Genomic DNA, 138,309 nt, shown 5'->3' on the forward strand with positions numbered 1-138,309 from the left:
ATATTCCCCGTGCATCCGCGGAGGTGTTGCTAACATTTACGATAGCAAATTTCAATTTACAAAAAAAAATGACGTTTTCATCTTTCGAGCTTCTAGTCATGAAATCTATGCAGCCTACTCAATCACTTTTTGTAGCTACTGTTTACAGGCCTCCTGGGCCATATACAGCGTTCTCTGAGTTTCCTGAATTCCTATCAGACCTTGTAGTCATAGCAGATCATATTCTAATTTTTGGTGATTTTAATATTCACATGGAGAAGTCCACAGACCCACTCCAAAAGTCTTTCGGAGCCATTATCGACTAGTGGGTTTTGTCCAACATGTCTCTGGACCTACTCACTGCCACAGTCATACTCTGGACCTAGTTTTGTCCCATGGAATAAATGTTGTAGATCTTAATGTTTTTCCACAAAATCCTGGACTATCGGACCACCATTTTATTACGTTTTGCAACGCAACAAATAATCTGCTCAGACCCCAACCAAGGAGCATCAAAAGTCGTGCTATAAATTCTCAGACAACACAAAAATTCATTGATGCCCTTCCAGACTCCTTCTGCCTACCCAAGGACGTCAGAGGACAAAAATCAGTTAACCACTTAACTGAGGAACTCAATTTAACCTTGCGCCAATACCCTAGATGCAGTTGCACCCTAAAACGAAAAAACATTTGTCATAAGAAACTAGCTCCCTGGTATACAGAAAATACCCGAGCTTTGAAGCAAGCTTCCAGGAAATTGGAACGGAAATGGCGCCACACCAAACTGGAAGTCTTCCGACTAGCTTGGAAAGACAGTACCGTGCAGTACCGAAGAGCCCTCACTGCTGCTCGATCATCCTACTTTTCCAAATTAATCGAGGAAAATAAGAACAATCCAAAATTTATTTTTGATACTGTTGCAAAGCTAACTAAAAAGCAGCATTCCCCAAGAGAGGATGGTTTTCACTTCAGCAGTGATAAATTCATGAACTTCTTTGAGGAAAAGATCATGACCATTAGAAAGCAAATTACGGACTCCTCTTTGAATCTGCGTATTCCTCCAGGGCTTAGCTGTCCTGGATCTGCACAGCTCTGCGAGGGCCTGGGATCGGGGAGACACTTAAGTGTTTTAGTACTATATCTCTTGACACAATGATGAAAATAATCATGGCCTCTAAACCTTCAAGCTGCATACTGGATCCTATTCCTACTAAACTGCTGAAGGAGCTGCTTCCTGTGCTTGGCCCTCCTATGTTGAACATAATAAACAGCTCTCTATCCACCGGATGTGTACCAAACTCACTAAAAGTGGCAGTGATAAAGCCTCTCTTGAAAAAGCCAAACCTTGACCCGGAAAATATAAAAAACTATCGGCCTATATCGAATCTTCCATTCCTCTCAAAAATTTTAGAAAAAGCTGTTGCGCAGCAACTCACTGCCTTTCTGAAGACAAACAATGTATACGAAATGCTTCAGTCTGGTTTTAGACCCCCATCATAGCACTGAGACTGCACTTGTGAAGGTGGTAAATGACCTTTTAATGGCGTCAGACCGAGGCTCTGCATCTGTCCTCGTGCTACTAGACCTTAGTGCTGCCTTTGACACCATCGATCACCACATTCTTTTTGGAGAGACTGGAAACCCAAATTGGTCTACACGGACAAGTTCTGGCCTGGTTTAGATCCTACCTGTCGGAAAGATATCAGTTTGTCTCTGTGAATGGTCTGTCCTCCGACAAATCAACTGTACATTTCGGTGTTCCTCAAGGTTCCGTTTTAGGACCACTATTGTTTTCACTATATATTTTACCTCTTGGGGATGTTATTCGAAAACATAATGTTAACTTTCACTGCTATGCGGATGACACACAGCTGTACATTTCAATGAAGCATGGTGAAGCCCCAAAATTGCCTTCGCTAGAAGCCTGTGTTTCAGACATAAGGAAGTGGATGGCTGAAAACTTTTTACTTTTAAACTCGGACAAAACAGAGATGCTTGTTCTAGGTCCCAAGAAACAAAGAGATCTTCTGTTAAATCTGACAATTCATCTTGATGGTTGTAAAGTCGTCTCAAATAAAACTGTGAAGGACCCAGGCGTTACTCTTGACCCTGATCTCTCTTTTGACGAACATATCAAGACTGTTTCAAGGACAGCTTTTTCCATCTACGTAACATTGCAAAAATCAGAAATTTTCTGTCCAAAAATGATGCAGAAAAATTAATCCATGCATTTGTTACTTCTAGATTAGACTACTGCAATGCTCTATTTTTCCGGCTACCGGATAAAGCACTAAATAAACTTCAGTTAGTGCTAAATACGGCTGCTAGAATCCTGACTAGAACCAAGAAATTTGATCATATTACTCCCAGTGCTAGCTTCCCTACACTGGCTTCCTGTTAAGGCAAGGGCTGATTTCAAGGTTTTACTGTTAACCTATAAAGCGTTACATGGGCTTGCTCCTACCTATCTTTCCGAGTTGGTCCTGCCGCACATACCAATACGTACGCTACGGTCACAAGACGCAGGCCTCCTAATTGTCCCTAGAATTTCTAAGCAAACAGCGGAGGCAGGGCTTTCTCCTATAGATCTCCATTTTTATGGAACAGTCTGCCTACCCATGTGAGAGACGCAGACTCGGTCTCAACCTTTAAGTCTTTACTGAAGACTTATCTCTTCAGTAGGTCATATGATTGAGTGTAGTCTGGCCCAGGAGTGTGAAGGTGAACGGAAAGGCTGGAGCAACGAACAGCCCTTGCTGTCTCTGCCGGGCCGGTTCCCCTCTCCACTGGGGTTCTCTGCCTCTAACCCTGTTGCAGGGGCTGAGTCACTGGCTTGCTGGTGCTCTTTCATGCCGTCCCTGGGAGGGGTGCGTCACTTGAGTGGGTTGAGTTACTGACGTGATCTTCCTGTCTGGGTTGGCGCCCCCCTTGGTTTGTGCTGTGGTGGAGACCTCTGTGGGCTATACTCGGCCTTGTCTCAGGATTGTAAGTTGGTGGTTGGGGATATCCCTCTAGTGGTGCGGGGCTGTGCTTTGGCGGAGTGGGTGGGGTTATATCCTTCCTGTTTGGCCCTGTCCGGGGTTTCTTCGGATGGGGCCACAGTGTCTCCGGACCGCTCCTGTCTCAGCCTCCAGTATTTATGCTGCAGTAGTTTATGTGTCGGGGGGCTGGGGTTAGTTGGTTATACCTGGAGTACTTCTCCTGTCTTATCCAGTGTCCTGTGTGAATTTAAGTATGCTCTCTCTAATTCTCTCGTTCTCTCTTTCTCTCTGAGAACCTGAGCCCTAGGACCATACGTCAGGACTACCGGGCATGATGACACCTTGCTGTCCCCAGTCCGCCTGGCCTTGCTGCTATTCCAGTTTCAACTGTTCTGCCTGCGGCTACGAAACCCCTACCTGTCCCAGACCTGCTGTTTTCAACTCTAAATGATCGGCTATGAAAAGCCAACTGAGAGACCTGAGCCCTAGGACCATACGTCGGGACTACCGGCCGTGGTGACTCCTTGCTGTCCCCAGTCCGCCTGGCCTTGCTGCTATTCCAGTTTAAACTGTTCTGCCTGCGGTTATGGAACCCCTACCTGTCCCAGACCTGCTGTTTTAAACTCTAATGATCGGCTATGAAAAGCCAACTGAGATTTATTCTGATTATTATTTGACCATGCTTGTCACTTATGAACATTTTTGAACATCTTGGCATGGTTCTGTTATAATCTCCACCGGCACAGCCAGAAGAGGACTGGCCACCCCTCATAGCCTGGTTCCTCTCTAGGTTTCTTCCTAGGTTTTGCCTTTCTAGGGAGTTTTTCCTAGCCACCGTGCTTCTACACCTGCATTATTAGCTGTTTGGGGTTTTAGGCTGGGTTTCTGTACAGCACTTCGAGATATTAGCTGATGTAAGAAGGGCTATATAAAATAAAATTGATTGATTGATTGACTAGTAAAGGACCAGTGTTACAGACTGCTATATAGGTCTGTTAATACAGGACTAGTAAAGGCCCAGTGTTACAGACTGCTATATAGGTCTGTTAATACAGGACTAGTAAAGGACCAGTGTTACAGACTGCTATATAGGTCTGTTAATACAGGACTAGTAAAGGCCCAGTGTTACAGACTGCTATATAGGTCTGTTAATACAGGACTAGTAAAGGCCCAGTGTTACAGACTGCTATATAGGTCCACTAATACAGGACTAGTAAAGGACCAGTGTTACAGACTGCTATATAGGTCCACTAATACAGGACTAGTAAAGGCCCAGTGTTACAGACTGCTATATAGGTCTGGTAATACAGGACTAGTAAAGGACCAGTGTTACAGACTGCTATATAGGTCCACTAATACAGGACTAGTAAAGGACCAGTGTTACAGACTGCTATATAGGTCCACTAATACAGGACTAGTAAAGGCCCAGTGTTACAGACTGCTATATAGGTCCACTAATACAGGACTAGTAAAGGCCCAGTGTTACAGACTGCTATATAGGTCCACTAATACAGGACTAGTAAAGGACCAGTGTTACAGACTGCTATATAGGTCCACTAATACAGGACTAGTAAAGGACCAGTGTTACAGACTGCTATATAGGTCTGGTAATACAGGACTAGTAAAGGCCCAGTGTTACAGACTGCTATATAGGTCTGTTAATACAGGACTAGTAAAGGACCAGTGTTACAGACTGCTATATAGGTCTGTTAATACAGGACTAGTAAAGGCCCAGTGTTACAGACTGCTATATAGGTCCACTAATACAGGACTAGTAAAGGCCCAGTGTTACAGACTGCTATATAGGTCCACTAATACAGGACTAGTAAAGGCCCAGTGTTACAGACTGCTATATAGGTCCACTAATACAGGACTAGTAAAGGACCAGTGTTACAGACTGCTATATAGGTCCACTAATACAGGACTAGTAAAGGCCCAGTGTTACAGACTGCTATATAGGTCCACTAATACAGGACTAGTAAAGGCCCAGTGTTACAGACTGCTATATAGGTCCACTAATACAGGACTAGTAAAGGCCCAGTGTTACAGACTGCTATATAGGTCCACTAATACAGGACTAGTAAAGGACCAGTGTTACAGACTGCTATATAGGTCCACTAATACAGGACTAGTAAAGGACCAGTGTTACAGACTGCTATATAGGTCCACTAATACAGGACTAGTAAAGGCCCAGTGTTACAGACTGCTATATAGGTCCACTAATACAGGACTAGTAAAGGCCCAGTGTTACAGACTGCTATATAGGTCCACTAATACAGGACTAGTAAAGGCCCAGTGTTACAGACTGCTATATAGGTCCACTAATACAGGACTAGTAAAGGCCCAGTGTTACAGACTGCTATATAGGTCTGTTAATACAGGACTAGTAAAGGCCCAGTGTTACAGACTGCTATATAGGTCCACTAATACAGGACTAGTAAAGGCCCAGTGTTACAGACTGCTATATAGGTCTGTTAATACAGGACTAGTAAAGGCCCAGTGTTACAGACTGCTATATAGGTCTGTTAATACAGGACTAGTAAAGGCCCAGTGTTACAGACTGCTATATAGGTCTGTTAATACAGGACTAGTAAAGGACCAGTGTTACAGACTGCTTATAGGTCCACTAATACAGGACTAGTAAAGGCCCAGTGTTACAGACTGCTATATAGGTCTGTTAATACAGGACTAGTAAAGGCCCAGTGTTACAGACTGCTATATAGGTCCACTAATACAGGACTAGTAAAGGACCAGTGTTACAGACTGCTATATAGGTCTGTTAATACAGGACTAGTAAAGGCCCAGTGTTACAGACTGCTATATAGGTCCACTAATACAGGACTAGTGAAGGACCAGTGTTACAGACTGCTATATAGGTCCACTAATACAGGACTAGTAAAGGCCCAGTGTTACAGACTGCTATATAGGTCCACTAATACAGGACTAGTAAAGGCCCAGTGTTACAGACTGCTATATAGGTCCACTAATACAGGACTAGTAAAGGCCCAGTGTTACAGACTGCTATATAGGTCTGTTAACACAGGACTAGTAAAGGCCCAGTGTTACAGACTGCTATATAGGTCCACTAATACAGGACTAGTAAAGGACCAGTGTTACAGACTGCTATATAGGTCTGTTAATACAGGACTAGTAAAGGCCCAGTGTTACAGACTGCTATATAGGTCCACTAATACAGGACTAGTAAAGGCCCAGTGTTACAGACTGCTATATAGGTCTGTTAATACAGGACTAGTAAAGGACCAGTGTTACAGACTGCTATATAGGTCCACTAATACAGGACTAGTAAAGGCCCAGTGTTACAGACTGCTATATAGGTCCACTAATACAGGACTAGTAAAGGCCCAGTGTTACAGACTGCTATATAGGTCCACTAATACAGGACTAGTAAAGGACCAGTGTTACAGACTGCTATATAGGTCCACTAATACAGGACTAGTAAAGGCCCAGTGTTACAGACTGCTATATAGGTCCACTAATACAGGACTAGTAAAGGACCAGTGTTACAGACTGCTATATAGGTCTGTTAATACAGGACTAGTAAAGGACCAGTGTTACAGACTGCTATATAGGTCTGTTAATACAGGACTAGTAAAGGCCCAGTGTTACAGACTGCTATATAGGTCCACTAATACAGGACTAGTAAAGGCCCAGTGTTACAGACTGCTATATAGGTCTGTTAATACAGGACTAGTAAAGGACCAGTGTTACAGACTGCTATATAGGTCTGTTAATACAGGACTAGTAAAGGCCCAGTGTTACAGACTGCTATATAGGTCCACTAATACAGGACTAGTAAAGGCCCAGTGTTACAGACTGCTATATAGGTCTGTTAATACAGGACTAGTAAAGGCCCAGTGTTACAGACTGCTATATAGGTCCACTAATACAGGACTAGTAAAGGACCAGTGTTACAGACTGCTATATAGGTCCACTAATACAGGACTAGTAAAGGACCAGTGTTACAGACTGCTATATAGGTCCACTAATACAGGACTAGTAAAGGCCCAGTGTTACAGACTGCTATATAGGTCCACTAATACAGGACTAGTAAAGGACCAGTGTTACAGACTGCATATAGGTCCACTAATACAGGACTAGTAAAGGCCCAGTGTTACAGACTGCTATATAGGTCCACTAATACAGGACTAGTAAAGGACCAGTGTTACAGACTGCTATATAGGTCCACTAATACAGGACTAGTAAAGGCCCAGTGTTACAGACTGCTATATAGGTCCACTAATACAGGACAGTAAAGGACCAGTGTTACAGACTGCATATAGGTCCACTAATACAGGACTAGTAAAGGCCCAGTGTTACAGACTGCTATATAGGTCTGTTAATACAGGACTAGTAAAGGACCAGTGTTACAGACTGCTATATAGGTCTGTTAATACAGGACTAGTAAAGGCCCAGTGTTACAGACTGCTATATAGGTCCACTAATACAGGACTAGTAAAGGCCCAGTGTTACAGACTGCTATATAGGTCCACTAATACAGGACTAGTAAAGGACCAGTGTTACAGACTGCTATATAGGTCCACTAATACAGGACTAGTAAAGGCCCAGTGTTACAGACTGCTATATAGGTCCACTAATACAGGACTAGTAAAGGCCCAGTGTTACAGACTGCTATATAGGTCTGGTAATACAGGACTAGTAAAGGACCAGTGTTACAGACTGCTATATAGGTCCACTAATACAGGACTAGTAAAGGCCCAGTGTTACAGACTGCTATATAGGTCCACTAATACAGGACTAGTAAAGGCCCCAGTGTTACAGACTGCTATATAGGTCTGTTAATACAGGACTAGTAAAGGACCAGTGTTACAGACTGCTATATAGGTCCACTAATACAGGGCTAGTAAAGGCCCAGTGTTACAGACTGCTATATAGGTCTGTTAATACAGGACTAGTAAAGGACCAGTGTTACAGACTGCTATATAGGTCCCACTAATACAGGACTAGTAAAGGCCCAGTGTTACAGACTGCTATATAGGTCCACTAATACAGACTAGTAAAGGCCCAGTGTTACAGACTGCTATATAGGTCTGTTATACAGGACTAGTAAAGGCCCAGTGTTACAGACTGCTATATAGGTCTGTTATACAGACTAGTAAAGGCCCAGTGTTACAGACTGCTATATAGGGTCCACTAATACAGGACTAGTAAAGGCCCAGTGTTACAGACTGCTATATAGGTCCACTAATACAGGACTAGTAAAGGACCAGTGTTACAGACTGCTATATAGGTCTGTTAATACAGGACTAGTAAAGGCCCAGTGTTACAGACTGCTATATAGGTCCACTAATACAGGACTAGTAAAGGCCCAGTGTTACAGACTGCTATATAGGTCCACTAATACAGGACTAGTAAAGGACCAGTGTTACAGACTGCTATATAGGTCCACTAATACAGGACTAGTAAAGGCCCAGTGTTACGGACTGCTATATAGGTCCACTAATACAGGACTAGTAAAGGACCAGTGTTACAGACTGCTATATAGGTCTGTTAATACAGGACTAGTAAAGGACCAGTGTTACAGACTGCTATATAGGTCTGTTAATACAGGACTAGTAAAGGACCAGTGTTACAGACTGCTATATAGGTCTGTTAATACAGGACTAGTAAAGGCCCAGTGTTACAGACTGCTATATAGGTCCACTAATACAGGACTAGTAAAGGCCCAGTGTTACAGACTGCTATATAGGTCCACTAATACAGGACTAGTAAAGGCCCAGTGTTACAGACTGCTATATAGGTCCACTAATACAGGACTAGTAAAGGCCCAGTGTTACAGACTGCTATTAGGGTCCACTAATACAGGACTAGTAAAGGCCCAGTGTTACAGACTGCTATATAGGTCTGTTAATACAGGACTAGTAAAGGCCCAGTGTTACAGACTGCTATATAGGTCCACTAATACAGGACTAGTAAAGGACCAGTGTTACAGACTGCTATATAGGTCTGTTAATACAGGACTAGTAAAGGCCCAGTGTTACAGACTGTATAGGTCTGTTAATAAGGACTAGTAAAGGACCAGTGTTACAGACTGCTATATAGGTCTGTTAATACAGGACTAGTAAAGGACCAGTGTTACAGACTGCTATATAGGTCTGTTAATACAGGACTAGTAAAGGACCAGTGTTACAGACTGCTATATAGGTCTGTTAATACAGGACTAGTAAAGGCCCAGTGTTACAGACTGCTATATAGGTCTGTTAATACAGGACTAGTAAAGGACCAGTGTTACAGACTGCTATATAGGTCTGTTAATACAGGACTAGTAAAGGCCCAGTGTTACAGACTGCTATATAGGTCTGTTAATACAGGACTAGTAAAGGACCAGTGTTACAGACTGCTATATAGGTCTGTTAATACAGGACTAGTAAAGGCCCAGTGTTACAGACTGCTATATAGGTCCACTAATACAGGACTAGTAAAGGACCAGTGTTACAGACTGCTATATAGGTCTGTTAATACAGGACTAGTAAAGGCCCAGTGTTACAGACTGCTATATAGGTCTGGTAATACAGGACTAGTAAAGGACCAGTGTTACAGACTGCTATATAGGTCCACTAATACAGGACTAGTAAAGGACCAGTGTTACAGACTGCTATATAGGTCCACTAATACAGGACTAGTAAAGGCCCAGTGTTACAGACTGCTATATAGGTCCACTAATACAGGACTAGTAAAGGCCCAGTGTTACAGACTGCTATATAGGTCTGTTAATACAGGACTAGTAAAGGACCAGTGTTACAGACTGCTATATAGGTCCGCTAATACAGGACTAGTAAAGGACCAGTGTTACAGACTGCTATATAGGTCCACTAATACAGGACTAGTAAAGGACCAGTGTTACAGACTGCTATATAGGTCTGGTAATACAGGACTAGTAAAGGCCCAGTGTTACAGACTGCTATATAGGTCTGTTAATACAGGACTATTAAAGGACCAGTGTTACAGACTGCTATATAGGTCCACTAATACAGGACTAGTAAAGGACCAGTGTTACAGACTGCTATATAGGTCTGTTAATACAGGACTAGTAAAGGCCCAGTGTTACAGACTGCTATATAGGTCCACTAATACAGGACTAGTAAAGGACCAGTGTTACAGACTGCTATATAGGTCTGGTAATACAGGACTAGTAAAGGCCCAGTGTTACAGACTGCTATATAGGTCCACTAATACAGGACTAGTAAAGGCCCAGTGTTACAGACTGCTATATAGGTCCACTAATACAGGACTAGTAAAGGCCCAGTGTTACAGACTGCTATATAGGTCTGTTAATACAGGACTAGTAAAGGCCCAGTGTTACAGACTGCTATATAGGTCCACTAATACAGGACTAGTAAAGGACCAGTGTTACAGACTGCTATATAGGTCCACTAATACAGGACTAGTAAAGGACCAGTGTTACAGACTGCTATATAGGTCTGTTAATACAGGACTAGTAAAGGCCCAGTGTTACAGACTGCTATATAGGTCCACTAATACAGGACTAGTAAAGGCCCAGTGTTACAGACTGCTATATAGGTCTGTTAATACAGGACTAGTAAAGGCCCAGTGTTACAGACTGCTATATAGGTCCACTAATACAGGACTAGTAAAGGACCAGTGTTACAGACTGCTATATAGGTCTGTTAATACAGGACTAGTAAAGGACCAGTGTTACAGACTGCTATATAGGTCTGTTAATACAGGACTAGTAAAGGCCCAGTGTTACAGACTGCTATATAGGTCCACTAATACAGGACTAGTAAAGGCCCAGTGTTACAGACTGCATATAGGTCCACTAATACAGGACTAGTAAAGGCCCAGTGTTACAGACTGCTATATAGGTCCACTAATACAGGACTAGTAAAGGCCCAGTGTTACAGACTGCTATATAGGTCCACTAATACAGGACTAGTAAAGGCCCAGTGTTACAGACTGCTATATAGGTCCACTAATACAGGACTAGTAAAGGCCCAGTGTTACAGACTGCTATATAGGTCCACTAATACAGGACTAGTAAAGGACCAGTGTTACAGACTGCTATATAGGTCCACTAATACAGGACTAGTAAAGGACCAGTGTTACAGACTGCTATATAGGTCTGTTAATACAGGACTAGTAAAGGCCCAGTGTTACAGACTGCTATATAGGTCCACTAATACAGGACTAGTAAAGGCCCAGTGTTACAGACTGCTATATAGGTCCACTAATACAGGACTAGTAAAGGCCCAGTGTTACAGACTGCTATATAGGTCTGTTAATACAGGACTAGTAAAGGACCAGTGTTACAGACTGCTATATAGGTCTGTTAATACAGGACTAGTAAAGGCCCAGTGTTACAGACTGCTATATAGGTCCACTAATACAGGACTAGTAAAGGCCCAGTGTTACAGACTGCTATATAGGTCTGTTAATACAGGACTAGTAAAGGCCCAGTGTTACAGACTGCTATATAGGTCCACTAATACAGGACTAGTAAAGGACCAGTGTTACAGACTGCTATATAGGTCCACTAATACAGGACTAGTAAAGGACCAGTGTTACAGACTGCTATATAGGTCCACTAATACAGGACTAGTAAAGGCCCAGTGTTACAGACTGCTATATAGGTCCACTAATACAGGACTAGTAAAGGACCAGTGTTACAGACTGCTATATAGGTCCACTAATACAGGACTAGTAAAGGCCCAGTGTTACAGACTGCTATATAGGTCCACTAATACAGGACTAGTAAAGGCCCAGTGTTACAGACTGCTATATAGGTCCACTAATACAGGACTAGTAAAGGCCCAGTGTTACAGACTGCTATATAGGTCCACTAATACAGGACTAGTAAAGGCCCAGTGTTACAGACTGCTATATAGGTCCACTAATACAGGACTAGTAAAGGACCAGTGTTACAGACTGCTATATAGGTCCACTAATACAGGACTAGTAAAGGCCCAGTGTTACAGACTGCATATAGGTCTGTTAATACAGGACTAGTAAAGGACCAGTGTTACAGACTGCTATATAGGTCTGTTAATACAGGACTAGTAAAGGACCAGTGTTACAGACTGCTATATAGGTCTGTTAATACAGGACTAGTAAAGGCCCAGTGTTACAGACTGCTATATAGGTCCACTAATACAGGACTAGTAAAGGCCCAGTGTTACAGACTGCTATATAGGTCTGTTAATACAGGACTAGAAAAGGACCAGTGTTACAGACTGCTATATAGGTCTGTTAATACAGGATTAGTAAAGGCCCAGTGTTACAGACTGCTATATAGGTCTGGTAATACAGGACTAGTAAAGGCCCAGTGTTACAGACTGCTATATAGGTCCACTAATACAGGACTAGTAAAGGCCCAGTGTTACAGACTGCTATATAGGTCCACTAATACAGGACTAGTAAAGGACCAGTGTTACAGACTGCTATATAGGTCCACTAATACAGGACTAGTAAAGGCCCAGTGTTACAGACTGCTATATAGGTCCACTAATACAGGACTAGTAAAGGCCCAGTGTTACAGACTGCTATATAGGTCTGTTAATACAGGACTAGTAAAGGCCCAGTGTTACAGACTGCTATATAGGTCCACTAATACAGGACTAGTAAAGGCCCAGTGTTACAGACTGCTATATAGGTCTGTTAATACAGGACTAGTAAAGGCCCCGTGTTACAGACTGCTATATAGGTCCACTAATACAGGACTAGTAAAGGCCCAGTGTTACAGACTGCTATATAGGTCCACTAATACAGGACTAGTAAAGGCCCAGTGTTACAGACTGCTATATACAGTGGGGAAAAAAAGTATTTAGTCAGCCACCAATTGTGCAAGTTCTCCCACTTAAAAAGATGAGAGAGGCCTGTAATTTTCATCATAGGTACACGTCAACTATGACAGACAAAATAAGAAAAAAAATCCAGAAAATCACATTGTAGGATTTTTAATGAATTTATTGGCATATGATGGTGGAAAATAAGTATTTGGTCAATAACAAAAGTTTCTCAATACTTTGTTATATACCCTTTGTTGGCAATGACACAGGTCAAACGTTTTCTGTAAGTCTTCACAAGGTTTTCACACACTGTTGCTGGTATTTTGGCCCATTCCTCCATGCAGATCTCCTCTAGAGCAGTGATGTTTTGGGGCTGTCGCTGGGCAACACAGACTTTCAACTCCCTCCAAAGATTTTCTATGGGGTTGAGATCTGGAGACTGGCTAGGCCACTCCAGGACCTTGAAATGCTTCTTACGAAGCCACTCCTTCGTTGCCCGGGCGGTGTGTTTGGGATCATTGTCATGCTGAAAGACCCAGCCATGTTTCATCTTCAATGCCCTTGCTGATGGAAGGAGGGTTTCACTCAAAATCTCACGATACATGGCCCCATTCATTCTTTCCTTTACACGGATCAGTCGTCCTGGTCCCTTTGCAGAAAAACAGCCCCAAAGCATGATGTTTCCAACCCCATGCTTCACAGTAGGTATGGTGTTCTTTGGATGCAACTCAGCATTCTTTGTCCTCCAAACATGACGAGTTGAGTTTTTACCAAAAAAGTTATATTTTGGTTTCATCTGACCATATGACATTCTCCCAATCCTCTTCTGGATCATCCAAATGCACTTCAGACGGGCCTGGACATGTACTGGCTTAAGCAGGGGGGACACGTCTTGCACTGCAGGATTTGAGTCCCTGGCGGCGTAGTGTGTTACTGATGGTAGGCTTTGTTACTTTGGTCCCAGCTCTCTGCAGGTCATTCACTAGGTCCCCCGTGTGGTTCTGGGATTTTTTGCTCACCGTTCTTGTGATCATTTTGACCCCACGGGGTGAGATCTTGCGTGGAGCCCCAGATCGAGGGGAGATTATCAGTGGTCTTGTATGTCTTCCATTTCCTAATAATTGCTCCCACAGTTGATTTCTTCAAACCAAGCTGCTTACCTATTGCAGATTCAGTCTTCCCAGCCAGGTGCAGGTCTACAATTTTGTTTTTGGTGTCCTTTGACAGCTCTTTGGTCTTGGCCATTGTGGAGTTTGGAGTGTGACTGTTTGAGGTTGTGGACAGGTGTCTTTTATACTGATAACAAGTTCAAACAGGTGCCATTAATACAGGTAACGAGTGGAGGACAGAGGAGCCTCTTAAAGAAGAAGTTACAGGTCTGTGAGAGCCAGAAATCTTGCTTGTTTGTAGGTGACCAAATACTTATTTTCCACCATAATTTGCAAATAAATTCATTAAAAATCCTACAATGGGATTTTCTGGATTTTTTTTCCTCAATTTGTCTGTCATAGTTGACGTGTACCTATGATGAAAATTACAGGCCTCTCTCATCTTTTTAAGTGGGAGAACTTGCACAATTGGTGGCTGACTAAATACTTTTTTTCCCCACTGTAGGTCCACTAATACAGGACTAGTAAAGGACCAGTGTTACAGACTGCTATATAGGTCCACTAATACAGGACTAGTAAAGGCCCAGTGTTACAGACTGCTATATAGGTCCACTAATACAGGACTAGTAAAGGCCCAGTGTTACAGACTGCTATATAGGTCCTCTAATACAGGACTAGTAAAGGCCCAGTGTTACAGACTGCTATATAGGTCTGTTAATACAGGACTAGTAAAGGACCAGTGTTACAGACTGCTATATAGGTCTGTTAATACAGGACTAGTAAAGGCCCAGTGTTACAGACTGCTATATAGGTCTGTTAATACAGGACTAGTAAAGGACCAGTGTTACAGACTGCTATATAGGTCCACTAATACAGGACTAGTAAAGGCCCAGTGTTACAGACTGCTATATAGGTCCACTAATACAGGACTAGTAAAGGCCCAGTGTTACAGACTGCTATATAGGTCCACTAATACAGGACTAGTAAAGGCCCAGTGTTACAGACTGCTATATAGGTCCACTAATACAGGACTAGTAAAGGCCCAGTGTTACAGACTGCTATATAGGTCTGTTAATACAGGACTAGTAAAGGCCCAGTGTTACAGACTGCTATATAGGTCCACTAATACAGGACTAGTAAAGGCCCAGTGTTACAGACTGCTATATAGGTCCACTAATACAGGACTAGTAAAGGACCAGTGTTACAGACTGCTATATAGGTCCACTAATACAGGACTAGTAAAGGCCCAGTGTTACAGACTGCTATATAGGTCCACTAATACAGGACTAGTAAAGGACCAGTGTTACAGACTGCTATATAGGTCCACTAATACAGGACTAGTAAAGGCCCAGTGTTACAGACTGCTATATAGGTCCACTAATACAGGACTAGTAAAGGCCCAGTGTTACAGACTGCTATATAGGTCTGTTAATACAGGACTAGTAAAGGACCAGTGTTACAGACTGCTATATAGGTCCACTAATACAGGACTAGTAACGGCCCAGTGTTACAGACTGCTATATAGGTCCACTAATACAGGACTAGTAAAGGACCAGTGTTACAGACTGCTATATAGGTCTGTTAATACAGGACTAGTAAAGGACCAGTGTTACAGACTGCTATATAGGTCCACTAATACAGGACTAGTAAAGGCCCAGTGTTACAGACTGCTATATAGGTCCACTAATACAGGACTAGTAAAGGCCCAGTGTTACAGACTGCTATATAGGTCCACTAATACAGGACTAGTAAAGGACCAGTGTTACAGACTGCTATATAGGTCTGTTAATACAGGACTAGTAAAGGCCCAGTGTTACAGACTGCTATATAGGTCTGTTAATACAGGACTAGTAAAGGCCCAGTGTTACAGACTGCTATATAGGTCCACTAATACAGGACTAGTAAAGGACCAGTGTTACAGACTGCTATATAGGTCCACTAATACAGGACTAGTAAAGGACCAGTGTTACAGACTGCTATATAGGTCCACTAATACAGGACTAGTAAAGGCCCAGTGTTACAGACTGCTATATAAGTCCACTAATACAGGACTAGTAAAGGCCCAGTGTTACAGACTGCTATATAGGTCTGTTAATACAGGACTAGTAAAGGACCAGTGTTACAGACTGCTATATAGGTCCACTAATACAGGACTAGTAAAGGACCAGTGTTACAGACTGCTATATAGGTCCACTAATACAGGACTAGTAAAGGCCCAGTGTTACAGACTGCTATATAAGTCCACTAATACAGGACTAGTAAAGGCCCAGTGTTACAGACTGCTATATAGGTCTGTTAATACAGGACTAGTAAAGGCCCAGTGTTACAGACTGCTATATAGGTCTGTTAATACAGGACTAGTAAAGGCCCAGTGTTACAGACTGCTATATAGGTCCACTAATACAGGACTAGTAAAGGCCCAGTGTTACAGACTGCTATATAGGTCTGTTAATACAGGACTAGTAAAGGACCAGTGTTACAGACTGCATATAGGTCCACTAATACAGGACTAGTAAAGGACCAGTGTTACAGACTGCTATATAGGTCCACTAATACAGGACTAGTAAAGGCCCAGTGTTACAGACTGCTATATAGGTCCACTAATACAGGACTAGTAAAGGCCCAGTGTTACAGACTGCTATATAGGTCCACTAATACAGGACTAGTAAAGGCCCAGTGTTACAGACTGCTATATAGGTCCACTAATACAGGACTAGTAAAGGCCCAGTGTTACAGACTGCTATATAGGTCCACTAATACAGGACTAGTAAAGGACCAGTGTTACAGACTGCTATATAGGTCTGTTAATACAGGACTAGTAAAGGCCCAGTGTTACAGACTGCTATATAGGTCTGTTAATACAGGACTAGTAAAGGCCCAGTGTTACAGACTGCTATATAGGTCCACTAATACAGGACTAGTAAAGGCCCAGTGTTACAGACTGCTATATAGGTCCACTAATACAGGACTAGTAAAGGCCCAGTGTTACAGACTGCTATATAGGTCCACTAATACAGGACTAGTAAAGGCCCAGTGTTACAGACTGCTATATAGGTCTGTTAATACAGGACTAGTAAAGGACCAGTGTTACAGACTGCTATATAGGTCCACTAATACAGGACTAGTAAAGGACCAGTGTTACAGACTGCTATATAGGTCCACTAATACAGGACTAGTAAAGGACCAGTGTTACAGACTGCTATATAGGTCCACTAATACAGGACTAGTAAAGGCCCAGTGTTACAGACTGCTATATAGGTCTGTTAATACAGGACTAGTAAAGGACCAGTGTTACAGACTGCTATAGGTCCACTAATACAGGACTAGTAAAGGCCCAGTGTTACAGACTGCTATATAGGTCCACTAATACAGGACTAGTAAAGGCCCAGTGTTACAGACTGCTATATAGGTCCACTAATACAGGACTAGTAAAGGACCAGTGTTACAGACTGCTATATAGGTCTGTTAATACAGGACTAGTAAAGGCCCAGTGTTACAGACTGCTATATAGGTCCACTAATACAGGACTAGTAAAGGACCAGTGTTACAGACTGCTATATAGGTCCACTAATACAGGACTAGTAAAGGCCCAGTGTTACAGACTGCTATATAGGTCTGTTAATACAGGACTAGTAAAGGACCAGTGTTACAGACTGCTATATAGGTCCACTAATACAGGACTAGTAAAGGCCCAGTGTTACAGACTGCTATATAGGTCCACTAATACAGGACTAGTAAAGGCCCAGTGTTACAGACTGCTATATAGGTCCACTAATACAGGACTAGTAAAGGCCCAGTGTTACAGACTGCTATATAGGTCTGTTAATACAGGACTAGTAAAGGACCAGTGTTACAGACTGCTATATAGGTCCACTAATACAGGACTAGTAAAGGCCCAGTGTTACAGACTGCTATATAGGTCCACTAATACAGGACTAGTAAAGGCCCAGTGTTACAGACTGCTATATAGGTCTGTTAATACAGGACTAGTAAAGGACCAGTGTTACAGACTGCTATATAGGTCCACTAATACAGGACTAGTAAAGGCCCAGTGTTACAGACTGCTATATAGGTCCACTAATACAGGACTAGTAAAGGCCCAGTGTTACAGACTGCTATATAGGTCCACTAATACAGGACTAGTAAAGGCCCAGTGTTACAGACTGCTATATAGGTCTGTTAATACAGGACTAGTAAAGGACCAGTGTTACAGACTGCTATATAGGTCCACTAATACAGGACTAGTAAAGGCCCAGTGTTACAGACTGCTATATAGGTCCACTAATACAGGACTAGTAAAGGCCCAGTGTTACAGACTGCTATATAGGTCCACTAATACAGGACTAGTAAAGGCCCAGTGTTACAGACTGCTATATAGGTCCACTAATACAGGACTAGTAAAGGACCAGTGTTACAGACTGCTATATAGGTCCACTAATACAGGACTAGTAAAGGCCCAGTGTTACAGACTGCTATATAGGTCCACTAATACAGGACTAGTAAAGGCCCAGTGTTACAGACTGCTATATAGGTCCACTAATACAGGACTAGTAAAGGCCCAGTGTTACAGACTGCTATATAGGTCCACTAATACAGGACTAGTAAAGGACCAGTGTTACAGACTGCTATATATGTCTGTTAATACAGGACTAGTAAAGGCCCAGTGTTACAGACTGCTATATAGGTCTGTTAATACAGGACTAGTAAAGGACCAGTGTTACAGACTGCTATATAGGTCCACTAATACAGGACTAGTAAAGGACCAGTGTTACAGACTGCTATATAGGTCTGTTAATACAGGACTAGTAAAGGACCAGTGTTACAGACTGCTATATAGGTCTGTTAATACAGGACTAGTAAAGGCCCAGTGTTACAGACTGCTATATAGGTCCACTAATACAGGACTAGTAAAGGACCAGTGTTACAGACTGCTATATAGGTCTGTTAATACAGGACTAGTAAAGGCCCAGTGTTACAGACTGCTATATAGGTCCACTAATACAGGACTAGTAAAGGCCCAGTGTTACAGACTGCTATATAGGTCCACTAATACAGGACTAGTAAAGGCCCAGTGTTACAGACTGCTATATAGGTCCACTAATACAGGACTAGTAAAGGACCAGTGTTACAGACTGCTATATAGGTCCACTAATACAGGACTAGTAAAGGCCCAGTGTTACAGACTGCTATATAGGTCCACTAATACAGGACTAGTAAAGGCCCAGTGTTACAGACTGCTATATAGGTCCACTAATACAGGACTAGTAAAGGCCCAGTGTTACAGACTGCTATATAGGTCCACTAATACAGGACTAGTAAAGGCCCAGTGTTACAGACTGCTATATACAGTGGGGAAAAAATGTATTTAGTCAGCCACCAATTGTGCAAGTTCTCCCACTTAAAAAGATGAGAGAGGCCTGTCATTTTCATCATAGGTACACGTCAACTATGACAGACAAATTGAGAATTTTTTTTCCAGAAAATCACATTGTAGGATTTTTAATGAATTTATTTGCAAATTATGGTGGAAAATAAGTATTTGGTCACCTACAAACAAGCAAGATTTCTGGCTCTCACAGACCTGTCTGTAACTTCTTCTTTAAGAGGCTCCTCTGTCCTCCACTCGTTACCTGTATTAATGGCACCTGTTTGAACTTGTTATCAGTATAAAAGACACCTGTCCACAACCTCAAACAGTCACACTCCAAACTCCACTATGGTCAAGACCAAAGAGCTGTCAAAGGACACCAGAAACAAAATTGTAGACCTGCACCAGGCTGGGAAGACTGAATCTGCAATAGGTAAGCAGCTTGGTTTGAAGAAATCAACTGTGGGAGCAATTATTAGGAAATGGAAGACATACAAGACCACTGATAATCTCCCTCGATCTGGGGCTCCACGCAAGATCTCACCCCATGGGGTCAAAATGATCACAAGAACGGTGAGCAAAAATCCCAGAACCACACGGGGGACCTAGTGAATGACCTGCAGAGAGCTGGGACCAAAGTAACAAAGCCTACAATCAGTAACACACTACTCCGCCAGGGACTCAAATCCTGCATTGCCAGACGTGTCCCCCTGCTTAAGCCAGTACATGTCCAGGCCCGTCTGAAGTTTGCTAGAGTGCATTTGGATGATCCAGAAGAGGATTGGGAGAATGTCATATGGTCAGATGAAACCAAAATATAACTTTTTGGTAAAAACTCAACTCATCGTGTTTGGAGGACAAAGAATGCTGAGTTGCATCCAAAGAACACCATACCTACTGTGAAGCATGGGGGTGGAAACTTCATGCTTTGGGGCTGTTTTTTCTGCAAAGGGACCAGGACGACTGATCCGTGTAAAGGAAAGAATGAATGGGGCCATGTATCGTGAGATTTTGAGTGAAAACCTCCTTCCATCAGCAAGGGCATTGAAGATGAAACGTGGCTGGGTCTTTTAGCATGACAATGATCCCAAACACACCTCCCGGGCAACGAAGGAGTGGCTTCGTAAGAAGCATTTCAAGGTCCTGGAGTGGCCTAGCCAGTCTCCAGATCTCAACCCCATAGAAAATCTTTGGAAGGAGTTGAAAGTCCGTGTTGCCCAGCGACAGCCCCAAAACATCACTGCTCTAGAGGAGATCTGCATGGAGGAATGGGCCAAAATACCAGCAACAGTGTGTGAAAACCTTGTGAAGACTTACAGAAAACGTTTGACCTGTGTCATTGCCAACAAGGGGTATATAACAAAGTATTGAGAAACTTTTGTTATTGACCAAATACTTATTTTCCACCATCATTTGCAAATAAATTCATAAAAAATCCTACAATGTGATTTTCTGGATTCTTTTTCTCAATTTGTTTGTCGTAGTTGACGTGTACCTATGATGAAAATTACAGGCCTCTCATCTTTTTAAGTGGGAGAACTTGCACAATTGTTGGCTGACTAAATACTTTTTTTCCCCACTGTAGGTCCACTAATACAGGACTAGTAAAGGCCCAGTGTTACAGACTGCTATATAGGTCCACTAATACAGGACTAGTAAAGGACCAGTGTTACAGACTGCTATATAGGTCCACTAATACAGGACTAGTAAAGGACCAGTGTTACAGACTGCTATATAGGTCCACTAATACAGGACTAGTAAAGGCCCAGTGTTACAGACTGCTATATAGGTCTGTTAATACAGGACTAGTAAAGGCCCAGTGTTACAGACTGCTATATAGGTCTGTTAATACAGGACTAGTAAAGGACCAGTGTTACAGACTGCTATATAGGTCCACTAATACAGGACTAGTAAAGGCCCAGTGTTACAGACTGCTATATAGGTCCACTAATACAGGACTAGTAAAGGCCCAGTGTTACAGACTGCTATATAGGTCTGTTAATACAGGACTAGTAAAGGACCAGTGTTACAGACTGCTATATAGGTCCACTAATACAGGACTAGTAAAGGCCCAGTGGTACAGACTGCTATATAGGTCCACTAATACAGGACTAGTAAAGGCCCAGTGTTACAGACTGCTATATAGGTCCACTAATACAGGACTAGTAAAGGCTGTGGTATTATTTTATGTATCATGAAGGTATCGGCTTTGTTTTTTTAATAAAGTCTAAATTCTTAAATTCACAGGCTCTGATGTCTTGAGAGATATTTTTGAGTTAATTATCTAGTCAAATGTTTCTACAACAAGGCCCAGTGTTACAGACTGCTATATAGGTCCACTAATACAGGACTAGTAAAGGCCCAGTGTTACAGACTGCTATATAGGTCCACTAATACAGGACTAGTAAAGGCCCAGTGTTACAGACTGCTATATAGGTCCACTAATACAGGACTAGTAAAGGACCAGTGTTACAGACTGCTATATAGGTCCACTAATACAGGACTAGTAAAGGCCCAGTGTTACAGACTGCTATATAGGTCCACTAATACAGGACTAGTAAAGGCCCAGTGTTACAGACTGCTATATAGGTCCACTAATACAGGACTAGTAAAGGCCCAGTGTTACAGACTGCTATATAGGTCTGTTAATACAGGATTAGTAAAGGCCCAGTGTTACAGACTGCTATATAGGTCCACTAATACAGGACTAGTAAAGGCCCAGTGTTACAGACTGCTATATAGGTCCACTAATACAGGACTAGTAAAGGACCAGTGTTACAGACTGCTATATAGGTCTGTTAATACAGGACTAGTAAAGGCCCAGTGTTACAGACTGCTATATAGGTCCACTAATACAGGACTAGTAAAGGACCAGTGTTACAGACTGCTATATAGGTCTGTTAATACAGGACTAGTAAAGGACCAGTGTTACAGACTGCTATATAGGTCCACTAATACAGGACTAGTAAAGGACCAGTGTTACAGACTGCTATATAGGTCCACTAATACAGGACTAGTAAAGGCCCAGTGTTACAGACTGCTATATAGGTCCACTAATACAGGACTAGTAAAGGCCCAGTGTTACAGACTGCTATATAGGTCCACTAATACAGGACTAGTAAAGGACCAGTGTTACAGACTGCTATATAGGTCCACTAATACAGGACTAGTAAAGGACCAGAGTTACAGACTGCTATATAGGTCCACTAATACAGGACTAGTAAAGGCCCAGTGTTACAGACTGCTATATAGGTCTGTTAATACAGGACTAGTAAAGGCCCAGTGTTACAGACTGCTATATAGGTCTGTTAATACAGGACTAGTAAAGGCCCAGTGTTACAGACTGCTATATAGGTCCACTAATACAGGACTAGTAAAGGCCCAGTGTTACAGACTGCTATATAGGTCCACTAATACAGGACTAGTAAAGGCCCAGTGTTACAGACTGCTATATAGGTCCACTAATACAGGACTAGTAAAGGCCCAGTGTTACAGACTGCTATATAGGTCCACTAATACAGGACTAGTAAAGGCCCAGTGTTACAGACTGCTATATAGGTCCACTAATACAGGACTAGTAAAGGCCCAGTGTTACAGACTGCTATATAGGTCTGTTAATACAGGACTAGTAAAGGCCCAGTGTTACAGACTGCTATATAGGTCCACTAATACAGGACTAGTAAAGGCCCAGTGTTACAGACTGCTATATAGGTCTGTTAATACAGGACTAGTAAAGGCCCAGTGTTACAGACTGCTATATAGGTCCACTAATACAGGACTAGTAAAGGCCCAGTGTTACAGACTGCATATAGGTCTGTTAATACAGGACTAGTAAAGGCCCAGTGTTACAGACTGCTATATAGGTCCACTAATACAGGACTAGTAAAGGCCCAGTGTTACAGACTGCTATATAGGTCCACTAATACAGGACTAGTAAAGGCCCAGTGTTACAGACTGCTATATAGGTCTGTTAATACAGGACTAGTAAAGGCCCAGTGTTACAGACTGCTATATAGGTCTGTTAATACAGGACTAGTAAAGGCCCAGTGTTACAGACTGCTATATAGGTCCACTAATACAGGACTAGTAAAGGCCCAGTGTTACAGACTGCTATATAGGTCTGTTAATACAGGACTAGTAAAGGCCCAGTGTTACAGACTGCTATATAGGTCTGTTAATACAGGACTAGTAAAGGACCAGTGTTACAGACTGCTATATAGGTCCACTAATACAGGACTAGTAAAGGACCAGTGTTACAGACTGCTATATAGGTCCACTAATACAGGACTAGTAAAGGCCCAGTGTTACAGACTGCTATATAGGTCCACTAATACAGGACTAGTAAAGGACCAGTGTTACAGACTGCTATATAGGTCCACTAATTACAGGACTAGTAAAGGCCCAGTGTTACAGACTGCTATATAGGTCCACTAATACAGGACTAGTAAAGGCCCAGTGTTACAGACTGCTATATAGGTCCACTAATACAGGACTAGTAAAGGACCAGTGTTACAGACTGCTATTGTGCCGCCTCTACCACACTATGTCCACCAGGGGATGCTGTCTGCTTTCAGAAACATAAAAGCATGTGCTACCGGAAGGGTCTAGTCGAGATGTGCAGCTTCAAAACCAGCACGTTATTTTAGACCGTTTTAAACCTTTTTCATAAGTCACTTCTATCATCTAAGTTGATTGCATTTCAGCACTGGTTCAATATTGCAAAAATCCTTTTGTAGCTAATGTCCCTAGTACTGTAGTTATAATGCGTTGTTTTCGTCTCACTCACTTCCCAGTGACAAGGTTAGTGGCAAAGTTAGCTGGCTAGCTAGCTAGTTCGCTACATAGCTAGGTTACTAGCTAACGTTAGGAAACCATTATCATGTCAACCATAAAGTATTGTATGTTAAGTAACAATATAGTTGCCCGTTTATTCCCCAAAAGGACCTATTCGTGGTTTGTAGAGTTGCAGCACCAGCAGTATTATCGCGCAGAGAACTGGCTGAAGTTACCAACAAGTTATAAATGCCATAAGAGATCACATCATGTCAATCAATCGTCATGTCAGCATATCTCACAATATGGCCGTCAACGTCACAGAGCTACAACAGTGTCATGGCAGACATCTATCCCCTTACAACACAGAGGCTTTTCACTGTCAGCGTACCAGCTGAAGATTAGGGACGACAACCATACCCCGGGTCATGAAAGCCTGGGCAGGGAGGAGGAGGAGGATTATATAGATGATGGAGAGATAGATGATCTGTTTCAACACCAGATCCCGATGGTCGGCGAGGGAGACCACCGCATCTTCATCGTCCATCCTGATGTGAAATGGGGAAGCAGGAAGCAGTACCTGACCACAGGTGAGTGGAAACTCAGGAGCTGGCCTTTTGACCATGTCAGGCAGTTATGTCATTAAATGTGCGTTCCAAATGGCACCCTATTCCCTATTTAGTACTCTACTTTTGACCAGAGTCCTTCTATCAACTGTAGAACACTATACAGGGAATAGGGTGCCATTTGGGACGGAGCAGTTCTTTCCTCATGTCATGTGTCTCTCTCTCTCTCACAGCTAATCTGATGATGGCGGAGGCAGTGGGTTTGGTCAACACTCTACAGAACTGGAGTGTCATTGACACGATCATCCTCTCCACCAAGACACCAGAGAAGAAGATGATCTTTGGCAAAGGCAACTTCCAGACTCTCACAGGTCTGCAGGTCTCACCCAGCCTGTTTTAACCCCATAACCATAACTTACCCTGGCTTAACCCTCGCCCTAATTCTGTATTATGAAGTCTGTTCTCTCTCCCTGACGCAATTTGACAGGTAGTGTTTGGTGATATGCGATGTAATGTGAGTCACTATTTAGCATTACTGTATTGAGTCCAGAATCCTGTTGTGATTTTTTTCTCTCAGAGAGAATCAGAAGAACTCCGGGAGTAACTGCTGTGTTTGTCAACGTGGAGCGTCTGTCCCCTGCCTCAGAGGTGAGAGTGGGAGACGAGAGCTTTACCAATGCACTATAGTGTAGATTGAGTCTTTATTGTCCCATTGACCTGTCACAATATGACATTTGGCTGCATAGACTTGACTCTGATGGTATATTTTCCTTTCAGAAAGAGTTTGAGGAGGCGTGGGGGGTGAAGGTGTTTGACAGATACTCTGTGGTTCTCCATATCTTCCGCTGTAACGCCAGAACCAAGGAGGCCAAGCTACAGATATCCCTGGCTGAGATCCCACTGCTCAGGTAGCATCCTAGGATTTACCTGGGGATCACCCAAGGATTCATACTAGTGTATTACAATGTATAAAGTCAGAGAGGTAGAGGCTCATCAGTCAAGCAGATTTTGTATGGAGGTCAATGAATATTGAATTTGGTTAACAGAAATTGGAATGGCTTATTTGCTACGTGAGGTTTATTTGATCTTATACAAGTTTGGTAATGATTAAGTTCTTACTAGTGTACTGATATAAGTAGGACACGTGACATCCTGGTAGGGCTGTCCCTGGCCCCAAAAAATATTGGTCGACCGAAAGTCGTCTGTTCTTCGACCAATCGATTGCTCAAATTTTTTAAACGTGTATTTTTCCATATATAGACACACTATATGTGTTTTAATATGATCAACTAGAGCGTCTGCTAAATGACTAAAAATGTAAATGTAAATGCATTGAGCTTGTCTGACGCTTTAAACTTACGGTTTGATGCCTCAAGAGGGAGCCAGAGATCTAGATAACCAGAAGATACAAAAAACATAACCTGACCCAACTATTCTCTTCCCGCTGCTGCTGGCTTTCTCAGATTCTGCCGTTACGCTCCTGAAGTTGCCGGTAATAGGCTACACGAGGAGTCAACAACCTTTCTCATGTGGAATGCCAATTTATCTTACCATTTCTACCGATCTGCACATTTTTGTGGAACAGTTTCATTTAATTTGTAATAACGTCTTCATATCTCAAAATCATTGTCATGTGGTTAATCAAAATTATATCAAAATCTAAATGAAAATTATACAATCCTAAAAAGTCACTTCTATTGCCATTGCCAACTATGTAAAAATAGCCTCCATAAAGCCAACAAATAAAAACATTGCAGCCTGCAGGTAGAAAATATCCTGATAAAAATAAATATCCTATATCACATTGGCTACACGTGGCCTGTCTGCAATGAACTTGAAACATTGTATCAGCTATTAAGTTGGGTCCAGCCCCAAAGCTGGCCCTAGCGAGCCACGCTCTACCCGTGTAGCTCAGTTGGTAGAGCATGGCGCTTGCAACGCCAGGGTTGTGGGTTTGTTTCCCACGGGGGGCCAGTATGAAAAAATGTATGCACTCACTAACTGTAAGTCGCTCTGGATAAGAGCGTCTGCTAAATGACAAAAAATTTAAATGTATTCTGGGCCCTCAGTTTCCTGCGCCAGTGAGCTCGGGACAGACACAGCTGTAGGCTGTTTGCACAAGGGATAAGAAGCAGTGGTTGACTTGGGCAGGAGCTCATCGGAGCTGAGTACCGGCACCTCAAATGTTCTACTGCTTGAGCTCCTGTTCCTCTTATAGAATATTAGCTCAAAAAGTATTGGGGAGCTCCTGCACCTAAATATAAACAGTACCAGCACCCAAAATGAGTACCGGAACCTATTTCAGTCCAAGTCAAGCACTGATAAGAAGTAATCAGCTAGGCCTATTTTATGACGTTTCCACTGGATCAGAGCATGACATTTTTCCCTTTCATGCTGAGTGGTTATCGAAAGGGAGAGAGCTGGAAAGATTTTTCTAATACATTGAGGAACTATTGTCATTCTCAATGGATGTAAAAACATACTTTGTTTGCTTGCTGTTTGAGGTGAAGAAAACATTACTTTGAGAAGCTCCACAGCTCATTAGTGGTGGTGCGTTAAGCCAATCAGAAATACTATCAGATCCCCAAATGGGAACATTTATATGCCTACATTTGTCCGCAGGCCAAGTAGCCTAGTTCTATGCGTAATCAGGTGCGCGTCCTTACTCATCATTGACAAAAGACAATGACTAAATTGACAAAACTCATAAATGAAATAAACCAAAACTTGTTTCTCACAAGTGTAGCCTAGGTTGTGGCTCTGCAAACAACGTGTCCACTCCTACAATGAGAACGGTAAAAGACTGGAATAATAATATATTGAATGCATCAACAGAAATGACCGTAAACCAAACAAACATTGCAGATTATAAATTATAGGAATTAACGGTAAATGTACTACTGGTGATATACAGTGAGGGGAAAAAAGTATTTGATCCCCTGCTGATTTTGTACGTTTGCCCACTGACAAAGAAATGATCAGGCTATAATTTTAATGGTAGGTTTATTTGAACAGTGAGAGACAGAATAACAACAAAATAATCTGGTTATAAAAATCAAAAATGTTATAAATTGATTTGCATTCTAATGAGGGAAATAAGTATTTGACCCCCTCTCAATCAGAAAGATTTCTGGCTCCCTGGTGTCTTTTATACAGGTAACGAGCTGAGATTAGGAGCACACTCTTAAAGGGAGTGCTCCTAATCTCAGCTCGTTACCTGTATAAAAGACACCTTTCCACAGAAGCAATCAATCAATCAGATTCCAAACTCTCCACCATGGCCAAGACCAAAGAGCTCTCCAAAAATGTCAGGGACAAGATTGTAGACCTACACAAGGCTGGAATGGGCTACAAGACCATCGGCAAGCAGCTTGGTGAGAAGGTGACAACAGTTGGTGCGATTATTCGCAAATGGAAGAATCACAAAAGAACTGTCAATCTCCCTCGGCCTGGATGCAAGATCTCACCTCGTGGAGTTGCAATGATCATGAGAACGGTGAGGAATCAGCCCAGAACTACACGGGAGGATCTTGTCAATGATCTCAAGGTAGCTGGGACCATAGTCAACAAGAAAACAATTGGTAACACACTACGCTGTGAAGGACTGAAATCCTGCAGCGCCCGCAAGGTCCCCCTGCTCAAGAAAGCACATATACATGCCCGTCTGAAGTTTGCCAATGAACATCTGAATGATTCAGAGGAGAACTGGGTGAAAGTGTTGTGGTCAGATGAGACCAAAATGGAGCTCTTTGGCATCAACTCAACTCGCCGTGTTTGGAGGAGGAGGAATGCTGCCTATGACCCCAAGAACACCATCCCCACCATCAAACATGGAGGTGGAAACATTATGCTTTGGGGGTGTTTTTCTGCTAAGGGGACAGGACAACTTCACTGCATCAAAGGGACGATGGACGGGGCCATGTACCGTCAAATCTTGGGTGAGAACCTCCTTCCCTCAGCCAGGGCATTGAAAATGGGTCGTGGATGGGTATTCCAGCATGACAATGACCCAAAACACACGGCCAAGGCAACAAAGGAGTGGCTCAAGAAGAAGCACATTAAGGTCCTGGAGTGGCCTAGCCAGTCTCCAGACCTTAATCCCATAGAAAATCTGTGGAGGGAGCTGAAGGTTCGAGTTGCCAAACGTCAGCCTCGAAACCTTAATGACTTGGAGAAGATCTGCAAAGAGGAGTGGAACAAAATCCCTCCTGAGATGTGTGCAAACCTGGTGGCCAACTACAAGAAACGTCTGACCTCTGTGATTGCCAACAAGGGTTTTTCCACCAAGTACTGTCATGTTTTGCAGAGGGGTAAAATACTTATTTCCCTCATTAAAATGCAAATCAATTTATAACATTTTTGACATGCGCTTTTCTGGATTTTTTTGTTGTTATTCTGTCTCTCACTGTTCAAATAAACCTACCATTAAAATTAAAGACTGATCATTTCTTTGTCAGTGGGCAAACGTACAAAATCAGCAGGGGATCAAATACTTTTTTCCCTCCTCCTCACCCTCCACATGGAGCCTACGACTACATTTTTGAATCAAGCATAAATTGGCTTTTAGTCTAGGCCTCCGCAATGGATCAGTTCACATATATATTTATATTTGTTACTGCTCGACTAAAACAATCTCGGTGGACCAACAGCCTAACTACCAAACAATCGACCAGTCAACTAATTGGGGTCAGCCCTGCATCCTTGCAACACTTTAAATCGGAGTTGTGCCTGGTCGTCACTAGTTATCACAGCCACAAAGTCATAAACCCTGCCCATTTCTACAATTTATCATCTTAAAATGTGATTTTAAACCTAACCACACTGCTAACCTTATGCCTAACCTCAACCCTAACCACACTGCTAACCTTATGCCTAACCCTAACCACACTGCTGACCTTATGCCTAACCCTAACCTCAACCCTAACCACACTGCTGACCTTATGCCTAACCCTAACCACACTGCTGACCTTATGCCTAACCCTAACCTCAACCCTAACCACACTGCTAACCTTATGCCTAACCCTAACCTCAACCCTAACCACACTGCTGACCTTATGCCTAACCCTAACCTCAACCCTAACCACACTGCTGACCTTATGCCTAACCCTAACCACACTGCTGACCTTATGCCTAACCCTAACCTCAACCCTAACCACACTGCTAACCTTATGCCTAACCCTAACCTCAACCCCTAACCACACTGCTAACCTTATGCCTAACCCTAACCTCAACCCTAACCACACTGCTGACCTTATGCCTAACCCTAACCTCAACCCTAACCACACTGCTGACCTTATGCCTAACCCTAACCTCAACCCTAACCACACTGCTGACCTTATGCCTAACCCTAACCTCAACCCTAACCACACTGCTAACCTTATGCCTAACCCTAACCTCAACCCTAACCACACTGCTGACCTTATGCCTAACCCTAACCACACTGCTGACCTTATGCCTAACCCTAACCTCAACCCTAACCACACTGCTAACCTTATGCCTAACCCTAACCTCAACCCTAACCACACTGCTAACCTTATGCCTAACCCTAACCTCAACCCTAACCACACTGCTGACCTTATGCCTAACCCTAACCTCAACCCTAACCACACTGCTGACCTTATGCCTAACCCTAACCTCAACCCTAACCACACTGCTGACCTTATGCCTAACCCTAACCACACTGCTGACCTTATGCCTAACCCTAACCTCAACCCCTAACCACACTGCTAACCTTATGCCTAACCCTAACCTCAACCCTAACCACACTGCTAACCTTATGCCTAACCCTAACCTCAACCCTAACCACACTGCTGACCTTATGCCTAACCCTAACCACACTGCTGACCTTATGCCTAACCCTAACCTCAACCCTAACCACACTGCTGACCTTATGCCTAACCCTAACCTCAACCCTAACCACACTGCTGACCTTATGCCTAACCCTAACCACACTGCTAACCTTATGCCTAACCCTAACCTCAACCCTAACCACACTGCTAACCTTATGCCTAACCCTAACCTCAACCCTAACCACACTGCTAACCTTATGCCTAACCCTAACCTCAACCCTAACCACACTGCTAACCTTATGCCTAACCCTAACCTCAACCCTAACCACACTGCTGACCTTATGCCTAACCCTAACCACACTGCTGACCTTATGCCTAACCCTAACCTCAACCCTAACCACACTGCTAACCTTATGCCTAACCCTAACCACACTGCTGACCTTATGCCTAACCCTAACCTCAACCCTAACCACACTGCTAACCTTATGCCTAACCCTAACCTCAACCCAAGCCACACTGCTAACCTTATGCCTAACCCTAACCTCAACCCTAACCACACTGCTGACCTTATGCCTAACCCTAACCACACTGCTAACCTTATGCCTAACCCTAACCTCAACCCTAACCACACTGCTAACCTTATGCCTAACCCTAACCTCAACCCTAACCACACTGCTGACCTTATGCCTAACCCTAACCTCAACCCTAACCACACTGCTGACCTTATGCCTAACCCTAACCTCAACCCTAACCACACTGCTGACATTATGCCTAACCCTAACCACACTGCTGACCTTATGCCTAACCTCAACCTTAAATTAAGACCAAAAAGCAAATGTTTATTTATATGAATTTGGACTTTGTGACTGTGGTAACCAGTGAAAACCATTGTGCCTGTTGTTCACATGCGTAGAATGGTCTCACCTGATCTTGCCTCCTCCCGACTGCCTTCCATGTTTGAAGACATTTCTTTTCATTGTTAGAGCGGCCACTAGAGTATCTGGTCAATATAATCAGGGGTGCACATAACTGGTACGCAGGTACGCAAGCGCGACAGAAATCAGGAATGCGTAATGCCACTTGTGTTACTACGCGCCTTTGCGTACTTGACCGATCTTCTCATCTAACCTTACACATGACATGTTGCTTGTCAACTACTGTCAGGGATGTCCAAAAAGCAACAGACATTAAGCAGCTTCTTTGGCGTTTCGCCACCTACAAAGAAACGCCAACTGGAGCCAGAGCCGAAGAAAATAATTTTTTCGGAAAAGTGGCTCCAAGATGTGCAGTGGCTTGAAGCTAACGATGAGCGCACTGAAATGTGGTGCAAGATTTGCCGCTCAAATCCACATCTAGCAGACAAAACAGGTGCATTTTATAAAGGCTCAAAGAATTTCAACCATCCTTTATTTGACAAACATGAAAAGAGCAAGGAGCACACGAATGTGGCGCAAGCCGTTGCTAATAAACAAGCTAGCCGAGAAGAAATGTCCAGTCGCCCACTTGCCAGATGGCGAGACAAGCTGAATGAAGAACAGCGGCAAGCTCTGTTTAATATTTTTCTCCGCCTTCCATAAAGCTAAACACGCACGTCCCATGTCTTCCTATTCTGAGGATGTTCCTTTACTGAAGCGGCTAGGAGTAAATGTCGGAGGTGCATATCATTCACGTGAAGGGGGGCACACGGATCATGCAGAGCATCGCTCACACCATCAGCGGGGAGTTACGAGCCAAGTTGCAGTCTGCTGAATTTTGGGGGCTGCTTTTTGATGGATCTGAGGACATCACAAAAACTGAGCAGGAAATAGTTTACATTGTGTCTGTGTCCAGCAACGGAGAGTTTACTTCGGACTTTATTGGACTGATTGAATTGGGTGCTGACCGAACCGCGCAGGCCATAACAGACGGACTTGTGAGACTTTTCCAGGACACAGGCTTGGATGACTGGACAACAAAGTTGGTCGCTGTGTGCACAGACGGGGCTGCTGTCAACGTAGGTATCTACAACGGCGTTGTGCCAAAACTCCGGCAACTTGCTGCGGTTGGAGACTCCCTTGTGCACATTCTGTGCACCGCACACACACTGGAGAATTGCGCGAAATCAGCTGATCGCAACGTTCCTTACTGTGAGACATTTAATCGCTCTGTGGTCAAGCTGCTGCAGTGTTATTTACAAAAAGGTGGAGCAAAAAAAACTGCTGCACTGAATAAGCTATGTGAAGAAAATGGGCTCTCCTTTGTGAAACTGGGTAAGTTTCATAATATCAGATGGTCTGCATGGAGGCATGAAACACTGTTAAAAATATCAAGACTATTGCCAGCCATTAAAATGCAACTGGTTACGAGTGATAACAGTGACTTGCAGCATATCTGCACAGAGCGTTTTCAGTGCTTTCTGTCAAACATGCTTGACATTTGCAACATTTTGAACACCACATCCATTAGGTTTCAGAAGGAAAAGCTGACCATTGGAGAATGTAAGGATGAACTCATGGTGGCCATTGGACAGTTCACACTTCTGCTTGATGGTGAAAGCCACAGGGCACACACTGTTTCCAATGCTGATGCTGACAGAGACAAGACACACTTACTCAGGGGGTTAATTGAAGAGTTTGAAATCAGATATGACTCCCTCAAGTCATGTGATCATTTCCTAGTATTTGATCCTTCAACATGGCCTCAGGAAATGCAAGACCTCCACAGTTTTGGAAACACAACCGTTTGCAGCATTCTCAAGAAATATGAGGCCACCTTGCAACTTGACAAAGATACCACTGTGACAGAATGGATGTGCTTAAAGCAGGCAGGAAAACGCCTGGGAGCCTCTTCTGTGTATGACTTGGTCCAAATAGTAAATACAAGTAACCCAGATGCTTACTCCAACATCAACAAGGTGGTTAAGCTGTCTCTTACACTGCCTTTAAGCAGTGCAGCTTGTGAGAGGGGATTCTCACATCTCAACATAATAAAAACCAAGTACAGATCTCGTCTGTCACATGCTCGTCTCTCAGCCCTGATGCACATTCACCTGTCAAAGCAGACCACAGAGACATTTGACCCAAAGCCTGCTGTTGACCTGTGGATGGAGACAGCTAATCGGAGGCTCAACCAAGGACAGGGAGGTGCATCTGCAGCATCTTCATCATCTACCATGCAGGAAGCTGAAGCAGAGGACAGTGGGGGCGACACTGAGGAGGACAGTGGGGGCGACACTGAAGAGGACAGTGGTGGCGGCACTGAGGAGGACAGTGGGGGCGACACTGAGGAGGACAGTGAGGAAGACTGCACTTATTAAGACCACGCTACATATGGGGTGAGTACCAGACACCATCTGCTGGTACTCACCTGAGTAACTCACTGAAAAAGTTATGTGCACCCCTGAATATAATGGATCAACTGTGTTAAGGTTGTTTTTTCCAGTATGTGATTCACAGCACCATCTAGTGTCATTTTAATGCACCTCCATTGAAACTGATTCTGTACTGTTTTGAACACATACACTGAAATACTATTGAACATGATGTTTTCCAACATATACACAATGTATTCTTCTGACAGATCCCGTTTGAGAAATGAAGTGGCCAACTTGGACCAGCAGGGTGGCGGTTCCAGGTACATTATGGGTTCAGGTGAGCCTACAGGAATATGTCTTGGGTGCTCCTCGTAACCTGTGGATGTCTCTGCTTCCTCACTTCAATACACTTCACTTACTGAACTATAAATTGGTCCGTATAAGAGCACCTATTAAATTACATTTGTCTAGGTGACTAACCCCTCCCTCCCTGTTGTCTAGGTGACTAACCCCTCCCCCTGTTGTCTAGGTGACTAACCCCTCCCCCTGTTGTCTAGGTGACTAACCCCTCCCTCCCTGTTGTCTAGGTGACTAACCCCTCCCCCTGTTGTCTAGGTGACTAACCCCTCCCCCTGTTGTCTAGGTGACTAACCCCTCCCTCCCTGTTGTCTAGGTGACTAACCCCTCCCCCTGTTGTCTAGGTGACTAACCCCTCCCTCCCTGTTGTCTAGGTGACTAACCCCTCCCCCTGTTGTCTAGGTGACTAACCCCTCCCTCCCTGTTGTCTAGGTGACTAACCCCTCCCTCCCTGTTGGCTAGGTGACTAATCCCTCCCTCCCTGTTGTCTAGGTGACTAATCCCTCCCTCCATGTTGTCTAGGTGACTAATCCCTCCCTCCATGTTGTCTAGGTGACTAACCCCTCCCTCCCTGTTGTCTAGGTGACTAATCCCTCCCTCCCTGTTGTCTAGGTGACTAATCCCTCCCTCCATGTTGTCTAGGTGACTAATCCCTCCCTCCATGTTGTCTAGGTGACTAACCCCTCCCTCCCTGTTGTCTAGGTGACTAATCCCTCCCTCCCTGTTGTCTAGGTGACTAACCCCTCCCTCCCTGTTGTCTAGGTGACTAATCCCTCCCTCCCTGTTGTCTAGGTGACTAATCCCTCCCTCCCTGTTGTCTAGGTGACTAATCCCTCCCTCCCTGTTGTCTAGGTGACTAATCCCTCCCTCCCTATTGTCTAGGTGACTAATCCCTCCTTCCCTGTTGTCTAGGTGACTAATCCCTCCCTCCCTGTTGTCTATGTGACTAATCCCTCCCTCCCTGTTGTCTAGGTGACTAATCCCTCCCTCCATGTTGTCTAGGTGACTAATCCCTCCCTCCATGTTGTCTAGGTGACTAATCCCTCCCTCCCTGTTGTCTAGGTGACTAACCCCTCCCTCCCTGTTGTCTAGGTGACTAATCCCTCCCTCCCTGTTGTCTAGGTGACTAATCCCTCCCTCCCTCCCTCCCTCCCTGTTGTCTAGGTGACTAACCCCTCCCTCCCTGTTGTCTAGGTGACTAATCCCTCCCTCCCTGTTGTCTAGGTGACTAACCCCTCCCTCCCTGTTGTCTAGGTGACTAACCCTTCCCCCCTGTTGTCTAGGTGACTAACCCCTCCCCCCTGTGTTCTAGGTGACTAAAATCTCCCCCCTGTTGTCTAGGTGACTAACCCCTCCCTCCCTGTTGTCTTGGTGACTAACCCCTCCCTCCCTGTTGTCTTGGTGACTAACCCCTCTCCCTGTTGTCTAGGTGACTAACTCCTCCCCCTGTTGTCTAGGTGACTAATCCCTCCCTCCCTGTTGTCTAGGTGACTAATCCCTCCCTCCCCCTGTTGTCTAGGTGACTAATCCCTCCCTCCCTGTTGTCTAGGTGACTAACCCCTCCCCCTGTTGTCTAGGTGACTAACCCCTCCCTCCCTGTTGTCTACGTAACTAACCCCTCCCCCCTGTTGTCTAGGTGACTAACCCCTCCCTCCCTGTTGTCTAGGTAACTAACCCCTCCTTCCCTGTTGTCTAGGTAACTAACCCCTCCCTCCCTGTTGTCTAGGTGACTAACCCCTCCCTCCCTGTTGTCTAGGTGACTAACCCCTCCCTCCCTGTTGTCTAGGTGACTAACCCCTCCCTCCCTGTTGTCTAGGTGACTAACACCTCCCTCCCTTTCTTTAGGTGACTAAACCCTCCCTCCCTGTTGTCTAGGCGACTAACCCCTCCCTCCCTGTCTTTAGGTGAGACACTGATGGAGGTACAGCAGAGAGTGTTGCAGGAGAGAGAGCTGAAGATCTGCTCTGCTCTGGAACGTCTGAGGAGGAAGAGACACCTGCTCCGCTCCCACCGCAAACACAGAGACTTCCCCATCATCTCTGTTATGGGCTATACCAACTGTGGTGAGAGAGAGGGGGTTATGGGCTATACCAACTGTGGTGAGAGACTGGGGTTATGGGCTATACCAACTGTGGTGAGAGAGAGGGTGTTATGGGCTATACCAACTGTAGTGAGGGACAGGCGGTTATGGGCTATACCAACTGTGATGAGAGACGGGGTTATGGGCTATACCAACTGTGGTAAGAGACGGGGTTATGGGCTATACCTACTGTGATGAGAGACGGGGTTATGGGCTATACCAACTGTGGTGAGAGACGGGGTTATGGGCTATACCTACTGTGGTGAGAGACGGGGTTATGGGCTATACCTACTGTGGTGAGAGACGGGGTTATGGGCTATACCAACTGTGGTGAGAGACGGGGTTATGGGCTATACCAACTGTGGTGAGAGACGGGGTTATGGGCTATACCAACTGTGGTGAGAGACGGGGTTATGGGCTATACCAACTGTGGTGAGAGACAGGCGGTTATGGGCTATACCAACTGTGGTGAGAGACGGGGTTATGGGCTATACCAACTGTGGTGAGAGACGGGGTTATGGGCTATACCAACTGTGGTAAGAGACGGGGTTATGGGCTATACCAACTGTGGTAAGAGACGGGGTTATGGGCTATACCAACTGTGGTGAGAGACAGGCGGTTATGGGCTATACCAACTGTGGTGAGAGACGGGGTTATGGGCTATACCAACTGTGGTAAGAGACGGGGTTATGGGCTATACCAACTGTGGTGAGAGACAGGCGGTTATGGGCTATACCAACTGTGGTGAGAGACAGGCGGTTATGGGCTATACCAACTGTGGTGAGAGACAGGCGGTTATGGGCTATACCAACTGTGGTGAGAGACAGGCGGTTATGGGCTATACCAACTGTGGTGAGAGACAGGCGGTTATGGGCTATACCAACTGTGGTGAGAGACAGGCGGTTATGGGCACAGGAGGTTGGTGGCTCCTTGGGGAGAACGGGCTCGTGGTAATGGCTGGAGCGGAATCAGTGGAATGGTATCAAATACATCAAACACATTTGTATTTGTATTTATTATGGGCCCCCGTTAGTTCCTGTCAAGGCAGCAGCTACTCTTCCTGGGGTTTATTATGGATCCCCATTAGTTCTTGACAAGGCAGCAGCTACTCTTCCTGGGATTTATTATGGAACCCCATTAGTTCCTGCCAAGGCAGCAGCTACTCTTCCTGGGGTTTATTATGGATCCCCGTTAGTTCCTGTCAAGGCAGCAGCTACTCTTCCTGGGGTTTATTATGGATCCCCATTAGTTCCTGCCAAGGCAGCAGCTACTCTTCCTGGGGTTTATTATGGATCCCCATTAGTTCCTGCCAAGGCAGCAGCTACTCTTCCTGGGGTTTATTATGGATCCCCATTAGTTCCTGCCAAGGCAGCAGCTACTCTTCCTGGGGTTTATTATGGATCCCCATTAGTTCCTGCCAAGGCAGCAGCTACTCTTCCTGGGGTTTATTATGGATCCCCATTAGTTCCTGCCAAGGCAGCAGCTACTCTTCCTGGGGTTTATTATGGATCCCCATTAGTTCCTGCCAAGGCAGCAGCTACTCTTCCTGGGGTTTATTATGGATCCCCATTAGTTCCTGCCAAGGCAGCAGCTACTCTTCGTGGGGTTTATTATGGATCCCCATTAGTTCTTGACAAGGCAGCAGCTACTCTTCCTGGGGTTTATTATGGGCCCCCGTTAGTTCCTGTCAAGGCAGCAGCTACTCTTCCTGGGGTTTATTATGGATCCCCATTAGTTCCTGCCAAGGCAGCAGCTACTCTTCCTGGGGTTTATTATGGATCCCCATTAGTTCCTGCCAAGGCAGCAGCTACTCTTCCTGGGGTTTATTATGGATCCCCATTAGTTCCTGTCAAGGCAGCAGCTACTCTTCCTGGGGTTTATTATGGATCCCCATTAGTTCCTGCCAAGGCAGCAGCTACTCTTCCTGGGGTTTATTATGGATCCCCGTTAGTTCCTGCCAAGGCAGCAGCTACTCTTCCTGGGGTTTATTATGGGCCCCCGTTAGTTCCTGTGAAGGCAGCAGCTACTCTTCCTGGGGTTTATTATGGATCCCCATTAGTTCCTGCCAAGGCAGCAGCTACTCTTCCTGGGGTTTATTATGGATCCCTATTAGTTCCTGCCAAGGCAGCGGCTACTCTTCCTGGGGTTTATTATGGATCCCCATTAGTTCCTGCCAAGGCAGCAGCTACTCTTCCTGGGGGTTTATTATGGATCCCCATTAGTTCCTGCCAAGGCAGCAGCTACTCTTCCTGGGTTTATTATGGATCCCCATTAGTTCCTGCCAAGGCAGCAGCTACTCTTCCTGGGGTTTATTATGGATCCCCATTAGTTCCTGCCAAGGCAGCAGCTACTCTTCGTGGGGTTTATTATGGATCCCCATTAGTTCTTGACAAGGCAGCAGCTACTCTTCCTGGGGTTTATTATGGGCCCCCGTTAGTTCCTGTCAAGGCAGCAGCTACTCTTCCTGGGGGTTTATTATGGATCCCCATTAGTTCCTGCCAAGGCAGCAGCTACTCTTCCTGGGGTTTATTATGGATCCCCATTAGTTCCTGCCAAGGCAGCAGCTACTCTTCCTGGGGTTTATTATGGATCCCCATTAGTTCCTGTCAAGGCAGCAGCTACTCTTCCTGGGGTTTATTATGGATCCCCATTAGTTCCTGCCAAGGCAGCAGCTACTCTTCCTAGGGTTTATTATGGATCCCCGTTAGTTCCTGCCAAGGCAGCAGCTACTCTTCCTGGGGTTTATTATGGGCCCCCGTTAGTTCCTGTGAAGGCAGCAGCTACTCTTCCTGGGGTTTATTATGGATCCCCATTAGTTCCTGCCAAGGCAGCAGCTACTCTTCCTGGGGTTTATTATGGATCCCTATTAGTTCCTGCCAAGGCAGCGGCTACTCTTCCTGGGGTTTATTATGGATCCCCATTAGTTCCTGCCAAGGCAGCAGCTACTCTTCCTGGGGTTTATTATGGATCCCTATTAGTTCCTGCCAAGGCAGCGGCTACTCTTCGTGGGGTTTATTATGGATCCCCATTAGTTCCTGTCAAGGCAGCAGCTACTTTTCCTGGGGTTTATTATGGATCCCCATTAGTTCCTGCCAAGGCAGCGGCTACTCTTCCTGGGGTTTATTATGGATCCCTATTAGTTCCTGCCAAGGCAGCAGCTACTCTTCCTGGGGTTTATAATGGATCCCCGTTAGTTCCTGCCAAGGCAGCAGCTACTCTTCCTGGGGTTTATTATGGATCCCCATTAGTTCCTGTCAAGGCAGCAGCTACTCTTCCTGGGGTTTATTATGGATCCCCATTAGTTCCTGCCTAGGCAGCGGCTACTCTTCCTGGGGTTTATTATGGATCCCCGTTAGTTCCTGCCAAGGCAGCGGCTACTCTTCCTGGGGTTTATTATGGATCCCCATGAGTTCCTGCCAAGGCAGCAGCTACTCTTCCTGGGGTTTATAATGGATCCCCGTTAGTTCCTGCCAAGGCAGCAGCTACTCTTCCTGGGGTTTATTATGGATCCCCATTAGTTCCTGCCAAGGCAGCAGCTACTCTTCCTGGGGTTTATTATGGATCCCCGTTAGTTCCTGTCAAGGCAGCAGCTACTCTTCCTGGGGTTTATTATGGGCCCCGTTAGTTCCTGTCAAGGCAGCAGCTACTCTTCCTGGGGTTTATTATGGGCCCCGGTTAGTTCCTGCCAAGGCAGCAGCTACTCTTCCTGGGGTTTATTATGGATCCCCATTAGTTCCTGTCAAGGCAGCAGCTACTCTTCCTGGGGTTTATTATGGATCCCCATTAGTTCCTGCCAAGGCAGCAGCTACTCTTCCTGGGGTTTATTATGGATCCCCATTAGTTCCTGCCAAGGCAGCAGCTACTCTCCCTGGGGTTTATTATGGATCCCCATTAGTTCCTGCCAAGGCAGCAGCTACTCTTCCTGGGGTTTATTATGGATCCCCATTAGTTCCTGCCAAGGCAGCAGCTACTCTTCCTGGGGTTTATTATGGATCCCCATTAGTTCCTGCCAAGGCAGCGGCTACTCTTCCTGGGGTTTATTATGGGCCCCCGTTAGTTCCTGTCAAGGCAGCAGCTACTCTTCCTGGGGTTTATTATGGATCCCCATTAGTTCCTGCCTAGGCAGCGGCTACTCTTCCTGGGGTTTATTATGGATCCCCGTTAGTTCCTGCCAAGGCAGCGGCTACTCTTCCTGGGGTTTATTATGGATCCCCATTAGTTCCTGCCAAGGCAGCAGCTACTCTTCCTGGGGTTTATAATGGATCCCCATTAGTTCCTGCCAAGGCAGCAGCTACTCTTCCTGGGGTTTATTATGGATCCCCATTAGTTCCTGCCAAGGCAGCAGCTACTCTTCCTGGGGTTTATTATGGATCCCCGTTAGTTCCTGTCAAGGCAGCAGCTACTCTTCCTGGGGTTTATTATGGGCCCCCGTTAGTTCCTGTCAAGGCAGCAGCTACTCTTCCTGGGGTTTATTATGGGCCCCCGTTAGTTCCTGTCAAGGCAGCAGCTACTCTTCCTGGGGTTTATTATGGGCCCCCGTTAGTTCCTGCCAAGGCAGCAGCTACTCTTCCTGGGGTTTATTATGGATCCCCATTAGTTCCTGCCAAGGCAGCAGCTACTCTTCCTGGGGTTTATTATGGATCCCCATTAGTTCCTGCCAAGGCAGCAGCTACTCTCCCTGGGGTTTATTATGGATCCCCATTAGTTCCTGCCAAGGCAGCAGCTACTCTTCCTGGGGTTTATTATGGATCCCCATTAGTTCCTGCCAAGGCAGCAGCTACTCTTCCTGGGGTTTTTTATGGATCCCCGTTAGTTCCTGCCAAGGCAGCGGCTACTCTTCCTGGGGTTTATTATGGATCCCCATAAGTTCCTGCCAAGGCAGCAGCTACTCTTCCTGGGGTTTATTAATGATCCCCATTAGTTCCTGTCAAGGCAGCAGCTACTCTTCCTGGGGTTTATTATGGATCCCCATTAGTTCCTGCCAAGGCAGCGGCTACTCTTCCTGGGGTTTATTATGGATCCCCATTAGTTCCTGCCAAGGCAGCGGCTACTCTTCCTGGGGTTTATTATGGATCCCCGTTAGTTCCTGCCAAGGCAGCGGCTACTCTTCCTGGGGTTTATTATGGATCCCCGTTAGTTCCTGGCAAGGCAGCGGCTACTCTTCCTGGGGTTTATTATGGATCCCCATTAGTTCCTGCCAAGGCAGCGGCTACTCTTCCTGGGGTTTATTATGGATCCCCATTAGTTCCTGCCAAGGCAGCGGCTACTCTTCCTGGGGTTTATTATGGATCCCCATTAGTTCCTGCCAAGGCAGCAGCTACTCTTCCTGGGGTTTATTATGGATCCCCATTAGTTCCTGCCAAGGCAGCAGCTACTCTTCCTGGGGTTTATTATGGATCCCCATTAGTTCCTGCCAAGGCAGCAGCTACTCTTCCTGGGGTTTATTATGGATCCCCATAAGTTCCTGCCAAGGCAGCAGCTACTCTTCCTGGGGTTTATTATGGATCCCCATTAGTTCCTGCCAAGGCAGCGGCTACTCTTCCTGGGGTTTATTATGGATCCCCATTAGTTCCTGTCAAGGCAGCAGCTACTCTTCCTGGGGTTTATTATGGATCCCCATTAGTTCCTGCCAAGGCAGCAGCTACTCTTCCTGGGGTTTATTATGGTTCCCCATTAGTTCCTGCCAAGGCAGCAGCTACTCTTCCTGGGGTTTATTATGGATCCCCATTAGTTCTTGACTAGGCAGCAGCTACTCTTCGTGGGGTTTATTATGGATCCCCATTAGTTCCTGCCAAGGCAGCAGCTACTCTTCCTGGGGTTTATTATGGATCCCCATTAGTTCCTGCCAAGGCAGCAGCTACTCTTCCTGGGGTTTATTATGGATCCCCATTAGTTCCTGCCAAGGCAGCAGCTACTCTTCCTGGGGTTTATTATGGATCCCCATTAGTTCCTGCCAAGGCAGCAGCTACTCTTCCTGGGGTTTATTATGGATCCCCATTAGTTCCTGCCAAGGCAGCAGCTACTCTTCCTGGGGTTTATTATGGATCCCCATTAGTTCTTGACAAGGCAGCAGCTACTCTTCGTGGGGTTTATTATGTATCCCCATTAGTTCCTGCCAAAGCAGCAGCTACTCTTCCTGGGGTTTATTATGGATCCCCATTAGTTCCTGCCAAGGCAGTAGCTACTCTTCCTGGGGTTTATTAAGGATCCCCATTAGTTCCTGCCAAGGCAGCAGCTACTCTTCCTGGGGTTTATTATGGATCTCCGTTAGTTCCTGCCAAGGCAGCAGCTACTCTTCCTGGGGTTTATTATGGATCCCCATTAGTTCTTGACAAGGCAGCAGCTACTCTTCCTGGGGTTTATTATGGATCCCATTAGTTCCTGCCAAGGCAGCAGCTACTTTTCCTGGGGTTTATTATGGATCCCCATTAGTTCCTGCCAAGGCAGCAGCTACTCTTCCTGGGGTTTATTATGGATCCCCATTAGTTCCTGCCAAGGCAGCAGCTACTTTTCCTGGGGTTTATTATGGATCCCCATTAGTTCCTGCCAAGGCAGCAGCTACTCTTCCTGGGGTTTATTATGGATCCCCATTAGTTCCTGCCAAGGCAGCAGCTTCTCCGCCTGGGGTCCAGCAACATTAAGGCAGTTATATACATTTTAAAAACATTACAATACATTCATTACAGATTTCACAACATATTAAGTGTGTTCCTTCAGGCCACTACTCTACTACCACATATCTACAATACAACATCCATGTGTACGTGTGTGTATAGTGCGTGTGTTATCGTGTGTTTGTATGCATGTGTCTGTGTCTATGTTTGTGTTGCTTCACAGTCCCCGCTGTTCCATAAGGTGTTTTTTTATCTGTTTTTTAAATCTAATTTTACTGCTGGCATCAGTTACCTGATGTGGAATAGAGTTCCATGTAGTCATGGCTCTATGTAGTACTGTGCTCCTCCCATAGTCTGTTTCCAGGTGTTTGATGCCATTCCATTATTATGAGCTGTCCTCCCCTCAGCAGCCTCCTGTGGTTATGGGCTATACCAACTCTATAATTTACCCACCTGTTGCTGCTAAATGTAATATCATATCATTATAAAAATAGGGAGTGTTGCTTCATTCACCGCGAACGGTGATCAGCATTTACCCACTTATTTATTGACCATTACACCTCCAACAGCACTTATTTAATATCTAATTAAAATATTGTCTCTTCTGCCTGTTCGTTGCTGATAAACTCCATCTCTGATCCAGGTAAGACGACCCTGATCAAGGCGTTGACGGGTGACGCGGCGCTGCAGCCCAGAGATCAGCTGTTTGCCACGCTGGACGTCACGGTGCACGCCGGCACGCTGCCTAGTCACATGACGGTGCTCTATGTGGACACCATTGGCTTCCTGTCCCAGCTTCCCCACCAGCTCATAGACTCCTTCTCTGCCACGCTGGACGACGTCACTCACTCTGTATGTTACTACAATTTTCATTGCAAAATGTTTCCAATTCATCCCAAAGGTGTTCGATAGCGTTAAGATTTCCCTTCACAGCCCAAGACCATTATTCCTCCTCCACCAAATGTTACAGTTGGCACAATGCATTGGGGCAGGTAGCGTTCTCCTGGCATCCGCCAAACCCAGATTAGTCCGTCGGACTGCCAGATGGTGAAGCGTGATTCATCACTTCAGAGAACTCATTTCCACTGCTCCAGAGTTCAAGAGTCAGTTTTACACCACTCCAGCCGACGCTTGGCATTGCGAATGGTGATCTTAGGCTTGTGTGCGGCTGCTCGGCCATGGAAACCCATTTCATGAAGCTCCCGACGAACAGTTCTTGTGCTGACGTTGCTTCCAGAGGCAGTTTGGAACTCGGTAGTGAGTGTTGCAACCGAGGACAGATAATATTTACGTGTTACGTGCGTCAGCACTCGGTGGTCCCGTTCTGTGAGCTTGTGTGGCCTACCAGTTACCGGCTGAGCCGTTGTTGCTCCTAGACCGGGGCAGCTCTAGCAGGGCAGAAATTTTACGAACTGACTTGTTGGAAAGGTGGCATCCTGTGACAGTGCCACGATGAAAGTCACTGAGCTCTTCAGTACGGCCATTCTACTGCCAATGTTTGTCTATGGAGATTGCATGGCTGTGTGCTTGATTTTCTACACCTGTCAGCAACAGGTGTGGCTGAAATAGCCGAATCCACTAATTTGAAGGGGTGTCCACATACTGCTGTATAGATAAGTGTACAGTGGGGAGAACAAGTATTTGATACACTGCCGATTTTGCAGGTTTTCCTACTTACAAAGCATGTAGAGGTCTGTAATTTTTTATCATAGGTACACTTCAACTGTGAGAGACGGAATCTAAAACAAAAATCCAGAAAATCACATTGTATGAATTTTAAGTAATTAATTTGCATTTTATTGCATGACATAAGTATTTGATCACCTACCAACCAGTAATAATTCCGGCTCTCACAGACCTGTTAGTTTTTCTTTAAGAAGCCCTCCTGTTCGCCACTCATTACCTGTATTAACTGCACCTGTTTGAACTCGTTACCTGTATAAAAGACACCTGTCCACACACTCAATCAAACAGACTCCAACCTCTCCACAATGGCCAAGAACAGAGAGCTGTGTAAGGACATCAGGGATAAAATTGTAGACCTGCACAAGGCTGGGATGGGCTACAGGACAATAGGCAAGCAGCTTGGTGAGAAGGCAACAACTGTTGGCGCAATTATTAGAAAAGTTCAAGATGACGGTCAATCACCCTCGGTCTGGGGCTCCGTGCAAGATCTCACCTCGTGGGGCATCAATGATCATGAGGAAGGTGAGGGATCAGCCCAGAACTACACGGCAGGACCTGGTCAATGACCAGAAGAGAGCTGGGACCACAGTCTCAAAAAAACCATTAGTAACACACTACGCCGTCATGGATTAAAATCCTGCAGCGCACACAAGGTCCCCCTGCTCAAGCCAGCGCATGTCCAGGCCCGTCTGAAGTTTGCCAATGACCATCTGGATGATCCAGAGGAGGAATGGGAGAAGGTCATGTGGTCTGATGAGACAAAAATAGAGCTTTTTGGTCTAAACTCCACTCGCCGTGTTTGGAGGAAGAAGAAAGATGAGTACAACCCCAAGAACACCATCCCAACCGTGAAGCATGGAGGTGGAAACATCATTCTTTGGGGATGCTTTTTCTGCAAAGGGGACAGGACGACTGCACCATATTGAGGGGGAGGATGGATGGGGCCATGTATCGCGAGATCTTGGCCAACAACCTCCTTCCCTCAGTAAGAGCATTGAAGATGGGTCGTGGCTGGGTCTTCCAGCATGACAACGACCCGAAACACACAGCCAGGGCAACTAAGGAGTGGCTCCGTAAGAAGCATCTCAAGGTCCTGGAGTGGCCTAGCCAGTCTCCAGACCTGAACCCAATAGAAAATCTTTGGAGGGAGCTGAAAGTCCGTATTGCTCAGCGACAGCCCCGAAACCTGAAGGATCTGGAGAAGGTCTGTATGGAGGAGTGGGCCAAAATCCCTGCTGCAGTGTGTGCAAACCTGGTCAAGACCTACAGGAAACGTATGATCTCTGTAATTGCAAACAAAGGTTTCTGTACCAAATATTAAGTTCTGCTTTTCTGATGTATCAAATACTTATGTCATGCAATAAAATGCAAATGAATTACTTAAAAATCATACAATGTGATTTTCTGGATTTTTGTTTTAGATTCCGTCTCTCACAGTTGAAGTGTACCTATGATAAAAATTACAGACCTCTACATGCTTTGTAAGTAGGAAAACCTGCAAAATCGGCAGTGTATCAAATACTTGTTCTCCCCACTGTATATATAGTATATATTGTTGTTAAAGAGACAGTAGTACATACTGCTGTATATATAGTATATATATAGTATATATTGTTGTTAAAGAGACCGTAGTACACACTGCTGTATATTGTGACGTCACGAGAGGCTACACAGCTTTCAGCGGGATTGCTCAAGTAGTGCAAGGAGACAAGGTTCAAACAAAACAAGGATTTTATTATAGGTCTTGGGAAATTAACGAAAATATAACAAAATTCTGTTCTCTTGTGGCTCTTTAAGGGTTAACAGTTCAGGGATGTCTCTTCCACATCCAAAATCATAATTCTCACTCGCTCAGATAACTTTTCCCCAGCCTTACTGTAGTCCACGTTGCAGCTAGTGGCCAACCCAGCAAAAAGTCCTTCCAAATGTCTCTCACGTATTTCCACAGGTGCATATATCCAAAGGTGAGTATTTCCCAAAGGTAAGTATCTCCAAATCCTTATATTCCTCATGGAAGTGGACGTGCAGCACTCTTGTCCTCCAGAGAGCCCAGGTTGGAGACTGTCTCTTCACCCCCCACACACTCCCCTCAGTGTGTCTCTTCCCTTCCCAAACCTTCAGCTCATCAGCTCCTCATTTGTTTCAGCTGCGTGGGAAGATTGGCCATAGAGGGGTGGAGTTCCCGACCATACCAGCAGATGGAGCCATAGCTGTCTGGGTTTGCAGCCACCTCAGGGGGGATGTAACGTCCCTCCAGGACACAGCCTCTCGTGACATCACACATCCCCCTCCTCGGGACCGACGTCCTCGTCGGGGTAAAGGCAGCGAAGAAGGCATCACGCCGGGAGAGGGCGTCCGCATTGCCGTGGTGCTTGCCAGCCTGCTCTCTCTTCAACTCCTCCACCTCTAGGACCAGGGACTCAGCCTCCTGTTGTCTCTCCTTGAGTTTCTTACTGAACGCATCAGCCTTGGTTTTAGCAGAGTTTAGCTTCTGTTGAGCAGCTTTCAGTTCCTTCTCTCTCTCTGCCTCCGCATTCTTCATCTTGTTCTCCAACACCTTGTACTTCTCCTCTGCCTTCTTCTGGACCTCCTTACTACTGCGCAGGGTCTCCTCACACTCCTCGATGGTCCTGCGCAGCCTCTCCAGCTCCTCCTGTTGCTTATGGAAGGAGCTCTGTTGGAGTTTAGCCTGGAGGATATCTAACTCTTCTGTCTTCATGTCTAACTGTTGCTTTAACAAACGATACCTCTCAGCGGTCCCCTTCAGACCAGACAGTTCTTTGTCCAGATTCTGTAGCTCCGTCTCTGTGTCGGTCTGGGCACCTGCCATCCCTATCAGAGCCCGGGCGGGAGTGAGTAACTCGGAGGATTGCACCGGAGCCTTCCCAGGATGAGTCTTGCCTCTCCGTTTCCGAGGTACTCGGGTTATCCTCTCCTGAGACTCTCTCCAGAGTGGGTAAAAGGCTGGGCAGTCTCGTCCCAATTAGGACAGGGACGGGGAGGGAATCAACCACCCCCGCCGTCGTGTGTATGGTTCCCCGTGTGCTGGTCATTGTAAGTTCAGTAATGGGGTATTCTCTGGTGTCCCCATGGACACAGGAAACTGGGAGGACTTTCCCCCGGGGTCAGACACGTTGGGCCCACCAAATCCTTACGCACCAGGGTGGCCCGGCTACCAGAATCCAGTAAGGCCTCCACATCATGGTGATTCACAGTTACCGGGCAGGTGGGGGGGTCGATCTGGGCCGCCATCTACGACTCCCAAGAGCGAGGCAAAACGGTGTGTGGGTGCTGAGCTGGAGGACTCCGCAGTGGGCATAGGTTCATCGGCTGGTTTCCCACACTGCCAGGAGATATGTCCCATCTCCCCACACCGGTAACACTGTCGAGTTTTCCCCCTCCTGGTGTACTCTTCTTGGACCCGCCTGGTTTCTGGCTCCCCTGGAGCCGGGATAAGTCCTGACGTGGCTGGGTTCGAGACCTTGGGGTCCTTTGGACGGGTTCTTCCCATTTGTGGTGGGGCCGCACTCCTGGGGTCTTTCCGGGAAGCATTCAGCATCTCCGCTGTGGCCTGGTACTTTTCCACAGCTTCCACGGTCAGATCAGCCGTGGTCAAGGCCTGTTGACTGATGCACCGTTTTGCCTCATAAGGCAGGGCGCGTAGGTAACGATCCACCACAACGGCCTCCACCACCGCCGCTGCTGTATTCCTCTGCGGATCCAGCCATTTCCTTGCGATTCGGACAAGTTCATGCATCTGCGCCCGAGGAGGTTGGTCTGGTTGGAAGGTCCAGCCGTGAAAGCGCTGGGCCATACCAAACTTTGTGAGTCCATATCTGCTGAGGATCTCAGACTTCAGGGCATCATAGTCAGTAACCTGGTCAGGGCCCAGGTCCCGGACAGCATTCAGCGATTCCCCAGTTAGAAAGGGGGCTAACAGACCAACCCACTGTTGCTTGGGCCAGGCTTCCCTAGTGGCCGTGGCCTCAAATGCATGCAGGTATGCCTCAATGTCATCGGTAGCTCCCATCTTAGATATAAAGTCACTTGCCTTTATTGGGCGGGTATTTTGGACAACCCTCTGTCTCTGCAACTGCAATTCCTCTGCCTTCAGAAGGTTGGCTTTCTTTTGCTCCTCCAAGAGAGCCACGTTTGCTTGCATCTGGGCTTGCTGGCCAGCAACAAGGGCTTTCAATATGTCCTCCATTTCAGTCGGGCGGGGAGCCTACGGCCAACTTGGAAAACTGGGTGATCAAACCTTCGGTATCCTCCTCTGACATGCACTATTAACGCTTGAGCGTGCCTGTATTCTCCACCATCTGTGACGTCACGAGAGGCTACACAGCTTTCAGCGGGATTGCTCAAGTAGTGCAAGGAGACAAGGTTCAAACAAAACAAGGATTTTATTATAGGTCTTGGGAAATTAACGAAAATATAACAAAATTCTGTTCTCTTGTGGCTCTTTAAGGGTTAACAGTTCAGGGATGTCTCTTCCACATCCAAAATCATAATTCTCACTCGCTCAGATAACTTTTCCCCAGCCTTACTGTAGTCCACGTTGCAGCTAGTGGCCAACCCAGCAAAAAGTCCTTCCAAATGTCTCTCACGTATTTCCACAGGTGCATATATCCAAAGGTGAGTATTTCCCAAAGGTAAGTATCTCCAAATCCTTATATTCCTCATGGAAGTGGACGTGCAGCACTCTTGTCCTCCAGAGAGCCCAGGTTGGAGACTGTCTCTTCACCCCCCACACACTCCCTCAGTGTGTCTCTTCCCTTCCCAAACCTTCAGCTCATCAGCTCCTCATTTGTTTCAGCTGCGTGGGAAGATTGGCCATAGAGGGGTGGAGTTCCCGACCATACCAGCAGATGGAGCCATAGCTGTCTGGGTTTGCAGCCACCTCAGGGGGATGTAACGTCCCTCCAGGACACAGCCTCTCGTGACATCACAATATATAGTGTATATATAGTATATCTTGTTGTTAAAGAGACAGTAGTACATACTGCTGTATATATAGTGTATCTTGTTGTTAAAGAGACAGTAGTACATACTGCTGTATATCTTGTTGTTAAAGAGACAGTAGTACACACTGCTGTATATATAGTATATCTTGTTGTTAAAGAGACAGTAGTACATACTGCTGTATATATAGTGTATATATAGTATATATTGTTGTTAAAGAGACCGTAGTACACACTGCTGTATATATAGTGTATATATAGTATATCTTGTTGTTAAAGAGACAGTAGTACATACTGCTGTATATATAGTGTATCTTGTTGTTAAAGAGACAGTAGTACATACTGCTGTATATATAGTATATATATAGTATATCTTGTTGTTAAAGAGACAGTAGTACATACTGCTGTATATATAGTATATATATAGTATATCTTGTTGTTAAAGAGACAGTAGTACATACTGCTGTATATCTTGTTGTTAAAGAGACAGTAGTACATACTGCTGTATATATAGTGTATATATAGTATATCTTGTTGTTAAAGAGACAGTAGTACATACTGCTGTATATCTTGTTGTTAAAGAGACAGTAGTACATACTGCTGTATATATAGTATATATATAGTATATCTTGTTGTTAAAGAGACAGTAGTACATACTGCTGTATATCTTGTTGTTAAAGAGACAGTAGTACATACTGCTGTATATATAATGTATATATAGTATATCTTGTTGTTAAAGAGACAGTAGTACATACTGCTGTATATATAGTGTATATATAGTATATCTTGTTGTTAAAGAGACAGTAGTACACACTGCTGTATATATAGTGTACTTTCTCCTTGTTCTGTGCCCAGGACCTGATAATCCATGTGAGAGACATCAGCCACCCAGAGACCGTGAACCAGAAGGAGAATGTGTTGAATGTCCTGATGAACCTTCAGATCCCAGACAGACTGATGACCTCCATCATAGAAGTCCATAATAAGATAGATCTGGTGGACAGGTGAGGAGATTAACATTCACACACACATACACAGTCTTGTACAACTAACCTTGTGGGGACACACAATTCAGTCCCATTCAAAATCCTATTTTCCCTAAACCTAACCAGTACCCTAATCCTAATCTTAACCTGAAAATATAACCTTAAAAACCTAACCCTAGCTCCTAACCCTAAACCTAATTCTAACCCTAATTCTAACCTTAATCCTAAACCCCCTAGATATAGCATTTGACCTTGTGGGGACTAACAAAACGTCCCCAGTTCGTTTACTATTCTTGTGGGGACTTCTGGTCCCCACAAGTATAGTTAAACACGTCCCACACACACACACACACACACACACACACACACACACACAGTTAAAACAGTGTGACAGGGGAGGACCTAAAGTCTGTTGAGGGGAGGACCTAAAGTCTGTTGAGGGGAGGAACTAAAGTCTGTTGAGCGGAGGACCTAAAGTCTGTTGAGGGGAGGACCTAAAGTCTGTTGAGGGGAGGAACTAAAGTCTGTTGAGGGGAGGACCTAAAGTCTGTTGAGGGGAGGACCTAAAGTCTGTTGAGGGGAGGACCTAAAGTCTGTTGAGGGGAGGAACTAAAGTCTGTTGAGGGGAGGACCTAAAGTCTGTTGAGGGGAGGACCTAAAGTCTGTTGAGGGGAGGACCTAAAGTCTGTTGAGGGGAGGACCTAAAGTCTGTTGAGCGGAGGACCTAAAGTCTGTTGAGGGGAGGACCTAAAGTCTGTTGAGCGGAGGACCTAAAGTCTGTTGAGGGGAGGACCTAAAGTCTGTTGAGCGGAGGACCTAAAGTCTGTTGAGGGGAGGACCTAAAGTCTGTTGAGGGGAGGACCTAAAGTCTGTTGAGCGGAGGACCTAAAGTCTGTTGAGGGGAGGACCTAAAGTCTGTTGAGCGGAGGACCTAAAGTCTGTTGAGGGGAGGACCTAAAGTCTGTTGAGGGGAGGAACTAAAGTCTGTTGAGGGGAGGAACTAAAGTCTGCCAGATGTATTTCTGACTATGGTGTTTATCCATATAAGAGTTCTTATCATTCATTACATGGATATGTTGTCCTCCTCAGCTATGAGCCATCTGAGCCCAACAGCCTGCCTATCTCTGCTCTGAGAGAACAGGGCCTGGAGCACCTGAAGACTGTAGTAGAAGAAGCTATAGTGAGATCTACCGGGAAACAGGTCCTGACTCTCACGGTTGACCTCAGCAGCTCCCAGTTAAGGTAAGGTTAAGCCACATACTGTGAGTGACTACTACAGTAATGACAGGATTATAGGAGCAGTCACTTTGAACAACCTTATTCATATGGTGTTACACTTCTGCCTCTTCTTCTGCTTCTGCTTCTTCTTCTGCTTCTTTTGCTTCTGCTTCTTCTTTTGCTTCTTCTTCTTTTGCTTCTTCTTCTTCTTCTGCTTCCTTTGCTTCTGCTTCTTCTGCTTCTTCTTCTGCTTCTTTTGCTTCTTCTTCTGCTTCTTCTTCTTCTGCTTCTTCTTCTTCTGCTTCTTTTGCTTCTTCTTCTGCTTCTTCTTCTTCTGCCTCTTTTGCTTCTTCTGCTTCTTCTTCTGCTTCTTTTTCTTCTTCTTCTGCTTCTGCTTCTTCTGCTTCTTCTTCTTCTTCTGCTTCTTCTTCTTCTGCTTCTTCTTCTTCTTCTGCTTCTTCTTCTGCTTCTTCTTCTGTTGCTTCTTCTTCTTCTTCTTCTTCTTCTTCTTCTTCTTCTTCTGCTTCTTCTTCTTCTGCTTCTTCTTCAGTATACACAGGGTGTGTCATGTGGTTCATTTTCCTCATTTGAGAGCCATATCTTTTGCTTGAACATGAAACAGCCCATCTTGTATATTTTAGTGTACCGCACTCCTAATCCTAATAGTTAGTTTATTGCAGAATTCTCTGACCTGCTATCTTTGGTTATGTATTACATATGACAGTGTTATTATTATTGGATCTCTAAACAGTTGTGTGTGTGTTGCCCAAACCAGCACTAGCTGGTGAGTTTCTGTTCGAATCCTTTAACGTTGTGCGACATGCCACAGGGCCTGCACACAACCAAGGCCATACTGTTGATCTTGATCACATGGTCTGAATATTGATAGAAATGTGTCTCTCCCTACTCACTCTCGCATCATTAACTCCACAGCTGCTGGTCAATTTACAAATGGTTTTTTAATCCTCTACTAATTATTCTGTTCTTTGTCATCACACTGATGATTTGCTGAACAGTTTTATTGACATACAGTTGAAGTCGGAAGTTTACTTACACCTTAGCCAAGTACATTTAAACTCAGTTTTTCACAATTCCTGACATTTAATCATAGTAAAAATTCCCTGTCTTAGGTCAGTTAGGATCACCACTTTATTATAAGAATGTGAAATGTCAGAATAATAGTAGAGAGAATGATTTATTTCACCTTTTATTTCTTTAATCACATTCCCAGTGGGTCAGACGTTTACATACACTCAATTAGTACAGTTGAAGTCGGAAGTTTACATACACTTTGGTTGGAGTCATTAAAACTCGTTTTTCAACCACTCCACAAATTTATTGTTAACAAACTATAGCTTTGGCAAGTCGGTTAGGACATCTACTTTGTGCATGACACAAGTAATTTTTCCAACAATTGTTTACAGACAGATTATTTCACTTATGGCTTTAGAAGCTTCTGATAGGCTACTTTTATTTTTATTTATTTTATTTCACCTTTATTTAACCAGGTAAGACAGTTGAGAACAAGTTCTCATTTACAACTGCGACCTGGCCAAGATAAAGCAAAGCAGTGCGATAAAAACAACAACACAGAGTTACATATGGGGTAAACAAAACATAAAGTCAATAACACAATAGAAAATATATATACAGTGTGTGCAAATGTAGTAAGTTATGGAGGTAAGGCAATAAATAGGCCATAGTGCAAAATAATTACAATTTAGTATTAACACTGGAGTGATAGATGTGCAGAAGATGATGTGCAAATAGAGATACTGGGGTGCAAATGATCAAAATAAATAACAATGTAAATAACAATATGGGGATGAGGTAGTTGGGTGGGCTAATTACAGATGAGCTGTGTACAGGTGCAGTGATCGGTAAGGTGCTCTGACAACTGATGCTTAAAGTTAGTGAGGGTGATAAGTATCTCCAGCTTCAGAGATTTTTGCAGTTCGTTCCAGTCATTAGCAGCAGAGAACTGGAAGGAATGGCGGCCAAAGGAGGTGTTGGCTTTGGGGATGACCAGTGAGATATACCTGCTGGAGCGCATACTACGGGTGGGTGTTGCTATGGTGACCAATGATCTAAGATAAGGCGGGGATTTGCCTAGAAAGGATTTATAGATGACCTGGAGCAAGTGGGTTTGGCGACGAATATGTAGTGAGGGCCAGCCAACGAGAGCGTACAGGTCACAATGGTGGGTAGTATATGGGGCTTTGGTGACAAAACGGATGGCACTGTGATAGACTACATCCAATTTGCTGAGTAGAGTGTTGGAAGCTATTTTGTAAATGACATCGCCGAAGTCAAGGATCGGTAGGATAGTCCGTTTTACGGGGGCATGTTTGGCAGCATGAGTGAAGGAGGCTTTGTTGCGAAATAGGAAGCCGATTCTAGATTTAACTTTGGATTGGAGATGCTTAATGTGAGTCTGGAAGGAGAGTTTACAGTCTAACCAGACCCCTAGGTATTTGTAGTTGTCCACATATTCTAAGTCAGACCCGCCGAGAGTAGTGATTCTAGTCGGGCGGGCGGGTGCAAGCAGCGTTCGATTGAAGAACATGCATTTAGTTTTACTAGTGTTTAAGAGCAGTTGGAGGCCACGGACGGAGTGTTGAAGCTCGTTTGGAGGTTTGTTAACACAGTGTCCAATAAAGGGCCAGATGTATACAAAATGGTGTCGTCTGCTTAGAGGTGGATCTGAGAGTCACCAGCAGCAAGAGCGACATCACTGATATACACAGAGAATAGAGTCGGCCCGAGAATTGAACCCTGTGGCACCCCCATAGAGACGGCCAGAGGTCCAGACAACAGGCCCTCCGATTTGACACATTGAACTCTATCTGAGAAGTAGTTGGTGAACCAGGCGAGGCAGTCATTTGAGAAACCAAGGCTATTTAGTCTGCCAATAAGAATGTGGTGATTGACAGAGTCAAAAGCCTTGGCCGGGTCGATGAAGACGGCTGCACAGTACTGTCTTTTATCGATCGCGGTTATTATATCGTTTAGGACCTTGAGCGTGGCAGAGGTGCACCCATGACCAGCTCGGAAACCAGATTGCATAGCGGAGAAGGTACGGTGGGATTCTAAATGGTCGGTGATCTGTTTGTTAACTTGGCTTTCAAATACTTTCGAAAGGCAGGGCAGGATGGATATAGGTCTGTAACAGTTTGGATCTAGAGTGTCACCCCCTTTGAAGAGGGGGATGACCGCGGCAGCTTTCCAATCTCTGGGGATCTCAGACGATATGAAAGAGCGGTTGAACAGGCTGGTGATAGGGGTTGCGACAATTTCGACAGCTAATTTTAGAAAGAAAGGGTCCAGATTGTCTAGCCCAGCTGATTTGTAGGGGTCCAGATTTTGCAGCTCTTTCAGAACATCAGCTATCTGAATTTGGGTGAAGGAGAAGCGGGGGGGCATGGGCAAGTTGCAGCGGAGGGTGCAGAGCTGGTGGCAGGGGTAGTGGTAGCCAGGTGGAAAGCATGGCCAGCCGTAGCAAAATGCTTGTTGAAATTCTCGATTATTGTAGATTTATCGGTAGTGACAGCGTTTCCTAGCCTCAGTGCAGTGGGTAGCTGGGAGGAGGTGCTTTTATTCTCCATGGACTTTACAGTGTCCCAAAACTTTTTGGAGTTAGTGCTACAGGATGCAAATTTCTGTTTGAAAAAGTTAGCCTTTGCTTTCCTAACTGATTGTGTATATTGGTTCCTGACTTCCCTGAAAAGTTGCATATCGCGGGGCTGTTAGATGCTAATGCCGTACGCCTCAGGATGTTTTTGTGCTGGTCAAGGGCAGTCAAGTCTGGGGTGAACCAGGGGCTATATCTGTTCTTAGTTCAGAATTTTTTGAATGGGGCATGCTTATTTAAGATGGAGAGGAAAGCACTTTTTAAAGAACACCAGTCATCCTCTACTGACGGAATGAGGTCAAATATCCATCCAGGATACCCGGCCAGGTCAATTAGAAAGGCCTGCTCGCTGAAGTGTTTTAGGGAGCGTTTGACAGTGATGAGGGGTGGTCGTTTGACCGCGGACCCATTACGGACGCAGGCAATGAGGCAGTGATCGCTGAGATCCTGGTTGAAGACAGCGGTGGTGTATTTAGAGGGTAAATTAGTCAGGATGATGTCTATGAGGGTACCCATGTTTACGGATTTAGGGTTGTACCTGGTAGGTTCCTTGATAATTTGTGTGAGATTGAGGGCATCTAGTTTAGATTGTAGGACGGCCGGGATGTTAAGCATATCCCAGTTTAGGTCACCAAGCAATACGAACTCTGAGGATAGATGGGGGGCAATCAATTCACATATGGTGTTCAGGGCACAGCTGGGGGCTGAAGGGGGTCTGTAGCAAGCGGCAACAGTGAGAGACTTATTTCTGGAAAGGTGAATTTTTAGAAGTAGAAGCTCAAACTGTTTGGGCACAGACCTGGATAGTATGATAGCGCTCTGCAGGCTCTCTCTACAGTAGATTGCAACTCCGCCCCCTTTGGCAGTTCTATCTAGACGGGAAATGTTGTAGTTTGGAATGGAAATGTCAGAATCTTTGGTGGCCTTCCTAAGCCAGGATTCAGACACTGCTAGAATCAAAATCAAATCAAATTTTATTGGCCACATGAGCCGAATACAACAGGTGCAGACATTACAGTGAAATGCGGGGGGCAGTGCAAATAGTCCGGGTAGCCATGATTAGCTGTTCAGGAGTCTTATGGCTTGGAGGTAGAAGCTGTTGAGAAGTCTTTTGGACCTAGACTTGGCACTCCGGTACCACTTGCCGTGCGGTAGCAGAGAGAACAGTCTATGACTAGGGTGGCTAGAGTCTTTGACATTTTTGAACATCAGGGTTGGCTGAGTGTGCTAACGCAGTGAATAACTCAAACTTAGGGAGGAGGCTTCTGATGTTAACATGCAAGAAACCAAGGCTTTTACAGTTACAGAAGTCAATAAATGATAGTGCCTGGGGAGTAGGAGTGATACTGGGGGCTACAGGGCCTGGGTTAACCTCTACATCACCAGAGGAACAGACGAGGAATAGAATAAGGATACGGCTAAAGGCTTTAAGAAGTGGTCTTCTAGTGCGTTGGGTACAGAGAAAAAAAGGGGACGATTTCCGGGCATTTTAGAATAGATTCAGGGCATTATGTACAGACAAGGATATGGAAGGATATGAGTACAGTGGAGGTAAACCTGAGCGTTGGGTAAAGATGAAAGAGATAGCATCACTGGAGGCACCGATTGAGCCGGTCTCCACGTGTGTGGGGGGTGGGACAAAGGATCTATCTGAGACAGGTTGAGCAGGACTGGGGGCTCTACATTGAAAAAGTACAGTTAGAACTAACCGAAACAGCAATTGGCAAGGCATATTGACATGGGAGAGAGGCATAAAGCAGTCACAGGTGTTATTGGAGAGAGCTAAGACAACAGCTGGTAATGGTGACGAAAGTTTGAGCTGAGGCTAAACAGATAAACAGGACAGAGTACCGTGTAAAGGAACAGTCCAGCAGGCATCAGCTGTGTAGCTGAGTGATCATAAGGTCCAGTGAACAGCAATAGGTGAGTCCGGGAGCAGTTCAGTGGCTGCTACGCTACAGGCGAGCTGGAGGCACGGCTGTTGATTGCGTGTGCTAGCGGGCCGGGGCTAGCAGATGGATCTTCGTGGTCGTCGCAACGGGAAGCCTGTTGAAACCACATCAGACGATTACGTCGGCAGACCAGTCGTGAGGATCGGCGGGGCTCCGTGTCAACACTAGGAGGTCCCGTCCGGTTGACAGAGAGGTAGATAGCCGGGAGATGGACCTGGCTCGAGGCTAGCTCAAGGCTAACTGGGGTTAGCTTCAGGACAGTGGTGATTAGCCAACAACGACAACAGCCATTCGGTTGCAGCTAGCTAGTTGCGATGATCCGGTGTTAAGGTCCAGTTATTCAGTGATTCCGGCAGAAAATCCGATATGCTCTGGCTCGATAGCGCGATGTGCAGACTGGCCGATAATTGTCCAGACTAGAGCTGGCTGGTAGGGAGTGCAGGCCACGGACAGTGGTGAAGACCGCTAACGGTGGCTAATAGCAAGTAGCTAGTTAACTGGCTAGTTTCAGCCAGAGGTTCTGGATAAAAATGTATAAAGAAATAATAGAATCCGTTCCACATTGGGTGAGGCGGGTTGCAGGAAAGTATATTTAGTTAAAGGATGGCGCAGTGGTCTAAGGCACTGCATCACAGTGCTAGCTGTGCCACTAGAGATCCTGGTTCGAGTCCAGGCTCTGTCGCAGCCGACCGTGACCGGGAGACCCATGGGCGGCGCACAATTGGTCCAGCGTCGTCCAAGGTAGGGGAGGGTTTGGCCGGCAGGGATGTGGGTTCATTTCCCACGGGGGGCCAGTATAAAAAAAAAAAAAAATAATAATAACAACATGTGCATTCACTAGCTGTAAGTCGCTCTGGATAAGAGTGTCTGCTAAAAAAAAGTAAATCAAAATAAAATGTATATATTTTTTAAAAGCGAGATTGAGAAATATATACGGAAAAAAACAAATGTAAAAAAAAAAACCAGGCTATTTACAGTGGGGAGAACAAGTATTTGATACACTGCCGATTTTGCAGGTTTTCCTACTTACAAAGCATGTAGAGGTCTGCAATTTTTATCATAGGTACACTTCAACTGTGAGAGACGGAATCTAAAACAAAAATTCAGAAAATCACATTGTATGATTTTTAAGTAATTAATTTGCATTTTATTGCATGACATAAGTATTTGATACATCAGAGAAAGCAGAACTTAATATTTGGTACAGAAACCTTTGTTTGCAATTACAGAGATCATACGTTTCCTGTAGGTCTTGACCAGGTTTGCACACACTGCAGCAGGGATTTTGGCCCACTCCTCCATACAGACCTTCTCCAGATCCTTCAGGTTTCGGGGCTGTCGCTGGGCAATACGGACTTTCAGCTCCCTCCAAAGATTTTCTATTGGGTTCAGGTCTGGAGACTGGCTAAGCCACTCCAGGACCTTAAGATGCTTCTTACGGAGCCACTCCTTAGTTGCCCTGGCTGTGTGTTTCGGGTCGTTGTCATGCTGGAAGACCCAGCCACGACCCATCTTCAATGCTCTTACTGAGGGAAGGAGGTTGTTGGCCAAGATCTTGCGATACATGGCCCCATCCATCCTCCCCTCAATACGGTGCAGTCGTCCTGTCCCCTTTGCAGAAAAGCATCCCCAAAGAATGATGTTTCCACCTCCATGCTTCACGGTTGGGATGGTGTTCTTGGGGTTGTACTCATCCTTCTTCTTCCTCCAAACACGGCGAGTGGAGTTTAGACCAAAATGCTCTATTTTTGTCTCATCAGACCACATGACCTTCTCCCATTCCTCCTCTGAATCATCCAGATGGTCATTGGCAAACTTTAGACGGGCCTGGACATGCGCTGGCTTGAGCAGGGGGACCTTGCGTGTGCTGCAGGATTTTAATCCATGACGGCGTAGTGTGTTACTAGTGGTTTTCTTTGAAACTGTGGTCCCAGCTCTCTTCAGGTCATTGACCAGGTCCTGCCGTGTAGTTCTGGGCTGATCCCTCACCTTCCTCACGAGGTGAGATCTTGCATGGAGCCCCAGACCGAGGGTGATTGACCGTCATCTTGAACTTCTTCCATTTTCTAATAATTGCGCCAACAGTTGTTGCCTTCTCACCAAGCTGCTTGCCTATTGTCCTGTAGCCCATCCCAGCCTTGTGCAGGTCTACAATTTTATCCCTGATGTCCTTACACAGCTCTCTGGTCTTGGCCATTGTGGAGAGGTTGGAGTCTGTTTGATTGAGTGTGTGGACAGGTGTCTTTTATACAGGTAACGAGTTCAAAGAGGTGCAGTTAATACAGGTAATGAGTGGCGAACAGGAGGGCTTCTTAAAGAAAAACTAACAGGTCTGTGAGAGCCGGAATTCTTACTGGTTGGTAGGTGATCAAATACTTATGTCATGCAATAAAATGCAAATTAATTACTTAAAAATCATACAATGTGATTTTCTGGATTCCGTCTCTCACAGTTGAAGTGTACCTATGATAAAAATTGCAGACCTCTACATGCTTTGTAAGTAGGAAAACCTGCAAAATCGGCAGTGTATCAAATACTTGTTCTCCCCACTGTACATGAAGACACTACAGAAAACACGATCGCACTGCTATGCCATCTTGGATATGATTGACATCATTTGAGTCATTTGGAGGTGTACCTGTGGATGTATTTCAAGGCCTACCTTCAAACTCAGCTCCTCTTTGCTTGACATCATGGGAAAATGAAAAGAAATAATCAGCCAAGACCTCAGAAAACAAATTGTGTGCCTTTAAATTGTTTATAGCTTCCCACAATAAGTTGGGTGAATTTTGGCCCATTCCTCCTGACAGAGCTGGTGTAACTGAGTCAGGTTTGTAGGCCTCCTTGCGAGCACACGTTTTTTCAGTTCTGCCCACAAATGTTCTATAGGATTGAGGTCAGGGCTTTCTGATGGCCACTCCAATACCTTGACTTTGTTGTTCTTAAGCCATTTTGCCACAACTTTGGAAGTATGCTTGGGGTCATTTTCCATTTGGAAGATCCATTTGCGACCAAGCTTTAACTTCCTGACTGATGTCTTGAGATGTTGCTTCAATATATTCACATAATTTTCCTTCCTCATCATGCCATCTATTTTGTGAAATGCACCAGTCCCTCCTGCAGCAAAAAAGCTGCCACCCCTGTGCTTCACGGTTGGGATGGTGTTCTTCGGCTTGCAAGCACCCCCCTTTTCCTCCAAACAGTTCTATTTTTGTTTCATCAGACCAGAGGACATTTCTCCAAAAAGTACGATCTTTGTCCCCATGTGCAGTTGCAAACCGTAATCTGGCTTTTTTATGGCGGTTTTGGAGCAGTGGCTTCTTCCTTGCTGAGCGGCCTTTCAGGTTATGTCGATATAGGACTCGTTTTACTGTGGATATAGATACTTTTGTACCTGTTTCCTCCAGCATGTTCACAAGGTTCTGGGATTGATTTGCACTTTTTGCACCAAAGTACGTTCATCTCTAGGAGACAGAACGCGTCTCCTTCCTGAGCGGTTTGACGGCTACATGTTCCCATGGTGTTTATACTTGCGTACTATTGTTTGTACAGATGAACGTGGTATTTTCTGGAATTTTCAAAGCTGTTTAAAGGCACAGTCAACTTAGTGTATGTAAACTTCTGACCCACTGGAATTGTGATACAGTGAATTATAAATTAAATAATCTGTCTGTAAACAATTGTTGGAAAAATTACTTGTGTCATGCACAAAGTAGATGTCATAACCAACTTGCCAAAACAATAGTTTGTTAAGTGACCCCACATAAGACAATTAGTGTGTTTTTGGTGCCCCCCTAACAGCTGATCTCTGCCTTTACAAAAAAAAGAAGAAAAAAAAGAGATAGAAAATATGAAATCTCAGATTGACACCAGCATTGACAGACACCATACCAGCATTTCTGGTCAGGAGGCATTTGAGGCAATCTGTAGAAACAATGAGAATAGAAAGGTTCAGAACTTTTGTGAAACATCACAGTGCAGTTGAAAAATATATGGCAAATAGAAATCCAATATGGATGGTGTTAAGAGATAGATGGGTGGTGTTGAATGGAGCTGAAGGATGGGACTAATAACAACTAACAACAACTAATAACAACAAGATAACTAATGTAAAGCATACTGTGTCCATAATAAGTATATAGGTTATAGGTTGAGAGCTTTTGTGAAAGAGCACAGTTAGAAAGATATGGCATATAGAAGCAAACCGGATGGACATCATGAAAATGATCGGCGAGGTTGAGGGTAGAGGAAGTTCAGGAGAAAAAAACAAACAAAATATAATTATTGTAAAATTGACTGTGTCCGTAAAATGTACACTACTGTTCAAAAAGTTTGGGGTCACTTAGAAATGTCATTGTTTTCGAAAGAACAGGAATGTTTTTTTCCATTAAAATAACATCAAATTGATCAGAAATACAGAAATACAGTGTAGACATTGTTAATGTTGTAAATGGCTATTGTAGCTGGAAACGGCTGATTTTTAATGGAATATCTACATAGGCGTACAGAGGCCCATTATCAGCAACCATCAGTCCTGTGTTCCAATGGCACGTTGTGTTTGCTAATCCAAGTTTATCATTTTAAAAGGCTAATTGATAATTAGAAAACCCTTTTGCAATTATATGTTAGCACAGCTGAAAACTGTTGTGCTGATTAAAGAAGCAATAAAACTGGCCTTCTTGAGACTAGTTGAGTATCTGGAGCATCAGCAATTGTGGGTTCGATTACAGGCTCAAAATGGCCAGAAACAAATAACTTTCTTCTGAAACTCGCCAGTCTATTCTTGTTCTGAGAAATGAAGGCTATTCCATGCGAGAAATTGCCAAGAAACTGAAGATCTCGTACAACACTGTGTACTACTCCCTTCACAGAACAGCGCAAACTGGCTCTAACCAGAATAGAAAGAGGAGTGGGAGGCCCCATTAGAGTGTCTAGTTTGAGAAACAGACGCCTCACAGGTCCTCAACTGGCAGCTTCATTAAATAGTACCCGCAAAACACCAGTCTCAACGTCAACAGTGAACAGGCGACTCCGGGATGCTGACCTTCTAGGCAGAGTTGCAAAGAAAAAGCCAAATATCAGACTGGCCAATAAAAAGAAAATATTAAGATGGGCAAAAGAACACAGACACTGGACAGAGGAAGATTGGAAAAAAGTGTTATGGACAGACGAATCGAAGTTTGAGGTGTTCGGATCACAAAGAAGAACATTTGTGAGACCCAGACCAAATGAAAAGATGCTGGAGGAGTGCTTGATGCCATCTGTCAAGCATGGTGGAGGCAATGTGATGGTCTGGGGGTGCTTTGGTGGTGTTAAAGTGGGAGATTTGTACAGGGTAAAAGGGATCTTGAAGAAGGAAGGTTATCACTCCATTTTGCAACGCCATGCCATACCCTGTAGATGGCGCTTGATTGGAGCCAATTTCCTCCTAAAACAGGACAATGACCCAAAGCTCCAAACTATGCAATAACTATTTAGGGAAGAAGCAGGAGGATGAAAAAAAACATACAGTGAGGGAAAAAGTATTTGATCCCCTGCTGATTTTGTAAGTTTGCCCACTGAAAAAGACATGATCAGTCTATAAATTTAATGGTAGGTTTATTTGAACAGTGAGAGACAGAATAACAACAAAAAAATCAAGAAAAACGCATGTCAAAAATTGTATATATTGATTTGCATTTTAATGAGGGAAATAAGTATTTGACCCCTCTGCAAAACATGACTTAGTACTTGGTGGCAAAACCCTTGTTGGCAATCACAGAGGTCAGACGTTTCTTGTAGTTGGCCACCAGGTTTGCACACATCTCAGGAGGGATTTTGTCCCACTCCTCTTTGCAGATCTTCTCCAAGTCGTTAAGGTTTCGAGGCTGACGTTTGGCAACTCGAACCTTCAGCTCCCTCCACAGATTTTCTATGGGATTAAGGTCTTGAGACTGGCTAGGCCACTCCAGGACCTTAATGTGCTTCTTCTTGAGCCACTCCTTTGTTGCCTTGGCCGTGTGTTTTGGGTCATTGTCATGCTGGAATACCCATCCACAACCCATTTTCAATGCCCTGGCTGAGGGAAGGAGGTTCTCACCCAAGATTTGACGTGTACATGGCCCCGTCCATCGTCCCCTTTGATGCAGTGAAGTTGTCCTGTCCCCTTAGCAGAAAAACACCCCCAAAGCATAATGTTTCCACCTCCATGTTTGACGGTGGGGATGGTGTTCTTGGGGTCATAGGCAGCATTCCTCCTCCTCCAAACACGTTGAGTTGATGCCAAAGAGATCGATTTTGGTCTCATCTGACCACAACACTTTCACCCAGTTCTCCTCTGAATCATTCAGATGTTCATTGGCAAACTTCAGACGGCCCGGTATATGTGCTTTCTTGAGCAGGGGGACCTTGCGGGCGCTGCAGGATTTCAGTCCTTCACGGCGTAGTGTGTTACCAATTGTTTTCTTGGTGACTATGGTCCCAGCTGCCTTGAGATCATTGACAAGATCCTCCCGTGTAGTTCTGGGCTGATTCCTCACCGTTCTCATGATCATTGCAACTCCACCAGGTGAGATCTTGCATGGAGGCCCAGTCCGAGGGAGACTGACAAATCTTTTGTGTTTCTTCCATTTGCGAATAATCGCACCAACTGTTGTCACCTTCTCACCAAGCTGCTTGGCGATGGTCTTGTAGCCCATTCCAGCCTTGTGTAGGTCTACAATCTTGTCCCTGACATCCTTGGAGAGCTCTTTGGTCTTGGCCATGGTGGAGAGTTTGTAATCTGATTGATTGATTGCTTCTGTGGACAGGTGTCTTTTATACAGGTAACAAGCTGAGATTAGGAGCACTCCCTTTAAGAGTGTGCTCCTAATCTCAGCTCGTTACCTGTATAAAAGACACCTGGGAGCCAGAAATCTTTCTGATTGAGAGGGGGTCAAATACTTATTTCCCTCATTAAAATGCATATCAATTTATAACATTTTTGACATGCGTTTTTCTGGATTTTTGTGTTGTTATTCTGTCTCTCACTGTTCAAATAAACCTACCATTAAAATTATAGACTGATCATTTCTTTGTCAGTGGGCAAACGTACAAAATCAGCAGGGGATCAAATACTTTTTCTCCTCACTGTATGGGGGATTGGAAGTGATGCAGACAATTACATTGATGATCTACCCCCAAAGCTCACATGAAGACCTTTTGCCCCTTGGACGTGGTCCCTACTAGACTACTAATAGAGGCCCCTACTAATAGAGGTCCCTACTAATAGAGGTCCCTACTAATAGAGGTCCCTACTAATAGAGGTCCCTACTAATAGAGGTCCCTACTAATAGAGGTCCCTACTAATAGAGGTCCCTACTAATAGAGGTCCCTACTAATAGAGGCCCCTACTAATAGAGGTCCCTACTAATAGAGGTCCCTACTAATAGAGGTCCCTACTAATAGAGGTCCCTACTAATAGAGATCCCTACTAGACTACTGTCAAGTTCTGCGTGATTTCTGGCTGACCACAGCTCTGCCCAAACTTGAAAACGGCTTTATCCTTGATGAACGCAAAGGACAACTCAAAACTGTTCACTTTATGATTTTTTATTGTCATAAAGATGGAACAGGAATAGTTTGAAACCTTCCAAACCACACAAACAAAAAACCATGGATTAGTTACAAATAACTCTCAATTCCACTTTCTCAAAAATAAGCATAAACTAATGTTACTGAATCCTCAAACCTAACCAAACAATCATTTCATCATTTAGATTAACCTAGGATCATTGCAAGTTAATAATTAAATATCAATATCATAATTAAACATTTAACAATACACATGATTATAGTAACGTTACTGTCAAGTACTACGTTCACATAATGAAGTCTTCACTATTTAATTTAATTAATAATTGTATTGTATGTTACAACCAAACAAAAAGGGCATATAGAAGCATGAATTCACAACACATTCTGTCCTACCAGTTGCGTCTTTGGATGATCAGGAGCTGTGGTCATTGGTATCTCTTCTCAGGAATGAGTGAGAGCCAAGTAAGCTTTTACCAAACATTTCGATGCCATGCACACGCACTGCTTGTGGGTGCGCAGGTTAATATGGTCCCCAGAGCACTTCCTGGTGGTTGGTTTCAACAGCTCCGGTTGCATGGTTGCCCCCTGCAGGTTGGGAGTGCTTGAGCACCCTGGGTGGATTTAGGCTTGAGTGCTCGGTATAGCTTGTAGTCAGGAATTGACACAACACCTCCCACTTGACCTCCTGGTTCTTCAACCCAAGGAGGTCACACAGAACTGTGATGTGTTGGATTCAGTTACTCTATTTTTGATCCTGTTGCTGCTGCTCTTCAACTGGAAGCAAGACAACTATCCGTCTGACATCCCTGTGAAGAACTGTTGCTGGTATCTTGATTGAATGTTTTCCATCTTTTTAGTGGGCTTCACAGTTGCGACTGGGTAGCTGGGGAAGGATCGGAGATATACATCCCTCACAATTCCTTCTTGTCAGTGTTAACGTCAATAACTCTGGCAAGCCTGTACTGACCTCTCAAGGCGTTCTGGTCGGCCAGCCAGACGACATCTCCAATTGCCACATTCCTGTGAGCGGTGTGCCACTTGGTCCGGACAAACAGGTTTGGTCCGGCTAACTGACTCCATTTCCTCCAGAATCGGTCAACTTCTGTTTGGATGGTTCTTAATCTCTTGTAGGAGTAACCTTCAAAGTCAAAGGTCCCTGGATCTCCTCTGGGTCCGGTTCGTCCGAGTAGAAGTGAATTTGGGCTAATGTATTCTACACAGTCCTCTCTGCTCTGAGTCCTGGCATCAATAGGCCGCTCATTGGCAAGGTTGGAAGCCATATAAAGGAAAGTCTGAAATTCACCCCATGTGAGGACTCCATTACCTCCCAGATTGTGTAAAGCCCGCTTCACTGTTCGGACAGCGGCTTCAGCAGCTCCGTTTCTGTGAGGTGAGTCTGCTGGATGGATCCTCCAGCTCCATTCTGTGCCATGCTTGGAAACGTCGTTTTCAAGCTTCGACTTCTCCAGCCGGTCCAGAAACATGTAGAGTTCTTTGAGGGCAGGTCTGGCTCCGACAAAGTTTTTTCCAGGATCCGACCACAATTTCCTTGGATGCCCTCTCAGTGCCGTAAATCTTTGGTAGGCTAACAGGAAGCCTTCAGCTGACTGGTCGCTGACAAGGTCTGTGTGCATAGCTCTTGACACCATGCAGCAAAAGACAATTCCCCCACACCTTAAGTTTCACCTTCTTTCTCACCTCATCCTTCACTTCATAAGGTCCAAATAAGTCCACTGTGGTGTACTCAAAGGGATTGGCTGGTGTTATTCTCTCCGATGGAAGGTCACTCATGATCTGTTGGCATCTCCGGGCCTTAAGTTTCCTGCATGTCACACAGTTATCCACGATCTTTTGAGCTAGTTTCCGGCCTCTTACCACCCACGCTTTCCTTCTCATCCGGAGGAGTGTGCCTGCGATGTCTTCATGATTTGTCTTGTGGGCTTCTTGAGCTAGAAGGGAGGATACCCATGACGTGCAGGGCAAGATTGGTACTGCAGTTTTTTCTTCATTAAAGATTTGGAATCTTCCTCCACAGAGCAAGAGTCCAGTGTTTTCCTCTTTGACCACAGCAAGCCTGCTGAGTGTGGTGTCTGGCCAGGTTACATCCTTTTGGGCTGCAAGGAAGAGATCCCTGAGTGCATCTTCACACTCCATGATGGTAAGTGTAGCTTTCTTGATTCTGGACTTGATCTCAAGAGCTGAAGGAATTTCCTTTTCTTTGGCTTGCTTGTGGTGGTGGTCTTGGCTAGCATTTCTTTCCACCTTGTGGCAGCTCTCCACACCCAGGCAATGACTCTTGTCAACCTGGTTAAACTGCTGAACTTGCTGATGTTAAGGATATTCCCCACTGAATAACCAGAAGGTGGTCTTTGGACTTGGATTTGTTGCCCTCTTCCATTAGGGGCTGCTTTGCAGGTCTTTACCTTTGTCAGAGGTTGGAGATATTGGTATACGTGGAGCATGTTGGATCTTTTTCCCCACCTGCGCTCGGGTCAGTGCTGCTGTAAAACATTTCCTTTGGAGCTTGTTTATGCCTTCTTTGGCATCTGCAGCGACTTCTTTGGCTGACTTTGTCGGCCAATCCTCTACAGGTCGTTTCAGAAACTCTGGGCCGTTCTGCCACACAGAGTTCTCTTTGAGGTCCTCTGGGGTTGCTCCTCTTGTCATGAGGTCAGCAATGTTTTGCTCACCTGGAATCCATCTCCAGTCCTCAACTGATGTGGACTTCTGGATCTCTCCCACTCTGTTTGCAAAAAAGGTCTGGTACCCATAACTGTCCCTTTGGATTGCACCCAGCACAGTTTGACTATCTAACAGATGGATCCAACGTCCTACTTGCATCCGACTGTGCTTTTCAATGTATTTCCTGAGTCTTGCAGCGAACACAGCACCACAGACTTCAGCCTTCACTGGTTCTCCCTTTTGGTCAAGTGGTGTAAGCTTGGCTTTGGACTCAACAAGTCGGACCAGGATGCCTTGCACGGTCTCCCACCTGAAGTATGCCACTGCTCCATAACTCTGGTCGCTCCCATCTGAGAATGTTATTCCCCAGGGTTCTCCAATCCTTTTGACTGGAGTCAGGCTTCTATGGAAGGTAATTTGGTTGAGGTGTCTGTATTCCTCAAACAGGCGGATTGCTTCTCCTCTAAGTTTCTCAGACAGAGGTGTGTCCCATGTGTCCCTTGTTAGAGCTTTGCCTCCAGTTTCTTGGAATGCTTTTCTGACTAAAATGGCTCCTTTCTGTTTGGCAGGTGTTGCAAGGCCTATTGGGTCATACAAACTAGCTACTTGGCTAAGCAGTTGCCTTCTGGTCAGTGGGTTTGGAGTTTTCATTCTCACTTCCTCTCCAACGAGATCTTGACTGATCCTCATCTTCTTTTTGTCTCTTTGAGAAGTTTATCGAGGTCATGAGGTACAGTTTGTCTGATTCGACTAAATAACCAACTCCAAGGGCTCTGTTGTCTCCTTCTCTCACTTGGTTGGGGAGGATGAAGACTTCATCTGATGATGTTGGATGTTCTGATGTAGATGTTTGCCTCCCACTTTGGCCTGATCGGACCCACGGCTTGAGGAAGAATCCACCTGCCTTTAGGATTTCTTCGACTTTTTTGGTGGTTCCGTCTAGCTTTTCCAGGTCATTATGGGATGTCAGGATGTCATCTACGTAGGAATCCTCTTCAAGGACCCTCCGTTCCTCTTTCAGATGTGTGAACATGGGCAACTTCGCTGTTTCTCTCATGGCTAGTTGTGCGATACACCCTGCTGGTCGATCGCCCATGTTGACCCTGGTGATGGCATATTCCTCAATGTCCCCATCATCACCGTCTCTCCAGAGGAATCTATGGAGGTGCATCTCCAGGTCTTCGAGCCACACAGAATTGTACATCTTTTTGATGTCGCCGAGAGCAGCATGGATTCCTCTCCTGAACCTTAGCAGTACCGCTCGAATAGGATTAAGTACATCAGGCCCTTTCAGAAGAAGGTCATTCATGCTGCTTCCTCTAAACCTCTGGCTGCTGTTCCATACCAGTCGGACAGGTGTAGTTATAGAGTGTGGGTTTGGTGCTATCAAGTGACTGACGTACCATACTGGACCTTTCCAGTCGGCAATGGTCTTTCTAGTGAGTTTCTTTGCTGCCTTCCTTTCCACCATCTCATGAACCTGAGTTGTGTATGCTGCACGCCAATCTGGTTCTCTCTTGAGTTGTTTCTCCGTCCTCAGAAACGTGGCTTCCACTGCGCTTCTGTTGTTGGGCAGGGAACTTGGATCTTCAATCCAAGGGTATTTTGTGTCCCAGTGAGGCTCCTGACTATGCACATCTGACTCCACGTAACTGAGACCTTGCCTGATTATCTCAAGCTCTCTTTCTTCACTAAGAGTCATGTCTTTGCCTCCTGGTTGACAGTTACCACAACGACATCCTCCACACATGGGTTCACAGGCCGCACCAATGCTGTCCCACTTCCACCAGTCCAAGAACTCTTTGCCAATAACAGTGGTTTTAGTTTCAGCTCTAGATTCTTGCATCTCATCAATTTATTGATACTTTACTGCTGTGATTCTCATAGATCGTGCAAAATGAGTTTCAGAATTGTGCAGGGCCATGTCCACTACTTCACAGAGGTCTGGATGTGCTCCTCCAACGGTCTTTCCTAAAGGGCTCTCCCACAGGACAAGATCTCCTACTACCTTTACTCTCTGTGGAGCAAGTCTTCCTTCACGGTGGCTTATGAGAAGCTCAACATGTTCTGGTCTGTGAAGGTCTTCCAGGTTGGTATCGGGGAAGAACTTCTTGAGGTGTTGTGCTTTGATTGCTCTGTGAACTTTTGCAATCTCATCCAACCCATAACAGATCAGCTCATGAGCTTTCTCCGTGCCTCTTGGTGTCTTGACTCTCACCTTGAGTAAGTATCTTTTGGTCTTCACCTTCATGGCCATGCCTCCAACTCCATGGACGACTAGTGTGATCCTTTCACTTGAAGCTTCCAGTCTCCTGGCGGCTGTGTGAGTGATGTAGTTGGTGTCTGATGCTAAGTCAATGAGAGTTCCAATTTTCTGCCCTGCGTTAGTAGTTACTTCGAGAAGCATAAGAATAACTGGTAATTCACGTGTGCTTGAGTCCATTACCCCAGGAAGGCTTCCTCCAGTGCAGTGTGATTTTGCCATGTTGGTGAAAGCATTCCTGAATTTTTTCTGCCACGTCCGGGGTGAGCTCACGTATTAATCTCTCTTGCTCCTCTGTGAATGTTTGCCTCCTGGTGCTGGGTTTTTCCACTTTCACGTATTCTTTCCTCTTAGCCCCTCCTTTAAGGCAGAGAAAGAAATGGTGATCCGAGGAGCTTCCTCTTTTGCAGTCTCTGTTTCTGCAAAGGTAAGTGTCCGTACATTCCTCATCCTCTCCATGACATCTGAGGCATCTTCTGCATGCTCCCAGTCTTTCGACAGCATTCAGCTTCTCACTAGGCTTTAGTTCTTTGAACTGCTTACAAAAGAAAATCTTCTCACGGTGCTTTTCATCTCCACACACAACGCATCCTCCCTTTCTCGTGGACCTTGTGGAAGCATACCGCTTCTCCGGGTACGTAGCTTTCTTTTCAGGGTTTTCACTTACACCCAACTGGTCTAGTTTCTCCAGTATGTCCTCTTGTGTCTTTAAAAATCTTAGAAGGCTGTCGAAGTGATTGTCCGGTGTGACTCCATTTCTTGGGTTGACCATGAATGTCAGCCAGTCCCTCTTCATGTTATCCGGCAGCTTGCTCTCTATGGATCTGATGACAAGGGGATTCTTTATGGCTCCACTGCTTTCGAGCTCCGTGAGGTCATTCAGGGCCTTTTCCACAGCTTGAATCAGGTCAATAACCTTCCTTGGTTGGTGTGACTTTAAAGGAGGGATCCTCTCCAGGTCCTCAATTATCTCCAAAGCAATTGTTGGCTTGTTTCCATACCGGTTTTGGAGTACTCTAAACATGTCTTCAGCACTGTTATATGATGACAGGCGCAGGTCTCTACATATTCTCTCGTCCACACTGTCAAGAAGTTGAAACTTCTTCACCTCCACTGAACCAGTCGGCTCTCCCTGCTTTTGCAGGCTCTCCCAGTCTTTCCTCCATCTGTGGAAATTCCTCCTAAGCCCAGTGAATTTAGGTAGACTGGTTGGTTTTATTCTCACCACTGGTTGTGGGACTGCTATTGGTTGAAGCTCTGTAGGTCTTCTGTCCTCTTCTGCAATTCTCTGTGCGATGAGGAATTCTGTTCTTTTGGCCTCGAGGTTACTGCCGAATATTCTCAGATCTTTTACTCTGCCTTTCAGATCTGCAGTCTCATCGTGTGGGACCCATTTTTCCCAGTCTTTCAGGCTTTCACTTACATCATGGATTAGCTTCCTCGCTCTTTCCAGCTGTAGTTCATAGCCGTCCCTGTTAATAGCAGTGACGGGGGTTTCTTTGGCTCTGTCACAGGCTTTCTCCGCTTCTTGGATTGCAAAGTCTACCTCCTCTTTACCGTATCTTGGCCAGAGGTTGAATTGGACTGCCTCTCGGATTTCCTCCAATTTCATGTCGCACTCTTCAATCGTCCTTTCAAGATCAGCATGCTGGTCCTTGTCGAGCTTGACCTCTTCATCTCCCTTAGTTCCCGCTTCAGCCAGTAGGCCAGCCGCGTAGTCATCATTTGAATCACCGACACTTCTAGCCAGGGAACTGAGCTTGCTGAACTCCTCTTGTAGTTCATGCTTAATCATACCAGTTGCAGCTTTACTCAGGTAGTTCGCTTGTCTGGTGAAAGCAGATTTGGCTAAGGTCCGCTCTTGCTTCAGTTGCTTGACTGTTTTCCCAAAAGTTTCCTTGGCCATGGTGTAGAGTTTCACAGGCAATTCTTCCTTCGCGTCGACAGCTTGACTTCAGCCCTTTGATCCTCGTCCTCACTGCCGCGCTGGTTATCAACTGTCAAGTTCTGCGTGATTTCTGGCTGACCACAGCTCTGCCCAAACTTGAAAACGGCTTTATCCTTGATGAACGCAAAGGACAACTCAAAACTGTTCACTTTATGATTTTTTATTGTCATAAAGATGGAACAGAATAGGTTGATAACCTTCAAACCACACAAACAAAAAACCATGGATTAGTTACAAATAACTCTCAATTCCACTTTCTCAAAAATAAGCATAAACTAATGTTACTGAATCCTCAAACCTAACCAAACAATCATTTCATCATTTAGATTAACCTAGGATCATTGCAAGTTAATAATTAAATATCAATATCATAATTAAACATTTAACAATACACATGATTATAGTAACGTTACTGTCAAGTACTACGTTCACATAATGAAGTCTTCACTATTTAATTTAATTAATAATTGTATTGTATGTTACAACCAAACAAAAAGGGCATATAGAAGCATGAATTCACAACACATTCTGTACTACCAGTTGCGTCTTTGGATGATCAGAGCTGTGGTCAGCCAGAAATCACGCAGAACTTGACAACTACTAATAGAGGTCCCTACTAATAGAGGTCCCTACTAATAGAGGTCCCTACTAATAGAGATCCCTACTAGACTACTAATAAAGGTCCCTACTAATAGAGGTCCCTACTAGACTACTAATAGATAGAGGTCCCTACTAATAGAGGTCCCTACTAGACTACTAATAGAGGTCCCTACTAATAGAGGTCCCTACTAATAGAGGTCCCTACTAATAGAGGTCCCTACTAATAGAGGTCCCTACTAGACTACTAATAGAGGTCCCTACTAGACTACTAATAGAGGTCCCTACTAATAGAGGTCCCTACTAGACTACTAATAGAGGTCCCTACTAATAGAGGTCCCTACTAATAGAGGTCCCTACTAATAGAGGTCCCTACTAATAGAGGTCCCTACTAATAGAGGTTCCTACTAGACTACTAATAGAGGTCCCTACTAGACTACTAATAGAGGTCCCTACTAATAGAGGTCCCTACTAATAGAGGTCCCTACTAGACTACTAATAGAGGTCCCTACTAATAGAGGTCCCTACTAATAGAGCTCCCTACTAGACTACTAATAGAGGTCCCTACTAATAGAGGTCCCTACTAATAGAGGTCCCTACTAGACTACTAATAGAGGTCCCTACTAATAGAGGTCCCTACTAATAGAGGTCCCTACTAATAGAGGTCCCTACTAATAGAGGTCCCTACTAATAGAGGTCCCTACTAATAGAGGTCCCTACTAATAGAGGTCCCTACTAATAGAGGTCCCTACTAGACTACTAATAGAGGTCCCTACTAATAGAGGTCCCTACTAATAGAGGTCCCTACTAATAGAGGTCCCTACTAATAGAGGTCCCTACTAATAGAGGTCCCTACTAATAGAGGTCCCTACTAGACTACTAATAGAGGTCCCTACTAGACTACTAATAGAGGTCCCTACTAGACTACTAATAGAGGTCCCTACTAATAGAGGTCCCTACTAATAGAGGTCCCTACTAATAGAGGTCCCTACTAGACTACTAATAGAGGTCCCTACTAGACTACTAATAGAGGGCCCTACTAATAGAGGTCCCTACTAATAGAGGTCCCTACTAGACTACTAATAGAGGTCCCTACTAGACTACTAATAGAGGGCCCTACTAATAGAGGTCCCTACTAGACTACTAATAGAGGTCCCTACTAATAGAGGTCCCTACTAATAGAGGTCCCTACTAGACTACTAATAGAGGTCCCTACTAATAGAGGTCCCTACTAGACTACTAATAGAGGTCCCTACTAATAGAGGTCCCTACTAATAGAGGTCCCTACTAGACTACTAATAGAGGTCTGTACTAATAGAGGTCCCTACTAATAGAGGTCCCTACTAATAGAGGTCCCTACTAATAGAGGTCCCTACTAATAGAGGTCCCTACTAATAGAGGTCCCTACTAATAGAGGTCCCTACTAGACTACTAATAGAGGTCCCTACTAATAGAGGTCCCTACTAATAGAGGTCCCTACTAGACTACTAATAGAGGTCCCTACTAATAGAGGTCCCTACTAGACTACTAATAGAGGGCCCTACTAATAGAGGTCCCTACTAATAGAGGTCCCTACTAGACTACTAATAGAGGTCCCTACTAGACTACTAATAGAGGGCCCTACTAATAGAGGTCCCTACTAGACTACTAATAGAGGTCCCTACTAATAGAGGTCCCTACTAGACTACTAATAGAGGTCCCTACTAGACTACTAATAGAGGTCCCTACTAATAGAGGTCCCTACTAATAGAGGTCCCCACTAATAGAGGTCCCCACTAATAGAGGTCCCCACTAATAGAGGTCCCTACTAATAGAGCTCCCTACTAGACTACTAATAGAGGTCCCTACTAGACTACTAATAGAGGTCCCTACTAATAGAGGTCCCTACTAATAGAGGTCCCCACTAATAGAGGTCCCCACTAATAGAGGTCCCTACTAATAGAGCTCCCTACTAGACTACTAATAGAGGTCCCTACTAGACTACTAATAGAGGTCCCTACTAATAGTGGTCCCTACTAATAGAGGTCCCTACTAGACTACTAATAGAGGTCCCTACTAATAGAGGTCCCTACTAATAGAGGTCCCCTAGAGGTCCCTACTAATAGAGGTCCCTACTAATAGAGGTCCCTACTAATAGAGGTTCCTACTAGACTACTAATAGAGGTCCCTACTAGACTACTAATAGAGGTCCCTACTAATAGAGGTCCCTACTAATAGAGGTCCCTACTAGACTACTAATAGAGGTCCCTACTAATAGAGGTCCCTACTAATAGAGGTCCCTACTAATAGAGGTCCCTACTGATAGAGGTCCCTACTAATAGAGGTCCCTACTAGACTACTAATAGAGGTCCCTACTAATAGAGGTTCCTACTAATAGAGGTCCCTACTAGACTACTAATAGAGGTCCCTACTAGACTACTAATAGAGGTCCCTACTAGACTACTAATAGAGGTCCCTACTAATAGAGGTCCCTACTAATAGAGGTCCCTACTAATAGAGGTCCCTACTAGACTACTAATAGAGGTCCCTACTAGACTACTAATAGAGGTCCCTACTAATAGAGGTCCCTACTAATAGAGGTCCCCACTAATAGAGGTCCCCACTAATAGAGGTCCCTACTAATAGAGCTCCCTACTAGACTACTAATAGAGGTCCCTACTAGACTACTAATAGAGGTCCCTACTAATAGTGGTCCCTACTAATAGAGGTCCCTACTAGACTACTAATAGAGGTCCCTACTAATAGAGGTCCCTACTAATAGAGGTCCCTACTAATAGAGGTCCCTACTAATAGAGGTCCCTACTAATAGAGGTCCCTACTAATAGAGGTCCCTACTAGACTACTAATAGAGGTCCCTACTAATAGAGGTCCCTACTAATAGAGGTCCCTACTAATAGAGGTCCCTACTAATAGAGGTCCCTACTAATAGAGGTCCCTACTAATAGAGGTCCCTACTAGACTACTAATAGAGGTCCCTACTAATAGAGGTCCCTACTAATAGAGGTCCCTACTAGACTACTAATAGAGGTCCCTACTAATAGAGGTCCCTACTAATAGAGGTCTGTACTAATAGAGGTCCCTACTAATAGAGGTCCCTACTAATAGAGGTCCCTACTAATAGAGGTCCCTACTAATAGAGGTCCCTACTAATAGAGGTCCCTACTAATAGAGGTCCCTACTAATAGAGGTCCCTACTAGACCAGGGGAGATCAGGGCAGATTCAGTGCCTCTTTTTAAATCCCTGCTGAAGACACACTTTTATAAAGATGATTTTAACATCTGATTTTAATTAGCTATCTTTTTTTATTCTCCTTCCTCCTGTTTCTTTGTTAGTACTTTTATTGTATTATTTTATGATGTGAAGCACTCTGTTACTCGTATTGAAAAGCGTTGTTATTATTGTTAACTTTGTCTTCGTGTGTTTCCAGCTGGCTGTACAAGGAGGCAACGGTTCAGGAAGTGGACGTTAACCCTGATGAAGGTTCCGCTGTCGTCAAGGTGATCATCGGTGCTGCTGCTTACGGACGCTACAGGAAGATGTTCCAACGTAGTTAGAAGCACTACAGGTGCACACCAGTGATGAACCCTGGATGACTGACAGGCGCTTTATTGAAGACACCGCGCAGCCATCTTCCTACTCCTTCATTGTAAAACATATTTTGGAAGCTGTAGAAATGCATTTATTGATGTCTGCATTCGTTTTTTGACACGTTTATTCTAATGCATACTTTAAAAATATTTTATGTTAGCTAAACATACAACAAAAAAATATAACATTTTCCTTAAAGTATTTGTTTTGAGTAGTAATGTTACTGTCCCCACTACAACAACAAAAATACTTAAATACATGTAATTTTGTCCTTGAAACATTTAATTGAAATCCTGTAGAATTCCATTCATTCCTATGGAGGACTGCTCCTACTGGGGAGTGGCAATATGGCCGACCGGTGGCTTCAAAGCCTCTCATTGGCCAATACATAGCATCAGTAATACAGGGTTTATACACATCATTGGTCTACACCTGTCTTAATGAGATGCTGTTCCATGGTAGACAGTTAGCACTAGCAGCACTGTTCCCCTGTCTCAGTCAGAACTACTGTACCCAGTTAGCTAGTTAGCAGCACAGTGTTCCCCTGTCTCAGTCAGAACTACTGTACCCAGTTAGCTAGTTAGCAGCACAGTGTTCCCCTGTCTCAGTTAGAACTACTGTACCCAGTTAGCTAGTTAGCAGCACAGTGTTCCCCTGTCTCAGTTAGAACTACTGTACCCAGTTAGCTAGTTAGCAGCACAGTGTTCCCCTGTCTCAGTCAGAACTACTGTACCCAGTTAGCTAGTTAGCAGCACAGTGTTCCCCTGTCTGTTAGAACTACTGTACCCAGTTAGCTAGTTAGCAGCACAGTGTTCCCCTGTCTCAGTCAGAACTACTGTACCCAGTTAGCTAGTTAGCAGCACAGTGTTCCCCTGTCTCAGTCAGAACTACTGTACCCAGTTAGCTAGTTAGCAGCACAGTGTTCCCCTGTCTCAGTCAGAACTACTGTACCCAGTTAGCTAGTTAGCAGCACAGTGTTCCCCTGTCTCAGTTAGAACTACTGTACCCAGTTAGCTAGTTAGCAGCACTGTTCCCCTGTCTCAGTCAGAACTACTGTACCCAGTTAGCTAGTTAGCAGCACTGTTCCCCTGTCTCAGTCAGAACTACTGTACCCAGTTAGCAGCACAGTGTTCCCCTGTCTCAGTTAGAACTACTGTACCCAGTTAGCTAGTTAGCAGCACAGTGTTCCCCTGTCTCAGTCAGAACTACTGTACCCAGTTAGCTAGTTAGCAGCACAGTGTTCCCCTGTCTCAGTTAGAACTACTGTACCCAGTTAGCTAGTTAGCAGCACAGTGTTCCCCTGTCTCAGTTAGAACTACTGTATCCAGTTAGCTAGTTAGCAGCACAGTGTTCCCCTGTCTCAGTCAGAACTACTGTACCCAGTTAGCTAGTTAGCAGCACAGTGTTCCCCTGTCTCAGTCAGAACTACTGTACCCAGTTAGCTAGTTAGCAGCACAGTGTTCCCCTGTCTCAGTCAGAACTACTGTACCCAGTTAGCAGCACAGTGTTCCCCTGTCTCAGTCAGAACTACTGTACCCAGTTAGCTAGTTAGCAGCACAGTGTTCCCCTGTCTCAGTCAGAACTACTGTACCCAGTTAGCTAGTTAGCAGCACAGTGTTCCCCTGTCTCAGTCAGAACTACTGTACCCAGTTAGCTAGTTAGCAGCACTGTTCCCCTGTCTCAGTCAGAACTACTATACCCAGTTAGCTAGTTAGCAGCACAGTGTTCCCCTGTCTCAGTCAGAACTACTGTACCCAGTTAGCTAGTTAGCAGCACAGTGTTCCCCTGTCTCAGTCAGAACTACTGTACCCAGTTAGCTAGTTAGCAGCACAGTGTTCCCCTGTCTCAGTCAGAACTACTGTACCCAGTTAGCAGCACAGTGTTCCCCTGTCTCAGTCAGAACTACTGTACCCAGTTAGCTAGTTAGCAGCACAGTGTTCCCCTGTCTCAGTCAGAACTACTGTACCCAGTTAGCAGCACAGTGTTCCCCTGTCTCAGTCAGAACTACTGTACCCAGTTAGCTAGTTAGCAGCACAGTGTTCCCCTGTCTCAGTCAGAACTACTGTACCCAGTTAGCTAGTTAGCAGCACAGTGTTCCCCTGTCTCAGTTAGAACTACTGTATCCAGTTAGCTAGTTAGCAGCACAGTGTTCCCCTGTCTCAGTTAGAACTACTGTACCCAGTTAGCTAGTTAGCAGCACAGTGTTCCCCTGTCTCAGTTAGAACTACTGTACCCAGTTAGCTAGTTAGCAGCACAGTGTTCCCCTGTCTCAGTTAGAACTACTGTATCCAGTTAGCTAGTTAGCAGCACAGTGTTCCCCTGTCTCAGTTAGAACTACTGTACCCAGTTAGCTAGTTAGCAGCACAGTGTTCCCCTGTCTCAGTTAGAACTACTGTATCCAGTTAGCTAGTTAGCAGCACAGTGTTCCCCTGTCTCAGTTAGAACTACTGTACCCAGTTAGCTAGTTAGCAGCACAGTGTTCCCCTGTCTCAGTTAGAACTACTGTATCCAGTTAGCTAGTTAGCAGCACAGTGTTCCCCTGTCTCAGTCAGAACTACTGTACCCAGTTAGCAGCACAGTGTTCCCCTGTCTCAGTCAGAACTACTGTACCCAGTTAGCTAGTTAGCAGCACTGTTCCCCTGTCTCAGTCAGAACTACTGTACCCAGTTAGCAGCACAGTGTTCCCCTGTCTCAGTCAGAACTACTGTACCCAGTTAGCTAGTTAGCAGCACAGTGTTCCCCTGTCTCATTCAGAACTACTGTATCCAGTTAGCTAGTTAGCAGCACAGTGTTCCCCTGTCTCAGTTAGAACTACTGTACCCAGTTAGCTAGTTAGCAGCACAGTGTTCCCCTGTCTCAGTCAGAACTACTGTACCCAGTTAGCAGCACAGTGTTCCCCTGTCTCAGTCAGAACTACTGTACCCAGTTAGCTAGTTAGCAGCACAGTGTTCCCCTGTCTCAGTCAGAACTACTGTACCCAGTTAGCTAGTTAGCAGCACAGTGTTCCCCTGTCTCAGTCAGAACTACTGTACCCAGTTAGCTAGTTAGCAGCACAGTGTTCCCCTGTCTCAGTCAGAACTACTGTACCCAGTTAGCTAGTTAGCAGCACAGTGTTCCCCTGTCTCAGTCAGAACTACTGTACCCAGTTAGCTAGTTAGCAGCACAGTGTTCCCCTGTCTCAGTCAGAACTACTGTACCCAGTTAGCTAGTTAGCAGCACAGTGTTCCCCCGTGTCAATGACTACTTGAAATACTAGAACTTCTCTTGCTTATGGCTGCGCAATGCTCCGGATGATGGCATGCCATAGCTCTCTGTTGTTCATGACAGCTGGTAGGTCCTCTGTTCTGAGACCATTCTACTGTCTCTAAAGAAAAAAGCATACTGCTGCTGGTTGTGTTAACAGGAACTATGCCATAGCTCTGTGTTAAGGCGTATGCATGCTTCCCAGCCGAAACTGTTCGGAAGAGTTTGTGCATATATTGTGACGTTTTATAGTTTGTTTTGGACTTTCGGTGAGAATATTTTCTGGAGGCAAGCCGAAAGTCTACGCTCTTCGTCGCTGAATGGTCAACAGTAGGGATTGTTCAATAAAGTATTTGTTGTCATTCAAGGAGAGACGACTCGTTTTAATGCTAATTTTTTCATTGATAAATACTTAGTCGCGCAATTGTACATCTAACTAAGATCTCCTTGGCAAAAACGTACAAATTTATGCCAGATTTCTTGAGTTATCTTATATTAATTATATTTTGAGGAATTGTATACTGGCTACGGCATCTCAAAATGGACAAACAGTACTACAGTATAGCCTATTTATTTCTTGTTTTTCAAGGGAGTATGTGCGCACACTCGTTCGGTTCGGCTAGCCGAGTTCGGCTAGGCGCCAGAAGCCTTTACCCGTAATCACTGTTACCGAGAGTTCCTGTTATAACATCCTTTTATAGGGAAGACACAACAAATACTGTCAGCTGTGATTCATCAGAAAACCAAACAACTCTTGTTGTATGAATGATAAAATGCATTTAATGTATTGTGTAAATATGTAACAGGAAAGTGACAAAGTATAACAGTATATTGATTCATTATTTATCTGTAATCCTGCAGTCCAAAGTAACTGTCTACATCATGTTTCACATCTCAACTGAGCTGGACCTGGTTGTATCAGAGGAGGAACACTGCATGTGTAACATTTGATCTCTTAAAAATGAATATCATCACTGCAAAAAGTAGAATACTCCTGTAAATATGTTACAATCCATAGAAAAAACGAAACAAGAGGTGGACTTTTAATGACTCCCTAAAACAAAATATTGACCTCTTCTACTGTAAGAGTCCTGTTACAGGAATAAGGGGTGTGAGAGATAAAGTGCCTTCAGAAAGTATTCATACCCCTTGACTTATTCCACATTTTGTTGCGTTACAGCCGGAATCCAACATGGATTCAATTATTATAATTTTTATATTTTATTTTCACCCATCTAAACACAATACCCCATAATGACAAAGGGAAAACATGTTTTTAGAATTTTTTGCAAATGTATTAAATGAAATATCTCATTCACATTAGTATTCATACCCTGGAGTCAATCCATGTTAGAATCACATTTGGCAGCGATTACAGCTGTGAGTCTTTCTGGATAAGTCTCTAAGAGCTTTGCACACCTGGATTGGACAATATTTGCACACTTTTTTTTTTATTCTTCAAGCTCTGTCAAGTTAGTTGTTGATCATTGCTAGACAGCCATTTTCAAGTCTTGCCGTAGATTTTCAAGCCAATTTAAGTCAAAACTGTATCTAGGCCACTCAGGAACATTCAATGTCGTCTTGGTAAGCAACTTGGTTTCTGTTTTATGTTACTGTTCTGCTGAAAGGTGAATTTGTCTCCCAGTGTCTGTTGGAAAGCAGACTGAACCAGGTTTTCCTCTAGGATTTTGCCTGTGCTTAGCTCTATTCCGTTTCTTTTTATCCTTACAAACTCCCTAGTACTTGCCGATGACAAGCATATCCATAACATGATGCAGCCCCCACCATGTTGAAAATATACATTACGCTTTGTATTCAGGACATAAGTTCATTTCTTTGCAGTTTTACTTTAGTGCCTTATTGCAAACAGGATGCATGTTTTGGAGTATTTTTATTCTGTACAGGATTCCTTCTTTTCACTCTGTCATTTAGGTTAGTATTGTGGAGTAACTACAATGTTGTTGATCCATCCTCAGTTTTCTCCTATCACAGCCATTAAACTCTGTAACTGTTTTGAAGTCACCATTGGCCTCATGGTGAAATCCCTGAGAGGTTTCCTTCCTCTCCGGAAACTGAGTTAGGAAGGACGCCTATATCTTTGTAGTGACTGGGTGTATTGATACACCATCCAAAGTGTAATTAATAACTTCACCATGCTCAAAGGGATATTCAGTCTGCTTTTTTATTTTTACCCATCTACCAATATGTGCTCTTCTTGTTGGAAAACCTCCTTGGTTTTTGTGGTTGAATCTGTGTTTGAAATTCTTGACTGAGGGACCTTACAGATAATTGTATGTGTGGGGTACAAAGATGAGGTAGTCATTAAACAATTAATGTTAAACACTATTATTGCACAGAGAGTGAGTCCAGACTTGTTAAGCACATTTTTACTCCTGAACTTATTTAGGCTTGCCTAAAAACATAATTCCACTTTGACATTATGGGGTATTATGTGTAGGCCAGTGACACAAAATCTCAATTTAATCCATTTTAAATTCAGGCAAAACAACAAAATGTGGAAAAAGTCAAGGGGTGTGAATCATTTCTGAAGTATCTAGGTCAGAATGATTCCCTGTGAAACCAGATAATGACCGGTTGTCCTCCCTCGTAACTTTGCTGCTGTAACAGTTTTATGTTCTCTTTGAATGACTTATTTTGGACTGAATGACTCCCTAAACCAGATATTTTATTTCTCATCTGTAGTCTAGTCAGTCCTCCTCTGCTTTAAGAGTCCTCTGATCCATCCTCTGCTGCCGTAACAGTTTTCTATTGAGCTTGATGACCAGGGGACAGAAGGGGACAGGTCCTATAAAGTCTCCTGCTATGATGTTGAGGCTGTTAGGGTGTGGTCCGGGGACCTGTTCCTCCAGCCACGCCTTCAGCTCCTTCCAGTTAGCCAGGGTTAGGGTCTGCAAGGACTGACAGGGGTGCAGCGCGATGTAGGAGCGATCAGCCGTCAGGTTCAGACCAGACACAAAGAAACCATCTGAACAAAACAAAACATGGATTAAGTCTACACCCTATTCAATCCGTATCACGGAAGTTCAGCGTTACGGCGTGATTGACATTTAAAGATGAGGTTCCTGTGTTAGTGGAGACTGCATTAGCAGTAACGCTAGAGCCAGAGTCTCCGAAAACACTAAACTTCACATTTATCAAATCAAATGTATTTTATCTTAAAATTAAAGCTAAAAAAATAATAATAATAGGGATTAAAGCCAGATTCAACCAGATCATTAACCGGCGGTAGCTGATGTTTTGGCGGTGTCGGAAGTGTAACTGCGTTGGGATCTGTCAAATCGGTGAGCAGCTGCTCTTGATCATTGTCACGAAGCCACACCCACCCCACTCTCGTTAGAAGTTCAGAAGGAGGAAGTGTAGGCTATATAGAAATAATTACGTTCAAATTGAAAAATCATTAAACAAAATGAGGATTTCTAGCATCCTAATGGAGGTGTAGATGACATCTCACATTACAGTGTTCCAACTGGTTAACAAGGCTGCATGGGATTTCTGTTCCACCTCCGACACCGTCAGAACATCAGCTATGTAGATTTCAGCTAAAGCGGATCTGATTGAATAGAGCCCCTATTTGTTTTACATCACTGGTCATACCTCAACTGTTTATTTTACCAATACATCACATCACTGGTCATACCTCAACTGTTTATTTTTACCATTACATCTATGTCACTCCAAGATGGCAGCCAATCAGTCTGTCCGTTTGTATGTCTGATCCTTGACATCTGAGTTAAGAGTTTTTGTTTTAATGACTGTAGTGGCTTCCTTTCCTCTTTACCATAGCCACTGCCCTAGCCTGAAGCGGGGTTGTTTCGGACGCATACAGTCCACACTCAACGTTTCCAAACGGCCAAACATTCAATGAGATCCAGGGATATAGTGCAACAAAAAAATTTTATTCTTCTTATCTAACAAAAAGGTATTCTCCAATCAACTTAAAGCAGAGATTACTTGAAATGCAAATACATAATATAATATGACCTGTCTGTCTGTATGTCTATATGGTCAAAAAACTATACCGCTCCCGCATCTAGCAAGGACTCCTCCCCCCGAAGGCCCAACTTCCTGCCTTTATACTAACACAATTAACACAGTACAATGAATGGGCAAGAGGGGGGGCCAAAAACTGAGTTACACTAATAACAAATGAATATATCTCAATCCGGTAAATAAATCATAAAGGTACGTACCTAATATTTCATCATATACATTAATATTTAATATATTTACACAAATGTACATGGAGCTCAGTATGTTCAGTCTTTTATACAAAATATGCCCAAATCGGCTCTAACATACCGGCCCCTAATTGTTGACTGCACTGAATGCACAACAATTACTTAATATTCAAACGTAGAGCCAATACAAAAACATTCTATACCAGAGCACCATTACAGTTCATAGCTATATACAAATATACAAGGTGCCATATAGGAAAATAGTCCATAGATCTCAGTCTGAGTTGAAGTGTAAAGGTGTTCAACTTCCAAAAAAATTTCAAGAGTTTGACGTCCAAAAATGTATGACATCAAAGAATGTAAGAGTACGACATCAACGAATCAGAGGTGCACGTGATTCAAAGATGGAGCACTGTGTGTGTGTGTGTGTGTGTCTCACTTCGTCGCCTCAAGGAGCAGACAGAGTTTATTGATAGGTCTCTGTAGGATATTGGTCTTAGTCTTAACCATGACGCTCCGGACAAGACCTTTGGCCCCTGGCAAAGCCTTCACCACACGCCCCATTAGCCAAGAGTTCCTTGGGGCGGTGTCATCGACGATGACCACAAGGTCACCAGGACTGAAGTTTCTCTTAGTTTTGTTCCACTTGTTCCGCTCCTGCATAAGTGGAAGATACTCCCTGATCCATCTCTTCCAGAAGAGGTCAGTGATATATTGTACTTGCTTCCATCTCCTTTGTGAGTATAGGTCACTTCTCTGGAATAGTCCTGGTGGCAGGACTGGCTTTGCTTTCAGATGAAGCAGATGGTTCGAGTCAGGGGTTCTAGATCGTTAGGGTCATTTGTTACAGTAGTGATTGGTCTGTCGTTCATAATCGCCTCAACTTCACACAAGGCTGTCTGCAAAGCCTCATCATCCAGTACTTGCTCTTTAAGGACTGAATAGAGGATATTTTTCACCAGTCGGATCAACCTCTCCCATACCCCCCATGGTGGGCTCCAGAGGGAGGGTTGAATGACCATGTCACTCCTTCCTTCAGTAATTTATTTTGAATCTTGTTGTGATCCAGCTCTTTCAGAGCTTCTCCTAGCTCTCTGTGTGTTCCAACAAAGTTGGTGCCATTGTCTGTTCTGATACTTGTTACTGGGCCCCTTCGACAGATGAACCTGCGCAGGGCATTGATGCAGGAATCAGTATCCAGATAACTAGCAACTTCTAGATGGACAGCTCGACTCACAAGGCAAGTAAAGATCACACCATACCGCTTCACATGAACGCGGCCTCGCTTCACCTCTATGGGGCCAAAGTAATCTATGCCCACATGGGTGAAAGGCGGCAAATCAGGTGCTACCCGATCTTGTGGAAGGTCAGCCATCTTCTGTTCCCCAGCTCTAGCTTGCATCCGCCTGCAGAAGACACAGCTCTTAAGGATCTTCCTTGCTAAGGAGTTGGCACAGGGTATCCAATATCGCTGGCGAAGTCTAGAAAGCATGTGACCTCTCCCAGAGTGGCCAACCTGCTCATGGATGTGGAGTAAGATCAGTCTGGAGATGTAGGAGTCTTTGGGCAGGATCATAGGATTCTTTAGTTCCGTAGGCATAGCAGCTTTGCTTAACCTTCCTCCTACTCTCAGAATGCCATTGTCAACTATTGGATCAAGCTTACAGATTGAGCCGCTTCTCTTGGCACATTGTTTTCCTTTTACAACTAGTGCAATTTCTTGTTTAAAGTGCTGTCGTTGCTCAAATCGAATGATGACCTTTTCTGCTTCATCTAGGTCATCTACAGACAGACTTTCTTTTCCAAACGTCAGTTTGAACTTGTCAATTTGTTCCTTCAGTGAGTTTGTCAGACTCTGATCTGATCCTGGATCAGTTTGGGTGAGAACTTTCCTTTTCTGGCTTAACTGTAGTAGAAGTCTCTTCAGTTTCAGCATCCAGGCAACTGCTTTCTTCAAGCTGTTCCATGTTGAATAGTACTCAATCAGTTTGCTGGTCGGACTCTTTTCTTCCACACATGTACTGTTTACGATGACGTCTTTTCTCACCTCTGGATCATCTGGAGGGATGGAGCCAAGCTCCTCGGGGACTTTCGGCCATTGTGTTTCTGTTTTCTCCAGGAATTCTGGTCCTTTGCGCCATCTCTTTGAGTTCAGGAAAGTTTCAACATGTAATCCTCTTGAGGCATCATCGGCTGGGTTGTGTTTGGAGTTCAAATACCTCCACTGTTTTGCTTTCGATGAGGTCACGGATCATAGCAACCCTATTAGCCACAAAAGTATGGAATCTCTTGGTATCGTTGCGGATGTATTTTAGCACCGACTGGCTGTCTGTCCAGAAAGTTGACTCCTCAAGTTCAATCTGGAGCTCCAACCTTAACATCCTGTCCACTCGCACTGCCAATGTTGCTGCAGCAAGTTCCAGTCTGGGGATCGTCATCTGCTTGAGTGGAGTCACCCTTGATTTCCCCAGTATGAATGCGATGTGGACCTTTTCCATAACGTTTGTGAACCTAAGGTAGCTTGCCGTGCCATAACCTTGTTCACTTGCATCACCGAAGTGATGCAGCTGTGCGGTCTTGATTTGACCAAAGTTCTCCGGCATCATACACCTGTTGATCTGGAATCTGGAGAGCTGGTCCAGCTCTGAGAGCCATCTCTTCCATGAAATAGAGTGTTCTTCAGGGATGACTTCGTCCCATCCACACTTTAGCTTGCAGAGCACTTGAAGAATTTGCTTTGCCTTTAATACGAATGGGCGAGGAAACCTAATGGATCATAAATAGAGCTGACAGTTGAGAGAATACCTCTTCTTGTAAGGGGTCTGTTCTTGACAGTGACCTGGAAGTTAAACACATCCCTTTCAATGTTCCATCGGATTCCAAGTGCTCTTTCAACAGGCAGCTTTTCTCTGTCCAGGTCCAGTTCTTTTATCTGCTTGGCTTTGTGTTCATCAGGGATAGAAGCTAGTACAGTGCGGCTGTTGCTGACCCACTTGGTCAATTTGAACCCACCTTGAGAGCACACATCCCTGAGGTTTCTTGTGAGAGCTATGGCTTGTTCTTCTGTGGCCACTGACTTGAGGCAGTCATCAACATAGAAGTTGGACTTGACTGTTTGAATCACCTCTTCATCGTACCCCTCACAGTTGTCTTCTGCAGTCTTTCGCAGTGCAAAGTTTGCACAACTTGGAGAGGATATAGCACCGAAAAGATGTACTGTCATTCTGTACTCCTCCAATCTTTTGTTAGTATCACCATCCGGCCACCTTTTGAGCTCTTTCTGAGTGGGAATGTTCTCTCTTGTCACTGGGATCTTATGTTGGGTGTAGACCTTTGGTAATGCAAGAAATGTGTCGCCTTCCACATTGCCAATCTCTAATCCAGATATCTCAAAGCTCTTGGTAGGACTCTCCTGCCCCATTGTGCGTAGCAGAATTTCAGTCGCACTGCCTTTAGCTTGCAACTGCCTCATGAGTCTCTCCGTACAAAATGTTGCTGAGCTACCAGAATCGGAAACGCATAGGTTAACACAGACTTGCTTCCATTTGCCACCTTTACTTGAACTGGCACAATTGCAAGTGCACAATCTGTACCGGCCCCGGTATCTTCACCAGCTTCCAGTGAAACAAGAGCACTGCTGACAGTCTCCTCCCGCTTTACTGCTACACCACTCATATCTGCCTTTTGAGATCTAAATCTCTCTCTTCCTTCAATGTGCAGGATAGTGGGGTGCTTTCTTTGACAGCTCTGACAGGTCATCCTTCTTTTACATTCTCTGCTTAAGTGTCCTCTCATCAAACAGCCAAAACAAAGGCCTTTTGATCTCAGAAACTCAACCTTGAATTCATGTGGCTGTGCCTTCACCTGTTGGCAGTCGACCAATAAATGCGCACCAGCACAAAATATACATGAGATACTGGGAGCATCAGAAGGGTAGGTGCCTGGTCTCTTTACTTTGAATGTTTGTTCTTTTAAAGGTTTTTCAGAGTCACAATCTGCCACTACAGCTACTGTAGTGGCAAAGCTGCTTCCCTACTCTTGGACTTGAACTGCTGTTTAAAGTCAGCTTCTGTTTTGGGTTTTAAAAACCTTTTGTTGTACAGGGGATCTTGAATATCTCCACAACGGATCCTGCAGTATTTTGGCCTGTTTTTCCATGAACGTTACCAGGTCACTGAACTGGGCCCTCAGGTGACTTCTCTCTAAAATATCACATGCCATAGACCTCCATTTTTCCCTTAGTTTGTAGGGAAGTTTTGACATGATCAGCTTTATGTTGGAGGGAAGATTAAGCTCTTCCATGTTCTGTAGGTCTTGCATAGCGTTACAGCAACCTCTTAGATAGAGTGCATAACCACCCAGTCCCTTTCCATCATCGGGTTTGATGTTTGTCCAGTTCCAAGCCTTTTCCATGTAAGCAGTGGTGACTTTGATTTCATTGCCAAAGTGTTCCTTTAACAACCTCTTAGCTACTGCATAGCCTCTTCTGGCTTCCATATGCAGACAACTACGGACCAGATCCTTGGGCTGACCAGAGGTGTATTGTTCCAGGTAATAGAGCCTATCCTGGTGACTGCTTGTCTTATCTTCTATACCATGCTCAAATGCACGCATGAATGGCCTAAAGTTTAGAGGATCACCGTCAAACATAGGTATCTCCCTAACAGGGAGTGTGGCTTGTTTGTGCTGTAGTACAAGGAGGTCAGCAATTTCATTCTGCCTTTGCATGACAGTAGAGAGGTTATCATGGCTGGTATTATGGCTGATACCCGCAGTGTTGATTCTGTGTCGATTGCTAGACCTTGCTGTTGGCTGCTGAAGAGTGTGGTTTACGACTGTTTTCGGAATAGGGTTTGATGGCTTTGTGGTCGGTTGTTGTAAAACTCTTTGTAGTGGGGTCTTTGGAACTGCACCTAATGCAGCAAACTCAACAGGTGATGGTTCAGGTTCCACATAGACCTCTGGTTCCTGTTTCTCAAAATAAGAGTTCATTCCATCTTCTTGGCTTAGTAAATGGGCTGCCACAGAATGGGATTGAGAAGTTGACTCGGTACTCTCCAGGACCTTCAGTTTGGCATTATATGCTGCTATGTCCGTTTCCAGTGCCATTTTTCCATCCTAACATTCAGTTGAGCTTTCTCCAGTTCCAATGCATGCTTGTCTTGTAATGATGCTTGGCGAGCTAGTAGAGCTGCTCGTTCTGCCTCGGCTTTAAGGCGTTCAGAGGACACTGAGGAAGCAGTCTTAGAATACTTAGTTTTACTTGATATTTTTGACACATTGGAAATGCTGTCATGTGGTTCAATGAGCGTTTGTGGCTCAACTTCAGCCTTTTTCCATATTTCCACCTCTTTCAGGAAATGTTCATAAGTTCTCATTCTTGGTTGATAATAGTTAATGCTCTCCTGTTCCTGTTCCTCCTCTGTGACCAGCTCTAGCACAGATTCATGAGCCTTCTTAAAGTCATTGAGCACAGCATCAAATGCTTCAAGACTCTCATTCACAGTTGCAATGTTTCCTCCATCAACAAGAAGGACTTTTATTTCATTCATTTTGCGTGTACACACTCCAAGTTTGCCTCTCCGGGCTGCATAGAGTGAATTTAGATGCTCCTCTGCCCTCTCCAGTGGAGTCTTATTTGGGATTTCCTCCTCCATCATTCACTTTTAGTTCACTCAATTTACAATGACACGGTTGTTGGTTTGATTGTTAAACGTAATGCCCCTTTAGACCTCCTTTAATCTTTAAAAACACAGTCATCCATTTCAGCATATTGACCCTTTTTGAATTGCACATGTGCAAGTTTGGCATTTTAGATGCGTTTTAAACATTTCATCCCGTTGAGGTTTTGTCCCTTTAATGAAGTTTTAACACGCAGTATCTTTAGATCCTTAAGTTGCATTCGTTGCGTTGATGGATTGCATTTCCACGTTAGGCCAAATATTAGATATATGATTAGGCTACATTGTGCATAGGATCTGTGTTTCCCAAACTTAAACTTCTTAATTGTTTTCACAGCGCTGTATTTTGAATTCCATTCCCAAGTTTATCAAACATTCCAATTATAAGCACATTTGCGCTTCCATAATATGCATGATCAAACGATCGCCTTGAACAGGGCAGCTCATTCATTCGCAGTGGTTACTCACGGCTGGCGAAATCTAGGAGTTCAAATCCTTCCAAGCGAGCTGTCCTTATGGTCCGAATGCAATTACAAATAGAACAAAATCCAGCGTGTGTCCGAACCGGAGATTTCCTTCCGGTAGTAATCCTTCACGGAGTTTTTGACTTGAATGTAGTGGCTTCCTTTCCTCTTTACCATAGCCACTGCCCTAGCCTGAAGCGGGGGTTGTTTCGGACGCATACAGTCCACACTCAACGTTTCCAAACGGCCAAACATTCAATGAGATCCAGGGATATAGTGCAACAAAAAATGTTTATTCTTCTTATCTAACAAAAAGGTATTCTCCAATCAACTTAAAGCAGAGATTACTTGAAATGCAAATACATAATATAATATGACCTGTCTGTCTGTATGTCTATATGGTCAAAAAACTATACCGCTCCCGCATCTAGCAAGGACTCCTCCCCCCGAAGGCCCAACTTCCTGCCTTTATACTAACACAATTAACACAGTACAATGAATGGGCAAGAGGGGGGGCCAAAAACTGAGTTACACTAATAACAAATGAATATATCTCAATCCGGTAAATAAATCATAAAGGTACGTACCTAATATTTCATCATATACATTAATATTTAATATATTTACACAAATGTACATGGAGCTCAGTATGTTCAGTCTTTTATACAAAATATGCCCAAATCGGCTCTAACAATGACCCTGATCCTGTCTACAGAAACAAAGACTTTTGATGTGAAGGTGGATGCTGTATATAACAACTATTATTTTTAGATCTCCGTCTCTATTTTACGAAATTTGCTTGTACAAATATTTCTGATTGAGAAGGCCTTTGTTTTTCTGCCTCGGGCCGGTCGTGAACTGTAGCCTACAACTTTTTGGAGTTGGAGCGTGCCGAGTCAGGAGCGTCTATCTGCGTGCAAGGCCTGCTATGCGAGCGCAGGTGCTGAAGGCTAGGAGCAGAGAAGCGGTTGCCAGATTGGAAAACCTGATAAGGCTGTGGGAAAATCTACGTCGTCGTACACAACGTCTACTGGTCGTCACCTGTGCTGAAAGACCTCTAAAAGCCAGCATTATGTATCTGTTACTGTGCTTGCTCTATACTCAATGCCATCCTGGATTAAATAGGCTGAATGATCAATGGGTGAGTGAATTATCTTCACCTTTATACAATTTGCAAACACTCCTACAACATCATGTCATTACCACCAGGAACTTGGTCTCTCTCTGCAGCTGCATTTGTACCTCTCTCAAACGCCTACACCTGATGGTTTGACTTTCAAAGTCTTGAATGACTTTCTTTCTGTGTCGAAAGACAGCTCGTTTTATTGATTATTATTTAAAATTAAATAAAATTGTATTTGTAACATGCACCGAATACAACAGGTGTAAACCTTACCGTGAAATGCTTTCTTACAAGCACTTAACCAGCAATGCAGTTCAAGAAATAGTTAAGAAAATATTTACTAAATAAACCAAAGTAAAAAATAAAATAGAAAGTAACAAAATAACGAGGCTATGTACAGGGGGTACCGAGTCAATGTGCAGGGTTACAGGTTAGTCGAGGTAATTTGTACATGTAGGTAGGGGTAAAGTGACTATACATAGATAATAAACAGAGAGTGGGGGGGGTCAATGTAAATAGTCCGGGTGGCCATTTGATTAATTGTTCAGCAGTCTTATGGCTTCGGGGTAGAAGCTGTTAAGGAGCCTTTTGGACCTAGACTTGGCGCTCCGGTATCGCTTGCTGTGCGGTAGCAGAGAGAACAGTCTATGACTTGGGTGACTGGAGTCTTTGACAATTTTTAGGGCCTTCCTCTGACACCGCCTGGTATAGAGGTCCTGGATGGCAGGAAGCTTGGCCCCAGTGATGTACTGGGCCGTACGCACTACCCTCTGTAGTGCCTTGCGGTCGGGAGGTCGAGCAGTTGCCATACCAGGCGGTGATGCAACCAGTCAGGATGCTCTTGATGGTGCAGCTGTATAACTTTTTGAGGATCTGGAGAACCATGCCAAATCTTTTCAGTCTCCTGAGGGGGAAAAGGTGTTGTCGTGCCCTCTTCACGACTGTCTTGGTGTGTTTGGACCATGATAGTTTGTTGGTGATGTGGACACCAAGGTACTTGAAACTCTCGACCCGCTCCACTACAGCCCCGTCGATGAGAATGAGGGCCTGTTCGGCCCTCCTTTTCCTGTAGTCCACGATCAGCTACTTTGTCTTGCTCACATTGAGGGAGAGGTTGTTGTCCTGGCACCACTCTGCCAGGTCTCTGACCTCCTCCCTATAGGCTGTCTCATCGTTGTCGGTGATCAGGCCTACCACTGTTGTGTCGTCAGCAAACTTAATGATGGTGTTGGAGTCGTGCTTGGCCACGCAGTCGTGGAGGGGAGAGGACTGAGCACGCACCCCTGAGGGGCCCCCGTGTTGAGGATCAGCATGGCGGATGTGTTGTTACCTACCCTTACCACCTGGGGGCGGCCCGTCAGGAAGTCCAGGATCCAGTTGCAGAGGGAGGTGTTTAGTCCTAGGGTCCTTAGCTTAGTGATGAGCTTGGAGGGCACTATGGTGTTGAACGCTGAGCTGTAGTCAATGAATAGCATTCTCACATAAGTGTTCCTCTTGTCCAGGTGGGAAAGGGCAGTGTGGAGTGCGATTGAGATTGCGTCATCTGTGGATCTGTTGGGGCGGTATGCGAATTGGAGTGGGTCTAGGGTTTCCGGGATGATGGTCATCTGAACACTTCCGTATTTAGCGAGTCACTGGTACTTCCTGCTTTAGTTTTTGCTTGTAAGCAGGAATCAGGAGGATAGAATTATGGTCAGATTTGCCAAATGGAGGGCGAGGGAGAGCTTTGTATGCGTCTCTGTGTGTGGAGTAAAGGTTTCCAAATGGAGGGCGAGGGAGAGCTTTGTATGCGTCTCTGTGTGTGGAGTAAAGATGGTCTAGAGTTTATTTTCCTCTGGTTGCACATTTAACATGCTGGTAGAAATTATGTAAAACGGATTTAAGTTTCCCTGCATTAAAGTCCCCGGCGACTAGGAGCGCCGCTTCTGGATGAGCATTTTCTTGTTTGCTTATGGCCTTATACAGCTCGTTGAATGCGGTCTTAGTGCCAGCATTTGATCTGGTGTGCATCCCAAATGGCACCCTATTTCCTATATAGTGCACTACTTTTTACCAGGGCCCAGCCCTGTTTTTCAGTTGGTACAGTGTTATAACTAGGGCGATACAAGCGTTTTAACCACAGATACGGGATATCTAATGGAAAAACATGGTAGGTGTTTTTCTAACCTTGTGGTAACCATTTCTAACATGTGGGTTTGTGCTCCATACTGTATATGCTATGCAGATGTCGGCTAAAGCGGATCTCATTGAATAGAGCCCTAAATGTTATTTAAAAAATCATACTGATAAACACAACCTTTAAAAAAATGAAGATGTGTTGTTTGCATATGTCTTCACACCCCAGAGGAAATACTTGGTGGAAGCATCTTTGGCAGCCATTAAATAAAATAATGTATGCTCTGGATAAGAGCATCTGCTAAATGACTAAAATGTAAAATGCATTACAGATGAGAATCATTTTAAATAAGATTCTACCAACACAACTCTTAGGGCAACATACTGTCTATCCATAATTTTTTGTCAGAATTGCTCAGTAGATCTGGTCAGGAGATATTGATGGACAGCAATATTCAAACCATTCAGCAACATTTACCACCTCTTGGAAAACCATTCTGGTGTCTTTGGCATACATTTTCTTGTAATTGTCCTGCTGAAAAATGCAACTATATTCCAGGGTTAGGTTTACAGAAGACTACGGTGGGTTTTCATTTTAAGTTTTTACCTGGGCTTTGATCCTTTTCATATTTATCTTGCTCCTGAAACTCCCCAGTCCTGCCGGTGACAAGCATACCCATAACATGATGCTGAAACCACAAAACTTGAGTTGTGCAGTTGGTAGAATCTTATTCCAAAAAGATTCACAGCTGTAATGGCTGCCAAAGGTTCTTCCACCAAGTATTATCTCTTGGAGTGAGAAGACATACGCTATTAAGACATCTTCATTTTTGATTAATTTGGAAAAATATCTAGTAGGTTGTGTAGATCTGTAGGAAATAAATTAATGTAATAATTTTTGGGGGGATTGAATTCTAAGGCAGCAAAATGTGAAGACTGTGCACTGTAACATGTCTGAACCTCAACCTCAAAGTCATTTAGTACTTTTACATTTACATTTTAGTCATTTAGCAGATGCTCTTATCCAGAGCGACTTACATATATATTTTTTTTATACTGGCCCCCCGTGGGAATCAAACCCACAACCCTGGCGTTGCAAACGCCATGCTCTATCAACTGAGCTACATCCCTGCCGGCCATTCCCTCCCCTACCCTGGACGACGCTGGGCCAATTGTGCGCCGCCCATGAGTCTCCCGGTCGCGGCCGGCTGCGACAGAGCCTGGATTCGAACCAGGATCTCTAGTGGCACAGTTAGCACTGCGATGCAGTGCCTTAGACCACTGCGCCACTCAGGAGCACAGTCATAGTCATAGTCTAGGGCTTTTCCCATACCTGGGCGTCCCATGTCTTTCTGCCAGTCCAGATAGCTGACCACCCCGCTGGACGTGTTTTGGTTGGCCCACCAGTAAGGTATCGCTGGCCACAGAGCCTGGTGTCGTGCTGCTGACTGGTCATCATACGACAGCAGCACCTGGTAACCCATCGCCCACAGACCACGCAGGGTCACCACTGACCCCTGGAGGGAGAGACATAAGGACAGGACCTCTGTTATAGGCTGTGTCCCATTTGGCACCCTATAGCACACTACTTCAGCCCTGGGCAGAGAAAGGATAGCATCCTAGTGATATGTGTAGGTAGTACTGGGCAGCTAGTGATATGTGTAGGTAGTATTGGGCATCCTAGTGATATGTGTAGGTAGTATTGGGCAGCTAGTGATATGTGTAGGTAGTACTGGGCAGCTAGTGATATGTGTAGGTAGTACTGGGCAGCTAGTGATATGTGTAGGTAGTATTGGGCATCCTAGTGATATGTGTAGGTAGTATTGGGCAGCTAGTGATATGTGTAGGTAGTACTGGGCAGCTAGTGATATGTGTAGGTAGTATTGGGCATCCTAGTGATATGTGTAGGTAGTATTGGGCAGCTAGTGATATGTGTAGGTAGTACTGGGCAGCTAGTGATATGTGTAGGTAGTACTGGGCAGCTAGTGATATGTGTAGGTAGTATTGGGCAGCTAGTGATATGTGTAGGTAGTACTGGGCAGCTAGTGATATGTGTAGGTAGTACTGGGCAGCTAGTGATATGTGTAGGTAGTATTGGGCAGCTAGTGATATGTGTAGGTAGTACTGGGCAGCTAGTGATATGTGTAGGTAGTATTGGGCAGCTAGTGATATGTGTAGGTAGTACTGGGCAGCTAGTGATATGTGTAGGTAGTACTGGGCAGCTAGTGATATGTGTAGGTAGTATTGGGCAGCTAGTGATATGTGTGAGGTAGTACTGGGCAGCTAGTGATATGTGTAGGTAGTACTGGGCAGCTAGTGATATGTGTAGGTAGTACTGGGCAGCTAGTGATATGTGTAGGTAGTATTGGGCAGCTAGTGATATGTGTAGGTAGTATTGGGCAGCTAGTGATATGTGTAGGTAGTACTGGGCAGCTAGTGATATGTGTAGGTAGTACTGGGCAGCTAGTGATATGTGTAGGTAGTATTGGGCAGCTAGTGATATGTGTAGGTAGTATTGGGCAGCTAGTGATATGTGTAGGTAGTACTGGGCAGCTAGTGATATGTGTAGGTAGTACTGGGCAGCTAGTGATATGTGTAGGTAGTACTGGGCAGCTAGTGATATGTGTAGGTAGTACTGGGCAGCTAGTGATATGTGTAGGTAGTACTGGGCAGCTAGTGATATGTGTAGGTAGTATTGGGCAGCTAGTGATATGTGTAGGTAGTATTGGGCAGCTAGTGATATGTGTAGGTAGTATTGGGCAGCTAGTGATATGTGTAGGTAGTATTGGGCAGCTAGTGATATGTGTAGGTAGTATTGGGCAGCTAGTGATATGTGTAGGTAGTATTGGGCAGCTAGTGATATGTGTAGGTAGTATTGGGCAGCTAGTGATATGTGTAGGTAGTATTGGGCAGCTAGTGATATGTGTAGGTAGTATTGGGCAGCTAGTGATATGTGTAGGTAGTATTGGGCAGCTAGTGATATGTGTAGGTAGTACTGGGCAGCTAGTGATATGTGTAGGTAGTATTGGGCAGCTAGTGATATGTGTAGGTAGTACTGGGCAGCTAGTGATATGTGTAGGTAGTGGGGCTAGTGATATGTGTAGGTAGTATTGGGCAGCTAGTGATATGTGTAGGTAGTACTGGGCAGCTAGTGATATGTGTAGGTAGTACTGGGCAGCTAGTGATATGTTGGTGTAGTATTGGGCAGCTAGTGATATGTGTAGGTGTACTGGGCAGCTAGTGATATGTGTAGGTAGTACTGGGCAGCTAGTGATATGTGTAGGTAGTATTGGGCAGCTAGTGATATGTGTAGGTAGTACTGGGCAGCTAGTGATATGTGTAGGTAGTACTGGGCAGCTAGTGATATGTGTAGGTAGTATTGGGCAGCTAGTGATATGTGTAGGTAGTACTGGGCAGCTAGTGATATGTGTAGGTAGTACTGGGCAGCTAGTGATATGTGTGGGTAGTATTGGGCAGCTAGTGATATGTGTAGGTAGTACTGGGCAGCTAGTGATATGTGTAGTAGTACTGGGCAGCTAGTGATATGTGTAGGTAGTATTGGGCAGCTAGTGATATGTGTAGGTAGTACTGGGCAGCTAGTGATATGTGTGGTAGTACTGGGCAGCTAGTGATATGTGTAGGTAGTATTGGGCAGCTAGTGATATGTGTAGGTAGTACTGGGCAGCTAGTGATATGTGTAGGTGTACTGGGCAGCTAGTGATATGTGTAGGTAGTATTGGGCAGCTAGTGATATGTAGGTAGTACTGGGCAGCTAGTGATATGTGTAGGTAGTACTGGGCAGCTAGTGATATGTGTAGGTAGTATTGGGCAGCTAGTGATATGTGTAGGTAGTACTGGGCAGCTAGTGATATGTGTAGGTAGTATTGGGCAGCTAGTGATATGTGTAGGTAGTATTGGGCAGCTAGTGATATGTAGGTAGTATTGGGCAGCTAGTGATATGTGTAGGTAGTACTGGGCAGCTAGTGATATGTGTAGGTAGTATTGGGCAGCTAGTGATATGTGTAGGTAGTACTGGGCAGCTAGTGATATGTGTAGGTAGTATTGGGCAGCTAGTGATATGTGTAGGTAGTATTGGGCAGCTAGTGATATGTGTAGGTAGTACTGGGCAGCTAGTGATATGTGTAGGTAGTATTGGGCAGCTAGTGATATGTGTAGGTAGTATTGGGCAGCTAGTGATATGTGTAGGTAGTACTGGGCAGCTAGTGATATGTGTAGGTAGTATTGGGCAGCTAGTGATATGTGTAGGGTAGTATTGGGCAGCTAGTGATATGTGTAGGTAGTATTGGGCAGCTAGTGATATGTGTAGGTAGTATTGGGCAGCTAGTGATATGTGTAGGTAGTATTGGGCAGCTAGTGATATGTGTAGGTAGTACTGGGCAGCTAGTGATATGTGTAGGTAGTACTGGGCAGCTAGTGATATGTGTAGGTAGTATTGGGCAGCTAGTGATATGTGTAGGTAGTATTGGGCAGCTAGTGATATGTGTAGGTAGTATTGGGCAGCTAGTGATATGTGTAGGTAGTACTGGGCAGCTAGTGATATGTGTAGGTAGTATTGGGCAGCTAGTGATATGTGGGTAGTACTGGGCAGCTAGTGATATGTGTAGGTAGTATTGGGCAGCTAGTGATATGTGTAGGTAGTATTGGGCAGCTAGTGATATGTGTAGGTAGTATTGGGCAGCTAGTGATATGTGTAGGTAGTACTGGGCAGCTAGTGATATGTGTAGGTAGTACTGGGCAGCTAGTGATATGTGTAGGTAGTATTGGGCAGCTAGTGATATGTGTAGGTAGTATTGGGCAGCTAGTGATATGTGTAGGTAGTACTGGGCAGCTAGTGATATGTGTAGGTAGTATTGGGCAGCTAGTGATATGTGTAGGTAGTATTGGGCAGCTAGTGATATGTGTAGGTAGTATTGGGCAGCTAGTGATATGTGTAGGTAGTATTGGGCAGCTAGTGATATGTGTAGGTAGTACTGGGCAGCTAGTGATATGTGTGGTAGTATTGGGCAGCTAGTGATATGTGTAGGTAGTACTGGGCAGCTAGTGATATTGCAGGTAGTATTGGGCAGCTAGTGATATGTGTAGGTAGTACTGGGCAGCTAGTGATATGTGTAGGTAGTACTGGGCAGCTAGTGATATGTGTAGGTAGTATTGGGCAGCTAGTGATATGTGTAGGTAGTATTGGGCAGCTAGTGATATGTGTAGGTAGTACTGGGCAGCTAGTGATATGTGTAGGTAGTACTGGGCAGCTAGTGATATGTGTAGGTAGTATTGGGCAGCTAGTGATATGTGTAGGTAGTATTGGGCAGCTAGTGATATGTGTAGGTAGTACTGGGCAGCTAGTGATATGTGTAGGTAGTACTGGGCAGCTAGTGATATGTGTAGGTAGTATTGGGCAGCTAGTGATATGTGTAGGTAGTATTGGGCAGCTAGTGATATGTGTAGGTAGTATTGGGCAGCTAGTGATATGTGTTAGGTAGTATTGGGCAGCTAGTGATATGTGTAGGTAGTATTGGGCAGCTAGTGATATGTGTAGGTAGTACTGGGCAGCTAGTGATATGTGTAGGTAGTATTGGGCAGCTAGTGATATGTGTAGGTAGTACTGGGCAGCTAGTGATATGTGTAGGTAGTATTGGGCAGCTAGTAATATGTGTAGGTAGTACTGGGCAGCTAGTGATATGTGTAGGTAGTATTGGGCAGCTAGTGATATGTGTAGGTAGTATTGGGCAGCTAGTGATATGTGTAGGTAGTATTGGGCAGCTAGTGATATGTGTAGGTAGTATTGGGCAGCTAGTGATATGTGTAGGTAGTATTGGGCAGCTAGTGATATGTGTAGGTAGTACTGGGCAGCTAGTGATATGTGTAGGTAGTACTGGGCAGCTAGTGATATGTGTAGGTAGTACTGGGCAGCTAGTGATATGTGTAGGTAGTATTGGGCAGCTAGTGATATGTGTAGGTAGTACTGGGCAGCTAGTGATATGTGTAGGTAGTATTGGGCAGCTAGTGATATGTGTAGGTAGTACTGGGCAGCTAGTGATATGTGTAGGTAGTATTGGGCAGCTAGTGATATGTGTAGGTAGTATTGGGCAGCTAGTGATATGTGTAGGTAGTATTGGGCAGCTAGTGATATGTGTAGGTAGTATTGGGCAGCTAGTGATATGTGTAGGTAGTATTGGGCAGCTAGTGATATGTGTAGGTAGTATTGGGCAGCTAGTGATATGTGTAGGTAGTACTGGGCAGCTAGTGATATGTGTAGGTAGTACTGGGCAGCTAGTGATATGTGTAGGTAGTATTGGGCAGCTAGTGATATGTGTAGGTAGTATTGGGCAGCTAGTGATATGTGTAGGTAGTATTGGGCAGCTAGTGATATGTGTAGGTAGTATTGGGCAGCTAGTGATATGTGTAGGTAGTATTGGGCAGCTAGTGATATGTGTAGGTAGTATTGGGCAGCTAGTGATATGTGTAGTAGTATTGGGCAGCTAGTGATATGTGTAGGTAGTATTGGGCAGCTAGTGATATGTGTAGGTAGTATTGGGCAGCTAGTGATATGTGTAGGTAGTATTGGGCAGCTAGTGATATGTGTAGGTAGTATTGGGCAGCTAGTGATATGTGTAGGTAGTACTGGGCAGCTAGTGATATGTGTAGGTAGTACTGGGCAGCTAGTGATATGTGTAGGTAGTATTGGGCAGCTAGTGATATGTGTAGGTAGTATTGGGCAGCTAGTGATATGTGTAGGTAGTATTGGGCAGCTAGTGATATGTGTAGGTAGTATTGGGCAGCTAGTGATATGTGTAGGTAGTATTGGGCAGCTAGTGATATGTGTAGGTAGTATTGGGCAGCTAGTGATATGTGTAGGTAGTATTGGGCAGCTAGTGATATGTGTAGGTAGTACTGGGCAGCTAGTGATATGTGTAGGTAGTACTGGGCAGCTAGTGATATGTGTAGGTAGTACTGGGCAGCTAGTGATATGTGTAGGTAGTATTGGGCAGCTAGTGATATGTGTAGGTAGTATTGGGCAGCTAGTGATATGTGTAGGTATTATTGGGCAGCTAGTGATATGTGTAGGTAATACTGGGCAGCTAGTGATATGTGTAGGTAGTATTGGGCAGCTAGTGATATGTGTAGGTAGTATTGGGCAGCTAGTGATATGTGTAGGTAGTACTGGGCAGCTAGTGATATGTGTAGGTAATACTGGGCAGCTAGTGATATGTGTAGGTAGTATTGGGCAGCTAGTGATATGTGTAGGTAATACTGGGCAGCTAGTGATATGTGTAGGTAGTACTGGGCAGCTAGTGATATGTGTAGGTAGTACTGGGCAGCTAGTGATATGTGTAGGTCGTATTGGGCAGCTAGTGATATGTGTAGGTCGTATTGGGCAGCTAGTGATATGTGTAGGTAATACTGGGCAGCTAGTGATATGTGTAGGTAGTACTGGGCAGCTAGTGATATGTGTAGGTAGTATTGGGCAGCTAGTGATATGTGTAGGTAGTATTGGGCAGCTAGTGATATGTGTATGTAGTATTGGGCAGCTAGTGATATGTGTAGGTAGTACTGGGCAGCTAGTGATATGTGTAGGTAGTATTGGGCAGCTAGTGATATGTGCAGGTAGTATTGGGCAGCTAGTGATATGTGTAGGTAGTATTGGGCAGCTAGTGATATGTGTAGGTAGTATTGGGCAGCTAGTGATATGTGTAGGTAGTATTGGGCAGCTAGTGATATGTGTAGGTAGTATTGGGCAGCTAGTGATATGTGTAGGTAGTATTGGGCAGCTAGTGATATGTGTAGGTAATACTGGGCAGCTAGTGATATGTGTAGGTAGTATTGGGCAGCTAGTGATATGTGTAGGTAGTATTGGGCAGCTAGTGATATGTGTAGGTAGTACTGGGCAGCTAGTGATATGTGTAGGTAGTATTGGGCAGCTAGTGATATGTGTAGGTAGTTCTGGGCAGCTAGTGATATGTGTAGGTAGTATTGGGCAGCTAGTGATATGTGTAGGTAGTATTGGGCAGCTAGTGATATGTGTAGGTAGTATTGGGCAGCTAGTGATATGTGTAGGTAGTATTGGGCAGCTAGTGATATGTGTAGGTAATACTGGGCAGCTAGTGATATGTGTAGGTAGTATTGGGCAGCTAGTGATATGTGTAGGTAGTATTGGGCAGCTAGTGATATGTGTATGTAGTATTGGGCAGCTAGTGATATGTGTAGGTAGTATTGGGCAGCTAGTGATATGTGTAGGTAGTATTGGGCAGCTAGTGAAGCCTTCTCTCATGCTGAACATGAACATTAACTTCATTTACTGAAGAAATACAGTATTTTCAATAAAGCAATCCAATTCTATAGAGACCTACTGGTAATTATTAGCAAAAATGTTGTAACTGCATCAGTCTTTTCAGCTATTGACTACAGTAATAGAAATAACGAAGCTTACCTTGCAAGGACAGAGTTTAGACCCAAAGATTTTCTTCAGTGAGAAAATGAAATGTTCATGTAGTTTTTCGTCGAGTCCTTCAAAGTGACTGCATGCTAGGATGACAACCTCCTTGGAGTGGGACTCCAGCCACAAGGCTGCGGCCCTCAGAGTTTCCTGTACAGCCACCAGACAGGAAATACTAAATATATGAGAAATGATCCTCCCAATATTGCGTATTCTTTTTAGAGAGATCTTCTCTCTTCTGTTTCTACTTGGTCTTTGGGGTTTTTATTTTATTTATTTATTTATTTATTTATTTCACCTTTATTTAACCAGGTAAGCCAGTTGAGAACAAGTTCTCATTTACAACTGCGACCTGGCCAAGATAAAGCAAAGCAGTGCGATAAAAACAACAACACAGAGTTACATATGGGGTAAACAAAACGTACAGTCAATAACACAATAGAAAATATATATACAGTGTGTGCAAATGTAGTAAGTTATGGAGGTAAGGCAATAAATAGGCCATAGTGCAAAATAATTACAATTTAGTATTAACACTGGAATGATAGATGTGCAGAAAATGATGTGCAAATAGAGATACTGGGGTGCAAATGAGCAAAATAAATAACAATATGGGGATGAGGTAGTTGGGTGGGCTAATTACAGATGGGCTGTGTACAGGTGCAGGGATCGGTAAGGTGCTCTGACAACTGATGCTTAAAGTTAGTGAGGGAGATAAGAGTCTCCAGCTTCAAAGATTTAGGCTGGGTTCCTATAAAGCACTTTGTTTAGGCTGGTTTCCTATAAAGCACTTTGTTTAGGCTGGTTTCCTATAAAGCACTTTGTTTAGACTGGTTTCCTATAAAGCACTTTGTTTAGGCTGGGTTCCTATAAAGCACTTTGTTTAGGCTGGGTTCCTATAAAGCACTTTGTTTAGGCTGGGTTCCTATAAAGCACTTTGTTTAGGCTGGTTTCCTATAAAGCACTTTGTTTAGGCTGGGTTCCTATAACGCACTTTGTTTAGGCTGGTTTCCTATAAAGCACTTTGTTTAGGCTGGTTTCCTATAAAGCACTTTGTTTAGGCTGGTTTCCTATAAAGCACTTTGTTTAGGCTGGTTTCCTATAAAGCACTTTGTTTAGGCTGGGTTCCTATAAAGCACTTTGTTTAGGCTGGTTTCCTATAAAGCACTTTGTTTAGACTGGTTTCCTATAAAGCACTTTGTTTAGGCTGGTTTCCTATAAAGCACTTTGTTTAGGCTGGTTTCCTATAAAGCACTTTGTTTAGGCTGGTTTCCTATAAAGCACTTTGTTTAGGCTGGTTTCCTATAAAGCACTTTGTTTAGGCTGGTTTCCTATAAAGCAGGTAGACCTAGTATTCCTTCTACTCACCATCACTGTCAGATGAGTGTAAATGACGTGTGTAAAATACAGTTCGTTGGACGGGTCGTACGGTTTGTGGGCGATTCTGAGGTCGAAGTATCGAATCCCCTTTGAAAGCTGCTCCACAATATCTTTCTCCTGTTTGAAGGGAAAAAAGAAAACACATTATTTTATGGCAGGAAGAAAGACAAAACGTAGTATTTAAACTGAATTCCTGAATTCCGTTTTCTTTTTCTTGGTTTAGGATTTGTTTCAGTTTTTTACTCTCAATAGTACAATTATTCATATAGAAACAACGACAATTGATGTTCTGACTCCATTTCAACGCTTAAATCACACCAGAAGACCATTTTTTTGGTCTGGGAAAAAATACTAAAATTTAGATTTTTTTGAGTAATTCCCCTTTAATTGTGCATCTTGCAAGAGAGGAGAGAGTGTTGGTCTGGAGAGGAGAGTGTTGGTCTGGAGAGGAGAGTGTTGGTCTGGAGAGGAGAGAGTGTTGGAGAGTGCTGGAAAGGAGAGAGTGTTGGAGAGTGCTGGAGAGGAGAGAGTGTTGGTCTGAAGAGGAGAGAGTTGGTCTGGAGAGGAGAGAGTTGGTCTGGAGAGGAGAGAGTTGGTCTGGAGAGGAGAGAGTTGGTCTGGAGAGGGAGACTGTTGGTCTGGAGAGGAGAGAGTTGGTCTGGAGAGGAGAGAGTTGGTCTGGAGAGGAGAGTGTTGGTCTGGAGAGGAGAGAGTTTTGGTCTGGAGAGGAAATAGTTTTGGTCTGGAGAGGAGAGAGTAGGTCTGGAGAGGAGAGTGTTGGTCTGGAGAGGAGCGAGTTGGTCTGGAGAGGAGAGAGTTGGTCTGGAGAGGAGAGAGTTAGTCTGGAGAGGAGAGAGTTGGTCTGGAGAGGAGAGAGTGTTGGTCTGGAGAGGAGAGAGTTGGTCTGGAGAGGAGAGAGTGTTGGTCTGGAGAGGAGAGAGTGTTGGTCTGGAGAGGAGAGAGAGTTGGTCTGGAGAGGAGAGAGTGTTGGTCTGGAGAGGAGAGAGTGTTGGTCTGGAGATGAGAGAGTGTTGGTCTGGAGAGGAGAGAGTGTTGGTCTGGAGAGGAGAGAGTGTTGGTCTGGAGAGGAGAGAGTTGGTCTGGAGAGGAGAGTGTGTTGGTCTGGAGAGGAGAGTGTGTTGGTCTGGAGAGGAGAGTGTGTTGGTCTGGAGAGGAGAGAGTTGGTCTGGAGAGGAGAGTGTGTTGGTCTGGAGAGGAGAGAGTTGGTCTGGAGAGGAGAGAGTTGGTCTGGAGAGGAGAGTGTGTTGGTCTGGAGAGGAGAGAGTTGGTCTGGAGAGGAGAGAGTTGGTCTGGAGAGGAGAGAGTTGGTCTGGAGAGGAGAGTGTTGGTCTGGAGAGGGAGAGTGTTGGTCTGGAGAGGGAGAGTGTTGGTCTGGAGAGGAGAGAGTTGGTCTGGAGAGGAGAGTGTTGGTCTGGAGAGGAGAGAGTTGGTCTGGAGAGGAGAGTGTTGGTCTGGAGAGGAGAGAGTGTTGGAGAGTGCTGGAGAGGAGAGAGTGTTGGTCTGAAGAGGAGAGTGTTGGTCTGGAGAGGGAGAGTGTTGGTCTGGAGAGGGAGAGTGTTGGTCTGGAGAGGAGAGAGTTGGTCTGGAGAGGAGAGTGTTGGTCTGGAGAGGAGAGTGTTGGTCTGGAGAGGAGAGAGTTGGTCTGGAGAGGAGAGTGTTGGTCTGGAGAGGAGAGAGTTGGTCTGGAGAGGAGAGAGTGTTGGTCTGGAGAGGAGAGTGTGTTGGTCTGGAGAGGGAGAGTGTTGGTCTGGAGAGGAGAGAGTGTTGGTCTGGAGAGGGAGAGTGTTGGTCTGGAGAGGAGAGTGTGTTGGTCTGGAGAGGAGAGAGTGTTGGTCTGGAGAGGAGAGTGTGTTGGTCTGGAGAGGGAGAGTGTTGGTCTGGAGAGGAGAGAGTGTTGGTCTGGAGAGGGAGAGTGTGTTGGTCTGGAGAGGAGAGTGTGTTGGTCTGGAGAGGGAGAGAGTTGGTCTGGAGAGGAGAGAGTGTTGGTCTGGAGAGGAGAGTGTGTTGGTCTGGAGAGGAGAGTCTTGGTCTGGAGAGGAGAGAGTGTTGGTCTGGAGAGGAGAGATTGTTGGTCTGGAGAGGAGAGAGTGTTGGTCTGGAGAGGAGAGAGTGTTGGTCTGGAGAGGAGAGAGTGTTGGTCTGGAGAGGGAGAGTGTGTTGGTCTGGAGAGGAGAGAGTTTTGGTCTAGAGAGGAGAGAGTGTTGGTCTGGAGAGGAGAGAGTGTTGGTCTGGAGAGGAGAGTGTTGGTCTGGAGAGGAGAGAGTTGGTCTGAAGAGGAGAGAGTGTTGGTCTGGAGAGGAGAGTGTTGGTCTGGAGAGGAGAGAGTGTTGGGGAGTTTTGGAGAGGAGAGAGTGTTGGAGAGTGCTGGAGAGGAGAGAGTGTTGGTCTGAAGAGGAGAGAGTTGGTCTGGAGAGGAGAGAGTTGGTCTGGAGAGGAGAGAGTTGGTCTGGAGAGGAGAGTGTTGGTCTGGAGAGGAGAGTGTTGGTCTGGAGAGGAGAGTGTTGGTCTGGAGAGGAGAGTGTTGGTCTGGAGAGGAGAGAGTGTTGGTCTGGAGAGGAGAGAGTTGGTCTGGAGAGGAGAGAGTTGGTCTGGAGAGGAGAGAGTTGGTCTGGAGAGGGAGACTGTTGGTCTGGAGAGGAGAGAGTTGGTCTGGAGAGGAGAGAGTTTTGGAGAGTGCTGGAGAGGAGAGAGTGTTGGAGAGTGCTGGAGAGGAGAGAGTGTTGGTCTGAAGAGGAGAGAGTTGGTCTGGAGAGGAGAGAGTTGGTCTGGAGAGGAGAGTGTGTTGGTCTGGAGAGGGAGAGAGTTGGTCTGGAGAGGAGAGTGTTGGTCTGGAGAGGAGAGAGTTGGTCTGGGAGAGGAGAGAGTTGGTCTGGAGAGGAGAGAGTGTTGGAGAGTGTTGGAGAGGAGATAGTGTTGGAGAGTGCTGTAGAGGAGAGAGTGTTGGTCTGAAGAGGAGAGAGTGTTGGTCTGGAGAGGAGAGTGTTGGTCTGGAGAGGAGAGAGTGTTGGGGAGTTTTGGAGAGGAGAGAGTGTTGGAGAGTGCTGGAGAGGAGAGAGTGTTGGTCTGAAGAGGAGAGAGTTGGTCTGGAGAGGAGAGAGTTGGTCTGGAGAGGAGAGAGTTGGTCTGGAGAGGAGAGTGTTGGTCTGGAGAGGAGAGTGTTGGTCTGGAGAGGAGAGTGTTGGTCTGGAGAGGAGAGTGTTGGTCTGGAGAGGAGAGAGTGTTGGTCTGGAGAGGAGAGAGTTGGTCTGGAGAGGAGAGAGTTGGTCTGGAGAGGAGAGAGTTGGTCTGGAGAGGGAGACTGTTGGTCTGGAGAGGAGAGAGTTGGTCTGGAGAGGAGAGAGTTTTGGAGAGTGCTGGAGAGGAGAGAGTGTTGGAGAGTGCTGGAGAGGAGAGAGTGTTGGTCTGAAGAGGAGAGAGTTGGTCTGGAGAGGAGAGAGTTGGTCTGGAGAGGAGAGTGTGTTGGTCTGGAGAGGGAGAGAGTTGGTCTGGAGAGGAGAGTGTTGGTCTGGAGAGGAGAGAGTTGGTCTGGAGAGGAGAGAGTTGGTCTGGAGAGGAGAGAGTGTTGGAGAGTGTTGGAGAGGAGATAGTGTTGGAGAGTGCTGTAGAGGAGAGAGTGTTGGTCTGAAGAGGAGAGAGTGTTGGTCTGGAGAGGAGAGAGTTGGTCTGGAGAGGAGAGTGTGTTGGTCTGGAGAGGGAGAGAGTTGGTCTGGAGAGGAGAGAGTTGGTCTGGAGAGGAGAGTGTGTTGGTCTGGAGAGGAGAGAGTTGGTCTGGAGAGGAGAGAGTTGGTCTGGAGAGGAGAGTGTGTTGGTCTGGAGAGGAGAGTGTGTTGGTCTGGAGAGGAGAGTGTGTTGGTCTGGAGAGGAGAGTGTGTTGGTCTGGAGAGGAGAGAGTGTTGGTCTGGAGATGAGAGAGTGTTGGTCTGGAGAGGAGAGTGTGTTGGTCTGGAGAGGAGAGTGTGTTGGTCTGGAGAGGAGAGTGTGTTGGTCTGGAGAGGAGAGAGTGTTGGTCTGGAGATGAGAGAGTGTTGGTCTGGAGAGGAGAGTGTGTTGGTCTGGAGAGGAGAGAGTGTTGGTCTGGAGAGGAGAGAGTGTTGGTCGGAGAGGAGAGTGTGTTGGTCGGAGAGGAGAGTGTGTTGGTCTGGAGAGGAGAGTGTGTTGGTCTGGAGAGGAGAGTGTGTTGGTCTGGAGAGGAGAGAGTTGGTCTGGAGAGGAGAGAGTTGGTCTGGAGAGGAGAGTGTGTTGGTCTGGAGAGGAGAGAGTGTTGGTCTGGAGATGAGAGAGTGTTGGTCTGGAGAGGAGAGAGTGTTGGTCTGGAGAGGAGAGAGTGTTGGTCTGGAGAGGAGAGAGTGTTGGTCTGGAGAGGAGAGTGTGTTGGTCTGGAGAGGAGAGAGTGTTGGTCTGGAGATGAGAGAGTGTTGGTCTGGAGAGGAGAGTGTGTTGGTCTGGAGAGGAGAGAGTGTTGGTCTGGAGAGGAGAGAGTGTTGGTCGGAGAGGAGAGTGTGTTGGTCTGGAGAGGAGAGAGTTTTGGTCTAGAGAGGAGAGTGTGTTGGTCTGGAGAGGAGAGAGTGTTGGTCTGGAGATGAGAGAGTGTTGGTCTGGAGAGGAGAGTGTGTTGGTCTGGAGAGGAGAGAGTGTTGGTCTGGAGAGAGAGAGTGTTGGTCGGAGAGGAGAGTGTGTTGGTCTGGAGAGGAGAGAGTTTTGGTCTAGAGAGGAGAGTGTGTTGGTCTGGAGAGGAGAGAGTGTTGGTCTGGAGATGAGAGAGTGTTGGTCTGGAGAGGAGAGTGTGTTGGTCTGGAGAGGAGAGAGTGTTGGTCTGGAGAGGAGAGAGTGTTGGTCTGGAGAGGAGAGAGTGTTGGTCGGAGAGGAGAGTGTGTTGGTCTGGAGAGGAGAGAGTGTTGGTCTGGAGAGGAGAGAGTGTTGGTCTGGAGAGGAGAGAGTGTTGGTCTGGAGAGGAGAGAGTGTTGGTCGGAGAGGAGAGTGTGTTGGTCTGGAGAGGAGAGAGTGTTGGTCTGGAGAGGAGAGTGTGTTGGTCTGGAGAGGAGAGAGTGTTGGTCTGGAGATGAGAGTGTTGGTCTGGAGAGGAGAGTGTGTTGGTCTGGAGAGGAGAGAGTGTTGGTCTGGAGAGGAGAGAGTTGGTCTGGAGAGGAGAGAGTTGGTCTGGAGAGGAGAGTGTGTTGGTCTGGAGAGGAGAGAGTGTTGGTCTGGAGAGGAGAGAGTGTTGGTCTGGAGAGGAGAGAGTGTTGGTCGGAGAGGAGAGTGTGTTGGTCTAGCGATGTTTCTGCTGCTCAGACACCGGTAGGACTGCCGACAGTACTTAGCACCTCTGAACAGTGTGGGCAGTCAATCTCTTTTGTGTTCACACAGCAAAGACCTTGGAAGTCGTCAGCCACTCAGCCTTGTTAAAATACTCCAAACCAGAAGGTGGCAGTAGCGTTGTTTGGCAATGCATATCCGTGCGTATTACTTATGGTCTAGATTCCCAGCTATCTGCACTAATGTTGCTATTTGTAGAAAGCCCTTGTTGATACAAGCCAGATGGCCACAGCTAGTTAACTACCTAGCAAAATGACGAAGAAACAATTTAATTTACTCTCCATAATCCCATACTGCCAATGCCAGACCTTAGCTAAATGTTTAGCTAGCTAGCACAACAAAGCTAACTAGCTAAGGACACTGCACTAACTCGGCAACTAACACAGGCAGCTGTTTCATGGAAACTAGCTAATCCATTGTAATTTAATCATAATGCTAGCTTGGAGGAAGAATTCAGTGTGCATTTACAATCCCATAGTTTACATTGCATTTGAAGTGTGACTGGCTCATCCGTCGGTGTACGGACAAAATGCCCTCTTTGTCCCTTTTTTTTGTTGGCTCCCCCCACGTGGGGGTTCGTACTCTCTGATTGGCTCAAAGCCAAGTTGTTGGTCACTGATGAGCAGTAGAATCTGAAGGTTCGTCGCTACCGGGTCAGCATGCAGGAGGTACCAATGATCAAAGGGCCCCACCCCGGTCGGTAATTCGACCACGATTACTACAAGTTTAGATAGCTGGCTGCAATACTAACTTACCAATCAAAAATAAAATTGCTGACATGGGCTAATTAAGTGACTGCAGATGCACAACCACATAACTCTCAACAGTAAATTGAGACCCCGACTGAGTTCCTAAAGAAAATGTTTATATATACACTGAATAAAAATATAAACGCAACATGTAAAGTGTTTGTCCAATGTTTCATGAGCTGAAATAAAAGAGCCCAGCAATGTTCCATACGCACAAAAAGCTTATTTCTCTCAAATGTTGTGCACAAATTTGTTTACATCCCTGTTAGTGAGCATTTCTCTTTGCCAAGATAATCCATCCACCTGACAGGTGTGGCATATCAAGAAGCTGATTAAACAGCATGATCATTACACAGGTGCACCTTGTGCTGGGGACGATAAAAGGCCACTCTAAAATGTGCAGTTTTGTCGCACAACACAATGCCACAGATGTCTCAAGTTTTCAGGGAGTGTGCAATTGGCATGCTGACTGCAGGAATGTCCACCAGAGCTGTTGCCAGAGACTTTAATGTTCATTTCTCTACCATAAGCTGCCTCCGTTGTTTTAGAGTATTTGGCAGGACGTCCAACTGGCCTCACAACCGCAGACCACATGTAACCACGCCAGCCCAGGACGACAGCGTGTTCCAGTTCCCGCCAATATCCAGCAACTTCGCACAGCCAGTGTAGAAGAGTGGGACAACATTCCACAGGCCACAACAGCCTGATCAACTCTATGTGAAGGAGATGTGTCCGTTGCATGAGGCAAATGGTGGTTACACCAGATACTGACTGGTTTTCTGATCCACGCCGCTACCTGGGGGCCATGCCAGTTGCCCATCCCTGGTGTAGATGAAGGGGAGGAGACAGGTTAAATAAGGATTTTTAAGCCTTGAGACATGGATTGTGTATGTGTGCCATTCAGAGGGTGAATGGGCAAGACAAAAGATTTAAGTGCCTTTGAACGGGGAATGGTAGTAGGTGCCAGGCGCACCGGTTTGTGTCATGAACTGCAACGCTGCTGGGTTTTTCATGCTCAACAGTGTCCCGTGTGTATCAAGAATGGTCCACCACCCAAAGGACATCCAGCCAACTTGACACAACTGTGGGAAGCATTGGAGTCAACATGGGCCAGCATCCCTGTGGAACGCTTTTGACACCTTGACGAATTGAGGCTGTTCTGAAGGCAAAAGGAGGTGCAACTCAATATTAGGAAGGTGTTCTGAATGTTTGGTATCAAATCCTCTGTAGCTCAGCTGGTAGAGCACGGCGCTTGTAACGCCAAGGTAGTGGGTTCGATCCCCGGGACCACCCATACACAAAAAAAAATATATGTATGCACGCATCACTGTAAGTCGCTTTGGATAAAAGCGTCTGCTAAATGGCATATTTATTTATTTTTTATTTAAATCAAATGTTATTTGCCACATGCGCCGAATACAACAGGTGTAGACATTATAGTGAAATGCTTCCTTACAAGCCCTTAACCAACAATGCAGTTTTAAGAAAAGAAAAAATAGACAAGTAAAAAATTGAAAATAGCAAATAATTAAAGAGCAGCAGTAAAATAAAATAACAGTAGGGAGGCTATATATACAGGGTACCGGTACAGAATCAATGTGCGGGGGCACCGGTTAGTCGAGGTAATTGAGGTAATATGTACATGTGGGTAGAGTTAAAGTGACTATGCATAAATAATTAACAGAGTAGCAGCAGCGTAAAAGAGGGGGGTGGGGTGGCAATGCAAATAGTCTGGGTAGCCATGATTAGCTGTTCAGGAGTCTTATGGCTTGGGGGTAGAAGCTGTTAAGAAGCCTTTTGGACCTAGACTTGGCGCTCCGGTACCGCTTGCCGTGCGGTAGCAGAGAGAACAGTCTATGTCCTGGATGGCAGGAAGCTTGGCTCCAGTGATGTACTGGGCCGTACGCACTACCCTCTGTAGTGCCTTGCAGTCGGGGGCCGAGCAGTTGCCATACCAGGCGGTGATGCAACCAGTCAGGATGATCTCGATGGTGCAGCTGTATAACTTTTTGAGGATCTGCCCTCTTCACGTCTTGGTGTGTTTGGACCATGATAGTTTGTTGGTGATGTGGACACCAAGAAACTTGAAGCTCTCAACCTGTTCCACTACAGCCCCGTCGATGATAATGGGTGCGTGCTCAGTCCTCTTTTTTTCTCCTGTAGTCCACAATCAACTCCTTTGTCTTGATCACATTGAGGGAGAGGTTGTTGTCCTGGCACCACACGGCCAGGTCTCTGACCTCCTCCCTATAGGCTGTCTCATCGTTGTCGGTGATCAGGCCTACCACTGTTGTGTCGTCGGCAAACTTAATGATGGTGTTGGAGTCGTGCTGAGGATCAGCGTGACAGATGTGTTTTTACCTACCCTTACCACCTGGGGGCGGCCCATCAGGAAGTCCAGGATCCAGTTGCAGAGGGAGGTGTTTAGTCCCAGGGTCCTTAGCTTAGTGATGAGCTTTGTGGGCACTATGGTGTTGAATGTTGAGCTGTAGTCAATGAATAGCATTCTCATGTAGGTGTTCCTCTTGTCCAGGTGGCAAAGGGCAGTGTGGAGTGCAATAGAGATTGCATCATCTGTGGATCTGTTGGGGCGGTATGCAAATTGGAGTGGGTCTAGGGTTTCTGGGATAATGGTGTTGATGTGAGCCATGACCAGCCTTTCAAAGCACTTCATGGCTACAGACGTGAGTGTAGTCATTTAGGCAGGTTACCTTAGTGTTCTTGGGCCCAGGGACTATGGTGGTCTGCTTGAAACATGTTGGTATTACAGACTCAGTCAGGGACATGTTGAAAATGTCAGTGAAGACACTTGCCATATCCTCAGTGTAATATTGCCCTGTACAGCCCTACCTATGGATCTTGGGTCAATAAAATGGGATGAGTTTGCACAGTTGTGTTCTGTGAGTGTCACTGAGGTAGTTTCTAGATTCACCAATATCCCAGATACATAGCCACAGGTTTACTGACATGGCGAGCAAAGTAATGGAGCATATACTGTATGTGTTTAGTGTTCCTACTCCATGACTGTCAGGACTAATGAAAACAAGATGTGCATTCGGAAAGTATTTTTTTTTCATTAAATGCACTATGCATTATGTGGGTTGGATACTGTAATAACACAGAATTAAACAATGAATACAAGTCCCATGATGGTAGTGACAGTCCATTACTGTGAAGACTGAAGAAACACACACAGGCACAGACACACACTATACACATGGATGTTGTGTTGTAGATATGTGGTAGTAGAGTAGTGGCCTGAGGGAACACACTTAATGTGTTGTAGATATGTGGTAGTGGAGTTATGTTATGAAATGTAATGTCATGTAATATTTTAAATTGTATATACCTGCCTTAATGATGCTGGACCCCAGGAAGAGTAGCTGCTGCCTTGGCAGGAACTAATGGGGATCCATAATAAACCCCAGGAAGAGTAGCTGCTGCCTTGGCAGGAACTAATGGGGATCCGTAATAAACCCCAGGAAGAGTAGCTGCTGCCTTGGCAGGAACTAATGGGGATCCATAATAAACCCCAGGAAGAGTAGCTGCTGCCTTGGCAGGAACTAATGGGGATCCATAATAAACCCCAGGAAGAGTAGCGCTGCCTTGGCAGGAACTAATGGGGATCCATAATAAACCCCAGGAAGAGTAGCTGCTACCTTGGCAGGAACTAATGGGGATCCGTAATAAACCCCAGGAAGAGTAGCTGCTGCCTTGGCAGGAACTAATGGGGATCCATAATAAACCCCAGGAAGAGTAGCTGCTGCCTTGGCAGGAACTAATGGGGATCCATAATAAACCCCAGGAAGAGTAGCTGCTACCTTGGCAGGAACTAATGGGGATCCGTAATAAACCCCAGGAAGAGTAGCTGCTGCCTTGGCAGGAACTAATGGGGATCCATAATAAACCCCAGGAAGAGTAGCTGCTGCCTTGGCAGGAACTAATGGGGATCCGTAATAAACCCCAGGAAGAGTAGCTGCTGCCTTGGCAGGAACTAATGGGGATCCATAATAAACCCCAGGAAGAGTAGCTGCTGCCTTGGCAGGAACTAATGGGGATCCATAATAAACCCCAGGAAGAGTAGCTGCTGCCTTGGCAGGAACTAATGGGGATCCATAATAAACCCCAGGAAGAGTAGCTGCTGCCTTGGCAGGAACTAATGGGGATCCTTAATAAACCCCAGGAAGAGTAGCTGCTGCCTTGGCAGGAACTAATGGGGATCCATAATAAACCCCAGGAAGAGTAGCTGCTGCCTTGGCAGGATCTAATGGGGATCCATAATAAACCCCAGGAAGAGTAGCTGCTGCCTTGGCAGGAACTAATGGGGATCCATAATAAACCCCAGGAAGAGTAGCTGCTGCCTTGGCAGGAACTAATGGGGATCCATAATAAACCCCAGGAAGAGTAGCTGCTGCCTTGGCAGGAACTAATGGGGATCCATAATAAACCCCAGGAAGAGTAGCTGCTGCCTTGGCAGGAACTAATGGGGATCCATAATAAACCCCAGGAAGAGTAGCTGCTGCCTTGGCAGGAACTAATGGGGATCCATAATAAACCCCAGGAAGAGTAGCTGCTGCCTTGGCAGGAACTAATGGGGATCCATAATAAACCCCAGGAAGAGTAGCTGCTGCCTTGGCAGGAACTAATGGGGATCCATAATAAATACAAATCCTGCAGATCACTTATTAACCATCATTTATTCACTTTAATAAAATATTTCAGTTGTTGTGTAAATGACATTTGTTTTATTTGATGACTTTATTATTTTATTCCAAGTCATCATCTCATCTCTATAGAGCTGCTGTCTGACTAAATCACTATTTTAGTAGTTCTTCAAAGTAAATAAGGCAGACTTTTCTGACTGCTGAATACCAACTATCAATCACTTAGAACATGTATTTTCTGGTAGAGATACATCGCCAAGCAGCAGCTGCTCTCTATATCCCCTCGCATTCTTCTCTCTTCCATAGCAGTCATAAAAGAAACACGGACCGGACAAGTAGATGCGCAATGGATTATGGTCCATTGTAGTTAATTACCACGTTTTATGGCTTAACTATGTAGAATATTGGCCTGTTGGAAACTACAACTCCATACTACATCTCACAGTTCAGGCTGGATCTGATTTATTTCTAGAGGAACCGTGCAATGTGGCATTGAGCTCACACAAAAAATTAGATTGAAATGGATTTCAAATTATTTAAAAATCGGTCAATTAGTTGTTTAAAAGACAAAAAATTACCAACATTTGGGTTAATCGCTCAGCACTACCCGCAACACACACCCTCCTCCCATCCCAACCACTGTCCCCTTCGAAACACAAAAACGTTTATTTTAGCAGCAGTGAGTCCCCAGCAGGGAGGGCTTTCTGCCACGCTCGCGTTACAAAAGAAAAAGGAAATCCCTGCAACTCCTCCGGGAACCACGGGAGGGCCTCGTGAAAACCAGAGCAGGGACAGAGGGAGGGAAGGGCCGAAATGGAGGGAGTAGAGATGGAGAGAGAGAGAGAGAGAGAGAGAAGAGAGGGAAGGAGAGGGGGAGTGTGTGTGTGAGAGAGAGAGAGAGAGAGAGAGACAAGGAGGGTGAGAAAATCCCAAAACAACTGGCCATTCCACCTGGGCAGGAGAGTACAGTTTCTCTCTTGCCTGGTCTTAAGGAAGTCTTAAATTAGCAGAAGTCCAAATGATGTATGCATGGTTTACTGGACTCCTAGGCTTGAGAAGACAGACAGGCAGGCAGACTGTGTCACAGATACTTTAAGTTATAAACCACCGCGTGATAAGTTTGTCCAGCGAGAGGAAGTGAGTGGTGTGAGAACGATGCCACCACAACTCTGTGGCAACCTACTCTCAGCCCTGTATGTCTCAACCAACCCCCATCTTAACTTTACCGCTTACCCCGTGGCACACGGTTCACCAACCCCCATCTTAACTTTACCGCTTACCCTGTGGCACACGGTTCACCAACCCCCATCTTAACTTTACCGCTTACCCTGTGGCACACGGTTCACCAACCCCCATCTTAACTTTACCGCTTACCCTGTGGCACACGGTTCACCAACCCCCATCTTAACTTTACCGCTTACCCTGTGGCACACGGTTCACCAACCCCCATCTTAACTTTACCACTTACCCTGTGGCACACGGTTCAACTTCTTGTGACTCCAACTCAACCTGTCATTCTAATCTGTACCTAAATTCTATTAGGGCCAGAGTCCAGTTGTGACATTATTCCAAAATTGTTATCAGTTTCAATGTGGGCCTTTTATTTTGAAGGCAAATCGCCGATTCCGCTATTGTTGCTCAAGCTAATGTTCCTCACAAACACACACGTCCATTTAGGTCTCAGACCAGAAGATGGCTCTATAGTTCATACTGTGCTCACCCTAGCTAGCCATTAGTCGCTAGTTTAGGTCTCAGACCAGAAGATGGCTCTAGAGTTCATCCTGTGCTCACCCTAGCTAGCCATTAGTCGCTAGTTTAGGTCTCAGACCAGAAGATGGCTCTAGAGTTCATCCTGTGCTCACCCTAGCTAGCCATTAGTCGCTAGTTTAGGTCTCAGACCAGAAGATGGCTCTAGAGTTCATCCTGTGCTCACCCTAGCTAGCCATTAGTCGCTAGTTTGGTCTCAGACCAGAAGATGGCTCTAGAGTTCATCCTGTGCTCACCCTAGCTAGCCATTAGTCGCTAGTTTAGGTCTCAGACCAGAAGATGGCTCTAGAGTTCATCCTGTGCTCACCCTAGCTAGCCATTAGTCGCTAGTTTAGGTCTCAGACCAGAAGATGGCTCTAGAGTTCATCCTGTGCTCACCCTAGCTAGCCATTAGTCGCTAGTTTAGGTCTCAGACCAGAAGATGGCTCTAGAGTTCATCCTGTGCTCACCCTAGCTAGCCATTAGTCGCTAGTTTAGGTCTCAGACCAGAAGATGGCTCTAGAGTTCATCCTGTGCTCACCCTAGCTAGCCATTAGTCGCTAGTTTAGGTCTCAGACCAGAAGATGGCTCTAGAGTTCATCCTGTGCTCACCCTAGCTAGCCATTAGTCGCTAGTTTCCGTCTATTCAAAGCCTCCGGGCTAACCTGTGTTTGTGTTTTAGTTTATTTACAACAGGCCTGTACCTGTGTGGTAGACCACCTGTATAGGCCTGTACCTGTGTGGTAGACCACCTGTAGATGGCAGGTCTGGTGAGACAGTAGAAGAGACCATCCAGGACTCGAAAGGTGTCGGACTCGGAGCGGATCAGAGGAGAGTTGATGTCCAGGCAGTAACTCATAGCGTCATGACTTCCTAGATAGGGATGAATGAAAAATACTGTAATTTGTTTTGTAATTAAATTATAATTGTAAGGATGGTTATGTAATCATGATTAGGCTACAGAATGGGAAGAATGGCTCTTTAGGCAAATGAGTTAGGCTACTGAAGATTAGAAAGCCTATCGCAAATTGGCAAGCTGTCAACGTGAAAGAGAGAGCAGTGTGGACGTTTAATTAATTAATTTGAACATTTACAGTTTGCATGCAGTTGTATAAAGTTACCTGGTATGGCGAGACTTGAAAGAGGCACATCCCACAGCTCCTCTGGCAGACTTGACATCCAGTCCTCATAATTCTGGTTATCCTCATTAGAATCCATTGGAACTTCAGTTGACACCGCATTCATTCATGCATGTGTCCGTGTCAGTGCGCTGCTGTCCACCGAAGTTCCCACACTGACATGCACAAGTCGAAACCCAGTGGTTTTCTACTCATGACAGCACTTTTAATCGCAAATAACTCCCATCGGTTCCTCTATCAGTTGCAGACAGAAACTCTCAAACCGATATAGTTACATCTCTAGAATGTGGGTTACATTTCCTGGTTTACCTATCGGCTATTGTGTTTGCGCTGGACCGTAAAAAAAAAAAAAAAAAGCCTTTACTTGTTCTGACTGACTCTGGATCAGCTGTCACTAGCCTTGCCTTAAAACTGAGCGTTAATCCAAACAACAGAACTGGCTCTAGATCCGTTAGTAAGAGGTCGCCAGTTCTCTTGTCGCTCCACCTCTGTCACTCCCCAGAGTGTCTAAAAAGTTATTTTCCACGAAATGGCGAAGAAAAAGTAATTTCAAATCATCAACATACAGATATGGATTGACTTATGCGAGTGTTTATAATTTGCCATTTCAACTTTTCATTCTACAGTATTGTGCGTATCAAATATTCCTGTAGTAAATAATACTTTTAGGTCTATAAAATGTGGGATCCATAAATTGGTCTGATACAATCACACTCAAGTCCAGGTAATGTCATCAGTCATATCTGTTATGTACACAGACAGTAATACTAGCCCAAGAGAACAAAATTACCGTAAGAATTAGAATACTGTAGCAATCCTTGCTATGAATCACGTTACAATTTCCACCAAGTGGGTTAGCCTTATTAGCACAATGCTAAGGATGATTGCCTTTCACGCCAGCGACCCAGGTTCCCATCCCAGCCGTTCACTACAACACCTTTGATCACTATTTATTCAACACTCATAGAATAATTAATGTCAGAAAATCTCAAATCAAGTATAAACTTAAGTTGTAGTTAGATGCATTATTTGCTTTGAACCTGAGGTGTCCTGAACTTGTTTAGCCTGTTCAGAGGAGGAAAGCAGTGCCAGTAGAAACAATGTTACGATGTAAAGAATGCAAGGCCTTCAGAAAAGTATTCACACCCTTGACTTTTCCACATTTTGTTGTGTTACAGCCTGAATTTAAAATATTTTATATTGAGATTTTGTGTCACTGACCTACACACACAATACCCCATAATGTCAAAGTGGGATTATGTTTTTAGACATTTTTACAAATGTATAACAAATAAAAAGCTTAAAAGTATTCAACCCCTTTGTTATGGCAAGCCTAAATAAGTTCAGAAGTACAAATGTGCTTAACAAGTCACATAATAAGTTGCAAGGACTAACTCTGTGTGCAATAATAGTGTTTAACATGATTTTTGAATGACTACCTCATCTCTGTACCCCACACATACAATTATCTGTAAGATCCCTAAGTCGAGCAGTGAATTTCAAACACAGATTCAACCACAAAGACCAGGGAGGTTTTCCAAAGAAGGGCACCTATTGGTAGAACAAAAAAACAAAAAGCAGACATTGAATATCCCTTTGAGCATGAAGTTATTAATTACACTTTGGATGGTGTATCAATACACCCAGTCACTACAAAGATACAGGCGTCCTTCCTAACGTAGTTGCCGGAGAGGAAGGAAACCGCTCAGGGATTTCATCATGAGGCCAATGGTGACTTTAAAACAGTTACAGAGTTTAATGGTTGTGATAGGAGAAAACTGAGGATAGATCAACAACATTGTAGTTACTCCACAATACTAACCTAAATGACAGAGTGAAAAGAAGGAAGCCTGTACAGAATAAAAATATTTCAAAACATGCATCCTGTTTGCAATAATGCACTAAAGTAAAACTGCAAAAAACATCTGCCAAATAAAATAACTTTATGTCCTGAATACAAAGCGTTATGTTTGGGGCAAATCCAACAACACATCACTGAGTACCACTCTTCATATTTTCAAGCATGGTGGTGGCTGCATCATGTTATGGGTTACCGCTCTCCATATGTTGAAGCATGGTGGTGGCTGCATCATGTTATGGGTTACCGCTCTCCATATGTTGAAGCATGGTGGTGGCTGCATCATGTTATGGGTTACCGCTCTCCATATGTTGAAGCATGGTGGTGGCTGCATCATGTTATGGGTTACCGCTCTCCATATGTTGAAGCATGGTGGTGGCTGCATCATGTTATGGGTTACCGCTCTCCATATGTTGAAGCATGGTGGTGGCTGCATCATGTTATGGGTTACCGCTCTCCATATGTTGAAGCATGGTGGTGGCTGCATCATGTTATGGGTTACCGCTCTCCATATGTTGAAGCATGGTGGTGGCTGCATCATGTTATGGGTTACCGCTCTCCATATTTTGAAGCATGGTGGTGGCTGCATCATGTTATGGGTTACCGCTCTCCATATGTTGAAGCATGGTGGTGGCTGCATCATGTTATGGGTTACCGCTCTCCATATGTTGAAGCATGGTGGTGGCTGCATCATGTTATGGGTTACCACTCTCCATATGTTGAAGCTTGGTGGTGGCTGCATCATGTTATGGGTTACCACTCTCCATATGTTGAAGCATGGTGGTGGCTGCATCATGTTATGGGTTACCGCTCTCCATATGTTGAAGCATGGTGGTGGCTGCATCATGTTATGGGTTACCACTCTCCATATGTTGAAGCATGGTGGTGGCTGCATCATGTTATGGGTTTGCTTGTCATCAGCAAGGACTAGGGAGTTTTTTAATAAACAGAATAGAGCTAGGCACAGGCAACATCCTAGAGGAAACCCTGGTTCAGTCTGCTTTCCAACACACTGGGAGACAAATTCACCTTTCAGCAGGACAATAACCTAAAACACAAGGCCAAAACTACACTGGAGTTACTTACCAAGATGACATTGAATGTTCCTGAGTGGCTGAGTTACAGTTTTGACTTAAAGTCGGCTTGATAATCTATGGCAAGACTTGAAAATGGCTGTCTAGCAATGATCAACAATCAACTTGACAACTTGAAAAATTTAAAAGGAGAATGTGAAAATATTGTACAATCCAGGTGTGCAAAGCTCTTAGAGACTTACCCAGAAAGACTCCCAGCTGTAATCGCTGCCAAAGGTGATTCGAACATGTATTGACTCAGAGGTGTGAATAATTATGTAAATGAGATATTTCTGTATTTCATGTTCAACACATTTGCAAAAATGTCTAAAAACATGTTTTCAGTTTGTCATTATGGGCTATTGTGTGTAGATGGGTAAAAACAAATACAATTTATAACTTTTTTATTCAAGCTGTAAAACCAAAATGTGGAATAAGGCAAGGGGTGTGAACACCTTCTGAAACCACACCCTCCTCCAAGCTGAAACCACACCCTCCTCCAAGCTGAAACCACACCCTCCTCCAAGCTGAAACCACACCCTCCTCCAAGCTGAAACCACACCCTCCTCCAAACATTTGGAACATTGCCACTGATCTATTTTCTCCAATCAATAATCAATATTTGGGATGACGTGTCTCTAGTCACAGAGACTTGTTTGAGTGTTAGTAGCATGTTGTTTAAAGGTCTGAGTGACTTGACCTGTCAATGACCTATGGTTTCATTGTTCTAATTTATTCCATTGACGACCCCTGACTTGCTATTTTTGGAACTCCATTCCTCTCCATGATCTCTGATTTTGAATCAACTTCAGAAGGTTTTAAACTATACAGTGAGGGGAAAAAAGTATTGATTTGCATTTTGAATTAACTTTAGAAGGCTTTAAACTGTAACTTCTAGAATAGTAAGAACACATGATATTGATTTCTGCTTGAGTCCAAATTTTTTGTTGTTGTTGAAACCTGTAAAGGTAAAACATTGTGTAGATTGATTCTCTATTCAAAATGTCCTCCTGTTTTAATGGACAGGCTCATCTTCTCCACAGGCAGGTGCAGGTCTTTTCAGTAGTAACGAAGCCATGCCTCTACTGTCCCCTATTAAAGGGTCGTAGGTCGTAGGTCATACCCAGTGTAGTGGATGTAAATGCCGTTTACTAACCTTTTTTATTTTGTGCGTTTATCTTTTGCAGAAAAATGCAATGAAAGTATAGAGGGTTACTTTACTCATCATGAACAGCAATCAGTGTTTACCCACCTAGGGCTAGATTCACCCACCTAGGGCTAGATTCACCCACCTAGGCCTAGATTCACCCACCTAGGGCTAGATTCACCCACCTAGGGCTAGATTCACCCACCTAGGGACCACCCAGGCTAGATTCACCCACCTAGGGCTAGATTCACCCACCTAGGGCTAGATTCACCCACCTAGGGCTAGATTCACCCACCTAGGGGCTAGATTCACCCACCTAGGGCTAGATTCACCCACCTAGGGCTGGATTCACCCACCTAGGGCTAGATTCACCCACCTAGGGCTAGATTCACCCACCTAGGCTAGATTCACCCACCTGAGGCTAGATGATTCAACCAGATCAAGCATTAACCGGCGATAGGCGACACACGCATAGCTGATGTTTTGGTGGTGTAACTTCCTGTCAAATCTCACACTTGGTGTTAGAAGTTCAGAAGGAGGAAGTGTAGGCTTATAGAAACAATTACGCTCAAATTGAAAAATCATTAAACAAAATGAGGATTTCTATCATCCTAATGGAGGTGTAGATTACATCTCACATTACAGTGTTCCAACTGGTTAACAAGGCCGCATGGGATTTCTGTTAATGCGACTCCGTGCAGCCAATGGCAACGTCCCGCTTATGTATAACGCCAGGAGCCGCTTGGGGATTGGACAGCTCTAAGGCAGTTCCACCTCCGACACCGTCAGAACATCAGCTATGTAGATGTCGGCTAGAGCGGATCATATTGAATAGAGCCCCTATTTGTTTTACCATTACATCACTGGTTATACCTCAACTGTTTATTTTACCAATACATCACATCATTGGTCATACCTCAACTGTTTATTTTACCAATACATCACTGGTCATACAGTGAGGGAAAAAAGTATTTGATCCCCTGCTGATTTTGTACGTTTGCCCACTGACAAAGACATGATCAGTCTATAACTTTAATGGAGAGACAGAATAACAACAAAAAAAAATTCCAGAAAAACGCATGTCAAAAATGTTAGAAATTTATTTGCATTTTAATGAGGGGAAATATCAAATACTTTTTTTCCCCTCACTGTACCTCAACTGTTTATTTTTACCACTACATCACTGGTTACATCCTGCCTGGCCCCCCTGTAGCTCAGTTGGTAGAGCATCGCTGCAACGCCAGGGGTTGTGGGTTCATTTCCCAAGGGGGGCCAGTATGAAAATGTATGCACTCACTAACTGTAAGTCACTCTGGATAAGAGCGTCTGCTAAATGAATAAAATGTAAATGTAAATGGTTGGCCCTGTCTGGGGGTCACTTCGGACGGGGCCACAGTGTCTCCCGACCCCCCTGTCTCAGCCTCCAGTATCAATGCTGCAATAGTCTATGTGCCGGGGAGCTAGGGTCAGTCTGTTATATCTGGTGTTATTCTCCTGTCTTATCCGGTGTCCTGTGTGAATTTAAGTATGCTCCCTCTAATACTCTCTCTCTCTCCCTCCCCTCCCGGAGGACCTGAGCCCTAGCACCATGCCTCAGGACTACCTGGCCTGATGACTCCTGGCTGTCCCCAGTCCACCTGGTCCTCTTTCCCTCCCCTCCCGGAGGACCTGGGCAGGACCATGCAGCCTCAGGACTACCTGGCCTGATGACTCTGGCTGTCCCCAGTCCACCTGGTCTCTCTCCCTCCCTCCCGGAGACCTGAGCCCCTAGGACCACTGCCTCAGGACTACCTTGGCCTGATGACTCCTGGCTGTCCCCAGTCCACCTGGTCCTCTTTCCCTCCCCCCCCGGAGAGGACCCGGCCCTGAGACCATGCCTCAGGACTACCTGGCCTGATGACTCCTGGCTGTCCCCAGTCCACCTGGTCCCTCTCTCCCTCCCCTCCCGGAGGACCTGAGCCCTAGGACCATGCCTCAGGACTACCTGGCCTGATGACTCCTGGCTGTCCCCAGTCCACCTGGTCTCTCTCCCTCCCCCTCCCGGAGGACCTGAGCCCTAGGACCATGCCTCAGGACTACCTGGCCTGATGACTCTGGCTGTCCCCAGTCCACCTGGTCCTCTCTCCCTCTCCCCTCCCGGAGGACCTGAGCCCTAGGACCATGCCTCAGGACTACCTGGCCTGATGACTCCTGGTGTCCCCAGTCCACCTGGTCTCTCTCCTCCTCCCGGAGGACCTGAGCCCTAGGACCATGCCTCAGGACTACCTGGCCGATGACTCCTGGCTGTCCCCAGTCCACCTGGTCCTCTCCTCCCCCCCTCCCCCGGAGGACCGAGCCCTAGGACCATGCCTCAGGACTACCTGGCCTGATGACTCCTGGCTGTCCCCAGTCCACCTGGTCGTGCTGCTACTCCAGTTTCACTCTTCTCCCCTGCGGCTATGGAACCCTGACCTGTTCACCGGTCGTGCTACTGTCCCAGACCTGCTGTTTTCAACTCTCACTCTCTCTATCTCTTTAACGCACCTGCTATTTCAACCTCTAAATGCTCAGCTAAAAAGCCAAGTGACGTTTACTCCTGATGCAACCTGCTACAACCACTGTGATTATTATTTGACCCTGCTGGTCATCTATGACCTTTTAAACATCTTGGAGAAAAATCTGGCCTTAATGGCCATGTACTCTTATAATCTCCACCCGGCACAGCAGAAGAGGACTGGCCACCCCTCAGAGCCTGGTTCCTCTCTAGGTTTCTTCCTAGGTTCCTGCCTTTCTAGGGAGTTTTCCCAGCCACCGTACTTCTACATCTGCATTGCTTGCTGTTTGGGGTTTTAGGCTGGGTTTCTTGTATAGCACTTAGGTGTGACTTCTGCTGATGTAAAAAGGGCTTTATAAATACAATTTGATTGATTGATTGGTCAGACCTCAACTGGTTATTTTTTTAAACCACTATATCACTGGTCATACCTCAGCTGCAGAACAGTCATAAGAGGTCATAGTTCATGCTCAGAGTTGTGCCTCTGATATCACACAGTGGTTCATGTACGTTTGATCTGGAGAGCATCCCAAATGGCACCCTATTTCCTATATAGTGCACTACTTTTGACCAGGGCCCAGCCCTGTTTTTCAGTTGGTACAGTGTTATAACTAGGGCGATACAAGCGTTTTAACCACAGATACGGGATATCTAGAATGGAAAAACATGGTAGGTGGTTTTTTTCTAACCTTGTGGTAACCATTTCTACCATGTGGGTTTGTGCTCTATAGAAGTGTCCATACTGTATATGCTACTTTAAACCAGTGGTGTGTGAAGTGCTTGTTGTGGTCTAAAACGCCTATAGCGGTTTTAGTGAGAACATTAGTCATATCATTATTGCTTAGGTCAAAGGAACATTTAACACGTGGCCACTGCCTGAGATATGAAAATACACACACGAAGTTAGAAAGAAAGAGAGAGTATAGATTACAGAAGTCCAAAGTAAATGGATAAATCAATAAATCAGTGCAGGTCAGGAAGAGAATAAAAGATAAGAAGAGAGCAGCTCAACAGTCAAATGAGAAGAGAAAGGAGTAAGCTCAACAGATCAAGAACAGGAAGGAGAGGAGGACTAAACAGACAGGAAGAGGAGAGAGAAGCTCAACAGACAGGAAGAGGAGAGATAGAGGGCTCAACAGACAAGAAGAGGAGAGAGCAGGCTCAACAGACAGGAAGAGAAGAGAGAGCAGCTCAACAGACAGGAGTAGAGGAGAGAGCAAGCTCAACAGACAGTGGAAGAGAAGAGAGCAGCTCAACAGACAGGAAGAGAAGAGAGCAGCTCAACAGACAGGAAGAGGAGAGAGCAGCTCAACAGACAGGAAAGAGAAGAGAGCAGCTCAACAGACCCATGGAAGAGGAGAGAGCAGCTCAACAGACAGGAAAGGAGGAGAGAGCAGCTCAACAGACAGGGAAGAGGAGAGGAGAGGAGCAAAGCTGGCCTCAACAGACAGGAAGAGGAGAGGAGAGAGCAGCTCAACAGACAGGAAGATGAGAGGAGAGATGCAGCTCAACAGACAGGAAGAAGAGAGCAGCTCAACAGACCCAGGAAAAAGAGGAGAGAGCAGCTCATTACAGACAGGAGAAGAGAGAGAGAGCAGCTCAACAGACAGGAAGAGGGAGAGAGCAGCTCAACAGACAGGAGAGGAGGAGGAGAGAGGCAGCTCAACAGACAGGGAAGAGAGAGAGGAGAGAGTAAACAACAGACAGGAAAGAGAAGAGAGCAGCTCAACAGACAGGAAGAGGAGAGAGCAGCTAACAGACAGGAAGAGAAGAGAGCAGCTCAACAGACAGGAAGAGGAGAGAGCAGCCCAACAGACAGGAAAGAGAGAGGAGAGAGCAGCTCAACGACAGGAAAGAGAAAGAGAGCAGCTCAACAGACAGGAAGAGGAGAAGCTCAACAGACAGGAAAGAGGAGAGGAGAGAGCAGCTCAACAGACAGGAAGAGGAGAGAGCAGCTCAACAGACAGGAAGAGGAGAGAGCAGACTCAACAGACAGGAAAGAGGAGAGAGAGCAGCTCAACAGACAGGAAGAGAAGAGAGGCAGCTCAACAGACAGGAAAGAGAGAGAGGTTCAACAGACATGGAAGAGGAGAGGAGAGAGCAGCTCAACAGACAGGAAGAGAAGGAGAGCACTCAACAGACAAGAGGAGAGGTAGCAGCTCAACAGACAGGATAGAGGAGAGGAGAGCATCAACAGACAATAAGTGAGAAGAGAAGAGAGCAGCTCAACAGACAGGAAGAGGAGAGAGCAGCTCCAACAGAAGAGGAAGAGGAGAGAGGAGAGACAGCTCAAAGACAGGAAGAGAAGATAGAGAAGCTCACAAACAGACAGGAAGAGAAGAGAGCAGCTCAACAGACAGGGGAAGAGAAGAGAGCAGCTCAACAGACAGGAAGAGGAGAGAGCAGCCCAACAGAACAGGAAGAGGAGAGGAGAGAGGAGCAGCTCAACAGACAGGAAGAGAAGAGAGAGAGAGCAGCTCAACAGACAGGAAGAGAAGAGCAGCTCAACAGACAAGAGAGGGAGAGAGCTCAACAGACAGGAAGAGAAGAGAGCAGCTCAACAGACAGAAAGGAGGAGAGAGCAGTCAACAGACAGGAAGAGAAGAGAGACTCAACAGATTAGGTGAAGAGGAGAGCAGCCCAACAGACAGGAAGAGGAGAGAGCAGCTCAACAGACAGGAAGGAGAAGAGGAGAGAGATGCAGCTCAACAGACAGGAAAGAGAAGAGAGCAGCTCAACAGACAGGAGAGGGAGAGCAGCTCAACAGACAGGAAGAGAGAGAGTTCAGCTCAACAGACAGGAAGAGTAGAGAGCAGCTCAACAGACAGGAAGAGAAGAGGAGAGAGCAGCTCAACAGACAGGAAGAGAAGAGGAGAGAGAGCAGCTCAACAGACAGAAGAGAAGAGGAGAGAGCAGCTCAACAGACACAGGAAGAAGAGAGAGCAGCTCAACAGACAGGAAGAGGGGAGAGAGCAGCTCAACAGACAGTGGGGAAGAAGGAGAGTAAACAGACATGGGGAAGAGGAGAGGGAGAGAGAAGCTAAAACAGATAGGGGGAAGAGGAGAGGAGAGAGCAAACCAACAGACAGGAAGAGGAGAGAGAGTATGGTGAGCTCAACAGATTATAAAGAGGAGAGAAGAGAGCAGCTCGAATAAGACAGTGAAGAGGAGAGAAGAGAGCAGCCTAACAGACAGGAGATGAGGAAGAGGTAGTAGCTCAACAGAGACAGGAAGAGAAGAGAGAAACAACAGACAAGGAAGAGATAAAGATAAGTTAAATCAGATCGAAGAGGAGAGAGCAAAGCGAAAAGGAAATAGTAGGAAAGAGCCTGAACAGACATGAAGAGTGAGAGGAGCAGCTCATAGTAATGAATTGAGAAGAGATGCATTACAGACATGGGAAGAGAAGAGAGCAGCCTAACAGATATGAAAGAGGAGGAGGAGAGAGCAGCTCAACAGACAGAAGAGGAGAGAGAGAGCAGCTCAACAGACAGGTGGAAGAGGAGTGAGAAAGAGAAAGCAGCTAAACAGACAAGGGGAAGAGGAGAGAAAGAGAGCAGCTCAACAGATAGGAAAGAGAAGAGAGGAGCCCAACAGACAGAAGAGAAGAGAGCAGCTCAACAGACAGGAAGAGAGAATATGATAGAAAGCAACAGATTATGGAAAGAGTGAAAAAGCTCAACAGACAGGAAGAGAAGAGAAGAGAGAAGTTCAATAGATTTAGGGAAGTATAGGAGGAGAGAGAAGCAAAAATGTAGGCATTATGAAGAATAGCCGCAACGAGACAGTATAGATAAAATTATCAATAGTATGGAGAAAGAGAGATGCAAAGGCAACATGATTAGGAAGAGTAGAGAGCAGCTCAACAGAGACAGGAATAAATGAGTAGCTCAACAGACAGAAGAGGAGAGATTGAAAACAGATATGGATTAGTATTATGTATTTAAACAACTTTTATGATTTTTTCATATTAGGGGAGAGACAAAATGAATGAAGAGGAGAGAAGAGATACAGACAGAAGAGTTATACAGCCAACACAGACAAAGAGTTTGATAGATTAGATGTAGTCAACAAAGAATGAGGAGAGAGCAAGTAACATAGACAGGAAGAGAGAGAGTTAGAGACCAACAAGACAGAGAGGGGGAGAGCAACAGACAGAAGAGAAAGATGAGAGAGATAAATATGACATGGAAGAGAGAGAGGAGAGAGCAGCTCAACAGACAGGAAGAAGAAAGTGAGAAAAAAATGCATATATAAATAGAGAAGAGAAGGAGGGGTAGGAGCTCAACAGACAGGAAGAGAAGAGAAGAGAGCAGGCTCAACAGACAGGAAGAGTAGAGAGGAGAGATGAAGTTCAACAGACAGGAAGAAAAGAGATATCAGACAGGAGGAGAGTAGTTAAACAGATATGAAAGAGGAGAGAGAGTCAAAAAGAGAACAGAAGAGAAGAGAGCAGCTCAACAGATTATGGAAGAGTGAGAGGAAGCCTAACAGATTATAAGAGTGAGAGAGCAGCCTAACAGATGAGGAATGAGTAAGATGGAGGATGTTCACAACAGATTATGTGAAGAGGAGAGTGATAGTCAACAGACAGGAGAAGAGTGAGAGGACAGCTCAACAGATTAGGGAAGAGGAGAGAGAGCTGGGTTGCAAACATTGAGAAGATAGAGTGAGAGAAGGAGAGAGAGTTTAAATGTGATTAGGAAGAGATAAAGAGAGAAACTAACATGACAGGAAGGAGAGAGAAAGAAAAATTTCAACAGACAGGAAGAGAAAGGAGAGATCAACAGACAGGAAGAGAGGAGAGAGAAGAATAAGTGATAGATATATTGTTTCAACAGATGATAGAAGAGAAGAGAGTATGAGCAGATGACAGATTATGAAGAGGAGAGAGAGCACAGGAAGAGAAGAGAAGAGGAGAGCCAATATAGACAGGAAGAGGAGAGAGTAAATGAACAGACAGAAGAGGAAAATGAATGTAGAGGAATAACAGACAAAGAAAAGAAATAGAGAGATAACAGATAGGAAGAGTGAGAGGAGAGAGAGCCAACAAGACAAAAGAAGAGAAGAGAAGAGAGCAGCTCAACAATTTGAGTTAAAGAGGGGAATAGAGAGTTTTTAAGGACAACAACAGACAGGAAGAGGAGAAACAATTCAACAGACAGGAAGATAGAGAGACATAACAGACAGAAATAGAAGAGAGAGAGAGCAGTTTAATAGAGACAGGAAGAGGAGAGGGAGAGCAGAAATCCAAAGACATGAAGAGAAGAGGATGAATTGTCCCAACTAGACAGAGATAGAGATAGCATGTCAATTGAAAGATATAAAGAGAGAAGGTAACAGACAAAAGAGGAGAGAAGAATTTAACAGATTGGTAGAGGAGAGAAATTTTAATAGACAGGAAGAGGAGAGAGCGCAACAGACAGGAAGAGAAGAGACAGCCCAACAGACAGGGAAGAGGAGAGGAGAGAGCAGCTCAACAGACAGGGAAGAGTGAGAGAGCAGTTCAACAGACAGGAAGAGGAGAGAGCAGCCCAACAAGAGATATGAAGATGGAGAGACAGCTCAACAGACAGGAAGAGGAGAGATAGACAATAGACAGTGGTGAAGAGGTAAGAGAAGAGAGCAAGCTCAACAGACAGGAAGAGAAAAGAAGAAGATGGAGCAGCTCAACAGATTATGAAGAGGAGAGATAGCCCAACAGACAGGTAATAGAGAAGAGAGCACAATACAGACAGGAAGAGGAGAGAGCAGCTCTAACAGACATGGAAGAGGAGAGAGCAGCAAGACATGGAAGAGAAGAGGAGAGAGAGCTCAACAGACAGGGAAGAGAAGAGAAGAGTAAGAAAAAACAGACAGGGAAGAGAAGAGAAGAGAGAATAACAGATATGGAAGAGAAGAGGAAGAGAGAGTAAATAGACAGGAAGAGAAGAGAAGAGAAAAAGAAGAGAGAGAAGAACAGATAAGAGAGAGAACAAAGATTAGAAGAGGGAGAGAGTTAGTTACAGGAGAGGAGAAGTATAACATTGACAGGAAGAGAAGAGAGCAGCCCGTAATAGATACGGAAGAAGAGGAGAGATATCTCAACAGACAGGTGAAGAGGTAAGAGAGAGCAGCCCAACAGATGAAGAGAAGAGAGTGGTGCTCAACAGACAGGAAAGAGAAGAGGAGAAGCTCCAACATGATAGAAGAGAGAGCTCAATAGACATAAGAAGAGGAGAGAAGTCAATAGACAGGAAGAGTGAGAGAGAAGCCAACATTGACAGGAAGAGGAGAGAGCAGCTGTATAGATATGGAAGAAGAGAGAGCAGCTCAACAGGACAGGGAAGATGTAGAGAGAGAGAGAGCTCAACAGACAGGAAGAGTGAGAGAAGAGAGCAGCCAACAGACAGGAAAAGAAGTAAGAGGGGAACAGAGAGAGGAGAGACAACAGACAGGGAAAGAAGAGTGAGAGAGAGGCAAATAGATAGGTGAAGAGGAGAGAAGCAGCTCAACATGACAGGAAAGAGAGAGAGAAGAGGAAATAGACAGGAAAGAGGTAGTCAACAGACAGTAAGAAGAGTATAGCCCAACAGACAGGCAAAGATGATAGAGACAGAGCAGCTCAATAGACAGTGTGAAGATGAGACAATAGACAGGATGATGGATATGACTATTTGAACAGTTAGGAAGAGGAGAGAGCAGTCTAAGACAGGATAGAGAATAGAGAACAATAGGAAGAGAAGAGAGAGAATAGACATAGAGAAGAGGAAAAGAGCAGTTGAATAATAGACAGGAAGAGAAGAGATAGAACAGAAAAGAGAGAGAGACACAGATAGTTGAGATGAGAGCATGTGCTCAACAGACAGGAGAGAGGAGAGAGCAGCTTCAACAGACAGGAAGAGAGAGAGACAGGTCAACAGAGGAAGGGTGGAGAAGAGAGCAGAATAATATGAAGAGAAAGAGGATATGCTCAACAGAAGTTATAAAGAAGAGAGAGCAGAACAGACAGGAAGAGGAAGAGAGCAGCTCAACAGACAGGAAGAGGAGAGAAGAGAGAATGAAAGTAGTATAGGAAGAGGAGAGAATTGAGAGAGAACATGGGGTCAATAGACAGGAAGAGTGAGAGAGAGCAGCCCAAACAGACAGGAAGAGGAGAGAGAAGCCCAACAGACAGGAATATGAGAGAGAGCTCAACAGAAGTGGAAGAGGAGAGAGCAGCCTAACAGACAGGAAGAATATAAGAGAAGACAATTGATTTTGAATATGAGTGAGTTGAACAGGACAGTGGTAAGAGGAGAGGGAGAGAGAGCTCAACAATGAAGGAAGAGAAGAGAGAGCAGTCAACAGACAGAAGATGGTAGATCTAACGAAGGAAGAGAAGAGAGAGCAGCCAAAAGAGAGAAGCTCAACAGACAGGAAGAGGAGAGAAGAGAGAGTCAACAGACAGAAGAGTGAGAGAGCACTAACAGACAGGAAGAGGAGAGAACAAAGTATGGTGAAGAGAGAGAGCAACAGACAGGAAAGGAAACAGAGGAGAAGAGAGAGCAGCTAACAGACATTTGGAAGAGGAGAAGAGATAAAGACAGGAGATAGATGGAGAGAGAAAGAGAGGAGAGAGAAGCCAAAGACAGAAAGAGAGCAACAGACAGGAAGAGGAGAGGAGAGAGCAACTCAACAGACAGGAAGAGGAGAGAGAGCAGTTCAACATGACAGGAAGAGAGGAGAGACAGTTCAACAGACAGAAGAGAGATGAATGGTTAAGTTCACGATAGATAGAGAGAATAGGAGAGAGAGTAGACAACAGATACAGAAGAATTAAATAGCCCAACAGATAGGAAGAGAAGATGAGAGAGCAGCCCAACAGATAGAAGAGAAGGAGGAGAGAGCAATCAACAGACAGGGAAGAGAAGAAAGAGATACAAAAGAGAAGAGAAGAGAAGGAGAGAGTCAACAGACAGGAAGAGGAGAGAACAATTATTGTTGTTTTGGAAAGCTAACAGGAATGGATTAGAGAGAGAGCAGCCCAACATTGTGATATGAATGAGAGATAAGCACAATAGGTAAGAGTGTGAGAGACAGTTCAACAGACATGGTATTAAAGAGAAGATAAGTCAAACAGATTACAGATAGAGGAAGAGAGATAGTTCACAGACAGTGTGAAGAGGAGGAGAGTAGGTCTCAACAGATCGGAAGAGGGAGAGGATGAAACTCAACATGAAGGAAGAGAAGAGGGAGAGATTCAACAGACAGGAAGTAGAGAGAGAAAAATATGAAGATGATATGTAGGAAAAACAATTATGTGAAAGAAAAGAAAAAAAAAATAAACAAATAATGATTATGGAAGAGTGTTATAGAGAGTTGAAAGTCAACAGATTATGGAAGATAGAATAATAATGTCATACATAGTGGAAGAGAAGAGAGTAGTAAATGAGAGGAGAGAGCAGCTCAACAGACAAGAAGAGAGAGAGCAGCTCACGTGACAAGAGAAAGAAAGAGGAAAAGAAAAAGGAGAACATGAAGAGGAAGTGAAGAGAGCAGGCATTGGTAGGAAGAGGAGAGAGAAGACAACAGACAGAAGAGAAGAGAGAGCTTCAACAGACAGAGGAGAGAATGAATAGAGAGGAAACAAAGAGAGAGAGAGCTAACATGAGCTGGAGGAAGAAAAGAGGAGAGAGCAGCTCAACAGACAGGAAGAGGAGAGAGAGTGAAACCCAGACAGAAGGAAGAAAGAGAAAAGAAATTTAAGAGAAGAGAGGGGGAGAAGAAGGATAAAAGACAGAATAAAAAAAGAAATTAGATAAAAAGAGAGGATAGCCCAACAGACATGGAAGAGTGGAGAGATGTCAAAGATAGGGGAGAGGATAATTGACATGGGAGAGGAGAGGAGAGACAGCTCAACAGACAGGGAGAAGAGAGGAGAGAGCAGCTCAACAGACAGGAAGAGGAGAGGAGTAGTTCAATAGAAGTGAAGATGCAAAGAGAGAAAGTTTAATCAGACAAGAAGAGGAGAGAGCAGCTTAACAGATGAGAAGGGAGGAGAGAAGAGAGCAGCCTAAATCATATTTAGGAAGAGGAGAGAAGAGGAGCAGCCAATAGATAGGAAGAGTAGAGAGAGCAGCTCTAACAGACAGGAAGAGGAGAGAGCAGCTCAACAGACAAAAGAGTGAGATAGAGTAGTCTTAGCAGATTAGAAAGAGAGAGAAAGTTTAACAGATAGGAAGAGGAGAGAATGAAATGAAGAGAAGGAAATGTTAGCAATATATAAGAGATTATTTTGGGGGAGAAGAGAGAGAACAAATAAAGTTATTGAGAGAAATCAGATGAGGAATGAGGAGAGAGAAATGTGTAAAAGAGGAGAGACAGCCTCAACAGACAGGAAGAGGAGAGAGCAGTCTATAAGATAGAGGAAGAGAAGAGAAGAGAGCAGGCCTCAACAGACAGTGGAAGAGGAGAGAGCAGGCCTAATTACACAGGGTGAGGAGAGATAGCTCAACAGACAGGAAGAGGAGAGAGCAGCCCACCAGACATGGAAGAGGAGAGAGTGACTAAAACAGACAGGAAGATGAGAGAACAGCCAACAGATTGCAAAGAGGAGAGCAGCCTCAACAGACAGGAATATAAAGAGAGTGTTTCAACAGACAGAAACAGAAGAGGACAGCCCAACAGACAGGAAGAATGAGAGATGTTTCACATATTACAGAAGAGGAGAGGAGAGAGCTAAGTTAACAGACAGGAAAGAGTGAGAGAGCAGCCCACCAGACATGGAAGAGGAGAGAGCAGCCCAACAGACAGGAAGAGGAGAGGAGAGAGCAGCCCAACAGACAGGAAGATGAGAGAATATGCCCAAAACAAGATTATGAAGAGAATATGGTGTTATATGAGCCCAACAGAGATTATGAAAGAGAAGAGAGCAGCCCAACAGACAGGAAGAGAAGAGAAGAGACAATTCAACAGACAGGAAGAGTAAAGAGAAGAGAGCAGCCCAACAGACAGGAAGAGGAAGAGAGCAGCCCAACAGACAGGAAGAGTAAAATATATGTTTTTAACAGACAGAAGAGGAGAGAGCAGCTCAAATAGACAGTGAAGAGGAGAGGAGAGAGAGCAGCCCAACAGATGTGAAGAGGAGAGGAGGAGAAAGCAGCCCAACAGACAGGAAGAGGAGAGGAGAGAGCAGCCCAACAGACAGGGAGTTATAAAGAGAGCAGCCCAACAGACAGTAAAAAGAGAGAGCAGCCCAACAGACAGGAAGAAGAGGAGAGAGCAGCTCACCAGACAGGGAAGAGAAGAGAGCAGCCTCAACAGACAGAGAGTTATAAAGAGATCAGCTCCAACAAGACAGGAAGAGGAGAGAGCAGGCCCAACAGACATAGAAGAGAAGAGAAGAGGAGCAGTTTAACAGACAGGAAGAGGAGAGAGAGCAAAACAACAGACATGAAGAGGAGAGATTCACAGATAGCAAGAGGAGAGAGTGAGTTCACAGAGTCAGGAAAGAGGAGAGCAGGCCCAACAGACAGGAAGAGGGGAGAGCAACAGACAGTAAACAGGAAGAGACAGCTTAACAGATTATGAAGAGGAGAGAGCAAGCCCACCAGACAGGGAAGAGTGAGAGAGCAGCCTGTGGGTATCATGACAGGAAGATGAGAGCAGCCCAACAGACAGGAAGAGAAGAGAAGAGAGCAGCCCAACAGACAGTGGAAGAGGAGAGGAGAGAGTGAAACAACAGACAGACAGGAAGAGAGAGGAGAGATAGCCCAACAGACAGGAAGATAGAGAGAGAACAGCCCAACAGACAGGGAATAGTGAGAGAGCAGCCCAATGACAGGAAGAGGAGAGCAGCCCAACAGATTATGAAAGAGTAAAGAGAGCAGCCCAACAGTATAGGAAGAGTGAGAGAGCAGCTCAACAGACAGGAAGAGGAGAGATGAACAACAGACAGGAAGAGAAGAGAGAAATTAAACAGACAGGGAAGAGGAGAGAGCAGCCCAACAGACAGGAAGAGGAGAGAGCAGCCTGAACAGACAGTGGGGAAGATGAGAGCAGCTCAACAGACAGGAAGAGGAGAGTAAGAGATATACCAACAGACAGGGAAGAAGATGAGAGAGCAGCCCAACAGACAGAAGAGAAGAGGATACTCAACAGACATGTGGAAGAGAAGAGAGCAGCTCAACAGACAGGAAGAGAAGAAGAAGAGAGCACTAACAGACAGGAAGAGAGAGATAGATGGTTTCAATGACAGAGGAGAGAGCAGCCCAACAGACAGGAAGAGAAGAGGAGTGAGAGCAGCCCATGACAAAAGAGAGAGTACAGCCCAACAGACAGGAAGAGAGAGGGTTATAAAGAGAGCAGCCCTAACAGACAGGAAGAGTGAGAGAGCAGCCCAACAGACAGGAGAGGAGGAAGGTCACAGAAGAGGAGAGAGAGATAGCTAACAGACAGGAAGAGATGAGAGAGCAGCCCAACACAGACAGAAGAGGAGAGAGCAGCCCAACAGACAGGAAGAGGGGAGAGAGCCAACAGCAGGAAGAGAGAAGAGACAGAACAGACAGAAGAGGATATAAAGAGAGCAAGTTAAAATAAATATGTGAAAAGAGAAGAGAGCATGTTCAACAGACAGGAATATGAGGAGAGAGAACAGACAGAAAGAGGAGAGAGCAGTTAACAAGATAGAGAAAGAGTGAGAGAGCAGCCTCAACAGACAGGAAGAGGAGAGAGCAGCCTCAACAGACAGGAAGAGGAGAGACAGGCCCAAATGACAAATAGAAAGAGAAGAGACAGCCCAACACAGACAGGAAGAGAAGAGAAGAAGTATAAGCTCCAACATGATATGGTAATATAAAGAGAAAGAGAGCAGCTCAACAGAGAGGATGAGGAGAGAGCAGCCCAACAGACAGGAAGAGGAGAGAGCAGCTCAACAGACAGGGAAGAGGAGAGAGCAGCCCAACAGACAAAAGAGAAGAGATATCTAACAGACAGGAAGAGAATAGAGGAGAGACAGCCCAACAGACAGAATAAGAGAAGATATGTTTTAACAGACAGGAAGAGGAAGAGTAAAGAGAGCAGCCCAACAGACAGGAAGAGAAGAGAAGAGACAGCCCAACAGACAGGAAGAGGGGAGAGAGCAAGTCTGAACAGATATAAAGCGGAGAAGAGACAGCCCAACAGACAGGAAGAGCAAAGAGAGCAGCCTCCAATACAGACAGGAAGAGGAGAGGAGGATAAACACCAGACAGGAAAGAGAGAGAACACCCAATATGACATGAAGAGTAAGAGAGCAGCCCAACAGACAGATGAGGAGAGAACATTATGCAGAAGAGAAGAGAAGAGAGCAGCCCAACAGACAGGAAGAGAAGAGAGCAGCCCAACATGACATTAAAGATAAAGAGAGTTAAGCCTCAACAGACAGGAGGAGGAGAGAACAGCCCAACAGACATGGTAAGAGGAGAGAGCAGCCCAACAGACAGGAGAAGAAGAGATGTTAACAGAGACAGTGGAAGAGTAAAGAGTATATGTTCAACAGAGACAGGTAAGAGAAGAGAAGAGAAGAGAGCAGGCCCAACAGGACATGAAGAGGAGAGGAGAGAGAAAACAACAGACAGGAAGAGAGAGAGCAGCCAACAGACAGGAAGAGAAGAGGAGAATATACAACAGACAGGAAGAGGAGAAAGAGAGCAGCCCAACAGACAGGAAGAGGAGAGAGCAGCCTCAACAGACAGGAAAGAGGAGAAGGTTCATTACAGGAAGAGGAGAGAGCAGTACCAACAGGACAGAAGAGGAGAGAGCAGCCCAACAGACAGGAAGAGAAGAGAGCAGCTCAACAGACAGGAAGAGAAGAGATATCTAACAGACAGGAAGATAGAGAGAACAGCTCCAACAGACAGGAGAAGAGTGAGAGAGCAGCCCAACAAGATTATGGTAAAGAGGAGAGAAGAGAGCAGCCCAACAGACAGGAAGAGGAGAGAAGAGAGCAGCCCAACAGACAGGAAGAGGAGAAGAGATAGCCCAACAGACAGGGAAGAGAAGAGAGCAGCCTCCAACAGGACAGGAAGAGAAGAGAGCAGCCCAACAGAAAAGGAGAGAGATATACCAACAGACAGGAAGAGGAGAGAGCAGCTAACAGACAGGAAGAGTAAAGAGAGCAGCCCAACAGACAGGAAGAGGATAGAGCAGTTTAAAGCAGACAGGAAGAGGAGAGGAGGCACCCAACAGACAGGAAGAGTGAGAGAGCAGCCCAACAGACAGGAAGATGGAGAGAAGTTCAACAGACAGAAGAGGAGAGATAAGTTCAGACAGGAGAGTGAGAGAGCAGCCCAGACAGTGGTGTTATAAAGAGACAGCCCAACAGACAGAAATAGAAGGAGACAGCCCAACAGACAGTGAAGAGAAGAGAAGAGACAGCCCACAGATTATAAGATGAGAGATAAGTCTCAAATGATATAAGATAGAGAGATAGACAGCCCAAGAGACAGGAAGAGGAGAGAGCAGCCTCAACAGACAGGAAAGAGGAGAGGTGAGAGAGCAGCCCAACAGACAGAAGAGGAGAGAGCAGCCCAACAGACAGGAAGAGGTAGGAAGAGAGCACCAACAGACAGGAAGAGAAGAGAAGAGAGCAGCCCAACAGACAGGAAGAGAAGAGAAGAGAGCAGCCCAACAGACAGGAAGATAGAAAGAGATAAAAATTAAGACAGGAAGAGAAGAGAGCAGCCCAATAGACAGGGAGTTATAGTTATAATAGCCCAACAGACAGGAAGAGGAGAGAGAATGTTAACAGTATTTTTAAGAAGCATTTAGGAGAGCAGCCCAACAGACAGGAAGAGTGAGAGTGAGAGAGCAGCTCAACAGACAGGAAGAGGATATGAGAGCAGCCCAACAGACAGAAGAGAAGAGAGCACCCAGACAGAAGAGTGAGAGAGCAGCCCAACAGACAGGAAGAGAAGAGGAGAGGTTGTGCTCCAACAGATGAAAATAGGAAGAGAGAGCCCCAACAGATATGGAAGAGAAGAGAGCAGCCCAACAGACAGGTAAGAGAAGAGAAGAGAGCAGCTCAACAGGACAGGGAAGAGTGAGAGAGCAGCCCAACAGACAGGAGAAGAGTGAGGTGAGAGCAGCCCAACAGACATGAAGAGTAAAGAGGAGGCCAACAGACAGGAGAAGAGTGAGAGAGCAGCCCAACAGACAGGAAGAGGAGAGAGCAGCCTAACAGACAGGAAGAGAAGAGAGCAGCTCAACAAAAGGAAGAGTAAAGAGAGCAGCTCCAACAGACAGGAAGAGGGGAGAGACAGCCCAATCATGATGGTGAAGAGGAGACCCAACAGACAGGAAGAGAGAGAGAGCAGCTCAACAGACAGGAAGAGGAGAGTGAGAGAGCAGCTCAACAGACAGAGAACATTTCAACATGTCACACACGACAACGAGTTGGACAGATTGTTCACCATGAAGGGAGTTCAGGAGGTGGTCCCACCACAGCTGGATGGAGCTGAGGATGGGCGGTGGGTGTTCACTAGGGCTGAGCATGGGCGACGCACTGCCAAACGGGAAAAGGGATTTTTTTCTAATCAATTATATCATGGGCAAAACATATTAGTGTCTACGTTGACTCACAGCTACCAAATGTCAATCAGGCTGTAAAGTCACTCAAATGTCCCCGCCTGCTTTGGGGCGATTTCAGCTAGGTTGAAAATCGCCCAGAAGTCTCATAGTATAATGTAAAATATATTTTTTTCAAATTTCCTGAGCTTTCAACACATTCTCTATGGTGTTGAGGGGTTTGCACTTACGCGCTTTGGCCATACGAACGCAGAACGAAAGAATTGATAGAAACTGGACAGCGATGGCAGAGGTGGGACAAAGTAATATACAATAGCAGGGTTAGCCCTCGAGCCCGAATAGTTTGTAAAGACAGGGAAGTCCAAGTTTCCAGTCAAAAGTCAAAGTTTCACTGAAACAAGTTGAAACAAACTCCAACATTTGTAGTTTGGGTATTTCTCTTAGCGCTCATGTCATTACAAGTCCGTGAGTGTAAGTCCTTCTGAATGGCTAAGGCATGAAGTCCAAGCCGGGAAGCCTAATGAGTCATTGATGTTAAAGTCCGTGAGTTGCAAGTTTTTGTATATTTTGGTCGAGTGAGCCCGAAGTATAAATTAACGATTCGAGTCTGACTTTGAGTCCAAGTACATGACTCGAGTCCACACCTCCCTCTGGCGACTGGGTGTAACCGATACCATCGTTTCAGAAAAGAAATGAATGAGCGTAAAGACCCGTTACTGGATAGCTGTTTGAGATTGTCTGCTTTGGTGAGAGTGAATATTGCCAACCAACTGGATGAGGGATACAGGCCAGCTGTCGCCGCCACAACGATGATTAGGCAACAGAGTTTTATGGACTGTCATACCAGAATGAGAGATTATGAATGACATCGACGGGTTATTGGGTTATTTTGACCAGCACAATCGCATCAGAAGCTACACAGAATATGACATCGATGGGTTTTTATAAACGCCCTCACAGCTTCGCAAGAGGTAAGAAGGAAGATAAAGATTAAACAATATCATTCGATCGTTCTGCAAAGCAGAGCTTTATTTGAAAAATGAAGGCATGAAAGGAGACTGCAAGTGTTTGAAATAATTATTGTATTATATATGGCCAGTGGTAAATCATTTTATATATATGG

At 45.1% G+C, this 138,309-nt stretch overlaps 2 protein-coding genes across 3 annotated transcripts; one reads left to right on the plus strand and one right to left on the minus strand.

Moving 5' to 3' along the window:
- The first annotated feature begins 23,824 nt into the window (after positions 1-23,824).
- On the plus strand, positions 23,825-75,961 carry gtpbp6 (GTP binding protein 6 (putative)). Of its 2 annotated transcripts, XM_045218245.1 has the most exons (11): positions 23,825-24,022; positions 24,365-24,585; positions 24,795-24,932; positions 25,139-25,209; positions 25,339-25,469; positions 33,909-33,979; positions 35,904-36,062; positions 43,337-43,545; positions 50,196-50,344; positions 51,416-51,568; positions 75,600-75,961. In XM_045218245.1, exons 1-11 carry the CDS (start codon positions 23,985-23,987, stop codon positions 75,724-75,726), a joined length of 1,467 nt encoding a protein of 488 aa, XP_045074180.1. In that variant the 5' UTR covers positions 23,825-23,984; the 3' UTR covers positions 75,727-75,961. The 2 variants fall into 2 exon arrangements, with proteins under 2 accessions (XP_045074180.1, XP_041696696.1); XM_041840762.2 differs by having other exon boundaries at positions 23,825-24,585.
- Positions 75,962-81,469: 5,508 nt separating this feature from the next.
- On the minus strand, positions 81,470-116,395 carry si:dkey-66a8.7 (PI-PLC X domain-containing protein 1). Its single transcript, XM_041840767.2, has 6 exons — positions 116,032-116,395; positions 115,647-115,783; positions 102,406-102,534; positions 101,032-101,187; positions 93,919-94,102; positions 81,470-81,989 (listed from the first exon to the last, which is right to left on the minus strand). The coding sequence occupies exons 1-6, from the start codon at positions 116,153-116,155 to the stop codon at positions 81,712-81,714; spliced, it is 1,008 nt and encodes a 335-aa protein (XP_041696701.1). The 5' UTR covers positions 116,156-116,395; the 3' UTR covers positions 81,470-81,711.
- Between the last annotated feature and the right edge of the window lie 21,914 nt (positions 116,396-138,309).

This window comes from Coregonus clupeaformis, unplaced genomic scaffold, assembly GCF_020615455.1.
Source record: "Coregonus clupeaformis isolate EN_2021a unplaced genomic scaffold, ASM2061545v1 scaf1458, whole genome shotgun sequence".
Taxonomy (NCBI): domain Eukaryota; kingdom Metazoa; phylum Chordata; class Actinopteri; order Salmoniformes; family Salmonidae; genus Coregonus; species Coregonus clupeaformis.

Coding starts and splice junctions, on each gene's coding strand:
- gtpbp6 (XM_041840762.2), top strand. CDS start 24,102: ATGTCAACCATAAAGTATTGTATGTTAAGTAACAATATAGTTGCCCGT. Junction 24,586..24,794: donor GAAGCAGTACCTGACCACAG/GTGAGTGGAAAC, acceptor TCTCTCTCACAG/CTAATCTGATGATGGCGGAG. Junction 36,063..43,336: donor TATGGGCTATACCAACTGTG/GTGAGAGAGAGG, acceptor TCTCTGATCCAG/GTAAGACGACCCTGATCAAG.
- si:dkey-66a8.7 (XM_041840767.2), bottom strand. CDS start 116,155: ATGAATGCGGTGTCAACTGAAGTTCCAATGGATTCTAATGAGGATAAC. Junction 115,784..116,031: donor TTCAAGTCTCGCCATACCAG/GTAACTTTATAC, acceptor ATCCCTATCTAG/GAAGTCATGACGCTATGAGT. Junction 94,103..101,031: donor CTAAACTCTGTCCTTGCAAG/GTAAGCTTCGTT, acceptor CTCTCCCTCCAG/GGGTCAGTGGTGACCCTGCG.